Source organism: Anastrepha ludens, chromosome 6 (genome assembly GCF_028408465.1).
Source record: "Anastrepha ludens isolate Willacy chromosome 6, idAnaLude1.1, whole genome shotgun sequence".
Taxonomy (NCBI): Eukaryota; Metazoa; Arthropoda; class Insecta; order Diptera; family Tephritidae; genus Anastrepha; species Anastrepha ludens.
Window position 1 is genome coordinate 21,165,995 of NC_071502.1, and position 144,179 is coordinate 21,310,173.

General features: G+C 36.0%; 11 protein-coding genes and 1 non-coding gene across 16 annotated transcripts; 8 read left to right on the forward strand and 4 right to left on the reverse strand.

Annotated features, from left to right (window-relative positions):
- Window positions 1–18,945: 18,945 nt before the first annotated feature.
- On the reverse strand, window positions 18,946–21,246 carry LOC128867497 (V-type proton ATPase subunit S1). Its single transcript, XM_054108756.1, has 4 exons — window positions 20,992–21,246; window positions 20,828–20,930; window positions 20,473–20,767; window positions 18,946–20,410 (listed from the first exon to the last, which is right to left on the reverse strand). Exons 1-4 carry the CDS (start codon window positions 21,069–21,071, stop codon window positions 19,713–19,715), a joined length of 1,176 nt encoding a protein of 391 aa, XP_053964731.1. The 5' UTR covers window positions 21,072–21,246; the 3' UTR covers window positions 18,946–19,712.
- Window positions 21,247–24,935: 3,689 nt separating this feature from the next.
- On the forward strand, window positions 24,936–27,578 carry LOC128867603 (N-acetylglucosamine-1-phosphotransferase subunits alpha/beta). 3 transcript variants are annotated; one of them, XM_054108991.1, is made up of 5 exons: window positions 24,937–25,173; window positions 25,237–25,579; window positions 25,634–26,643; window positions 26,708–26,898; window positions 26,972–27,578. In XM_054108991.1, exons 1-5 carry the CDS (start codon window positions 25,057–25,059, stop codon window positions 27,267–27,269), a joined length of 1,959 nt encoding a protein of 652 aa, XP_053964966.1. In that variant the 5' UTR covers window positions 24,937–25,056; the 3' UTR covers window positions 27,270–27,578. The 3 variants fall into 3 exon arrangements, with proteins under 3 accessions (XP_053964963.1, XP_053964966.1, XP_053964964.1); XM_054108989.1 differs by having other exon boundaries at window positions 24,938–25,173; window positions 25,237–26,643; window positions 26,972–27,576; XM_054108988.1 differs by having other exon boundaries at window positions 24,936–26,643.
- A 2,030-nt stretch (window positions 27,579–29,608) lies between these two features.
- LOC128868688 (decapping nuclease DXO homolog) lies at window positions 29,609–31,199 on the forward strand. The gene is made up of 4 exons (XM_054111076.1): window positions 29,609–30,306; window positions 30,357–30,501; window positions 30,563–30,797; window positions 30,859–31,199. The coding sequence occupies exons 1-4, from the start codon at window positions 29,751–29,753 to the stop codon at window positions 31,138–31,140; spliced, it is 1,218 nt and encodes a 405-aa protein (XP_053967051.1). The 5' UTR covers window positions 29,609–29,750; the 3' UTR covers window positions 31,141–31,199.
- On the reverse strand, window positions 31,186–35,345 carry LOC128868687 (protein disulfide-isomerase A3). Its single transcript, XM_054111075.1, has 5 exons — window positions 35,038–35,345; window positions 32,963–33,050; window positions 32,546–32,898; window positions 32,244–32,357; window positions 31,186–32,184 (listed from the first exon to the last, which is right to left on the reverse strand). Exons 1-5 carry the CDS (start codon window positions 35,178–35,180, stop codon window positions 31,419–31,421), a joined length of 1,464 nt encoding a protein of 487 aa, XP_053967050.1. The 5' UTR covers window positions 35,181–35,345; the 3' UTR covers window positions 31,186–31,418.
- A 594-nt stretch (window positions 35,346–35,939) lies between these two features.
- LOC128868685 (transposable element Hobo transposase) lies at window positions 35,940–42,921 on the forward strand. The gene is made up of 2 exons (XM_054111074.1): window positions 35,940–36,467; window positions 41,262–42,921. Exons 1-2 carry the CDS (start codon window positions 36,086–36,088, stop codon window positions 42,752–42,754), a joined length of 1,875 nt encoding a protein of 624 aa, XP_053967049.1. The 5' UTR covers window positions 35,940–36,085; the 3' UTR covers window positions 42,755–42,921.
- On the forward strand, window positions 42,779–43,840 carry LOC128868689 (proteasome assembly chaperone 2). The gene has a single exon (XM_054111077.1). The coding sequence runs from the start codon at window positions 43,001–43,003 to the stop codon at window positions 43,727–43,729; it is 729 nt and encodes a 242-aa protein (XP_053967052.1). The 5' UTR covers window positions 42,779–43,000; the 3' UTR covers window positions 43,730–43,840.
- Window positions 43,841–46,009: 2,169 nt separating this feature from the next.
- LOC128868551 (elongation factor 1-alpha 1) lies at window positions 46,010–49,806 on the forward strand. Its single transcript, XM_054110764.1, has 2 exons — window positions 46,010–46,117; window positions 47,900–49,806. Exon 2 carries the CDS (start codon window positions 47,916–47,918, stop codon window positions 49,305–49,307), a length of 1,392 nt encoding a protein of 463 aa, XP_053966739.1. The 5' UTR covers window positions 46,010–46,117; window positions 47,900–47,915; the 3' UTR covers window positions 49,308–49,806.
- On the forward strand, window positions 47,138–47,211 carry LOC128868956 (small nucleolar RNA snR61/Z1/Z11). Its single transcript, XR_008455174.1, has one exon. It is a non-coding gene; the product is annotated as a small nucleolar RNA snR61/Z1/Z11 (small nucleolar RNA).
- Window positions 49,807–57,131: 7,325 nt separating the features above from the next.
- On the reverse strand, window positions 57,132–90,163 carry LOC128868574 (uncharacterized). The gene is made up of 9 exons (XM_054110829.1): window positions 89,624–90,163; window positions 88,841–89,168; window positions 88,560–88,781; window positions 88,298–88,490; window positions 72,904–73,053; window positions 72,649–72,791; window positions 67,232–69,257; window positions 57,732–57,950; window positions 57,132–57,642 (listed from the first exon to the last, which is right to left on the reverse strand). The coding sequence occupies exons 1-9, from the start codon at window positions 89,985–89,987 to the stop codon at window positions 57,286–57,288; spliced, it is 4,002 nt and encodes a 1,333-aa protein (XP_053966804.1). The 5' UTR covers window positions 89,988–90,163; the 3' UTR covers window positions 57,132–57,285.
- LOC128868575 (zinc transporter ZIP11) lies at window positions 77,319–79,566 on the forward strand. Of its 2 annotated transcripts, none has more exons than XM_054110830.1 (2): window positions 77,319–77,721; window positions 77,857–79,566. In XM_054110830.1, the coding sequence occupies exon 2, from the start codon at window positions 78,009–78,011 to the stop codon at window positions 79,035–79,037; it is 1,029 nt and encodes a 342-aa protein (XP_053966805.1). In that variant the 5' UTR covers window positions 77,319–77,721; window positions 77,857–78,008; the 3' UTR covers window positions 79,038–79,566. The 2 variants fall into 2 exon arrangements, with proteins under 2 accessions (XP_053966805.1, XP_053966806.1); XM_054110831.1 differs by having other exon boundaries at window positions 77,319–77,535.
- Window positions 90,164–95,259: 5,096 nt separating the features above from the next.
- On the reverse strand, window positions 95,260–100,126 carry LOC128866337 (lethal(2)neighbour of tid protein 2). The gene is made up of 2 exons (XM_054106969.1): window positions 99,780–100,126; window positions 95,260–96,642 (listed from the first exon to the last, which is right to left on the reverse strand). The coding sequence occupies exons 1-2, from the start codon at window positions 100,066–100,068 to the stop codon at window positions 95,354–95,356; spliced, it is 1,578 nt and encodes a 525-aa protein (XP_053962944.1). The 5' UTR covers window positions 100,069–100,126; the 3' UTR covers window positions 95,260–95,353.
- LOC128866339 (protein tumorous imaginal discs, mitochondrial) lies at window positions 96,833–98,624 on the forward strand. Of its 2 annotated transcripts, none has more exons than XM_054106970.1 (2): window positions 96,833–98,322; window positions 98,392–98,624. In XM_054106970.1, exons 1-2 carry the CDS (start codon window positions 96,947–96,949, stop codon window positions 98,456–98,458), a joined length of 1,443 nt encoding a protein of 480 aa, XP_053962945.1. In that variant the 5' UTR covers window positions 96,833–96,946; the 3' UTR covers window positions 98,459–98,624. The 2 variants fall into 2 exon arrangements, with proteins under 2 accessions (XP_053962945.1, XP_053962946.1); XM_054106971.1 differs by having other exon boundaries at window positions 96,836–98,322; window positions 98,397–98,624.
- Window positions 100,127–144,179: the final 44,053 nt, after the last annotated feature.

Here is a 144,179-nt window from a genome sequence, read left to right on the forward strand (position 1 = left end):
AGTTACGATTACACCGCCAAACAACTTTTTTTCGAGGCAGCTCTGGAGATTCGCTGTCACCGACTCAATTTTGAATATTTTGCAGTGAAAATTTTGAAAAATGTTGTCTTATTATATGGAGATTAAATGAATACACTAACACTATCTTTATTGCCAAAAAAATATTGAAGACATGCTTGATAATTGGTGCTTATACCCTTTTTTTGTGTTTGGACGAGCTCTACTTCGTATTTGTGGCTTGCTTCTTGATACCATACTCACCGAATTAGCCTAAACCGAATTAAACCCCTTTAATATTCTCCTCGCATGTAAGTATGCAGCAAAATGAGCTTCTTGTTTTTCATTTTTCTCTCATATAAGACCTGTTTGAATTCTCAAATGGCTTATAAAATTGTAAATGGAAAGCGTACACTGCGGGCATAAAAGCAAGACTGCATAGAAATAGAATCCCCCATCCACAAGGGCTAACCAATTTATGAATGGTTTACTGGCCGCATCCTGCACTACGCTTTTAGTAGCCTCTCTTCACATTTTCAACTCTCCTTTCAAACTCATGAAACGCTTAGCTAACTTACAAATCATATGGGCACATCCATGAACTCAATACACACAGATTTACACACTCCTCTCTCTCCTCTCCAAGTGCCACCAACTAAAGATGTTATAAGACTTCGTATCTTTGTTAGTGTAAATTACCCGAGCGCACTTTCGAAATAATTACAACGGCCAATGAAAACATTTTACCAGAAACCGGAGTATTCTTCTCCAAAGGTTTTGTTGTACTGAATCTAAATCCGATGTCATAAATGAACTGCTCTCTGAGATATTTTAACTTAGACGTGCAAGAAAACACAATTTGAACCAATTTTTGATTCTTCTTTTTTCAAAAAAAAAAAACTAGAGACAGCATCTTAAAGGGCAATTCTTCTTCTTTCGAATTCCGTTGAATTCGACATATGAAATTTTTAACAGCGTGAATGATTTTTGAGTTTTGCAAATTTGACTCTTAATGCTTGGTGTGATAAAAAAACTAAAACTAAAAAACTTACCAGGTTTAGGTGCACACCTTTGATCATCAATCGCTGCTGGCTTTATGAATAATAAATAAAACGGAGTAGTCCCAATAAAGAACCACATTTTAAAAAGGCTCCGCGCAATTTAACTGTTGTTACACCAGTGTGTATGAACAGACCTAAATTTGCTAGCAATACAAGAATAAAATTTTAAATATAGTCACAGATCCATACATATGTATGTACATGTGAATCTATCTTCATTTTTTTCATTATCCTTATTTTCTAAGTTCGCATATTTGCGAATATCGCCATTGTTTGTTGCTTTACGCTGCAGCTGATGCCTGTATTGTTGTTGCCACACTACTCTGTGCCAAATGTACAGCTTGCACAAATACACGCACATACCTACATATTAAGCACACATGTGAACAATCCGCTACTGCTCATATATTCTCATTTATTGTGTATACAGTATGTTTGTAGTTGTTGTTTCTGCACTTCTTCTGTGCACGAAAGCGTAATTTGGAAAAATTACAGCAGTCAGGTGCAAAATGTTAATAACTAACAAACTTTAAAGCGCCCTTGAACCATTTCACCCTCCATTTCATTTCAGTTTTAAGAAGTTCTCACACAATTCTTGTTTCTCATGTCGACAAAATTCTCCTTTGTTACGCTTGTGAAATGCATACAGTAGATATGTATAGTACAAATGGATGTGTATGTTTTACATTGCGCTAGTATGTATGTATGCGCAAATGTGATATAAGATGTTGACAGTAGGATGTCATCCCTGGAACTAAGTACTTCTAGTACAGTATAGGAACCACGTATTCAAATTTTGTTAGCTGTTTATTGTTGTCGTCACTTCTTTCATACCTACAAATGGACTCGTATATACCTTCATCTTTGTTCTTGCTCAAACTGCAGAATTTGGTGAGAATTTGTTGCTAGGCAATCAATGCTGAGAAAGTTTACTCATAAATGAAAATTACTCTGGCGCTTGGTGTGGCAGAATATTAGAGATGTGAGCGAAGAAAACGCAAGTCACCTAAAGACAATGGGGACAATGAGGGAGCAACGAAAGCAAATATGTATGTATGTAGATGGAAGGTTTTGGCTGCGCTGCAAATAAATAACTCTCAGTACAAATTTTATTTTGCAAACTTTTGACTTTTCAAGCTCTTCATTCTATTTTTGAGTATTTTCTAAATGGAAACGAGTTACTAATATAAAAACAATGAGTTACAACGAACAATTTCAAGTTGATCACTTTGAAAAAAAAAGTTTTATTTTTAAAAAAGATTTTTGGATATTAGTTATTTTTATTATTATATTTCTGTGTTTGTAGGCACCCCCCATTAACCTATATATATAAGTTTGATTTTCTTTTTTTTTTTAGCAGTCTTTTTTATTTTGACTGACTGCTCTCACAGTGCGATGGCTTCAATTTTAATAGAAAATCTTAAATTTATTCAAATTAATTCGATTTTGCTCGAAAATTCCAATGCATGGTTTCTGCTGAAACATTTTACTTGAACATATCTTCAAGTTAAGCTCATTTCTAAACAAAAAATGCCAAGCTTGAATCCCATAGAAATTTCTCCAGTATCTTCGAAGAAATGAAGGAAACAGCGAGACTTTGTAAGGTCCTTCATCTAGACCGCTCAGTAAGGCTGGATTCCATTCGAAAACCTGATGGTTCATACACCATTTCCAAATCGGAAACGTTTAATGCTCTACTCGAAACCCATTTTCCAGGTAGTAGAACTCTCTCTAAAGTAGAGAGTGGCATGAACAATAACGGTAGCGATGGTGGAACCTCTAGGTACAGCTGGTATATTGCTAGTCGGATAGTGAAAAAAGAATCGATAAGGTTTTCCTTGTCTTCCTTTGAGAACTTGAAGTCCCCTGGACCTGACAGAATATATCCAGCAATGCTTAAGAAAGGCGGAGACAGGCTGATTTAGGCCCTGAAAAGGATCTTCATCTTCGCCTGTCTTGCACTTGGCGACGGGTAAGAGTAGTATTTATTGCGAAAACAAGGAGAAGACGACTATTCCGTAGGAAAAAATTGTAGACCAATCAGTTTGACATCATTCGTATCGAAAAATTTAGAACGAGTGGTGGAGAAACATATTTGAGTGGGGGTATTGCCGAGAAGTCCACTTAGTAGAAATCAAAACGCTTACCAGAGTGGAAAATCATGTGAATTAGCCTTACACGATCTTGTTAGCAATACTGAAGCCGGGCTGACGAATACACAATGGGCGTGTTCGAGGACATTGAGAGGGCTGTTGATAATGCCACTTAGTCGCTCAATATGTTCTTCTGCCGAACGACACGGAGCTAATCAAACCCTTGTAAAATGGATATATTCCATGCTCCCTGAGAGGCTGTTAACCGCCGGTGGGAACAGTGACGAACTAATCACCATCAGGGCCAAGCAAGGATGCCTCCAAGGGGGAGATGCAGGAATTCGGTTTCCACGTCCAAGCATATTCGGACGACGACTATGCGCTTACATCGGATAAGTCCTTAAGGAGGCTTTGCACGAAAGTGCCGAGGATTCTGGACAAAATCGATGACTAGTGCATGAGTCAAGGTCATTCCGTTAATCTGAATAAAACCACCATAGTCTTGTTTATGAGAAAACGGAAATTGTGTCTTCCAACACTGAAAGGTGTGACACTTGGTCTTTCCGATGAAGTTAAATATCTAGGAGTAGTCTTGAATAAGAAGCTGACTCGGGAGACACACGTTTCACTGAAGATGAATCGATAAAGGATTTTTCAACAATGCCGCAGAGCCTGAAACCTGCTGTGGTCCTATGGATATACACAGCACTTATCAGACCAATCCTCACTTACGCCTCTGTGGTCTGGTGGTGCGGACCATGGTTATGCATTACGGGTGAGATGAGTACAACCTCCGGCGATGCTCTAAATGCTATGCTTGATTTGCTTCCACAGGAATCATGAATTGGATTAGCGATTATGTAGGCAATCTACATAAAAAGCGATGGTCCGGTCTAGAACGTTGCGGACAAGTCCGAACAGAAAACTGTCGAACTTTCTACTAAAACTTGAAAGGAAAGACGTTCGGTTGATGGTCGGTATTATTACAGGACACAACCCATGGGGTCAGCAAATGACCACCATTGGAATCATTGAGGACCCAATGTGCGTGTCGTGCTTGGAAGAGGCGCATAGCACTGAGCGCTTTCTCTGTGAGTGTCCTGCCTTTGCTAGAGCACGGCTACGAGTTTTGGGTTCCGATGTCGTGAGAATGGACTAACTATCTCTATCTATGTCTCTATTCTTTCCTATATCTTTCTCTGATACTTTTCTCCTTCCCTCCTTGACTATCTACCTCTTTCCAGAGCTCTAAATACAATGGGCTTTTTAGCCTGAGTGTTTTGGGAGCCACCAAATCTCCTGGTGCTCCTTCGCTCGACCCTCTCAAATTTCAATTTCAAACAAAAATGCCCTATTTGAAAAAGTCACCGCAATAAGTTAGGAAGCCTTTACATTACTCTCGTTTTACTGTTTGGTGAAGACTTTGATCTGATGGTACAACTGGACCATTTTCCTTCAATTCCTTTCCTATGGAAACTATACTTTATCATTCATAAATTGTGCACCCTCTACCACACATACTTCTATATGTATTTATGTCAATAAATAAATAATTTAATTCGTTGGTCAGAAGTGAAGAAATAATTTTCGTGAAATTTTTTCGAATGGAATGGTGTTAATTTATTAAAACAAATTATCTTACGTTCTTAATAATAAAAATAGCAAAAAAAAAACTAACCAGTGACAAGTTTAAAGCTAAAGCGTTGAAATGGCTAAAGCGCCTACCCCAACCAATTTAACCACTTAAATGCATTCTCCACTTTCATCCTTTCGGCACATATCTGTCCCACTTAAAATTGCCAACGACATTTGCTATAATTTTTTAAGCATTTCATACGTATAGGCAAAGAAAGATAAAGTAACTGGGCAAGAGCTGAAATTGCTAAGAAAACAATGATTAAGCAAAGGAGACCTTGCGAGTATGTCAATAAATTGTATCGCACATGTAAGTACAACATATACATATACATATGTACAAGTATATGTGTTTCACAAAACCTACAAATAGAGAACATATACCCATCATACACAAACACATACACAACGACCTGATCTGCGTTATAAATTTAAAATGAGAACACGAAGTCGAGTGCTGCCCCATGTTCGGTGTACGAGTGACGAAGGAGAATTGGTAAACTCCTCGTATAATTCGCTTGGTACAAGCCCAATTTCAAAGGTCATTTGTCAATCTCGACTGAGTCCGTGCTCTGGAGCTACAATGTCCAGGATGTGGGAATTAACAAGAGCACTGAAGAGAATAGTATATATTTATGTATGTTATATATTGTACATAAATATGGTGTAATGCGCCTACTGATGATTAATGATGTTTGTGAATATCGTACAGTTTAACCATTGTTTAATTTACTCATTTATTTACACACACAAACAAAACACAAGTAAATTCAATATACTCGTACATTCATATGAACTATTCAGTTATGTACGTATGTGAGAAGGCATCGAAGAGTGGGCTGATTGATTGAATGTTCAATGGGATATTCCACCTTACGGTACATTGATATCAACTTTGGGAGAGCAACAGCCACGCACCTCCACGTACATATACATACGTAGATACATATGTACGTAACTCTCTACAATTTGAAAAAAAGGGTACGAAAGAGACGAAAAACTGCGACAAGTTAAATGGGTAATAAGAGGATGAAAATGAGGACATCGCTTTACCAAATTTATCGTTTGACAATTATTATCATTAAATCTTGCTACCAACTGGGCTTACAACGGTAAGGCGAACTGCCCCAAATATCTGATGTGTGTGTGTGTGTGTGCTTCTGTATGTTTTTCTGTGACAGCTAAGCGATAAAGTCACGTCAATGCCCGACTGAGTGCTACAAACTGACAGCCTTTAAGATGTAGTCACAAAATGGAAAATGAAAAAGGGTCCGCAGCCGGAAACCGGAAAACTTTTCAGTGCGATAAGCTGGAAATTATGCCCAAATGAAACGAACCGAAATGTCATGCGAAATGTTCAAATTTAAAGTGCAAATGAAGTGACTGTTCGCCACTTGTATGCAAAATTACTTCGGTGAAGTGTGTTGCAGCATAAAAAGTAGCTGATTGGGGGCGATAGGTAAACGATTTCACTTGAAGATGCAAAGAAAACGTAAGAAAGTAGATGAACACGCTGAATGTGATGAATGAGTAGCTACTAAATATACGGTGTACAGAATGGTTCAAACTTCAATTTCATGAAAATATGATTGTTATAATCGAGCGACTGCAACTCAACCGTGACACATCGACTTGCCATCGATCGCAATAGTTTAACATTTCGGGTGCAATCCTGTAAAATTTTGAATACAATTCTTGATTTTTTTGCTTACCAGGTTCAATAAGTAAAACCAATTAAAAATTAGTTCCACATCAACTTTTTTTTTGGTTTTCTGTCAAAAAAACTAACTTTCACTAAAAACATCTGATAACTGCTTTACCTAGACTAATGATACCTAAGCTCGAGAGGTTTATCCTCTTAGATAGCATATTACCTATCCATCGAATAATCTTCGTACCTACAAGGTGAAGTCTAAAATAAACAAGACTGAGCTAAAATAGAAACGACAGGAACTTTGTTCTGTTAACTTCGAGTTTAATTATTCAAAATAGTCCCCACTGGCCTCGATACACTGTTTCGTGCGATCTGAAAGCTTTCCGAAAGAGTGTTTCAGGTCATTGACCGGAATCCAGAATGTCCTTCAGGATGTCGGTGCAAACCTTTTGGATGACCTCTACGAACGCAAAACGTTCTCCTTTCATGGCCAAATGCAATTTTTCGAATAGGTAGAAATCACAGGGAGCCATATCAGGCGAATACGGTGAGTGATTGATGGTTAAAATGCGATTTCTAGTCAAAAAATCAGTCACAAAAGTGGATCGATGAGATGGTGCATTATCATGCAATAAGCGCCAGCTTCCTCCTTCGCGGTATTCAGGGCGAATTCGTCGAATGCGATGCAACACACGTTTCAAAACACCAAGATAGAAAACTACATTGACGGTTTGACCCGTTGGCACGAACTTCTTGTGGATGATACGCTTAGAATCGTAAAAACAAAAGAGCATCGACTTCTTTTTTGGCATCTCCAAACGCGATTTTTTGGGTGGTGGCCCGTCTGGACGCTTAGTTTCAGGTTCATGTTGGAAACACCACGTTTCATCGCCGGGATCCCTACAAAATGCTGTACATCAAAATTCTTTTCGTACGAAATACTGTAAATTAACGTAACAAAATTCTGCAGTGACAAACTTCTGTATTTACAGAATTCTGTATTTACAAAATTTTGTAAAAACAAAATTATGTACTGTCTTAAAAAAATTCTGTATTGACAAAATTCTGTATTGACGAAATTCTGTACTGACGAAATTCTGTACTGACGAAATTTTGTATTAACAAAATTCTGTATTGAAAAAATTTTGTTTTGACAAAAGTCAACGAAAAAAGGAGTTATATGCAAAAATACGGTGGATTGCGTAGCCGGAGTCGGACTGATGAGGGTTATTTTTTTGAAGCGCGGCCGAAGGCCGCCCACGCGAAAAGGAGTTCTACGCAAAAATACGGTGGATTGCGTAGCCGGAGTCGGACTGATGAGGGTTATTTTTTTGAAGCGCGGTCGAAGGCCGCCCACGCGAAATGAGTTCTACGCAAAAATACGGTGGATTCTATCGTAACTGAAGAAAAAAAGTGCGCACTTTTTTATAAAATTTGTTGAATTTCTTATCATTTACTTACAGCATTTCGTCAATACAGAATTTTGTCAATACAAAATTTCGTCAATACAGAATTTCGTCAATACAGCATTTCGGCAATACAGAATATTTTTTACAGAATTTTGTATACAGCATTTTGTAAACAGAATATTGTATCATACAGCATTACGTACCCAACCCTTCATTGCCAATTACAACGTTGTAAAGGAAGTTCTCGTCTTTTTGACGCCTCTTTAATGAGGTCTTTCGAATGCTGAATTCTGAGCAATTTGTGGTTCTCAGTTTACTTGTGCGGAATGAAACGTGCACAGACCTTTCGTAAGCTCAAATTATCAGTTAAAATGCGATTAATCGATGTTTTGGAGATATTCAACTCCGATTCCATGAATTTCAACGATGATTTCGGTTCATTTTTTTGATAAATTTACAAACAACTTCGATGGAGTTTTTGAAACGTGTAAACCACTCTTGAGCTCTGGCACGACTCATCAACTCAAATGTTTTGGTAAACGTTTTACCGATTTTAAAACAAAATTTGATATTAGCTCTTTCTTCGAAACTCATTTTTGTATCGGTGACTTAAACCTACTGACCCTTTAGACGCAATAACTTCGCTTCCACTGAACCGAATGTCACCAAGCTTTCACTGGAAGTCAGCTAGGGATGTAACTTCCAATGCATTAACTCATAAAAAAAAATGGCGCAGTCAAAAACATCTGCATGACGCCAGTCTTGTTTATACTGGACTTCACCTTGTATATTCGCCAATACGGAATTTATCGATATCGCATCAACATTGTTGAACGCTCCTTCAATATTCAGAAAAGCCGCCATAGAGAATTCCTTACTTTAAGAAATTTCTCTATTGTTCCAACAATTTCATGCAGTCCTGTTTCTACAGACTTACCCTTCTGGTAAGCATGTTGTGCATTGCTGAAGTTCTCGGTGTTCAGAGTTCTCTTGATATGTAGATCTATAGAATAGACTAATTGGTCTGAAATCTTTCGCAGTATAATGGCGCGGTTTCCTTTCTTTGAGAATAAAGACCACCCGGACTTTCTCCCTGATCAACTCCGATTCTATATTTTCACTATAGGGTTGCATTACGTACGGCCTACGGTGTGTACTTGTAGATATGTACTTATATATGTGTATATGTAATTATGTGTTGATACTTTTATGATGATGGTCAAGTTAATGTCACTTGCCCTGAAAACTTTGAAGAAAAAAAAATGTAACGCAGAAGAGCCACATGCCTTCTGTGCGTCCGACTGTAATGTGCTTTGTTGTCCGCTGTTTCCCATGCTTGTGGCATCCATTTTGCATCCGGCCCAACTTAGTACATTTCCAAAAGTTGGCATTTGTTTTTAGATTTTCCTTACAAACCGTCATACTTGCTTGTTATTGTTATTGTTATTGCTACTTTTCGCAACTTCCTGAGTACATATAATGGGAAGAGTTAAGTTCAAAAGTTGTCCACACTAATGCGTTTGGTTGTAACGAGCGGAGGCACAAAGAGCCCGACCATCGACCCGGTGTAGTCGACTAGCCAACCTACACACACACACTCACACACACGCACATAAACTCACGTGCACGCACATAAGCGTGCACATTTTATTCCGTTCCATATTGCCAGGTGGCATTCTCATTTGAATTTCCCTTATTTGGTGCCCATTTTCCGGGGCATCGCAACTTCATCTGGCGCAGTGCGACAGATTGCCGCAATGGAGTTTCGCTAGGCAATAGCGAGTGTTGCCCCTAGGCTGGCCGACAGTAATTACAGTTCGCACATAGTTTCATGAAGTTTTGAAGTGCGAGAGTGGGAGGCCGACATGGAAGGCCATTGCCCATTTGCCGCACTTTGAAGTGTTCACTAGGCTGTGGTGGCAGCTAAATGCAATCGACCAGATTTTTCCACGTTTTCACGGTATGCAATTACAACAACAGAGGTGGCAATGTAGCGAAAACACAACTGTGGAAATGTTGCATAGAATCATTCGAAAAAACAAACGAAAAGTATACAAACAGGCACAGTAAATATATATGTATGTAAATAAGTTTTATGGCATCAAATTTGTTTCGGGAAAATCTATATGAAACAAGGATCTCATAGGGGCGAAATAAATCATTCAATTTTGTTTTTGAATCCCTTTTTGTACCGTCACGCGAATTATGTATTTAAAATTAAACAGTGAGTATTTTGCAGAAAATATGACTTTAATCTTCAACGTCAACTTGAGACTAATCTGTACATTCTAAAATAAATTGCTTATTACTTAAAACAAAGCTGCATTTTATGAACAGTTAAACAAAAAGCATCACGCCACCTAAAAGCTCAGTTGCAATGGTATTTTTCCATCCAACATTCCTTTTTACTATTGTATTTGTTTATTTGTTGTTACTAGAACTGTTTAATTTAGGTTCCCCAACATTGTTTTCCCATTAACAGTTCTTAACTTTTAACTTCTTAACATTTAACATCGTTTATATTTGGTTAACATCACTATTGTGTTGTTGTCATGTTAATAACATTAGTTCTGTTATTAACAGAGGCTTATACATAACTCGCACTCCACTGCTTGTCGATTTGTATACCGCAGCTGTCTAGTTCACAAGTGTCAAATATGATTAACGTACCACGTCATTTACAAAAATTAAACATCTCTCGATAGGGTGATTAATTTCCCACGTTCCCTAAGCATTTTGCATGCCTGCAGGATCGCAAAGTCTTCTGCTTGAAAAACAGTTTAAATGAGATAGATAAATTGACTGATTTAGAGAAAACCCTTGCTCCGACTCCCGATTCCATCTTGAAACCGTCAGTGAAGACAGAAGTGCAAACTTTGGTGCAGATTTTGCCCTCGATCCAATCTTGCCTATTTGGAAAGATTGCCCTAGCACGACCCTCAAACTCTAGTTTGTGAAAAGAGAGATCTGTTCGAAGTTCAAAGAAATACAGTGTTAGCTACCCGAAAAAGCTACCATGTTCCTTGAGAGATTGCCTCCAGAAGCCAATCCCCTTTAACCTGATTGCACTTTGAGCTGCGATGGAAATAACGTAAAAGTCGACGGGAAGTAAATGCTAAAGAACATTCAGGGCAGCACTGGGACAAGTGTTACTGGCTTCGGTGATGCCAATGCATGCAGTCCTCTGCACCCTCCCCAGTTTAGTGATATTATAGTCCTTTCGAAGAGCTTCATCCACAGCACGACCTGTGGTTTGAATCCCCATTTTTTACCGAACATAGATTTGCAGGAGTAGAAGGCTATACTGGCCTTCTATATGCGATTTTCAATGTGTAGCTTCCAATGGAGTTTGCAGTCAAGAATCACTCCAAGAAACCAAGAGCGGGAGAACGTGGTTGTTTAATATGGGAGGTCCGCAAGACTATTGCCGAAATTAACCAAGAGCTCCAAAGAAACGACGTTATAGGGCGGTAAAAACCGTAAAAAAAATATTGTATACGAGTGTGTGACATATAAACATCAGGTTCTGGATTCAGTCACATGAAAAAAAACATCTACTAAGAGCACCCACCCACAGTAAAGCTACGCATACAGCAACATGTCGCTTAAAAGGGCTGAATGAAACATTACAGCCTGCCATTTGAGGGAAACATAAAGCCGCACAACACAAATTAGCACATGTTAAGTACGGCTAGAAGGATTTTGATGCTTCCAACTCTAAGAAAAACGGCAAGGACACAAAGCCACTAATTTTCCACGAATCCCTTGCGGCCATGCAATCGCAAACAAGCGCGCCTGGAGGAGAAATTGAAAATGGGCTAAATGAAAGCCTAACAGTGCGACATTTGTGGCTCAAAGTTAACAAATAGCAAGCGTTGGTTGTCGGTTTACTTGCAGATTCGCCGTGGGTGGTAAGCCTTGACAAATTTTTCACACCCACAACGTTTCGTGCAGTTTGGATAAGTGAAGTGAATTTTGGCGTGTGTGTTTTAGTTGGCTACTTATTTGCCTAGATTTTGAAAGCGAGTGAGCCCACCTTGACCGGTATACCGAGACACGTGTAAGGGAAAACGCAAGGTAATGGAGGTAATCACTAATCAGTCTCGAATAAGTATGTATTTATACATGCAATACATACATATGTACATATATGTATAAGAAATAAAGAGGAAGAAAAAAAAAAAGTGCAGTCAAATATTTATATTCAAAAACCATTTTATTAAATATGTCTTTAAAAAATATTACTAATCCGAGGTTGTTTTTTATCAGGTCAGTCCATAAGTTCATGCGTATTTTACCCATAATTTCATTTTTGTACGATTTTTGCATACAAAAAATTATTCGCGGAATTATAATATTTCTTCTTTCTATTTTCTTTGATATATTGTGCATTCATCAAGTGATTTTAATCGCGGATAGAAGCACTTGTTGTTAAAAAATAAAATGGAATCTTCGAACGCGTATAAGAGGCATATTTTGTATTATTTTTATAAAAGTGGTAAAAATGCAACAACCGCTGCTGCAGAAATAAACACTGTTCACGGAGAGGATACCGTGAGTGTAATGCTGAAAACAGTGAACGACGTACGCAGTCCCTTACCGCAGCCCCTAACGAGCATAAAAACTCATCCCGTGAGAACAACTGCGTTCTTTTAACTACATATTTACACAATACATCGGTTTGTGTGTGTATGTGTTTGGTCGTATCTAAACAATGTTGCCATTGATATTTTTGCTTACACACTTTTTCACACATCCGCGTTATCAGTTAAAATTTTTCATTATTTAATAAACCAAAGCCAAAAACCAACAAATGCAAATAATTCATTTATCTATAGTTATCTATAGTTAATAGAACTGTGTCCAAATACGATCAGTGGGATCATCCAAAGGGCGTTAGGCGAGCTTAACTCTTGGGCCACAGGATGTGGGCTAAGTTTAAACCCGCGTAAAACAGAACTTATGCTTTTTACCACCAGATATAAGGTACCAACTTTTACCCTACCAAATATCAACGGACAAACTCTGTCTTTATCAACCAGCGCAAAGTACTTAGGGGTAATTTTGGACTCCAAACTTAGCTGGAAGTTAAACGTCGAAGAACGGGTAAGGAAAGCAGAAATTGCTTTATATGCCTGCAAGCGTATACTTGGAAGAAGTTGGGGTCTTCAACCTAAGCATACATTATGGCTGTATAAGGCGGTTATACGACCCATTTTATCGTATGGTTCGGTAGTTTGGTGGAAAGCTCTAGGGATAGAGTACAATACCAAATTACTCGGCAGAATACAAAGATCAGCCTGTGCAATAACGGTCGGTGCAATCAGATCATGTCCTAGAGAGGCTCTCAATGCACTGACACACGTTATTCCAATAGACCTACATATAAAGAAGACGGCAACCATGAGTGCATTTAGGTTAAATGAAGCGGGTCGCTGGAAAGGAAAAACTTATGGTCACGCTAGTCTATTATCGCGACAAACTCAGTTAACCTCGGTGAGGACTGACTACATCGTCCCGATGGTAACGTTCAATAAGAATTTTGCCACACTCTTTCCATCTAAAAAAGAATGGAATAAAGGATTCTCTCTAAACAACTTCGATACCACAGTCTATACAGATGGCAGTAAAATGGATTGTGGTGTTGGAGCTGGTATATATTCTCATAGACTTGGAATTGAAAAATCTGTGCGTCTCCCTAATACCAGCAGCGTCTTCCAAGCGGAAGTACTAGCAATTGGGGAAGCCTGTAGGTTACTAATCGCAGATTTCTCTTTTAAGGGCAATATCGCTATTCTTTCGGATAGCCAAACCGCAATCCAGGCGCTGGACGCGACTATAACAATCTCTAAAGTGGTGGAGCAAAGTAGGAATAGCCTCACCAACTTGAGTAAAAACCATAGAGTAACCTTAATTTGGGTCCCGGGACACCGGAACATAGAAGGTAACGAAAAAGCAGATGAACTGGCAAGAGGGGGATCTGCCATGAATAGCGCTCTTGCAGTACCAGTATTCACTCCACTAGGTGCGGTCAAGAATGCAATTTCCCTAAAATAATTTCGAATTGCAGATTGTAGATGGAGAGACCAGACGAAATGCAAAATCAGCAGAACGTTATGGCCCACCTACAACCTCAAGCAATCGTCGACATTAATAAACATGAAACGACGGGACACCTGTAGACTCACGGCAGTCATAACTGGCTTCTGGTCTATCGGAGAACAAGCCGCCAAAATGGGCATCCCTCACAACACATACTGTCACAGTTGTAAACAACCGGAGAAAAAAGAAACAATCTTCCATTTCCTCTGTGAATGCCCTGCCCTATGGAGGGACAGAATGTTAACCCTGGGCAAACCGCTGTTCGAGAGTCTCGAGCAACTGTCTGGCTTAGACGTCAACAACCTAATAAGGTTCCTAAACCGCACAGACTGGATATAGTCCTGCTGCAAATAACTGTTAAACAATTTGGTAACGAGGATGTGGCAACAAAATGGTGCGGAAGCGCTAGTTAGATTCTGGCTGAATCACCACTCTACCCAACCAACCAACCATAGTTAACATTATTCAAAAGTGTTTTTAAGCTATTTTAATAAAAATTATAATTTTTCAGAGTTTATTTTGTAAATGATTTCGAAATGTACTGCTTGGCAACACTGTGTGATGAGAGAGCAATCAGCTGACAGGGTTCTACGTGAATTTTCAAATATCGTGAAATAAAATCTACGATACCACAATACGGAAGGAAGGAATTTTTAATTTACATGGGGCTCTCATTAGTTTGATCGTAACAGCTGACAGGGGACTGCGTTTACGTCGTTCAGTGTTTTCAGCATTAGAATTAATTTATTCATCTCACAAGATATAATCTATTTGCGCATGCAAATTGCCGACGGCAAATAAGCATGAAAGAAAAATGTACAAGTCTGCTGTTATTTTCTTTTGCCTAACACCAAATCATGGCATTTTATATTTCAGTGCAAACGCTATAATAATTCTGTTGACTACGCTCCGCTATGTTAACTCTCTTCTGTTAACTTTTCCTTACCCGCGTTTTGTTAGCATTTGACATTTAACCTTCTCATTCGTTCCTGAGCCTTCTCTATGAATTTACGTTCTCTGGTATCGTTGGTATTTCGGTCAGTCAACATGTTGCTCATCTCTTATTTGCTTGTAATCACTTTTAAATTACTAATAGGCCCGTCGTAATGGGTCCGTTCCGTCCGTTGTGAAACGGAGCCATTGTGACAACCCTATTAGTCATGAGCTTTTAGCTTTGTAATATGCAGATCGAAGTCATACCCACATTCAAATAAAGTTGTATAAATTTTTTCAATTATTGCTTTCAAACACTTTAAGAATTTCATCACTTCTAATTGCATTTAGTCGGTTTTAGGTTATATAATATATATATATATATACTATATATACATATATATGGCGCGTACACCCTTCTTGGGTGTTCGGCCGAGCTCCGCCTCCTATTTTTGGCGTGCGTCTTGATGTTGGTCCACAAATGGAGGACCTACAGTTTCAAGCCGACTTCGAAAGGCACATATTTTTGATGAGGAGCTTTTTCATAGCAAAAACACGCTCGGAGATAAGCCATTGCCTACCGCTATTAGAAAAAAAGGTTGTCTGTAAAGTCGGTTTACTGACGATAGTTTAACGTGACAACGTCATAAGAAAATACTGATGGGATGGTTGAATTTTTCAAAAGAAAATTTTATTTTATTTGTTTGATAGGGTATAGAGAAGGAGGTAAATGGAATCGCAATAAAATTGATCAAGTTACATCTACACAAACGTGAAGAATTACGAAACTTTTATCAAATTACTGATACCGCAGTACAATTCTGTAATGTCTCAAACAATGCAGGACAAACTCTAATAACGAACCTTATTCACAGAGTTCGCCTGCTCACTTTGCAGATATTGAAAAAGGCACAGTGATACCAAAGTCTGATTATTTGATTCTGAATGAAACGTGGATGCGTGACAATTGTGATCCCTTTGACGGCTGGCTGGTCCAACCTGTCATTTCAGACATGTTGTTATGATATGTGGAAGATTTAACATTTATGTTTTAATTTTTTGAAATCATAGCTACGCTCGATAATTATTTCAATCGCCATTGATTTTTTACTCATCGTGAAATACCTCTGTTAACTTATTGTTGTATAGTTTTGTCAATATTGCATAACCTACAATCGCTGCACTAGCGGACCGATGTTATTTATTTAAATGATGAATGCACGAATATTCGACAATATATCACTGAACATATATTTAATATCGAAAGAATCATTACCTTTATCGCAGTAATTATCATTGCTATTAACAATTGACACCACATTCACTTTTCACTTCACTTCATAATTAACGAAAACGTGTAACTGTATACGCGCGCTTTGAATTAGTAACAGTAGGAAATTAATTAATATGGCTGCCGTAGAGAAATGAGAGGGACAGAGTGACACGCAAGTGTGAAAAAATGTAGTTTACATTAGCTTACATTTACTTGCGTAGAGAATTGATTCGTACATTTGATATGCCCATATGATTTGTATGCATCTTTACATATAGATTTGTTCTTTTGTATATATGCATGTTTATATGTATTGGCTTAGGTCGTATGTATATTAGACCATGAAAATTGCACCTAAGTATATGTATGTATGCATGTTTATATACATATATTGGTATACAACATATCTTATAAGGTATGTGGTAAATATTATATTACCATACATTTTTTCCTTCATATATAATAATAAAGTAATAATAAAAACATTAAAACAACAAGTATTTTATTAACAACTAGTCGTCACTAATTATAAATTCGGTAAGGATGATGATGAATTGGTTTTATTTTAAATTCTTCAAGTAAATCAAATTAATAATCCTCATAGAGAAATGGTTCATTACCATGCACACAGGAAGAAGGCATATGCAAATATTTACAAATATGTGAATTTCTATACAAATGAGCATATACATACACATACATATATGCTCACTCAAATAAGACAGGGCCAGATGTCGAACGTTGCCGAACGCGGGGGCCGTTTGTGCTCTTTGTCGTTCGTTCCGCGCTTTCGCTTGCAGTTCAAGGTAACGACGCATGAGCAAGATAACGACGAATGTGTAAGATAACGACGACTGAGCAAGATAACGACACATTTTGTTGTGCGTGCAGCCGGCTAAATCGAATTATAAGACGTTATCACGTCAAAAACTTCTTCTAAATTTTTGGTTTCGAGCCATCTCTTACTTGGACGTCCTCTTCTTGGGCCTCCAACAGGGCGTAACTCAACTGCCTTTCGAGTTATTCTCTTCTTATCCTCTGAGAGGTTATAAATCTTGCCACAGTTTCGTTTTTTGCTAATAGTTCCAACTCATGGTTATATCTAGTTCGATAGGTACCGTCTTGCAATTTTACAGGTCCATATATTTTTCGCTATATTTTTCTTTCAAATACCATTAATTGATTAATGTCAGTAGTTTTTATAGTCCATAGGTAAGCATGGGGCGGACCAGAGTTTTGTATATCCTTAACTTTTGGTCGCGAGATAATAATTTAGACTCATCGGCTACAAATTAGAAGAGTAGAACTTATTTGCTGCTCTATCATTTATTGTCAATGATGTATGCTTCATCATAATCATCATCATGGCATCACAGTTCGGGGTGAACCATTGCTTCCGTTACAGTTCGCCTCCACGTCAACCGCTCATCAGCTTTTCGTTTGATATCAGATATGCCCATAACTCCAAAGACGCCTTCGATGTCATCTCTCCATCGTTTTCTCGGCCGGCCTCTTGTTCTACCGCCTTGTGGATTTGTTTCGAAAATCTCCTTTAGAGTTCTATCGTTGCTCATTCGTAAAAATGTATCCTCATTGACTGATATTTTAATACCCAGATAGATAAACTCTCTTGTGCACTCTCAAATACATAGTCTCCGATCAGCAGGTCTCATCTTACCTTAAACCGACGCTGGATCGGACCATAAACTTCGTTTTCTCTGTGTTAATTCTTAGCACAGTATTTCGTATTATTATTTTTATAGTTTTATAAATGCACACCTTAATTCACTTCTGCCTTTCGTCACAATGAGCATTTCATCTGCATATGCACGTTATGGAGAAATAACGGCTGGTCACCTACGTAAACGAATATGCTCTCTGCTGTCCAACTAGCGAACATCATACACATACGACTCTAAAGCATCCCATGCAGTTACAATACAAGTGTGAGTCGGCTGATGTGAGTGCCAGTGCAGTTAACAACAAAGACCATACGCATCGCTTGCAGTTACTATGCAAGTGTGAGTCGACTGTGGGAGAGCCTGTGCAGTTAACAGCGAACGTCAAACGCATCGCTCGCAGTTGCTATGCGAGTATGAGTGGGCTGCTGTGAGAGCGAACAGAGCAGTTAACAGTAAAGAGCAATTAAGTGTGAAGTTCGCCTTCAACCGATTAGAACTGGTTAATGGGAATTCTTTTCAAATGGACCAGCTTGGAGATGACTACGATTGCTAGCTTTGCTAAGCTTACAAGATTATTGTAAATTCTTTTGTTAAGAAATAAATATTTTATAATTTGCACACAGCTTGTTGTATATAGTCCCATTTGGATTTATTTCGGTTATTACTGCGTGTAAAACTAGGTTTACTATCAATGTTGATGAAGCGTCTCCCTGTTTACCTCCCGGCATAATGGGAAATGACTCTGAGCACTCTCCTTGCACAATGACCTTCGGCGTGGCATTTGTTAGCGTCATAATAGAAAGTTCAATTAGCTTTAGCGGGATGCTTATAGACTGTAGCCAACATTTAATTTACGTTCTTCTATATTGGCGAATACTTGTTTGAAGTCCACGAATAAGCAGTAGATGTCAATATTCATATAGCTTCTCGAAAATTTGAGCCGCTATGAAACCTTAATCTATTGTAGAACAGTTGGCTTTGAAACCTGCTTAGTAGTCGTCCAGAATTTGTTCGGAATATTCGCGTACAGGAGTTTTAAGTAAAGTAATTTTGCAGCTGCCTCCGTTGCTACCCAAGCATTTAAGCAAAAAAAAAGAGACACACAATTATCAACAAAGAGAACAACTTTATTTGATTTATCATTTTCGCATTTAAGTCTAACGTTTAATACATGGGACTATAAAATATAGTATTTTAATATATGTACGTATAAAAATCGAGTACATACACCACATTGATATTAGAAGGTCATTGGTTGATTACAAACATATTCACACACAAAATATATTGACGCCACTGAATGAACACAGGCCAGGCTCTTACCAAAATTCGGTTAAGGCACAAAACTAGGAAGGCGAAACGTTGCAATATTTATAACAAAAATCATAATTAAATTTAATTTAAATACATGTGCATTAGACATTGAAGTTTCAACAACAATTCCCATAAACCAACATAAGCGATATAAATGTGGTCGATGCTGAGGGAAGAAATCGAAAAATATAATGGGAATTGTGGGGGAAACTTCTAAATGCGCTTGCAAAATCCTCCATTATTTTGTAATACCAATCGAACTTAGAAGAAGAAGAAATTGTTTTTCTGTAACTCTAATTTCCATATTTATGAATTTATGAATTTTTATGTTGGATGGCGTATCAATTTGCTCAAAGCCACATTTTGTAATTAGTCAACTTTCAATTTGTGCTTAACATCCAAAAATAGACTTTGGTAAACGATATTGGCTCGTATAATGCCATAAAATAATAATAACATAGAATAAAGGGGAATGAAGTGTGCGCATCTGACAGCGCAAAAAAGGAGTCGATAACAGTAGTAGATTATCAATTAATGCTACCCACGTTTATCACCCGATTTACTCGTTGGCACTTATTGTAATTGTCTTGCCTTTGGGATCATCAAAGCGGTCCATAGTGTTGATATCCATCATCCAACAAATACCAATGAAAAGGATCGTAAGTAAAATCGCGGATACAAATAGGCCGCCAAGGATTGCAGGGGTGACAAAGCCAACGCAATTCCACGACTCGCCGAATTCAAAATATGTTCCTGCTGCCGTAACTGTAGCACCAAAAGGTGCTTGGAATTGCACGGAATTCCAAAAGAGTTGGTCACCAGCCGTTGAAGAAACAGTCAAATTGCCGCAATAGTATGAAAAGGCTGGAGGTGCGTTTATACCGTTAGTACGGAATTGTGTTGCATTATTGTAAGTCAATAGCTTCATGTAGTAGTACCCCGACACCAGCGCAATATCGAAAGTAATAGTGTCAGCAGCAGTAGCGCTGGTAAGTGTAACAGTAAAGTCGGTGCTGTTGTTTTCCACGATTTTCATATTGCTAATTATAATTTCTTTTGACGCGGCACTTCCAATCTGAACAGTCAAATTGGTGAAGAAAATCTGAAACTTAGTGTCGGAAAATATGTAACCACCTTCTGGCGCCGCAGTCTCCGAAACGGAAACGGCACGACGTGAACGTCCTCTAGCAGGTGTGGATGTATACAAAAAGACTGTTGGGCAGGATACTTCCTTCATTAGATTTGCAATAGCGAAATCTGTACATAAAAAGAAAATTTTTCTAAAGAGTGTTTGGGCGTTATTCAAAAATAAAACTCACCATGTGCTTCCAAAGTTTCTGCACGACTTAGCTCAGTTTCCTCATTGAATCGCAAAAAAACAACTTTGTTGGCTTGACACTTTAGGGGCGTTTCAAGCTTTCCACTATTAGAGAGTGTAACCACACTGTAGTCAGGATCTAACGATTCCAAAACTTTATTTGCATTTTTGACACTACGGTAGAAAGTTTTCGGTGAGATGCTGCTTAAGTGAGCGTAACATGACTGTTGTTGTTGTACTGCACTGCATTGTGACTCAGTGCAATTTCTCTTACAAAGGAAGTCATGGGAAGACAGCTAAATATAAAAAGAGTATTAAAATCTGTGGTTATATTCACACTTTTATGGACTACTTACACCAGATTCTTGAATCGCAACAATCATGTGGTCTTTGGCCAGCGGAGTTAAAATGCTAGAGAACTCTTCATTTTGAATTGTTGTCAGCGCTGCGCGTGTTGGGCTGTGGAAAAAAAATTAAATTATGTTTTCACTATAAAATTATACCGAATTTAACTTCGCACCTGTCTGCAAGCAACAGGACGGGGTTCTCCGCTGCTGTTGCAACGCCTATTACGAACAATGTCAAGAGCAGAACTTTCATTTTCGTTTTTCTCGGAAGCTTGGTACTTAAATGTAAAGCTTTAAACTTATTTACTTAACACGGCTAAACCGAAAATTTAACGAAATTATAAGGTATTAATGGCAAAAATTTAATTTCTTCACCTTCCCATGAAAATTCGCTCTGTCAAAATGTAAAATTCTCTGTCGTTGCATATGACAGTCATGTGATATATTCGAATGGCACCCAAATTCGAAATTCGAACTACAGAACGAGACTCGTACTCGTGACACTCAGCGTTGCATGCTGCTCCTACAAATAATCAGATATAAGACTACTTAATTAAATGCTTTTTTCATCACCTAACCAAGGCGCATTCAACAGATAGTAGCGTTAGAATAAATGAAAACAGGAGGAATGTATTTTCTCCACAATGACTAAATGTATAAACACTTGACACTTTGGAGCAATTTAAACAAAATTTAACAATTTAGAGATGAGATATAAGAAAAAAAAATTCCAACCCTGCTGCTACCTCCTCTTTAATATGCCTTGGTCCGTACCGAGATATGAAGAAACGCGAAGAACCTATAAAACAAAAGACTTAAAAAATGCGCAAGACAAATTTCTGGGTCAAATTTTCTGAAGCAATATGCAGTTTTTAAAACTAAAATGACAACATTGTTTTCGGCTAGAATTTAGTATAGTGCCGATCGCTTTGGAAAAAACGGTAAAAAGGGGGTGATAGAGGGGTGTATCCTCATCTTAAAACTGAAAACAGAACCTGCCGGAGGCTTATAGTTTTTAAGTAATTTAATGTTAAAGTTCTATAATTTAGCGAAAAGTTGGTGTTGCCATACACCTGAAATGAAAGCGAAGTTCGCACGCAGGGATGTTCAGTGGAAGGTTCATTGTAAAACTGCAGTATTTTTTGCTGTAATTTAAAGTTGAGAAATGAATTTGAAAATAAAAACATACAACTCATTTAAACTTAAAAACAATGATATTAAGCGTATCACAAAAAATAATAAAGTAATTAAAATTAAATTAAATTAATTAACACAGTATTTTTGCGTGGAACTCTTTATCGCGTAAACATACGCAGGTTCCTTTGAATTTTACAGGAGCGTCGACTAGGAGGGTTTTTGTAAATTTGTTACCCTCATCAGTCCAACTCCGGCTACGCAATCCACAGTATTTTTGCGTAGAACTCCTTTTCGCGTGGGCGGCCTTCGGCCGCGCTTCAAAAAAATAACCCTCATCAGTCCAACTCCGGCTACGCAATCCACAGTATTTTTGCGTAGAACTCCTTTTCGCGTGGGCGGCCTTCGGCCGCGCTTCAAAAAAATAACCCTCATCAGTCCAACTCCGGCTACGCAATCCACAGTATTTTTGCGTAGAACTCCTTTTCGCGTGGGCGGCCTTCGGCCGCGCTTCAAAAAAATAACCCTCATCAGTCCAACTCCGGCTACGTAATCCACAGTATTTTTGCGTAGAACTCCTTTTCGCGTGGGCGGCCTTCGGCCGCGCTTCAAAAAAATAACCCTCATCAGTCCAACTCCGGCTACGCAATCCACAGTATTTTTGCGTAAAACTCCTTTCCGTGCTAAAACCATTGAACCCAAAATTAAAACGTCATATGCGTGTATGTAGTAAGCAGGCACAATAACCCCCATTCCCATCATTAACACTAAACTCAAGTACTTAATTTTTGTTTTCATTTGCAGGCATCCGGCAACACCATACTGTTGTAATTCCAATCTTCTTCTTGTTCGCGCTTAAAATTGGAATGTGATTGCATAGGCAAATGAATTTGTATTTAATTTTAATAGATATAATTAGAATATTAGCATAAAAATCGGTACAAACACGCGTGTGAGTGTATATTTGGTGATTTATAGTGAAATGTTAAAAAATATAGAGTGTAATGTGGCAAATTATACTGATGTTCCCAAGGGCATTTTGAATGTAAATAATTAAAAAATTATTATTTCCCGATTAATTTAAAGTTATAAAGAGTGTTCCTTAACACCTCACTAACATCTCCACCAAGTTTCATTAAAAAAAACATTATAGTTTGCCAGAAATTCCAAGATCGGCACTGTTCTAAACTCCAGCCTTGTTTTCTTCTATGGGAAGGCGAATCTATTAAAGGTGGTATCGGTAAATCAGCTGGTTTGTTTTTATTCTTTCCCGTGTCCATGTGGCTGTCAGTCCAGAGTAAAACAAAGCCTATTCATTCTTTGTTTTCTATTTTGCCAATAGTTTGCTTTAACAATCAAACTTACAAAACATTGTTGTTGGTCTAGTGCCACCACCGTTAATGAATGCGCCTTGTATGGGACCAAGGTAGCCAGGCGAAATCATATATGATGATGTTGTTTCACCAGCTGATTGGTGGCTGATTGTCAAAAAGAGAGTATTTGTATTTTCTTTCCCTCGGCTTCCTTCCTTCTTCCTACCATTGCACAGAGAACAGAGAACATTAATGTTCTTAATTGGATCATTAATGTATAATGCATTGCATTGGTAGCAGTCCAGCAGCTTATTCGACTTTTTGTATAATTTTATGAGCCCTCTATCAATTTATTTAGTGTTAAACTTTGCTTAAATTTCACTTTCTTATTGCCTAGAAAAATCAAGCACCAAGAAAATCTCAAGCCCCTAACAAATTTGACATTTAAAGAACTCAAGCAACAATAAAATAAATCGACATTATTGGTTTTGCTCTACACAAGCAACCTAATAGATGTGCCTTATATATTACCTAATACCAAATGTCAAAATTTCTGCGGCACTACATAAGGATATAGCAACTGTTATTTTTTAATCACAATGAATTTTGAACGCTATTTATAAATCGTAATTGTGAGAGAAGGTGAATCATGGATCTGGAGAAATTACATCGTATATGTATTTCATATATATATATATAGTTGGCGCGTATACCCTCTTTGGCTGTTTGGACGAGCTCCTCCTATTTGTGGTGTGCGTCTTGATGTTGTTCCACAAATGGAGGAACCTACAGTTTCAAGCCGACTCCGAACGGCAAATATTTTTATAAGGAGCTTTTTCATGGCAGAAAAATACTCGGAGGTTTGCCATTGTCTGCCGAGGGGCGACCGCTATTAGAAAAATGTTTTTTTTTTTTTTAATTTTGGCTTTTCGCGGAGATTTAAACCTACGTTCTCTCTGTGAATTCCGAATGGTAGTCATGCACCAACCTATATTATTTGGCTACGATGGCCGATATGTATTTCATGCTATATAAAAAAAAATGTAAATGTTAATGATGTTAAAAACCGTAACTAATCACGAAAAATTTCTACACGAAAAAATTCACAAGTGCAGAGCACATAGGAAGGCAGTTTGTTATAGCAATTAACACCGGAAACAAAATCCAAAACATCACAATTTCTTTAAAACTCTTCCATTTTAAGAACCATAAATGCTAAGAAACTTGTTTTGGTGTTAGATTAACTCTTCTACCAATAGCTAAAACTGAAAATAGGGGTGTGATTATAAAATTACCTGAATTTTTTTGATGTAAAACTCTATCATGTTCATGTGGTGCCGATTCTGCGGCATAAAATAGAAATCTCCATTTCAGAAAACTCATTTCCTCATCCTAGGACGGCATACTTTATTTTATTGCAAAATCGAGCTTAAAACCATCAAACATGAAAATATTTGAAATATGTTAAGTAATAAAATAGTTTACGAATATCATACCGTACGAAAACTTATATCAAAAGCTATTTAATCATTCATATATTTCTCGTAAGCTTCTGAGATCAAATTGATAGTCTACATATATGTGAACAAGTTATAATACGAGTTTAGAAATTTAATTGAAGAGAAGCCAGCAGAATTGTGCATATATAAAAACTATACCTCTGGCAACACTGGCTGTTATCAGCTGAAAAGAAGACCAAAAACAGATCAAAAGTATAATATACAGTTTCGTCAATAAACATAACAAACATAATACACAGAATGTGTTGAACTACGGAATTAAAAAAACGGCATGCGTATACAAAGGAAATGGTTTCGAATGTTGAAGAACAGTTGGAAACGAATACGCCGGCGGCGTTTGTTGCTCATCATCAGCGTGTTACTAATTGTTTTGTGGCTATTCATCCCGGTAAGTCGACTCGACCAAGATGAAATACTCATGAATGTATATTTAACTTATTTTCACTTAAAGCCTAAAATGTCAGCGAAATCTTTGTCATACTGTGAACCCATTGACGTAGTCTATACTTGGGTTAATGGTTCCGATCCTGCATTTACTGAATCGGTCCGCCGGCATAATCCCTTCTATGATCCCGCACGATTCGATGACAAAAACGAACTTCGATATTCATTGCGCTCCCTCGAAAAATATGCCTCCTGGGTACGACACATTTACATTGTCACTAATGGCCAAATTCCACATTGGCTCGATCTTAGCTGCGAAAAGGTTACCGTGGTGCCACATGAAGTACTCATACCAAAGCCCGAACTGTTACCAACATTTTCTAGCTCCGCCATTGAGACGTTCATACATCGTATACCACAGCTGTCACAACGTTTCCTCTATTTGAATGACGATATTTTTTTAGGTGCACCACTCTACCCAGAAGATCTGTATACTGAGTCAGAAGGCGTGCGTATTTACCAAGCCTGGATGGTGCCAGACTGTGCTGACGACTGTCCCTGGACGTACATTGGTGACGGTGCATGCGATCGGCACTGTAATATTGCCAAATGTCAATATGATGGAGGGGATTGTAGCATTTTTGGAACCGGTAAAAGCGAAGAGGATATGGTAGCACACGATATTAATGAGCATGAAAAGCCAAATAACCTAAAATCGGTGCAAGTAAATGCAACAACCCACGGAGAAATAAGACATTTTCCGTTACGAAAAAAATTTCGCAACAAGAAGCACTCTGCGCAACGTAATGGCTCACACTTTCGGGAGCTTGTTCGACATAAAAATCTCAGTACACTTGCGGAGTTAAGGAAGATTGTTGACAATTATAATAACCAAATCAAGTCAGATGCTCATGCCAAAGAACAAATCCTATATACACCCACCCCTCGTGCAACAATTAAATATGGAGAAGAAATAGTAAAAACGTTAAAAAACGATTCGAGCAAGGATATCTACTCACATTCCCTTATACACACAAACATGTTGCTTAATCGGCACTATGGATTTAAAGCACGTAACGTGCTAGCGCACGTCGGTTTTTTATTAGATCGAAACATAATAAATGCGATGCAAAAAAAATTTGCAAACGAGATTGACATTACCATCTCCAATCGTTTTCGCTCAACGGATGATTTACAGTTTGCTTTCAGCTATTACTCATTTATAATGAGTGAAACCATCACTTTTACGGTGGGGCAAATATTTGACGAGTTTGATACTGACAATTCGCATACATGGTCGGATCGCGAAATACGCACTTTTTTGGCACGTATGTATCCTCTACCTCTAGATTGGTCAGCAGTTCGTTTCTTCGAAGAGGTGGTAGGCAACTGCTCGCGAGACTTGGATGTAACTCATAAAAGTACTGAACAGTATACAACTCTTGTTTACGAACGTTATGAAGATTCCAATGTGGTTAGTATAAATAATATACATACATTTACCTACAAACTATACACTTATTGACCCACCCTTATAGCCGACTATATCGCGTGAGCTAGTGGAACACTGTCATTTGTTGGCAGAAGCATTGGAATCAAATTTTGCCACACGTCCTAAATACAAATATAATATAAATCCAAAGCGTTCTATCCACAATAATTTTATGATGCTAACTTCCAATGTCTCGGACGTAGTAGATGGATTTGATAAAATACGACGTAATCCAAGGTACAAATAATATACCAAACACCTTTCATTATAGTTTGTGTAGTACAGTATATGTAACATTTTTAATTTTTAGGAAATTTAATTGTATTAATGACAATTTAGAGCGTCACCATGTAGAAGATAACGAACTAATCCGGCATTTGTTGGAAGACTTCTACCTTTCTTTCTTTCCTCGGCGTAGTAGTTTTGAACTGCAATATGAATATCGGAATCGCTTTACCACATGGCATGATTACCAACGCTGGCGAAGACGTAAACGTGCTGCCCTGGTTGTAGGATATGTAGCCAGTGCGGTACTTATATTATTTATTATACGATTTATATGCATACATAAAGCGAAAATAGTGCGTCGCTATGTGCAAAACCTGTAACTATTTCCAGTATATTGTGATATTTTCGAATAAGTTGAAAATGTACTTAATGACATTATTCAAGGACCCATTGCAATCGCAAAATTTTGCAATATAGTGTATAATAAGCGCAAAAGTCAGGATATTTATAATCATAGATCATTAAATGGATTTGATATTCTATTTAAGCAAAATACCTACATATGTATGAGTATATATATATACGTATACTCAAAAAAGAGGCTTATAAATACATACGATATTAAAATAATTTTCAGTGGCTTCTGATATAAGGGGTTATTTATATACAGATAGAATTTTCAAAAAATAGATTTTTTTTAAAATTTTTTTTTCTTAATGTGCATATATTTAAAGATAACGATTAGCCTCAAATTTTAACACGACCTTCTTAAATATATCATTTTCGTTATGTATTATGTACATATAATTAATCGAAAAATTTTTCTCACCGATAAATTTTTTTTAAACAATTTAAGGCCGAAATTTGGTCAAAAATCGTTTTTTGTTTTTTGTTGAGAAACCGCCATTTTGACGAAAAAATGTATTTTGCTTATTCCTTCGATTAATTATTAGATTTAACATTACTTTAACGAAATCTGTTGGTTTTTTTTATTTCACAGAATCCAGTTCAGAGATATAGTGGTCACCCCAAATGTCTTTTTTGATAGGAACTCCCGGAGATCAGTAGTAGCTCCTTTCCAAATAAATATTTTTACTAATACTAAGTCTTAAGATACAGTTAAAAGATAACATAAGATGTGTACAAATTTTTAGATCAATAAATTTAAAAGTTTTCTCAGAAAAAATTCTGGAAAAATTACCTCCAACGTATGCACCAAAAACTGATCTGAATATAATCAAACCAAGATGATATTTTTTTTCAAATATTATAATTAGCATGTATCTTTTTCTACAGCGTTCTGAAAATCAACTTCCGCCGAACACCTCTGTATGACTGCCAATTTAGTTGAACAGAGTCGGATGTTCATTTTTAATGGAAACCAACAAAGTCTAATAACATGTTATTTCTTTTTTTATTTATTTTTATTTAAATGGTGAGATGACAATCCTCATATCTCCATGGTATTCCACCGTCTCCGAGATCACTGGTGCATGAGGCATGGGCGTAATAACAAGTTAACAGCATTTTTTTTCATCTTTGTAATCTGGCCCGAACTTATTTAACTCTTTTGCTAGGATAAGCCACTAAATGCGAGCATAAACATAAGTCCTAACACCAATTCAGGCAAATCTAGAGGATTGCAATAGTCGCAAAGAGTGAAGGCGCCTTGCGTAGAATATTTCCGTTCAAAACTTAAACGGACGCAATCAAGGCAAAATCATAGAAGTTGACTTCACTAAAACAACTCATTTACATTTATTTTGTTTTAGCTATTGTGTAGTTTATTGTCAAAAATTCAATGAGAATGTAAGCAAGTAAGCGAGGCAACAACAGAGAAGCAGGGCTCTTCAACATTCAAACCAATGTGGATTCTATAATAATTATTAATAAATAATAATAATGTTATAATAAAATCTAATAAACCACCGTGATTCAAATCAATAAAAAAAAAACAAATCAGCTGCTACGAGTATTACGAAGTCACAAACAGAAGATGGCGCCTTCCGAAAACCATTGCTTAATTTCTCGCGAGTTTGAAAGGTTAACACCGCGCACGATAATAATGAAAAATAAATAAACAAAAATTTCTGATTGCATTCAAATCATAATTGACGATATAGTGCATATGGAAATCTCTCATCGCAGACCCCATGCAATAAATTGTAGAAATTATGGCAATACTACGTTTTTAAATTTCTCTTGTTATTTTATAAATTTGCCCCCATCTGTATTATATCAAATGGGATGATTTGCATGAGATCAGCGCAAGGTGAATCTATCAAAGGTAGTATCGGTAAATCAGCTGATTTGTTTTTTTTTTTTTCGTCGTGTCCATGGGACTGTCAGCACAGAATGAAACAAGGCGAATTTATTTTTTGTTTTCTACTATGCCGATACTTCGCTTTGACAATCAAACCAAGAATGATACTCAATTCGCCTTACAATCAAGCGTATAGCGTTTTTGATCTAGTGCTATCCAGGGGCTAATAACAGCAACAACGGTATCGATTGTAACCAAGTCGAATTTAGTATTCTATCATCCTTAAGAATGATAGAGAGAAAAAGTACGTTCACATATTCATTAATTACCTGGATTTATGTAAATGGACTTACACCACTTTCAAAGAAAACGGTTCAATTGCTTTTATTCATGATGCTAACTAACATCCCATTTTAAAGTGAATTTTTCTACACACCAGTAATCTCAGTTGCACGACGGCTGGAAACTCTGGCGATTTGTGAAAGTTATTCCCGCCATCTTCGTCAAAGCACAAAACAAAAACAAAAAGTATTTCTAATTTGTTGTTTTAATGTATTAAAATTTCTTATTTAATGGGAGCATTGTTTTAGACACAAACATGTTTTCAAAGCCTAATACAGGGTTGCGCGTACGGCCCAATCGAGGCGAAAATTTACCATTTCCACAAATCGAAAAACCTAGGCCAATAGGATATTTTAGTGTAGTGGGTGGTATTTTACGTGAATACGAGAATTCAGCACAACAATTGCACTACTATAGGCAGCCATCACCAAAAAAATTTCCGCTTGATCTAAATGAAGGTCTGCAAGAAGCTATTAAAAAACCAGAATCCGTCTATGACGAAGGACTCGACCATATTTTGAAATTTATATTCGATCATCGTGATCGTCTTACAAAGCCATTGGCGTCCTCCGAAGGTTCTCTACGCAGCCTTTATGCCGAATTTGTGTGTTGGCGCGGTTTACTGCGTTTACTTATGTGTACGCCGTATGAGTACCGAAGTGATTGGTCGATTGCTGTAACGCGTTTCAACGGTACCTTCTATCTCTGGAAGCGGGACACAGACCAAGAAAAAATGCAACGCGCTAAGGAATCTGTACAACAACGTACATTTGCTTCTTACGGCTTTAAATTTGAACAATATTGCCTGTCAGGTGTGTAAAAAAACAGACCATAATAAATGTTTAACGCTAAATACCCATAGAATCGCCATTTCTCGAACCGAACGCTACCGGACCTGTTGATGAGTGTAGTGAGTTTTCTTGTGTTTTTACAACCAAACTTGGCGGCTTGGATGTGCTCTATGGCGCTGAAATGGATGGGATCATAAGTGAACAACCTGTTGTGCTGTAAGAATAGTACATGGAAAAGTACTTTAGTTACATCTTTGGTATAATGTAATATTTTCAGTGAAGGCGAAAATGCCACAAGCCTGGATAATTTGAAATTCATTGAAGTAAAAGTGCGACAAGGTAACTTAAATAGGAATCAATTGCAGTCCTATAATCGTCACAAAACTCGGAATTGGTGGTGTCAATCCTTTTTAGTTGGAATACAAGATATATATGTAGGACTACGGAACGAAAGAGGGCTGGTTGACCGAATCGAACACACAGAGGTACGCGTCCTACCCAAGCAAGGAGTGGTAAGTAGCAAAATACAATTAAAGAATAAAGCTTTTTTTGAAATATACATACATTCCATAGGCTCATTGGACACCAAATGTGTGCGTCACATTTCTCATCGAATTTTTAAACCGCATACGATCACTAATGGCCGACGTAAATTGTCCATATACTACTTTTGAGTTTTACTTCAACTCCAGTCGAGGTACTATAACGTATGAAAGAATAAAAGGCAAAAGTGAGCATTCTTTTTTGCCGGACTTCTATATAGAACTTATGCATCCCAAGCAGCCTGTTGTAAATGAAAACACGATTCATTTGCAGAGGGCAGGTGGAACTACAGTAAACAATGAAAATGTCTAGAGACAATAAATCAAAAAAATGTATTAAAATAAAACACTATAAATGTACGTTCTTTCCTATCAATGTTTTATTGAAATTAGAAAAAATATTTGATAACTAACCGTTATGCTTAAATGAAAGGAGTACATCTCATTAGGCGTCCGTTACTAGCGAACTAGATGTGTACAGAATGTTTAAACTTATGTAATGGAAAAATCTGACATTTTAATTGCCGCGCTTATGCATTAAACACATTCAAATTCTCATATCGCGTTTTTAACTAATCTCTGCTTTAACTTCTACAGTTCAGTTTTCTTCGGTTTGCCGCTACGATCAAAGCCCTTAAGCTCCTCTGTAGAGTGTTTGGCGATGTATTTCATAAAGTCATCTGCTTCACGGCCTTCGTTGTAAGCAACAGGCTTATCTTTGGCATCTTTAGGCAACCAGAAAAGTGTCGGGAAACCCCGGACATTGAATTCCGGTGGTACATCGTTGGCAGTAGCGTCCATTTTTACTAGTTCTACGTCTTCATCCAGCAATTTTTCGGCAACCTCGTCAAATACTGGCGCCAATTTCTTACAGTGTCCACACCACGGTGCATAGAATTCAACCAATGTATCTTTGTTATTATTTAATACTACTTCATCAAAGTTTTTCGCCACCGCAATTTTTACCGGAGCGTTATTATTTTCGGGAATGGCTTCAGACTTCACGTACGGCTCAAGTTCGCCATCAAGCAACTTTTCTACAAATTCACGGAGATTTTCAACAGAGAACTCCTCCTTCAGTGCATATTTGAGATTCTTTTCGTCTCGTGCAAGGATGACTGGCTTATCACCAACGAAATCATAACCATATTCATTCAATTCATGTTGGAAATCATCCTTTGCACTAATAGCAAACGACGCTTTATTAATAAATTCCTTTGCTACTTTGAGAACACGATTGCGCCAGTAATTTGTGCCCTTAGGGTTCTTTACATAGTCAACTGAGTAATATGCAACAATAAGTGGATTTTTGAAATCGCGTACTGTATCCTGAGTGCGTTGGCCGACTAAACCATGGCTATAAAAATATATTCATATTGCATTACAACATTACAAACAATAACCAAAAATACTTACAAATTCTCCTTAATAAACGCACTTAATTCAGGTTCAGTTGATCCCTCAAATTTAACAGTCGATTCCTCGAATTTGTTGGCCAGATGTGGTGCCCGGATAAGCACAATCTTTTCACTGTGCATAGCATAAATGGGAAAATATATATTTTTTCCAATAAGGAGAAATAAGATAAAAATAGTTTATTTCTGGTAGATTTACAAAATATATATGTAATACACAAAAGTTATATTAAAATAGTCTTGAATCAGTCTTTCATTTTAATTTAGTTTCTCTTCTCTTCTCGAAATTCTGCATTGACTTACGTTTCTCCAAATTTAGCCAGCACGTCAGGATCGCTGCTATGGCCAAAACGATATTTCTCGCGATTGTTATCAGCAAATTTGAGGAACAATTTAGCTAGGGCTACATCTGGATCTTCGAAAAAGCCGAAAACAGTTGTATCCTTCGTGTCAAGGAAATTATTAAATTCGTTGACCGACTTAATATTTCTAGAAGCAGGTCCAACTTGAGCCCTCATGTACTTCACGATACCATTTGCCTCACGAGGACCACTGTAGTCTTGCGAAACTGAATCGCCCCGGAATATCTTAAGTGTGGGATAACCGCTGACAGAGAATTTACCGCATGTTTCTTTTCCGGCCTCTGTACAGTCAACCTGTGCATTTAAAATAGTAATAAATTATATCATTTAAGCTAAAATTTCATCTATTTGAACTCACTTTCGCCAAAGCAATAGGAGGGTCGTCATTCTTCACAATTTCTGCTGCTTTTGCATACTCTGGCTTCAGTCTTTTACAATGCCCACACCTACAATCACAAAAAAAAATGTTTAATAATGTTGAGTGTTTCTGAAAAAATAAAAATTTAAACAGAAAAGAGAATTGCTTTCTTATCATAACTATGTACTATTCCAATCGTAAATTACATTAATAGACCTAAAATGGTGATGCTGGCTAACAAAGTTTCTTATCGCTAAATGTAAATCTTATCGCCATTAAATTGTACACAATTTTATTTTATGGAGTATGAAAAAATAGTTTTTTAACTGTTTCCTTCTTTAGATCAATTTATATAAATATCTTCCTTTTACTTTCGAAGTCGAATCGCATTGATGACCTTTGAAGTACATACATATCTACATATACATAAAGGAAATAGTCCACAATGAAATAGCTATATGATGTCAACTGAATAAAGTCTAGAACGTGTGAAACGGGAAGTACAATGTGAACACAACAGCGGGACATATTGCAAAGTCTTGACTATTTATTTAAATATAAAAAAATTACGATATAAATATAAAAAAATTTTTTCAAAAATTTAAATATTTCAAATATCACTATATATTATATATGGAACCAAGGCGAATCTATTAAATATGGTGTTGGAAATCACAATGAAACAAGGCGAACTCATTATTTGTTTTCTAGTTTCTCAATACTTTGCTTTGACAACCAAACGTACAGAACAGTGTTGTTGGTCTATTGCTACCACCTTTAATGAATGCGCCTTGATATGGAAAGTGTAGCAGGTATTGAAGTAGAGGGAGATGCAAGGCGAATCTATAAAAGGTGATAGCGACAAAATGTGCATGTATTTTGCAAATTGGTATTCTGAATGTCAATATTTCAAATAGAATCTAAGCAAATATGGCAGCCGGCGTCTTTGACATTCAAACCAATAAAAAACCAAATCAACTTATTTACCGATCACCTAAAGAAAGATGGAATACAAGATTATGCCTTCTCAAGTCGGAAGTCAGTACGAAAAATAAGCAAACAAAAAGAACAGGAAAAATAACGGTGAGTATACTAGACAGAGTTAAATTACGTTCCCACGACAGTCGGGAATTATATCCGGCTAAGGACTGTCACTTCAGCATATACACGGGGAATGTTTATGCTGCTACAACAACAACAATAACGGATATTGTAGCAGGTTACTACCCTCCTACCTATCCAGGATCGATCCCGACATACTAAACATATGCCCGGCACGTGCATATACCCCGCATACATATAGCATAAATCACGCATACATGCTCCTACATCTAAATGTTTGTTTGTTTTCTGTACCGACACCATTCAATCGTATGTACGGAAATCGAGTCCCTTTTATGTATAATTCATAACAAATGATAAAGTTCATTATGCGCAACTACAGCAGTATTATTTTTTCCAACTAAGTTGGACAAGTTGTATATTATCATCATTTGTGGTTTGTACGAGTACATACGTATGTATCAAGGCGCATTCATTAATAGATTCGCCTTGATATGTATGTTATTAAATTTTCTAAGGAATAAGTCACGAATGTTTTTCGACGTACCTATATAGCAATGAAATAAGACTTTGTTTTTCCTTTAGATTACTAATTTTTAAGGTATTGCACATTTAATAAAAATATGATAAACTTAAAAATTTCGTATTTTAATACTCATACATATGTATTACAACCACAATGTTTTAGAATCTACCACGATTTTTAAGGCCTATCTACCATCTAAACATACTGCACACCGCACCTGTAACATTTTGTACCTTTAAATTTTCTTTAAAGGAAACATTAATAATTCTCATCAAAATCGAAATAAATTTATCAACGAGTTTTTATCACCCGTACTTCTTTCGTTCTTTCTTGGTAAACTTAAAAAAGTGCGAATGAGACACGGTAATTCCAACTAAATCAAAAATGGCTTCCGGTAGAGATGACGTGTTATTAACACCTTTGCCGGCTTTATTGGACTTTTCAAACGCATTCAATTCCTTGCAAATAATAATAATGCAGAACTTACCATGGCGCATAAAACATAACCAGTGTGGTTTCGTGCTCTTTTAACACAGCATTGAAATTATCATCCGTCAATTCCAACACATCTTGCTCTCCTCCAGCAACCAATGCCACAGAAAGGCATAGAATTACTAATAATCTGTGCATTATATCTCCACTTTGTTCGATCACTATTTATTTTACTGTAATCACAATTTCAGTTGAGGTGTTGAATTCCCCAATTATGTTTTGTTAATATAATACTTTCGGTAAAATTATTAGAACTCCATACGCATCTACCGGCTTCGGATGATGAACGCAAATTAATTGATTTCTTTGCTAGTGTAGAGTTGTACGTATGTATAGTTAACGTTGCTACCACACTGGCACATTCGATGTACATTATCGAAAACTTAGTATTTAAATTCTGCCCACAAACACATTATTGTGCTTTATTTCACATTTAAAAATTAAATGTTTATTATTATACTAGTGACTGTTCGATTTATTAATTTGGTATAAATAATCAGCTCTGTTTATAAATTCCATAGATCTGGCAGGGATGTTTTCATTGATTTTGTGTTGGCTATATCTGATTGGCTATCGCGTGTGGAGAAAATTCCTTTCAACTTGGTATATTCATATGTTTTACACATTGACAAGTTTGTGTGTAATATTACAAATATTAATGATACTGTGATGACTTACAAAAAGGAATGTGAGAATTTTTTGAATTTTCATAAAAATTTGAATATTACCTATTATAGAGTAGAATTTAAATTTTGGCTGAATATTCGCTTATGTATTCATAAATAAATTATTTGAAACGTCTTCGCTAATAAATATATGCGTACCCCAACAAATGTGTGTGTATCATTTCAACAATTTTATTTTTTTCGAATAATCTGGCAGCTGTTCACATGCAACTCACGACTTCGTGCGTGAGTATACACGAACAAAACTTATACTAATCGTGTTTTTATAACTGCAAGTTGTAGTTAAAGCTTATTTATGTGCAAAGTAAAATCTTGTAAATTGTATTACATAAATTAGACTCAAACCTGGATTTAACCATGAGCAACACAAGGAAATCGGAAATAGAACTCCATTTAAGAAATGAAGACAAAAGATATTCACTGTTTACTCCTACCTCTGTGCGGAGTTCCGTGTGGAAACATTTTCAAGTAATAAAATTTTTGGACACTGTGGAAAACTTTGCACGTTGTAACCATTGCGCAGAGATTTTGTCATATGCACCTAGAAGCGGTACGGGCAGCCTGTTGCGCCATCGCTGCGTGCGTGTTAGAGCAAATAGGACTCAAAAAAATCTACCGGCAACACAAAGCGTTTCAAGTTTTATTCGTAGCATGTTGCCCAAGAAGACAAAAGAAGATATATTAAAGTCACAACTAGAATTTATCTCGAAAGATTTAAAATCTCTTAATACTACAGAAGGTAGGTGAAAACAAAAGAGCTGACTCCACATTATTTATTCCGCACTTTTCATGCATTAATGAAGTTGGTTATGCAAACATGGCATAGCAAGCGAGGCTGGTGTACTACACATAACTCTCAAATAATGTAACTAGCATTTAACTGTGATTTAAACAGAAGTGGAGACAAAATTAAATCCCAATAAATTATGCGGAAATTAAAGAGCTGACAGATGGGGCAAAAAAAAGCTTTTAGAAATAATGTAGTTTTGCAAACTTTTGTAAAGTGAATGCAGTAACTGTAACATTGTGCAGCTAAATATCTTTAAGAAAACATTATTAACTTTTTGAAACCATTTTTTGCTGGTATAGCTAACAATTTACCGCAGTACATTTGAACTTGAAGTACGGTTGCGTGATTGGACATTTTATTATTCCTTAGCTATTATCGTGATATTAAGGAGTCCAAAAGTAGTAGTTCTGCTGAGGGCGTTTTAATCGTGATTAAAAACACGATCACTTCGTAAAAAAGGAAACTAAAAAACGTTGATATCAAATTAAATTAAATTATCTATTTTTTTTAATATTGCAATGTATTTGTTATACAAAGGGTGGTAAAGTTTCAAGGGCCGGTGTTGATTTTGAATAAAATACAATTTTTTTAGGAAATTATTCTCATTTCTCTTTATTATGATAATATTGGTATGACTCAATTACGTATAGAACAAAATATTGGCCAAATTGCCACCGCGGCCTCGGCGGCACACCTCCAAAGACCACCAAATGCAAATAGTCCCTTATCTAAAGGGTGGTTAAGTTTCGAGGGCCGGTGTTGATTTTTAATAAAATACAACTTTTTTTGGATATTATTGTCATTTCTCTTTATTATGATAATATTAGTATGGCGAAATTACGTAAAAAAAAAAATAATTGGCCCGTACACTTCTGTTAGGTGTTTGTCCGAGCTCCTCCTCCTATTTGTGGTGTGCGTCTTGATGTTGTTCCACAAATGGAGGGACCTACAGTTTCAAGCCGACTCCGAACGGCAGATATTTTTATGAGGAGCTTTTTCATGGCAGAAATACACTCGGAGGTTTGCCATTGCCTGCCGAGGGGCGACCGCTATTAGAAAAATGTTTTTATTAATTTTGCTTTCACCGAGATTCGAACCACCGACATCTCTGTGAATTCCGAATGGTAATCACGCACCAACCCATTCGGCTACGGCGGCCGCCATGGCGAAATTACGTATGGAATAAAATATCGGGCAAATGGCCGTCATGGCCTCGGCGGCACACCTCCATCCGATGGTCCAAATTTTCGATGACGCTGAGGCATAATTGAGGTTCTATGCCGTTAATGTACCGAATTATCTCATCCTTTAGCCTTGAATTGTTGCTGACTTATCGACGTTCACCTTTTATTTCAAATAACCCCAAAGAAAGAAGTCCAACGGTGTGGTTGACGTTTAGGTGTGGTTCACATTCAACATCGGCCCTCGCAATTTAACCACCCTTTATTATTTTCTGTTTTAAAATGCTGTATTTAAATTTACTTCAGGGCAACGCAAATCAATTAATAAAACAATTTGAACTTTACTTTATTTAACAACTGGATTTCCAAAAATATAAATTCAGAATTTTTAGAAAAGTTCTGGGTATCCAGTTTTATAGCCCATTTAATATTAGAATAACAAAGTGTAAGTTTTAAGTGTCTGTCAGAAATGCTAGCATTGCACTATATTTTATAATTGTATCAGAATTTTTCTAAAAACCTAAATAAATAGTCTAAGTTTTAGAGTATATTTTAGTTTTTTTTTTTCATAATAGGGGTATTTTTACAATTTTTACTACCTCGTGTTATTGAGCTTTCAAGTAGCAACCACATTTTCAGATTTCTTTATATGCACTTACAGTATTGCCACAATATGTTTCCATTTTTTACGAGCATAGCAATTCGTTTATGCTTTAAGGGGGAAGTCTACTGTTTTCAAAAAATCGATTTTTTTTTATTAGCTTAAAAAATACTTTGAACCCTCTTAAATAAGGTACAATATGTGTTACAGCTGGCTAAATTTTTCTTCGTTAAAATTTCGACCTTTTCCCGAAGCGCTCCAAAGCGCGTACCTGCTATACTGAAACTTTAAACGCATTTTTCTCGAAACTAAGTTTTTGTATACGGTGTACACGATATCTCGAGTTCTGATAAATGAATCAGCTTAAAAATTTAATTATATATTCTCTGTAATAGTGTCTCTCGTCTGACATAGGATTTTTTTGATATCGTTATTTGTTAAATTGTTATAAACAATAGTAACATCAATTTTAGGCAAAAAAAAAGAAAAAAATTTCAAGAATTTTTTTTTCAACGCCAAAATTTTTTATCGACATAATCCTACGTCAGACGAGAGTCAATACTATGTATATGATAACAATATTTTGTTTTTTTTGTTTTAGATCACCGAAACGTAAGATTTCATGTACACCGTTTAGACACCTAAGAAAAGCGGACCTGCGCTTGCAGAAGTGCCACAGCGGCCATTTTGAATATTTTGACTTAAAATTTTTTTTTCAAAAACTTAAATATATAATAAAGATAAGAGTTTAAATAGATTTTATGTACGAGCAATATTTTGTTAGAAATAAAATCCGGAAAATAAGCCTGTTTTTTCCCTAGTCACAGTAGACTTCCCCATTAAAACATCGCACAACAGTATATAACCGTTTCAAAAGTAATTTGCGTACAACTTGTTTATAACGTATTTTACATACCTTACAACAACGTGCCTTTTTCTAAAAATTACAATTTTTATGTGAGACCTGAATTTCTATGACAATTTTGCCAACTAAAAAACCCGCAGTGCTTGCACGTAGAGAAATGTTCTGCCCTTGACTGATAGTTGGCAGTTTTTTTTTAGTTTGATTGGAATTGGGCTGCATATACAGCTAATTAGTCGGTGGCGATCAAGTTGGCGTATTTTGCGCGATGTGATTCAAGTGAGACCAAGGCGAATTTATTACAGGTGACAGCAAACACATATAAGTAAAACCGTACATGTATTTATTGTTGCGTTTGGTCCAACCATCACGTCAAAATCAGCAAGCAAATGTAAACATACCAATACATGCAAACAAAGCATCTCATTTTGACGTAAGCCATACCTACGGTGAAAAATGCAGCTGGGTGAATGCTGTCACCTTAATAAATCCACCTTGAGTGAGACCAACTAAATAGGCGACCGATAAGCGTTTGACAGCTTGTTAGAAAATTCATTAAACCGAATCTAACTAGCCAGTTCCGTCAAATTATTTGCCAGTTCACTGTCTTCGAAAAATTATATGCAGTGACGAAGGCAATGAGGGAGTTATTAATGTATTAGTAAAAAAGTATGAATGTATAGCTATAGTCTTTTCAAAACTGTTCTGTGTAAACGCCAACTTAGCGTCTCTTTGCTTTAATTATTATTAATAAGAAAACCTATTAAAATACAAATATGAAATAACTTTAATTTGCGCGCCACCAAGTAGCAAAAATTGGTCGAAATTGACAGCGAACTAACGCGTTGTCAGATAGTAGCAGAACAAGCATGAAAATGAAAATGCTAGCATAAAAAAGAAATTGGAAATCTCCAAGTAATTGAGATCATTTCGCAGGTAATTAAAATACCTTTCGTTGCATACACATGTGTAAATAAATATACGACGTTTTCTTTCAATTGGTAAGGTATATACAAATTTGGCATAAATAAAATTACCTTTGAGGAATAAATAGACGGATAATCTTTTATATCATTATCATTCTAATAGTGCCCACCCTCACCGACGTAAATGTTCGTTACGTGTCAGCTGACACGAGCAAACTTATGAGACCACCATGAAAATGAAAATGAAAACTCACCAACGTGTACGTTGACGCGGACGCATGACGTGTGTCATGTGAGAATTTTTGCTCTCTGACTACACAGTGTTGCCAAACAGTACATTAACAAAATAAACTTTTAGAAATTTAAACTTTAATTAAAATGATTTAAAAGTGTTGTTTAATAATGATAATTATGTATAGATAAACGAGTTATTTCCATTGGTTGGATTTTGGCTTTGGTTTATTATACAATGAAAAATTGTACTTGATAACGCCGATGTGTGTAGAAGTGTGTGGGCGAAACAAGCAAACACAAACCGATGTATTTTGTAAATATGTAAACAAACGAAAACAGCTGTTTTTGCGTACTTATGGGCATAAGTTTTGCTAATTTTTGTGTATCTCACGATCAACAGATCCGGAATACGTACACGTTGGCGAGTGTGGACATAATAATATTTAAATAATAAAAACATATTGTTTTTAATATTGAAGTTGTTGTAGCAGCATAAACATTCCCCATACTTACATACGGGGAATGCTGCTGGAGTGACAGTCCTTGGCCGGATATAAATCCGGGTCGTTTCCGTAACGTAGAACCGACTGTCGGTTTTTCATATTGAAGTAATCTGTTTTGCTTATATTCTGATTGAAATTCGTGGAGTTCGTTAAAAATGATTAGCTGATTTTGACATTCAATATTCCCATAAATTGCAATACAATACAGGAACAAATCTTCCTTACTTTTTTTATTTTTCTATGGGAACGACTTATTTACATGGAATTTACGTTAAAACCGAATGAATTCTAGGCACATTATTACTATTACTAATAGGACGTAGTAGTTCTAGCATATGTAGATGTACAAATTTTGCTATATTAATAATTCTATAACGCTGAATCCTATTTAAAATTATAAATTTGTTTTTTTTTTTATTTTCTTTTTTATTTTTAGGGGACGGATTTAGGAAATTCGCTCAAGCTTTAATAAATATTGGTGCAGAATATGGCAAGCAAAATATTGACGAAATATTGGTTTCTCGCCCAATTCTGGTAAACAGTCTTATTCCAGCAGAATATTTCAACATAAAGAATCAATTAGAATATATTCTATCAAATAACCATGCCGCCTTTTCTACGGACACTTGGATCGATGAAAGCTCGCAACGTAATTTTTTGGCATTAACTGCTCATTATATTAATGATGAGTTTATTTTAGATTCAAGTTTATTAGGAACGCGAGAGTTTATATTACCTGCCAAAGAAACCAGTGATCGTATCCATTATTTCGTTATGGACATACTGAATGAATTTCAAATCAAAGATAAGTTAAACCAGAGTGTAATTGTTACCGAAAACTCGTCGGAGTTTGTTGAAGCGTTTCGCAGTTATAAACGTATTTCATGCATCTGTCACAATTTAACCATATTTATGAGAGAAGTTTTGGAAAACAGTACGATAAAAGAAATTCGCGAACTACTAGAAGCCTCAAAAGGTTTAGCCAACTTCTGCGAAAACTCAGAGTTAAATAGTTTGTTGACAATTTCTGTAAAGCAAAATGGAACTGAGGAATTTAGTGCGATATTCGACACTCTTTTGAGTATTTTCACCATGTATAATGAAATCGAACAAGCCTTAATGGAACGAAATGAATGGCAAGAAATCGCCGGCATTAACTTTCATCTTTTAGATCGTGTTCTTTCATTTTTCAGACCTTTTAAAGAATGCTTTGAAATTCTGAGCTCACAAACTTCGACAGTAATAGCAGAATATTGCTTCTGGTATGAAAAATTACAGAGATGTTGTATTATTAGTCCATTGGATTCTGAAGTAATTTCAGAATTAAAAACATCTGCAAAAAGCATATTGGAGCAAAAAATGAAACCCGATATTATGCACTATGCCGCATGTTTTCTTAATCCACTATATAAAAGATTGGCATTTTTATCGGAAGAACAGCGTAAACAGTCTCGAATAGCAGTCAAAATACTGATGGAAGATTTTAAGAAGCAACAAGAAAGAGATATAGGCATTTTAATGCAATCGGAAGCTGGTTCCATAGACATTAATAATGTGCCATCAGCATCGAACGCACATAGAGATTTTTGCAACGATTTAAATCTGCATAATGGAGATTGCAACGGCTTAAATGATATCGAAATCGATAATGAATTGTATAAATATTTGGAAATGGAAACTGAGCATCGCAACTTATTGGATTTTTGGAAAAATACGTTAGATCTTCCATTACTAAGGACTGTGGCTCGGCAAATCTTAAATATACCCGCCAGCTGCACAAAATGTGGAAGAGCTAGGTTTAGCTTGGGTGATATTTTAGAAGGAGGAAAGGCAAAGATTTCAAGTGAAAGCATTGATCATTTATTGTTTTTACACAAAAATACGGGATATACTACAGTTAAAAACGAAAGCAACTCAATGGAAACATAAGCCGAATTTTTTGTAACACTTGTACTAATGCATTCAAAATCATTTTAAACGAAAAAAAGTTTTTATTATATTTTATTAGAACCACATGTATATAAAATATACAATATCCGGTACCATTGTCTCCTAATAAAATCAAAATTTATTAAGTGGCATCTCTGTAAGGAAAATCGAACAAAGCTGCATTACTTTCAATTTCTGAACTGAATTATTTGTTTACGATTTCTTACTTCTAACTAAATATTAAATATGTTGCAAATGAAGAATAGATCTACACTAGACCTTAAAGAATACACTGTAATAATACCAAGCATATGTGTGGGAAATGCGGCGCAGCTAGCATGCGATTTGTTAATTGCATCCAAGAAGATGCAGAGAGTGGCAAGTCTCATGCACCCAGCATTGATTCCTGTCTTTGGACCATCAGCTTACCAACATGAGCCCGAGGAAAGAGTAGCTGCTTGTGAAATTTATGAATGTGCCAGCAATAAATTGGTCGTTATACAATTTCGAACACCACTTATATCTCGTCATGCACAAAGTTTGCATAATTACTTAGCTGACTTGGTGCAACAAGCCCGAAGAGTAGTGATACTCAGTGCGAGTTTCGGATTTGAAAAACGTGAAATAGGAACTTCACCCTATGAATACTGTGTGTCTGAGCGATTTCGTGAAAGTCATAATACGCAATTAGCGAATGTGAAATGGATGGAGTTTAAGGGCGAGATGATTTTTGGCGGTGGTAATGGACTGCAGCTTTTCCGCTTATTAAAAGAAAAGGAAGTGCCTGTTATGCTATTATTTCGGTATGTGTTGGAAGGCGATAACTCGACGGATGCTACACTTATAGTCCGAGAGTTGAACGATTTGTGCTCAAGCTTTTTACAATTAGAGGCAGAGGATAAAACGATAAAGTTAACCGTTCCTGTGTCTTGGAAATTACTATTTGGGAACGATGTTACTGCTTTCATTTTCTAGGCTTTAATATTTTTTAATATTTGTGTTAATATTTTTAATTGGTTTTGGTTAAATACATGGTGATGTATTTGCACTTGGCATATATAAATAAAGATGTAACTTTTTCAAATACTTGTGAATTCTTATAAAACGCATTGCTTAGTTCAATAGTACAAGATTACGCAGAGATTATACGTGAACACCACGATGCATTTATTATTTTTTTTATTTTAATCTTGCCACCGTAAATGGAAACGCATATTTGAAATAAATTTTCTATATTAGTTTTTCAGGACCGAAGCACATTTTATCTAATATACTTCCAAATTCGCTCCATTACTAGCGCTGCAATGGATAAATCTACAATGTTTTGCACAAATTATTATGATGGAGTTTAGCACTGTGACCTGAAAGATCTGTTGTACTCCTTCGTGGATTCAGAGCATTTCTCTTAGCCCAACTTCCTCAAAAATGATAGTATTTACTGAATTTTATTTTCTTCTCTGGTAAAATATGTTTCCCAGCTGTTGTATCGCTTATATGTAAGTATATCAGTGCACATGTTTGGCGATTTCATTTTAATACCTACAGGAGTTGCATTGGAGAGTATTCCCAGTTAGAATTTCTGTCATGATTCTAAAATTATTATTATTTACTTCCATACAACATTTAAATCGGTTTAGATTAAAGCGATCTATCATTGATTTTGATAAACCCGCTAGATTGTCTCTTTGTCTTTCTTCTACTTCCTACCTTTCCTCACTAGTTTTTTAGTAATTTTGTGCCATGAAACCCATAGGATCTATACATGATTGTTCGGCCCTAAGATATTTAGCTTATTAAAACTTTAAAGCACCGGCATGGATATAATTTGGAAAGAGTGAATTTCAAGGGTTTTTCGACCAGCACTATACTCTGTTTAGACTTGAGAATTACCCTTGCGATTGGCGCCGAGTCGGTTTTGACATGGTGAAGATTATTTATTCGATATTAGTGCTGTTATACTTCTACAACAAAAACAACCAAACACAAATAATTATACACGTACACACGCGCATAACGTCAGCCGTGTCAAAATCGCGGAAAATAAGGTAACGGTTTTCGGAAGGTGCCACCTTCTGTATTGTATTCGCCTTGGATAATATCACTAAATTACGCTGCAGACGACGTACATGCCGCGCTCTTCCGTGGTAAAATAAAAATTGAGCTGTTAAATAACGAAATGGCAGTTGAAGTCACGACAGAGATGGCAAGAAATTCGGTAAGACAGATATAATTTAACAGTAAAATCCGCGATCTCCACTTGACATTTCCATTTCAACAGAGCTCTTTTAACATTAACTGTGAAGAGTGTAGATGTGGGCTAAGCCCTCCTTGTATTCTGCTAAAAATATAATAGTAAATAAGCTAATCGGACTAGAAATACTCCGTTTTTAAACTTCCCTTTTCGTTTTTTAAATGTTGCCTCCAAAAAGATTTCGTATCAATGAAAATGCAGCTGTCAAAACCCCAAAGTGACAGTTCATTGCATGCGATAAATCTCATGTCATAAGCTCTGCGATTTATCCCAAGAGATCTGCGATGCGTTTGTTGTTGTTGTTGTAGCAGCATTAACATACCCCATACTTACATACGGGGAATGCTGGTGGAGTGACAGTCCTTGGCCGGATATAAATCCGGGTCGTTCCGGTAACGTAGAAGCGACTATCGTCGAAACGTGCGATGAGCGGTCTTTATTTGCAATATATCGCATGCGATCTGCGGCGTCATATCGAAACAGGGCTGTCGCTTCATTTCTAACCATCCTACAAGAAGTCTACACAGTTTTAATTTTTAGTTTATTTGTATCACCTTTCAATTTGTACCAACTTCGAATTATATATCCCCTTATTCCAGCTGGAAAGCACCGGAAGCTCCTACTCAGATATGCATTTAAAGGTCTAAAAGAACTGCTGGAAAAATAAGTTTACCATGTAATGCATTTCAATGATAACGAAAGCATATTTAACTAAAATTTTTATTTCAATGACTTAACAATAATATATAATAATAATAATGATATTAGTTATAATAAAAATATAAAAAATTATATTAATTATAATAAAAACAATAATAATAATATAGTAATAGTAATAATATTAATACATGTAGTAATAGTAAATATAAGAATAATGAAAATCATAATTATAATTTTATTCTTGTTCACAATTGTATCAAAAACTAAAATTGTTTCATAGTACTATTTGTGAATTTTAAAAGTAGATTAGTTAACCCTGTCACCAACGTGGCATTGGAAAGACGAAGCGAGGCATATCTTTCGTTCACGACGAGTTTCTCGTTCACTTTGTTCAAGTCTGTTGACGGATCAGCATAGACTTCATTGATTTCTCGATTCAGTTTATTTGAAAAGTAAGTTTTAATCTTGTAAGAAAAGTTGAAAAGTTAAAAGTGAAGTGCAATCGAGTCAACAAGTGTAAATCTGAATAAAGTGCCGAATATATTTGTTTATTAGTAAACAAAAAATAATTGTGCATTAGATATGGGATTTGCAAAATTCCTTTTGGAATTGTTGGAGAAGTGTGCGTCTGTGTGTAATAGGGTGACAAGGCAATAAAGAGAATTCATATGTTCCAAGTAGTGAGGAAAAGTGGTCTCGGAATTAAAAATTGGAAACACGTGGCGCTAGCGGCTCTACTTAGTACTTGTTTTAATTATTTGATTATAAATCTACCGTTAACCACGCCCTTATATATAAAGAAGATTATATATACGGTAATAATGACATATCTATTAGACATCCAATGCGCAAAGTAAAAAAAAAAGAATTGCTTCTTAATCTATCATTGGCTAAGTTGGAACTTCTCTGTACTGAAGTGGAAGAGGAGTAGGGGATGCATTTTCTCTACTCGATAAACTTTTCAAAATGGCGACATCACGTTCCACATTGTGTTTGATAGGGTCTAGAAATATAATGAAATGCATTACAACTCCATATTTTCTTGACTACAAGTTTTAAAGTTTAATTACACTTACACTGAGATTAGTAAAAAGGTAAAAAGAAAGTAGTTATTTAAAAAAGCCGGTTTCAGGAAAATCTTAAAAGCTGTATATGACTAAATTTTCCAAGATGGCCGCCATTTAGTCAACTCACTCGGTTCGTTGTCGTGCCGGTTACTGGAAATTTCTTTATAGCCGAAGTTGTGACTGACCCGAGCACACGATTCTCGATTTAAAATTTTCCTATCTTCCACGCACTTTTGTCTTTTATTACTACTAAATAGCATAAACGCGAAAAATTACACACAGATGCGGGCAAATACCACTTGTATGATGGTGACACATATTGTTTGCATTGAAGTGAGAATTAGTCTTATAGGTGCACATTTTTTTTGATTCGATTGCGTTTGACGAAAGTACATGTTTTCTAGTCTTTTGTGATGACTTCTATCAGTTCTGCTACTGAGTATCTTTGACGATAAAAAAAATACCAAATCCACTGATCAGTCTAGAAAACATGTATCATCCTCTATAGGTATCATTAGACCAATTTGCAAAGCTCTTAATTTAATTAAATAGTAATTTCTCTTTTGCATGTTTCTCTTCCATTTCGTTTTTTCTTATTTGCTTTTTCCCCACAAAGTGCAATTTTGGTTAATTGAGTACCAAACTGGCATGAAAAAGTTAACCTCAATTTCCTATGTATGCAAAAACATGTGTGCAACCACGTTGTCAGGTTGAGGTTATGTTTTCCAGCAAAACGAAAGTTGTACGGCACGTCGGGTTTTTGTGTTCGTAACCGATGCTGACGCTTCATATTGTAAATTAATCGGCAAACAAATAGTTTGTTGTTGCTAACCTCAATCTGAAGTTGTGATCGCATTCAACTTATGTTTATCGTTTTTGAAGTTATGGTAGTTTTTTTTGTTTACGTTTGTTAGTAAAAGTAACATATTAAATTTGCAAATTGCGTTTAGAAAAGTTGAAAAATCCTTATAAAAATTCTTAATATTTCTATTTATATATAATATTGCTAGTATGTTTGAGTAGTATCTAACAATATTTGCTAACGAAATATGTTTTCCCCCGTTTATTTTCTTCCTTCTCACCTGAAACCTGCTTATCATCCAATGAACCATCCAATACGTATGAATCATTCCACCACCCCCTCGATGTGTCATTTCTGTTGCACAGCTCTTAAGAAAAGAAAATGGGTAAGGAAAAGACTCATATTAACATTGTTGTCATCGGACACGTCGATTCCGGCAAGTCTACCACCACCGGTCACTTGATCTACAAGTGCGGTGGTATCGACAAGCGTACCATCGAGAAGTTCGAGAAGGAAGCTCAAGAAATGGGCAAGGGTTCTTTCAAGTACGCCTGGGTTTTGGATAAATTGAAGGCCGAACGTGAGCGTGGTATCACCATCGATATCGCCTTATGGAAGTTTGAGACTTCAAAATACTACGTCACCATCATCGACGCCCCCGGCCACAGAGATTTCATCAAGAACATGATTACTGGCACCTCTCAAGCTGATTGCGCTGTGTTGATCGTTGCCGCCGGTACTGGTGAATTCGAAGCTGGTATCTCCAAAAACGGCCAGACTCGTGAGCACGCCCTGCTCGCTTTCACTCTTGGTGTGAAACAATTGATCGTTGGTGTCAACAAGATGGATTCGTCCGAGCCACCATACAGCGAGTCCCGTTATGAGGAAATCAAGAAGGAAGTGTCATCTTACATCAAGAAGATTGGTTACAATCCAGCTGCTGTTGCCTTCGTACCAATCTCTGGCTGGCACGGTGATAATATGTTGGAACCCTCCACCAACATGCCCTGGTTCAAGGGATGGAAGGTTGAACGTAAGGATGGTAATGCTGACGGCAAAACCCTCATCGAAGCCCTCGATGCCATCCTTCCCCCAACTCGCCCAACCGACAAGGCCCTACGTCTGCCATTGCAGGATGTCTACAAAATTGGTGGTATCGGAACAGTACCCGTCGGTCGTGTCGAAACTGGTATTTTGAAACCCGGTATGGTTGTCGTATTCGCCCCAGCGAACATCACCACTGAAGTAAAATCCGTTGAAATGCACCACGAAGCTTTAGCAGAGGCTGTACCCGGTGACAACGTTGGTTTCAACGTTAAGAACGTTTCCGTTAAGGAATTGCGTCGTGGTTACGTCGCTGGAGACTCAAAGGTGAACCCACCCAAGGGCGCTGCTGACTTCACCGCCCAGGTTATTGTGTTGAACCATCCTGGTCAAATTGCCAACGGTTACACTCCAGTGTTGGATTGCCACACCGCTCACATTGCCTGCAAGTTCGCTGAAATTAGGGAGAAGGTTGATCGTCGTTCTGGTAAGACAACCGAAGAGAATCCTAAGTTCATCAAGTCTGGTGATGCTGCCATCGTCACCTTGGTGCCCTCCAAGCCATTGTGCGTTGAATCTTTCCAGGAATTCCCTCCATTGGGTCGTTTCGCTGTACGTGATATGAGACAGACTGTCGCTGTCGGTGTCATCAAGAGTGTGAACTTCAAGGATGCCTCCGGTGGTAAGGTTACCAAGGCCGCCGAAAAGGCCACAAAGGGCAAGAAGTAGCTGCGTTCTAAAGACGATAAAGATCAACTATTTAATATTAACATCAATAGCAACAACAACAGCTTACTAAATTCCAACTACAGTAGTGACAGTAGACAAATCAACAGCAGCAAGAAAAGCGGAACAGTGTTCCAACTGAATCTAACATTAATGGTTAATCAAAAGTTCCATTGCTTCCATCGCAAAGAGTTTCGTAGGAAAAGAATGTGTGCATTTGGCGCTGTCTAAATACAATATGTACAGGAGGTGGCGAACATACATTACGCACATAAATAAGCACACTGGCCATCCCGGAAAAGACGGCAGAAATACGAAACATCTTTTTAAGCAAAACAGCATTTGTATCTTTAATTTTATTATTACTTTAATGTTTAATTATTTGTTGGAATTCATTCCATCTCTTCTCTGTAGAGTTTGAAGCACAAGACAACTTTTGCTTTTATATACATACGAACACTCAAACATAATATAAAAAGAACCACTATTTAAAAAAATTAAATCTAAAATTTTGTATTCTTTTTTATAAAGAAAAAAAAAAAATTTAAAAACTCGAATCGGATTGTATTATATTTATCACAGCGAAGGGAACTGGAATACTTGATTTCTGTAAATTTTAAGTTGGTTTCGTTCAGTTTTCAGTTGATTTCTTTCAAGTGTTTTTGTTTGGTTTGAGGATTGTTTCTTTTTCTTTTTAGTCGATGCTTATAATTTTCTAAATCAGCAGTGCATTTAATTTCGACGGTACCAATATTATAATATATACATTTTAACAGCAACTGAAAGTACAAAGTCAGTGAAGATACACATTTTGTGTAGAACACGTTTACCAACAGTTTACAGCCACACACCACAAAACAGATGAAACAGCCCGCCCGCTGAATATTGTAAACATTTATCAAACCATGTTCAATAAAGGTTAATATCCCACTTTGTTGGATGAGCTAGCAAACATTTATTTTTAGTATATGGCATAGGAGGAAATGGTAAAATTTATAACTTGTAATCCCTTGAAATTTAGTAGTAATTTTTATTATTATGAAAAGAGTTTTTGAAAGATATATCATCAAAGGTGAAAGAGTTTAAGTTTCAGCACATATAAAAAACCGTATAATAGCTTAACTGCGGTGAATTGATAAACTTGGATATAAGAAATTCTGCAAAGTGGACGTTTAAACTTGGTTTAACTGGTAAGTAGTTGGTGCGGTTCAAAATGTGTACGTTCGACATGAAATTCTGGTAACTTTGGCGAAAGTGTAACGTTCAATAAAAGCAGCCATTGTTGCGCACCGAATCTATGGGATGATGGGATATTTAATAAAAAAAAATAGAATAGTATTCAACTTGACCTCGAACAAGATTCGCCTTGGAACAATCACATTGTCACCGAAAATGTGAATTTCACTGTTTCGTCTTTTTGCAAACATGTTAAAGGAATTTAAGCACTCCAATTATATTTTAAACGTTGTTAGCAGATTTTTTCATAGCCAAAATCCCCTAACAACCAGGAAGTGTGGTCACTAATTGGCGACTAGATAACAGATACCTAGATATATGTACATACATACTGTGGGCAAAAAGTAAGGTGAATTTATTTGTGAAACTTCGCGGGATTAAAATTTCGCTCTAGTTATTTTTTTCGAGCTTATATTCAATCCCATTTCTGCGGCGATTTGTCGCGAAGACACAAAAGGATCCTTTTTGGTCATAAGAACTATACGGCGATCCTCTGCGGGCCCGTCAATCTTCGCCGTCCACGATTTTCTTTCTCTCACTTCTTTTTTAAAGAGTTCGTACCGTTCGTTTTCCGACCGTCCCAATGTATTGGCAATGTAGCGATACGTTTTCCCTTCCGCACGAAGTTTCTTCACCAATTGACGCTCTACTTCGGTGCAGTGGGTATTACGACCCATTCTAAATAATTATTGAACCAGTCAAAATAATACAAATTGAACAATGCAGCAAAACATACTTGATAACTCTTCAAATAACAAGGTATTTTCGAAAAAATGCAGATACACCTATTTTTATGGCCAAGCGAATTCAATCAAACAATCATTACTTTCCAATAGCCCGCAAAATTACCAATTGAGTTGCAAAAATGTTTTTTACTTACGTTCTATTTTTCCCTTTTGTTTCATTAAAATGTAGCGGTATCAAAAATAAATAACAGTTATTACACTATTGGGCGTAAAATCAGTACAGATTCAGCACACACCTATTATTTTGTCCACAAGTGTACATACATACTACTGTGGGCAAAAAGTAAGGTGAATTTATTTGTCAAACTTCGCGGGATTAAAATTTCGCTCTAGTTATTTTTTTCATGAGTTGGTAGCACTGTTAATAAAATCTTAGCCAACTTTAATGTGAATGTCATTATTAGTAATATATTTACGCTTGTGTTTACCAAACGACCAAGAGTGCATTTTTCGATTTTTACAATGTCTGATTTGATTGAGCAGAGAAGTGTCATCAAATTTTGTTTGCGGAATGAAATTTCGGCTGCGGAAACGTTTAGAATGTTGCAGAAGGCATTTGGTGATTCGACCATGTCGCAGAAAAATGTTTATAAGTGGTACAAAGACTTCAAAGAGGGTCGAGAACGTGTTGATGACTTGGAGCGCTCCGGACGACCATCGACGTCAACAGATGACCAACACGTCAATAACGTGAAGCAGTTAGTGCTCAAAAATCGTCGGTTGACTGTTAAAGACCTTACTGATATGATCGGGATATCAGAAGGATCTGTGAAAAGCATTTTGAAAGACCATTTGGGCCTACGAAAAGTCAAATCTCTTTTGGTACCGAAAACTCTCAATATCTTGGAAAAAAGTCGTCGCGTTGATGTGTGTGAAACAATGCTTTCAGACTATCAGGACAAGCTCAAATACATCATTACGGGAGATGAGACTTGGATTTATGCTTACGACCCTGAAACAACCGACCAATCAAGCGAATATCGTGCTGAAGGCGATTCCAGACCGAAAAGAGCACGTCAAAGTCGTTCAAAAATAAAGGTCATGATGACAGTTTTTTTCGATTTTCGTGGTGTGGTGCACTATGAATTCCTTCCACCTGGCCAAACTGTTAATAAGGACTATCATTTGAGCGTTATGCTTCGTTTACGTGATGCAATTCGTTTAAAAAGACCAGAATTATGGGCCAACAACTCTTGGTTTTTGCATTACGATAATGCACCGTCTCACACTGCACTCGTTCTTCGTGACCATTTCGCCAAAAATTCCACGCATATCGTTCCGCAGCCACCGTATTCGCCTGATTTGGCTCCGTGTGACTTCTGGCTATTCCCAAAACTCAACAGACCCCTCCGGGGAACGCATTTCGAGTCGATTGAGGAGATAAAAGCTGAATCGGAGAAGGTGCTGATGGCTATACCGCAAACGGACTATTTGGCATGTTTCGGGGATTGGACAAATCGTTGGCATAAGTGTATTTCATCGAGAGGGGATTATTTTGAAGGGGATGAAATTGATTTACAAGAATAAATAAAGATTTTTCATTTTACAACCAAATTCACCTTACATTTTGCCCACAGTAGATACATATAGAAATAAATATATACATATGGTCATAAAATATATATAATTTCCGATTGCACCTTTTGTTTTGGGTGTTTGGCCGAGCTCCTTCTCCTATTTGTGATAAGCGTCTTGATGATCCACAAATGGAGAAACCTGCAATGTTATGCCGACTCCGAATGGTAAAATATTTTTTCAGGGGAGCTTTCTCATGGCAGAAAAACAATTGGAGGTTTGCCATTGGCATTTAAACTATTATAATTAAGTGAAAAATATTGGATGGAGCGTAAGTAGCGAATTAGGCAGTCCGTTTAATAACTAATATGAATTTCTTTCAAAGATGGGTCGCGCGCAGCATAACACAGTTGCGGAGCGGGGGCTTGTCAATCTTCGAAAACAAAAAAAAAAAAAAAAATCGTACAAATTTATCGCTGAGTGACTTGGAGGGACCAAAACTTTTGTTGTAAATAGCCTTAAACACTAAACATTCTCAGAACGACCTGATGGCAAAAATAAAACGATTTACACTACTGATGCCTTTTGCCAAAAGGGATCGTTTTAAGTCATCAAAGGCCGTTGCAACTGAAATCAATTATTTCGTATCAGCGAGAACTGTACGGCGTCGATTGTACAACAAGAAGCTACCAGGCTAAAGAGCACAAGTCATTGTGTGGACCAGAGAGTATGAAAAATGGTGTAACATACTTTGGAGCGTTGAAAAAAAAATTAATTAATTTGTAAATGATGCTGGACAAAATGTCTGCCGTCCTAAAAGGCAAGAGTTCTCACCGCGGTTAAAATGCTGCTGACGTGGCAGTCCTCGGCTAGATATCAATCAGGGTCTTTGTGGTAAAAAGAATCGACTATTGTGAGAACGAAAAAATTAAAATTGGTCAAGCACGGTGGCGGTAACATAATGCTTTGGGGATGCTTCTCTTGGTATGGATGATACTCTATTCGCCCCATAATCAATAAAATGGACAAACTTATTTACAAGTACATACTACAAGATGTGATGCCATCATTTATGAAAAATAAAAACCAAAATCAAAGAATTATGGTATTTCACTTCCACAGGAACCTGCCGTAGGATTATCAATTGTTTTTCTTTTTGTCGGGACAGACAAGCAAGTGCAGCACTCAGACAAACTCATTGTACTGCACTGAAATTCTGTGTCAAATCGATTACAAAAGTCATTGGCAGTCATGGTGGACACAGTGGTCATTGATTAAGGGGGGAGCCTGGTTTATAAGGTCAAAAAAATCAATTTTTTTTTTCGTTTTAAGCGATTCCTAATATATTTCAGAATATTCACACAAAGTTACAGAACCTAATTCTCAATATTTCCGTAGATACAAAGCCAAAGGTAGGCGAGCGTTAGGTAGTTACGCTGTGACCGGACAGCTATAGTACCTACAAACTTCATCTTCTTTTCTCGACTTTTCATTTTTATGATTTCTTTGAATTGGCGTACATGAATGAAAAAAAACTAATGAACCTTTTGAAATGAATCATAGCTTGTTCCCTTCAGTATTAATATCTCTTCTATTTGAACTAACAAAATAGATAAAAAAAAATGTTCAAGATTTTTATACCAAGTTGAAGTGAATTTTTTTTTTATAGAAAGGCATTTTTTTCTTTAAAACCTCCAAAAAGTTGAAATTTTGGAATTTCTCTGTTTTCTTAGTTCATCTAGAATAAAAAATCATGGTAATTAGAAATCCATTTGAATTTTTTGCTTTAGATAATAATTACGAGCTGTATTTTGTACGCCAGTTGGAAACTCCAGCGTTGCAGCGCTCTACTAATTTCTATGTTAAAAATTTTTTTCAACTTATTTTAACCAGTTCAAAAATTTTTGATACTTTTTAAATGTTCATTAAGAGCTAGCAAAAACTTTGCAGTGCTAAATAAATTTTTTCCTTTAAAAAAAATCGTAAAGAGATGCAATTTTTAGACCTCATAAACCAGGCTCCCCCCTTAAACTTCGATAATTTAAACAGCATTTTTAATAAAATCACTAAGTTCTTTTGTATTCTATATATTTCTCTTTCGTACCTATTTTAATGACCACATGAATATTTCTATGAAATGAAATGAACTTTTCTATTGTAGTGGCAATAGTGGTATTAAGGTTTTAAAAGATCTTTGAATTATTATTTAGTAGTAGTAGTAGTAGTAGTAGTAATTCTTTATTTATTTATAAATATTTCATCTTACATTTCAATAATTTTTACAATAATTCGTTTAAATATATAAATACATAAAGAAAGAAATAATAAATTTGTGGCAATAACAATGTTGTCTGTCACAACTCAAAAATTAATCAAAAATTGAACTCTGCAATAAGAAAATTTCTATAAGGCTGAGTATATAAAGCAAGTTAGTCTTTTCCAATTATGGTCATTAAGTATATCTATTACTTGTGCTTCATTTAGCTTCGCTGCGTTTAGGTATTTTATTCTGATCTCCTTCAGTACCGGACATCTTCCTAAGAAGTGCTGCATATTTTCTTCCTCGTTTAAATTGCAGAGGGTGCATATTTTCTGAGCATTTCCATCTGTAGTTGCATTTAGCTTCGGTAAACCACATCTTGCTTTGAAAATTGTCGTAATATCAGCTAGCCGCATATCTTCTTTAATATATGATTCCCCTTTTGAGTAGTCTAAATGTTTTATAAATTCGCTTCGCGCTTGACTGTGCTTTTTGCCTTGCCATGTTGATATCTTTTATTTTCATTTCGGTAAGAAGTTGCACACAGCGATCTTGCCAGTCTATAGAGGTGATGTTTTCTTCAAACTTCAGACCGAACTCCATTCCCATGTCGTTCAGATGTTTAAGCCAAAACACATTTTTACTTAAGATGCCTTGTGTTAGTTTATGTGGGAGTCTGTTGCAATTATATTTATAAATAGTTTTCCAGATATACTTCATGTGTAATTCTAAAGAATACATGTGGCTATCTTCTATATTAGTTTCTAATGTTATTGCATAATTTGGAGTGAACTCGGGTAGTTTGAGGATTCTTTTAATAAAGTAACGTTGAAGTTTATTTACCTCATCGGAAAAATTATTATTTATATTTGTTTTGTTAATCTATGAAATAAAAATCACATGGAATTGAATATCTATTATTAATTTAAGAAGCTTGCATTTTTCGCATGAACGTGGGGATACTTATTTTGATGACCATATGTGTATATACCTATAATTAAAATTTAAGGAGATATCGAATATCAAATGTTAATTTTACGCATTTTAAAAACGTTGATTCTTGAATTTTTCAACCATTGTGCGGCAGGTGCGGTGGTCCTTCAAGTTCAACTCCCCAACATTTGGTGGAAAACTCGAGACGTATTTAGTATCTGCAGCAGCTCGTCAAGTCTCTCAATTGCTAGTGGTGGTGGTCTAATCCACAGCATAACATGGCGACATATGAAATCACTAGAATCAGATCATCTTTGCAGTGTTAGCATTCGGGTAGTTTTGAAAAAGCAAATTACTTGTACCGTGCTTGGTCTGAAAACCTCCAATAATTTTCCACTCATCTAGCACTCCTCCCCCTCTGGAAACAGCAAGTTTTCTGGGTCTACCGTTAGATGAGCTAGACGTAGGCGACCGGTGATTTGTACTACACTGACAGGGCAAAGTTACTGCCACAACAACAACCTCTGATATTTTCTAAAACTGCAAAAAAAATCTTTCAACATATTAGTATTTTACAGTTTTGTAAAATCGATTGAAAATTTTGCACACCACTGTATGTGTACTTGCATATATTTACATGCACAATACTGCATTTTCATATGTACATCCATACATAGTACTTTAGTAGGTTCTGAGTCATGGCAATTTTACTATTTCGTTGTGCGAACATACACAATATTGTGAAATTCAACAGTCAGCCAATTCAATCCCAATAAACTTCAATTAATTACTCAATGCAAATATAAGCTTACGTAGGCAAGTATGTAATATCATACTTACGAACGATGCGTTGGCAACCATATATGGGCATCTTTTATCGATTACGGTGCCGTAACGGTACTTTTCAATCAATGACCTTTATTCATAACACAAATAGATAACAATTTTTAAAAATTAGTAGTCTTCTGGTTCAATAGGGTAGCTTTACTCGATTCATGAAGGTCAATCCATTAGTTAACATCGCCCTTAATCAGCCTGCGTTACCATGATAGCCTTTTCATATGAACAATCTCGATTTCGGCCACTATTTCACGATTTAAGTAATTGACTAAGACAAGATGTTTAAGTATTTCTTAATTTATTTAGATACATATATATTGTTCACTAAAATATTATGTACTACAAATCAATAATAAGAAGGCTTTCATGTGTCAAAATCCAAAAAAAGCTGTATGTTATACCTAACCAATATCTAACTTCATTCAATAATGCGTTACTAGAAATAATAAAACTAAGTTGAAACAACTGCCTCAGCATTCGTTTGCGGCAACGGTGTTGGCGGCTTTGCAATCGGGTTCGAAGCATAGGCGTACTTTTGCTGACGCATCACTTGCATGTGCGTAATGCTATCCAATACCCAGAATGGGTTTACGTAGACTTTACCTTCGAGCGCTCCGTGCGCACCACCGATTATATATTTTGCACGTTTGCGATGATCAACCATTTTGCCGCCGCACAATACAATTAACTCCTTCAGATTGTCCTTCGAAATGGGACCACAACGCGATGATATGTAAAATGCACCTAAGTCCGTAAAGAGTTCGCATTTGTATGTATTGCCAAAAGCCTGACGTTCAGTACGACAAATCTGCGGTAAACGAATTAAACAGTATATGAAAAATTATTGCAATATTTAACACAACAAAAAAAGTTAACAAAATATTTTTGTTTTATTACCTCAACGGCACGTGAAAACACCCTCAACTCATATTCTTCCTCATTTAGCCAACTGCCGGCCTTTAGCGAATCTATTACCCATTTGTAATCCAAGATCCAGAGGCCGCGTATTAGACCGCGCAGTAAGTTCAACGTACGACGCGGTTCGTAACTAATCACGTGCGTCGTGTCGTCGTTGACACAGTGATTTAGTTGCAGGCCACCAAGCGTAGCAATTGCCTGATTGTGGAAGTAAATTGATTTAGCGATAAGGATGAAAATATGGATGATGGAAATAGATGATTTAGTGTTTTTGCTTTACAAAATAGATATGTAAGTAGTATGCATGTATGTGTTTGAATATTTATTTATGATAATCAATGTTATTGTTATTAATTGCGACTAATGGCGAAATGTTACAAAATTATTTTCAAATGCGCTTTTATCGCCGAAACTTTTTTATTGCTTGTATGCATGCAACAAAATAAAATTAAATAAAATAGATAAATCGAACGCAATACAAGTACAGGCGTACTACATACATGAAAAAGGGAGTTACCTTGAAGTTTTTATTAAGAAAAATAAATTAAATTCAATTTTTTGATGAAATACGAAAATTAAAAAATACAACAAAAAATATATTCAAAGACTAATAATAATAATTACATAGGGGGTATTCCCCTTATTGAACGGAAAAAAAGTTCATATTGAAAAATGCATATTTTTCAAAATCGTGTTATAAAGGGTGTTCTTTTTAGAGGTTAGGTTTTCAAGTTGGCACTACTTTTTTCGTAGATGGTCTTTTTGACAGCTGTCACTTAATTTATGCTCAGTTTGGTTTGTCATTTCATAATGAATAGACTTATACCTGAACAACGTTTGCAAATCGTGCAAATTTATTACGAAAATAATGGTTCGGTTCGCGCGACGCATCGTGCGCTGCGTCCAATATTCGGTCGACATAATCGTCCATCAGAGTCACTAATTCGATTACCCATGGATCGGTTTCGCACCACGTTTGCTCTAGTGGATAATACGCATCCTCAGAGACGTCGTACAGTGCGCACCGAAGACGCTATTGCTGCTGTGGAGCAGAGTATCGAAGAAGACCCGAATGAGTCCATCCGTCATCGCGCGCAGCAATTGGAGATGTGCCCATCCACTTTATGGAAGATTTTGCGGAAGGATCTTGGTTTGCGGGCTTACAAAATCCAACTCGTGCAAAAATTGAAGCCGAACGACCATCAAGCGCGTCGCACGTTCGGTGAATGGGCCCAAAACGAGATGGCCACCGATCTCGATTTTCACAAGAAAATTTTGTTCAGCGATGAAGCTCACTTTTGGTTGAATGGGTATGTCAATAAGCAAAATTGTCGCATTTGGAGTGAACATAATCCACAAGCCATTGCTGAGACGCCGTTACATCCTCAAAAAGTCACTGTTTGGTGTGCTCTATGGGCAGAGGGAATCATTGGTCCATATTTCTTTAAAAATGAAGCCGGCCATAATGTTACAGTCAATGGAGAGCGCTATAGAGCCATGATTAATGACTTTTTCGTGCCTGAATTGGACGATGTTGATGTGGACGACCTTTGGTTCCAACAAGACGGCGCTACATGCCATACAGCCAACGCAACAATCGATTTATTGAAGGAAACTTTTGGTGAGCGCATTATCTCGCGCCGTGGACCTGTGGCGTGGCCTCCAAGATCGTGCGATATAACACCGCTGGACTATTTCTTGTGGGGCTATGTGAAGTCGCTTGTCTACGCAGATAAGCCCGAGACGATTGACGTCTTGGAAGAGAATATTCGGCGCGTTATTGCTGACATACGGCCCCAATTGATGCAAAAAGTGGTCGAAAATTGGGCCTCTCGGCTGGAATTTATTCGAGCCAGCCGCGGCGGCCACTTGCCCGAAATCATTTTTAAAACATAATGGCAAACCCTTATCTTTATAATAAAGCTAAATTCTTGGCCATAACATTAAATTATATACGTTTTATTTCATCTTGAAAACCTAACCTCTAAAAAACACCCTTTATTAATATCAATTCTTGTACCGTGTAATATCGAAACCGTGTTTTACAAGTACCGTGTTATACGATTATTATTTTACAATAAAAGGAGCTCTAGCTGCCAGGCCTTTTGGCTCGGATAAATTTTTACTTGTGAGAATTTGGAAGTGAGAAAAACAGCTGATCGCAAAGTAAAAATAAACGCGAATTAAAATTTGTCAATTGAGTCAAAGTTCTCAATGTAAATAAAAATGGGGATTAAAATGCAGCATGTATATCAAGCCATATAGGAATTCACGGGAACGAGATGGCAGACAGTGCGGCCAAACAAGTCTCCTCAGCACCGATAACAAAAAATCCCACATGCGAAAATAGAGGCATTCTGTCAGCAATTAAACGATGTCTCAACACCGAACGAAACTAGAGTAGCTAAACTACACCCAGCACCACCACACTACCATAAACCGAGATCATATACTCCCACAATACCCCACCGGCCTAGGGAAAGACAAAACATTTTTCCCGGCTACGTGTTGGCCACACTATTGACACACATCAACACATTCTGACTGGGGAGCCACCTCAAGTCTGCGCATACTGCGATGAAGTTCTCACTTTAAACCATGTATTCCAGGATTGCCCCGAGTTGGTAGGCACCAGAAATAATTACCTGAGGAAGAACTAAATTAAATTAAACAATCTCTAAAAATACATACTAGCGATGAGAACCTCGGGACTCTGGTGTTTTTTGTGTACCGAAAGTCTTGCGATTCTTTTAAAAATATAATATAATATTGTGATATATTTTTTACATATTATGTAATGTGCACGATAGGAAACAAAAAAACCAGCTGGTCTACTGATAACACTTTTAATAGATTAACCTTGGCTAAGGTTACGAATTAATCCAAAACGTAAATAAATCCAAGCCTAAAAAAATGTCAAGCATTCTTTAATATATATCAAAAAAAAAAGAAGAAGAATAACATTGTCAGAAAAAAGAATTATCTAGAACCTACAGGAATTTCAAGCCAAAATTGTATGGGCTAAAAAACTTTGTACTTAGCATTTTCTAAAAATTCTGAAAAACAGTTTGAAATTTTAATGACAATTTCTTGAATTCTGTTTTTAATTTACACAAATTTGAGACTATAGGCCAAAGTTTGTTGTAGTATTTTTATATACAAAAGTTACTACCCTACAAGACAGCTGACTATCATATAAGCACCCATATCACTGTCCTCATTAAACTACACATTTTCGTTCTAGCCATGGGAAAGTTCTGATAGCTTCCCCTTGTCGGTGTGATATTCTATCTCTCTTTTACCAATAGCAATTTCTTATAACTGAAAAATATATCTACTATGCTCTAAAGGCAAGGCAACTAATCATTTTTATTCTTACAATGTAATAACTGCTGATAACTAAACTCCTCATTGTCGTCATTACAAACTTCTCAGCACTAATAATCATACTTCCAATTTTTATTATCAAAAAGTAATCAGCGCTGATGGGCCAAACTACAAATGTTCGTTATCAAAAAGTAAAGTTGTCGTTGTTGTAGCAGCATAAACATTCCCCATACTTACATACGGGGAATGCTGCTAGAGTGACAGTCCTTGGCCATATATAAATCCGGGTCGTTTTGGTAACGTAGAACCGACTGTCGTGGAAACGATCAAAAACTTATCAAAAAGTAATCAGCACTGATGATAAAAACTCCTCATTTTCGTTAAGAAGTAATCAGAAGTGCTGACAAAAACTCCTCAACTCCTTCGTTATCATAAAATGTTTTATTTAGAAATATATAAAATTTTTTGTATTCTTTAGAAATCTCTTACATATAAATTCGGTGTTTCATCTACGGAGATTCGAACTAACGAATTTTCAAATGTTAGCCAAGTATCTACTCATTCGGCTATGGCGACCATACAAGAAACACAGCAAAATTTCATACTAGCACTTTTTTCAGAGCAGCCACATTATATGGAGGGACCTACAGTTTCAAGCCGACTCCGAACTGCTGATATTTTTATGAGGAGCTTTTTCATGGTATTTCTACTCGGAGGTTTGCCATTGCCTGCCGAGGGGCGGCCACACTTACTTATACACAGGTTATTTTTTAACTTTGTTTTGGAAGTTAGGTTTAAGCAAAACTGGAATAACTCAGCCAAATTTTGACTGATTTAGACTTCTCTCACCCACTTTAGTTTTTACGACCCGAATATATTTTTTTTAAATACAATTTTTAACCACTTTTATGCAGACTTTTCAGCTTGCACTTTTCTACATATCATCTGAGGTGATTTTTTGGAAGCAATAATTCGAGAAGTCAACGAGATTTCGAATTCTACTTTGCTTTGCCAAAAAATTTGTTGTTAAATTATTGAACTCAATTTTATTTAAGTGCTTTCTGCACTTTAGTTCTAAGTTATCATTTTAGTCAGTAAGAACTTTTATTGTTTATTGACTTTTTTGAAATAAGGGGTTAGGTTAGGTAGTCAGAATTTTAAAAATATGAAATTGTTTTCGCATTTTCTTAGAGTATAATATCCTAAAAATATGAAGTGAATCCGACAAATACTTTTCGAGCTATTCAACAATCAACAAAGGGCGCTCGGGCGCCCCGGATCAGATAACAAAACTTGAAATGCGTTTTTCTCAAAACTATGTTTTTTGAACTGGTGATCACTGTAACTTAAAAACCGCTGGGTAGATTTCAATAAAATGAACTCGGCTTTTGAAAATATATAGAAAACTCGTGCCTGATGGAAGAAGGACTTTTTCTTTTTTTTCAAAAATTTCGATTTTTTTTAAACAATTAATTCTCGTTTTTTTTCTCGAAAATGTGAACAATATTTCCTGAAGCCGCCATATTGTAAATTTTGAAAAAAAAAGCTTCATCAAGCACAAGATTATCTATTAATAAAACTAATTTCTCTTGTCCGATTGATTTTAGATGAATCTCCAAGGACTTGTGATGATCACCGCAAGACACTTCTGGAAAAACGGGCTCACACAAACACCGATAACTTTTACAATTATTAATTTTTTTGTTTGAAATTTTGCTAAAGTCAAGTCGAAACTTGATGAATTAATGCTATGTTTTTATTTTTGTAAAATAAAGCAACTGACTAGCAAAAAAAAAAGGATTGAAAATTTGAATAATTTTTTCGGGCCTCTGATTCCCCCTAACCACATAAATAAATAAATGCAGTAAATTGTTGGTTCGAGTGTAGTTGCTGGTCTGATAAATAAATACAAACTGAATATATATTTTTCCTTATTCAACAAATTAACTTTCGTAAGGTTTGTAAATATCAATCAAATTATTCTGTCCCATTGACTATTACGACAATGGCATGAGGGCAAGATTTGTTTCTTATACAGTAAATATATTTCGAACGATCGAAAAAGGTATGTTTGATAATTCCTAAATCATCGCTACGTACGATTCCCAGTTGTTTATATGTATGTATAGAACTGATCTTAGTTCTAAATTCATTAAAAGCACAACCGTCCGAAAGTTCGGATGTTCCTACAGGGTGGTCATTAAAAATGAGTGAAATAAGTTAGTAAGCATTTCCACATTTTAAACATGTAAATGTGCAAATATTTCACCAATCAAATAGAAAAAATTTTATAAATTTTGAATTAAAAACCTTTAGAGAAAGAAAAATTAATATTTTGAAAAATTAATAAAATGGGCTTATGAGAGTGCGATTTGAAAATCAACAGAAATCTGGAATAAATACAAAAAAAAAGCAAGGGTGGTTATGGTAACCACGAAAAAAAAAAATACAGTGATAATAAATAAAAATTGTCGGATTTACCTTTATCTACTTTGTCTAAATTAAACAGCTATAATATTTACATTTGGCTTACGGTGCGGGGCATTATACCCGTATGCATGCAGTAATAAAATATTTTACTTTATTTCACTTGATAATAGTTATAATAAAAAAGCTATATAACTTGACGAGTTAACTTTCAATTGCAGGTTGGTTGAAGAGTATTGAAAGTTACACCCAATAACCACTGCAGCAATTTTTTTAGCCGTTTTAATATTATATTACAACTTTCACCTGAAATCGCAAACCATTTTCTATCCCCTTGAAGTTGATGTTTCAATATAAAAAAAATAATATAATTGTCGCAAATTGGCGAGCTCCGCCTCCTATTTGAGGTGTGCGTCTTGATGTTGTTCCACAAATGGAGGGACCTACAATTTCAAGCCGACTCCGAATGGCAAAATGTTTTTTTTTTTGAGGAGCTTTTTCAAGGCAGAAATACACTTGGAGGTTTGCCATTACCTGCCGAGAGGCGATCGGCAACTTTTTCTATCACTTGGCGTTTCACTAGCGACACACTTAACTACATTTTTTTTTACATTATGACACTCTTCAAGCAAATAAGCGATATGTCGTGCATGTGAGGAGGGATTTCTATACCAATCCGACACTAATTACCTCTTTACATGAGGTATGGTGCACTAGAAAGGGCTAGTTTACAGGAAAAACCCGAGCCATTCCGGTAATGTAGAACCGGCTGCCATGGAAATGTAGTTGTACAACAACAACAATACACCTCTTCACATGCCACAGAAACCAACTCATCGAACACCCCTCCCTCCCTCTTTCATGTTAGTCGGCCTCGTCAAAACAGCACGTCTCGTGGGCTTACCGTCAGATCGTCTTGATAACAACACTACCTAGGCAGGTCTTGATAAGACTTATATTTACAACAAACAAAATATCTACTATGTATTAATATTTAGAACCAATATTTTTTTTTTTTTTGGGTTGGATTTCCATTACTACCACGATAAATTTGCTTGGAATGTCTAAGTGCGTGGACCGAATTTAAAAATGTTGTCACTATATCAGCCTTCTGATTTATAGTACTTTTTATAAATTACCATTAAGAATTAAAAGCAATATTTAACGTTAAAAATGCTTAATTTTGGCATAAACTTGAAAAAATGCCCTATTTTTACTCAATAATACTACGAATTTTATTAAAATTCTATTATTACAAATGTTCTTCTAAAGGAACTGTCAAAGGAACAATAATGAGAAAAGAATAAAGCGAAACCGAAAAAACCCAGTCAACCAACAATGAGGTTCGATAGAACTTTTGTAGTTTTTAAAAGAGTTAAATTAAGTTTTGGCGTTCGATAAATCGTTATTTTCAAAAACAGTGAAAATTTGGATTAAAAAATCACGATTAAATAATATTTTCATAAAAAGTGAAAATTTGGAATAAAAAAAAAACGCGCAATTTTTTAGTCGAAATTTTCGCCTGCGGCATTTTTTTGTTTGAATACATACAAAAAACAAAAAAAATTAATAAAAATAATATTTTGTTTTCCAGCGTCACTTATATAAACGGTTTTCCAATAACAGGTGTTATTTTGAATAGCCCGTTATTTCGGTAGATGTCATTTTTGAAGCTGTCATTTATTTATATTTGACAAGTAGAAAGTACGCCATTAATAAAAATGGCGATACACGCTTAAAAAACGCATTTAAATTATTAAAATTCACTATAAAAATGGTGAAAATTTGGCAGAGACGGTTCGTAAAACTTGAACATTTTTGGGTCATCGTGAAGCACCTTGTCGGACTGCAATACAGAAATTGCTGAAAAATTCGAGCTGTTGGGACAAATTAGTGATGTGAAGAATAAACCCCGTGCACGTCGCTCAAGAACGGCCGAAAATATTGCTGTTGTAGCCGAAAGTGTTCAAGAAATCCAGGTTTGTCCATTCCTCGGCGTTCTTTGGAATTAGGCATTTCACAAACGTCATTACATCGTATTTTGCATAAAGATTTGGGTCTTAAGGCTTATAAAGTCCAGTTAACACAAGAACTCAAGCCGGCCGATCAGCAAAAACGTCGTGTCTTTGCTGATTGGGTCGTGGAAATGCATGAAAATGAGCCGGAATTCCATCGAAAAATCATCTTGAGTGATGAAGCCCATTTCCACCTCGGTGGCTTCGTCAACAAGCAAACTTGTCGGATCTGGGGCTCAGAAAATCCAAAAGTTATTGTTGAAAAGCCTCTCTATCCACAACGTGTGACTGTTTGGTGCGGTTTATGGTCCGGCGGAGTCATTGGACCTTACTTTTTCGAAAATGAAGCTGCAGCAACACTTACGGTGAATGGATTGCGCTATCGAGAGATGATTAACAATTTTTTATGGTCGGAATCTTATTGGAAAACCCTTTATTTTACGACAAAACAACTTTTTCATAAATAGTATAAACAAATAAATAAATAAAAAGTATGAATTATAAAACCAAAGTTAAATGCTTGCTGGGTCAACATTGCTTTATACATTGCTCTTCAACGATATTTCAGTACAAGATGCAAGTACTGTCGTAAAAAACCTACTTTTAAGCTTTTCCTGGGAGTTCTATACTGACCCTAGGAAGTTGCGACTTTTATCGTTATAATGGTGTGGGCGCGGCGAGCAGTAACATGCCACCTCCTCCTCCGCCCCTCATCATCTAAATATATCATGGTAGTAATAGAAAGTTTAGCCAAATATCCTATTAAATAAAACCTGAAAAGAATTTGTTTTGTTCTTAGACATTTTACTACAAACCCCGTTGGCGTTCAGAATGTTAAGGGAGAAAGCTGTTTTTCGGTTAGTAGAAAAGAAAAAACAGCAGAAAAAAATTACTGAATTTTTAATAACTAATTCAAATACACGTTAATATTAGTAAAATGACAAATTTTGCATAAAATCACTATTCGAAAACTTGAACCTTCTTGGTTTCAATTAGTTCACCTTTTCGAGAGTGCACTGTATTTTGGAAATCATAACTTTCTACGGCTATTAGAAAAAAGCTGTTACTTTACTGTTACTACTATGTGTATGTGAGTATGTAGTACAACGGTTTGCAGTGTTAATTTCTGTATCCACTTTATTTAATAAAAATGAAATAATTCTTATACAAATACTTTTCACAGCGATTAAATAACGAAAACTCTTTGTATTAATATCTCATTTATTTTTCTCAAAACTTTATACGTATGTATGTATATATGTATTTCAATATACGAATGAATAACATTTTTCAATTGTGTATTTCAACTAGTGTACAAATCTTATTCTCACTCAATAAAACTGGTAGTCTTTTCAGTGCTTTGTGCGTGAGTAAGGCAATCTAAAAGTTGAAAAGCTTGATTGGATAATATCGTGAAAGGGTTTTAGCTAAACAGAACAACAATTTTTACAGTAAATTCATACAAGGAGCGGCAAAATTATGTAAGAACCAAAATTAAGCTAATTAAAAAATAAATAAAATAAAACCGAAACTAAATTTAAAATACATAATTAACAGAAATTTAAGTTAAGCATAAAATTATACAAAAAAAAAAAATGTAAAATCAAAAAGAAAAAAAATTTAAAGAAAACTAATGGAAAGTACGCCAGCGCAATGGGAAAGGCCATTCGGCAATACAATTAAATACAAATTTTATCGATGTTTACGAACCTCACGTATCACTTTGACTTGTTCCCGGTGCATGTTGGTGCACACAATATATGGCAATTTTTTATTGCCGCCAGAAGCGCTTTTGGTCAGTTGTGTGCTAGCAACACTCGCCGCCGCTGCAACCACCACCGCCGCTGCACTTTTCGCTTCGCATGGCATTGCACTCATTTGAGACTTTGTCACGACTTTCGGTTGAGATTGAGACTGGGTCGTTGTTAGTAAATTTGCATTATCAACAAGTGTAGTTGAAGGCGCAGCAGTTGGTTGTGATAATATCACAGAATCGGAGGGCGTATTTACAGCGATATTTTCATCAACTTCTATGTCATGTTGCAATTGTTTGTTTACTACAGTATCGGAAGTTTTACTTGAAATTAAGCTCATAAATGATCCGTTTGATTTCGGCAGTATTGTACTTATTGTGGTGGCATTAGTTTGCGTTGTTGACGTTGCAACTTCTGCATCTTTTATTAATAGAGATTTCTGTGCTACTTCTGGAACAACATCACATTTTTCGGTTACGCTTGGAAGTTGCTCGTTCCCTTTACAATTTATTGTGGATGCATTTCTTTCCAACTGTGGACACGACCCTTTTAATATTGGCTCCTTTTCATTTTTTGCCAAATCATTCGTTAGCGTGGGCACTAACTGTACTTCACTTTTTGTTACATTCGTAATCGGTAGCGGCGATGAGGGTTTAATTATCATATCTGAATGTGAGCTGCCGCCATTCACGGCAATACTGCTGCGCGGTTTTTGTATTGATCGCTTTTCGATTACATTTGGTGTCATGGTACGTCTGCGTTTTGAGTTTGATTCAGTGGTACTCTTCTTTGCAGATGTCGGAGGCGTGGCAGTCAAAATGAGCGAGGTATCGTTGGGTACGAATAATTTACGTTTCTTAACAGTCTTACGGGGAGAAATTGTGTGCGTCGAAGCAGGTGTTGTATCTGTTGCAGCTACTACTTTCTTATCAATTTCGTCATCAAACTCGATGGCGGCTTTCGTTGTAGACGTTGTAGCATTTGTATTTATTGTAGGTGGAAATATGCTTGGACTCTTTTCGACGCAAGCCAACTCTTGGGCCATTACTCGCCTTGCGGAGTTATTTATATTGTGTAGACGTTGTTGAATTATGTCCATTGAAACGTCGAAGAGTGTACGCCGTCGATTGGCACTGGGCAATCGAGTTGAGCTGAATACCACTGCGGCCGAATGCTCTTCAATTAATGCACCAACTCCATTTTCTTTCTTCTTTTCATTCTCTTGTAAGCTTTCTTTACTCTTGTCTATTAGTGTTGTGGGTGTTAGTGCAAACTTTAGTAAATTTTCGTCAAGAACTTGTGGTGTTTCATTTATTTGAGCCAATGAACATTCCTCTATGGGCTTCGGTGTATATAGAGTGCGACGTCTTGTTGTTTTTTCTTTCTTCTTAGGCGACATTTCCGGTGTTTTGTTTGTGTATAATGTGCGTCGTCTTGTTATACGACTTCTAGTAACGAAGTCTTCTTTTGGACTTTTCATATTGCGCGCACGAGCAGCAGCTTTGTTTGCACTTGCCTTTGAAGTATTTCCTCCATTCTCCTCGGGAATTGCACTAAATGTGGTTTGATTGGCATTCGACACTAGATCAGGCGTATTTGGTACAAGTGTACTGAGGCTCATATTAACGGTGGTATGTATTGAGCTTCGCCGACGTGTAACTCGACCAGGCGTAACCGTTTCAGTCACTTGCAGTGAGTAATCACTTTTACTCCGTGCTATAGGCATTTGTATACTGGAACGCCGGCGTAAAACACGTTTTTTCGGTGACGCCAAATTAGGATTCGTCTTTCTAGCTATCCGCTGACTAGGTGAAGGAGATGGGGAATGCACACATTTCTTTGACTCGGTTGATATAATAGTGTGTTCGGACAGATTGCCACTTTTTGAGGTCTTGAGTGACATTGCCATCGATAAAGTTGTTGATTTTGTATCGAATTGGAATTGTCTAGGTTGAAGGGGCGTAAACGAGTTGCTCTCAATTCTGAAATAAGATGACATTTTATATTAGTCTTTTTGCCTTGCATGTGAATTAAAAATAATGGAAAATAAAATATATATACGCTTAAATTGAGTTTAAATTTTTTAAATAAATTTATGAATTAACACATGAAGCCTCTCGCCACCACGACACCACAGGGCAGATGATGGCTTAGAAATTTTGCCAGAGCTTAAGCGCGAGAACTGCTCGCGTCAGCGTATTCCCACGCCATATACAGTCTGCCACTTAAGTCAGCGTACTCTTGAAATATTTGCACAAATCACCCTGTAACTTGGCCAAATTTTTTGTTAAATTTAAAAAACGTTGATGTAGGCTAATGAAACAATATATTTTCTTCTAAGCTACAAAAGAAAAACAATTACTTTTAATTTTAGTCTTATATTATTGCAACGAATGTAAGCATACTCAGATATTTGCGTCGACAAAAGTCTACGTACTCTTAATTTGTTGCGCTGTCTGGCGCCAGTGTTCTTCTTAGAAATAACGGGGATTTTTGAAAAATGCGTGCAGTAATGAGTAAATTCATTATAGTTGGCGTGTTTTGTTTGAGACGGACAAAATATTCGATTTTTATGAACAAAATGCCTCGAAAGATTTATCACTCGATGATCGTGGAAAGATCCTGCATCTTCACACAAAGGAGCAAAAATCTTATGCAGAGATAGCTAAAATGATGGGTAGAAGCAAATCCACTATTCAGACTGTCATTTGGCGATTCAAATACGAAGGGTGCATTAAAAATAACGAAAGATCCGTCCGCCCACTTGCACTTTGCGATCGTGAGAGGCGCACAATAAAGCATCTGGTGGACAAGGATCAGTGTTATAGCGCAGGGTAGATTGCGTCAGAGCTAGGTCGCAACATTGACAAGGAGATGCACCCGAAAACAGTCCGTAGAGCGGTAAAAACATATAACTTGAGGTCCTACGCTCCTCGCAAGAAGCCGCACTTAAATTTAATTAATAGGAGGAAGCGCTTAGAGTTTTCCAAAGCGTATGTGCCAATTGACTTCTGGCAAGGTACTCTTCTCAGATGAGTCGAAGTACAATATTTTTGGCTCAGACGGGCATCTCCGCATATGGGGGAGACCAGGAGAAGCCCTAAATCCAAAAAATACCATAAAAATCGTAACACCCCGCGGCAGAGGTATTATGGTTTGAGGCTGCATGGCTGCAGCAGGAATCGGAAATTTGGAATTTATCGACGGAGTGATGGACCAATACGTGAAAAGAAAAAAAATTTAAGAGCAGCGCCGAGAAATGGGGAATAGGTTCCGATTTCTATTTTCAGCAAGACAACGACCCTAAACACAAAACAATGAACACCAAGCTGTACCTCGCATACTACACTCCACACCTTTTGGAGACCACCACAGAGCCCGGATATCAATCCGATTGGACACGTGTGGAATAGGCTGAAAAAAAATAAGAAAGCACCACATAAGCAATAAAAACCTCCTGCGAGAGGCATTGTACCAAGAGTGGTGCGCAATGGATCCCAATTAAATTGAAAAACTGGTGATGCCAATGCCAATTCGCCTTAGAGAGGTGATTAAGATGAAGGGTTATCCCTCTAGATACTAAGTTAAAACTTGTAATGAAAATAATGTTCCTTATAGTTAATAAGTTGATATTAGTTTGTAAGAGTACGTAGACTTTTGTTGACGCAGGTATTGAAGTTCCTTTTGTTTTTAATTAATAATATTACATTAAAGTCGAATTCTTACTAAATATATTTATTTCAAAATTTAAAAGAAAATATATTTTCTTGTTAGCCTGCATTAAAATTTTTTAAATTTAATAAAAAAAATAAAAATTTAAAAATGCGTATTTACTTTTGCCGTTAAAGGATAGCGGTAAACAGCGATGGCTGTACTGTTACATAAATGTTTTTGTGTTTATAGAATCTTTAAAGAATAAAAGCTTAATTAAAATTGTTGTATTTATGTTAGTCGAATGTGAAACGATGACTAGATATATCGCTAAGATCTGTGAAAATGCAACGAGCCAAACTACATATTTTCGCGGGGAAAAAGCGCAAATTAAAGTTTTTAATAAATCAGGGCTTTCTACAAGGACAATAAACAGAGAAATCTCAGAAATTGATCATCTATCATTTCTAAAAATTGCGCATTTTTTACGGTAAAAACATGAAATATGAAGAAACACAAAACTAACTACAAGGCAAAAAGAGAGATAATTAGATTGGCTACTACAGAAATAATGCCCCAAATCAATTTGCAGATAAAGAGAAGACGTCTTGGAAAAATATTAAAATCATCTGATCGTCAAATGTCAATACTGACAAATATGTAACGAAGGGATTTCCTGCCTGCAGACTCACGTCAGTGATAACTGGGTTCTGGTCTATCGTTTATCTTTGCCTTTATATCTTTAACTCAGTATCAAAATTAAAGCATATATTTAGGTGGCATATATATAGGGTGATTCAGATATTTTATACCAATTATTTGTGATGTGTCTTTTTTTAATTTTAACAATTGTTCAATTGGGTTTTACGGGGTATGGCAAACTTAGTCATAGAGCAATATTCAATTGAACAACTCGCAAAGTGATCCAAATTATTATTTTTTCGGTTAACATAACAGGCACATTTTCACCTCAACGAACACATTAAAAAGCAAAGCAGCGTATTTATAAATAATTTTAGCTCGCATCATTTGTTAGGTATTTCACCGAGCTCCTCCTCCAATTTGGGGCATGCATCTTAATGTTATTTCACAATTGGGCGGACTTACAGTGGCCGCCGTAGTCGAATGGGTTGGTGCGTGAGTACCATTCGGAATGCAGAGAGAAAGTGGGTTCGAATCTCGGTGAAACACCAAAATGATGAATGGCAGGCAATGGCAAACAGCTCCTCATAAAAATATCTGCCGTTTGGAGTCGGCTTGAAACTGTAGGTTCCTCCATTTGTGGAACAACATCAGGACGCACACCACAAATAGGAGGAGGAGCTCGGCCAAACACCCAAAAAGGGTGTACGTGCCAATTATATATAAATATATATACAGTGTTGCGAACGGCAAATGGTATTTTATTAGGAGGCTTTTTTATTGCCTGCTGAGACGGCGACTGCTTTTAGAAAAAATATTTTCAATCATTTGATGATGAAACCGCTCACAACGGGGCTACGGCGGCCAAATACAAAAAATTAATATAACCCTCTTTCTTAACATTTTATTAGTCTTTATTTAACGATAGCATACGCTTGTAGAAAATATAGTTAGTGTTTACAAAAAAAAAAAAAAAAAAAAAAAAAAAAATTACACATATGTATGCAAATCAACTGATATGTATGCAAATCTAATTTTAAATGATTTATTTTATAACTATTATCAATTAATATGACTTACCGATTCAACAGCTGGGTAGCGGGTGACTCGGCCACATCTTGAACTTTCGTTATCGATGTTGTTGACGCAGGTAAAACGTTATTATCAGCTATAGGTGTGCTATTAAAACTAGCTAGTTTTCTGAAGTATTGACTTATATCAGTCTTTTGCATTTAAGATGTATACAAACAATGAAAATAAAACAAGATAGTAGATAAGAATCAGTATCACTGCTAAATTTTGATAAGATTTGCTGTCGTAAATTAAGTTCATTACCTGTTTTCTACTCGATTTTGGCGTATTAAAATCTGATGAAGTTTTGGTAAGCGATTCCGCTACAGTCTTGGGGGTGTTGTCTTTTGGTGTACCCTGTTTCAGACGAACACGTTTATTGCACTCTGAGTCCGGTTGCATGGACTTGTGACGCTGCAAAAGTGACGAAGACATAAAAACAAAATGCGGGAATTAGCTAAAATAGGGTGGGCAAATTTGTTCTTAAAAATCATAACCGACTGAAGTATCCTACTTGAAATCCTGAACCAAAAAAAAAGTCAAGGGGAAACGGGGAAACAGAGCTCTAGAGGATTTTGGTCCTCCTTATTTTAAATTTTTGTTATAAATCTAATTTTGTAAAAAATAAACCGTTTTTCTTTATTAGGCCTAGCACTTTTCAGCCCATGTGTTATGTTCTATTAAACTCATCATTTAATTTCGGAATAAATTTTGAAACCACCAGCATAAATAATTTAAAAGCCAAAAAACATAAAAAGCTATTAATAATTAATAAATATAATAAACAATAAGGGACCCAAAATGATTCCCTGCGGGACTCTTGAGTTATCAATGAATAGTTTACACGAAATTTCGTCTTTAAAAACAGGATTAGTCCTTCGATACAAATATGATTTACTCCACTCCAGAAAAATCGAAAGAATTCCAAGAGATGCTAATTTAGTCACTAAAATTTTGGGGGAGATCTTATAAAATGTTTTGAGAAACTTTTTTCCGATAGGGAGGGCGAACGACGCAATATTTTTTATTTTTCGCTTGTCATTTGTAAACTTCATTAGTATACATTTCATCATGGAACGCTACACACTTGAGCAACGATTGCAAATCGTGCAAATTTTTTATGAAAATAATCGTTCTGTTGCTGCTACTTTAAGAGCATTACGACCATTTTACGGTCCATTTAACAAGCCGTCCCGTTTTGGGGTTATGTGAAGTCATTGGTCTACAGTAACAAGCCGGCGACGATTTGTGAGCTCAGAGCCAATATTGAACGCGAAATTGCTGGAATTTCGGCCGATTTATGCAAAAGAGTGGTCGAAAATTGGATTCAACGATTGCACTTCGTAAAACGTGCACGCGGTGGTCATGCAAAAGAAATCGAATTTCATACTTAAATGTATATGTTCAAACTCGATAATAAAAAAAAAAAAATTAGTTAAAAAAGTCAAACCGTTTGTGTTTTATTCAAAAAAGTTCAAAAGTTGAAGCGCTCTTACTGAAAAACCCTATATAAATCGCATTACTTGGAAAGCTATTAGGAATGCCAAAAAACCGCCATCACAAAAGATTAGTTAATGTGAATCTGGCAGGTACAAAGCCAAGCTAATTAGAACAAATCAAACGCTTAAAATTAAAATAAAGTTTGGTTTTAATGACGTTTGCGGATATTTTTGAAACTGATTGCTCTGTAATTTCAATAGGTATTTGTTAAAAATTTTGAAGATTCAAGTGATTGGTGCACGCTTCAAAACTTCAATAAATACACTTCCAGAAAGAGATTTTATGAAGATTTGCCTCAAAGGAACAGGCACAGCTTTTAAATAAAATTGCTGAAAGACCATCAACATCAAAGCGAGAAGCGCTTTTTATTTTCCTTATACTTCAGGGATTTGCGCCAACGCAATTCAGCTCATGTAAGCTGCAATTAATCACAGAAAGTGAAGATTACTCAAATTTAACAGCTGGTATGGCAAGGTGTAGGTAGGTCCCTCCATTTGTGGAACAACATCAAAACGCAAACAACAAATAGAAGGAGGAGCTCGGCCGAACACGCAAAAAGGGTGTACGCGCCAATTATATATATACAGAAACACAGATGGCATTCCAAGCAGTACGAAGGCGTTGTTCTTAAGCAACGACAGAAATCAAAATAGATTAACAAAACCAACACAAGACTGAGTCTTTTCGAAGCCCTATGCTTCAGAGAGGAGTGAACAAGGAAAAAAAATGGCAAGATGGCGAATTGTAAAAACACTTTCTCGGCACAAGAATGCGAGTATTTTTTATTTTCGAAATTATTAGTAGTTTTAAATGTTTTTTGGTAGACATGTAATTCCAAATGCAATAAGTAATTATATTAAATTACAAAAAAAAAAAAGAATTAAAAAAAAATTAATTAAAAAAAAAAAAACAATAATTATTTATTGACAAAAGAAAACGTAAGAAAAAACTAGTTTTTCTCTAGTAAATACACTATAGAAAAACTGTATACATATCGATGGCTCTCTTTAACTCAACTCAACTCAACTCAAAGACACAACTCAAATTATAAGAATTTACAGTGGAGCCAATTAAAGTTTTCGTGTTTCATAATTTGGTCTTGGAAACTAATGATTGTGCATTATTTGCTTTAATACCGTAGGGAAAATTTGTAAGCTTTTCAAATTATGACTAGTTTATAAACTTATCTCCTATATAATTTAAATATAAGACGTTTTGTTTTGTGTCACTTTTGCAGAGGACCAACAATATACACTTAGCTACGCTGGTGTAGCATTTTTTACAAAAATAAATTATTTTTTTATCAGGCCATATTTTAAATTGAAATACTTTCACCTTACTAAGTATTAGTTAGTTGACACTTCTTTATTGACTTCAACTTTTAGCTGTAGCTGTTCAAACGAGCGCTTTTTGTTTGTATTTATTCATAATTACGTGCCTCGCCACTCGCTTTATGTGATGTTATCAAAATTTAAATTGTTTATCGTTATAAGTCGTAAGATTTTCTCGTTTGTTTTGCTTCGATTCGTCGTGGTGCTGCTTAAATGTGAGGGTTGCCGTGAAAAACTATTAAAAATTGAATGTTTCTCTGACATGATTTTATATTTTGAATTCGTTATGAAATTAAAAGTAGTAGACATCAATTGTTGTACGAGTATGTTTCCATTTTAAGAAATAAAATTTCTTGATTACAGACGTAATGTAATGTATTTTTGTTATGAAAATTTCAATATCAAAGATGAACTTCCCTTTGGTCTACGAATTATGAAACAATTCGAAATCATAAAAGAAAAATAGTAATGACATGGATAATGAACCAAATATCCAACAACAAACAACTTTGAACCACTTGCAAGAGATTGAATACAAAAAATGCATGTACGAATTGCTGCTGCAATGAAACGAAATCTAGCCATTGCTATAGTTAAAAGCTATTATTCGAATTATTGCTTTACTATACCTTAGTATAGTAAGGTTGCCGTAGCCGAAAGGGTGATGCGTGACTATCATTCGGAATTCAGAGAGAACGTAGGTTCGTATCTCGGTGAAACACCAAAATGAAAAAAAAAAAAAAAAAAAATGTCTAACAGCGGTCGCCCCTCGGCAGACAATGGCACACCTCCGAGTGTATTTCTGCCATGAAAAAGCTCCTTATAACAAATATCTGCCGTTCGGAGTCGGCTTGAAACTGTAGGTCTTCCATTTGTGGGACAACATCAAGACGCACACCACAAATAGGAGGAGCCCACCCAAAATGGGTGTGCGCGTCAAATACGTTCCCATGACAGTCGGTTCTACGTAACCGGAACGACCCGGATTTATATCCGGCCAAGGACTGTCACTTCAGCAGCATTCCTCGTATATGCACGGGGATTGTTTAAGCTGCTACAACAACAACAACAACAACCTCAGTTTATTAATGAAATAGAAACTTTCGTATCTTTACTTATTAAATTGTTTCACATACTTTATAAAATGTCATTTCTTCAATAAAAAATGCATGCATTAATATTTTATATTTATTTTCATTTGCATGGCTGTTTGTTTTGCGTAACATTGACTCTCAGCATCAATGACGAATGCACGATATTTTCTTTATATGGAACACCTCAGCATAAAAAATTGTTTAAAAGTTAGCGCGAATTTTGAGTTACTTGAAATTTGTTCTTTGTTGTTAATTGAAATTTTAATGTAAATTTGTAGAATTTATATAGATTTTGTAGAAAGTGTGAAACTTTGCTTTATATGGTTTCAATTGTAGTTTTTTTTTATTAAAAAAACACAATTAATAAATAATCTAAACTTGTCTTCTACAATAATAAATCACAGATTTCATATGTATGTAATACCCAGGCAAATCTATTAAAGGTGGTATCGGTAAATCAGCTGATTTTTTTTCGCCGTGCCCATGTGACACAAGGCGAATCCGATCTTTCATATCTACTTCGCCAATACTTTGCTTTGACAATCAAACGCACAAAACATTGTTTTCGGTCTAGTACCACCGCCTTTAGAGAACGCGCCTTGCATAATACACATATTTTCGAAATATGCTGTTAAAATGAGACATGCTGTACCTATAGTGCTTAGTTTTACGCCATCTTGTATTTATCTTTCTGAAAATGTTACTTTTCTCAATTTGCAGCTAGTGAAACAGCTGTTAATGCCGATTTTAAAGCAACCATGCGCGTGTATATTTCATCTGCTGCCACCGTCAAAGTACGAACACAGCTGAAGATAAAAAGCGGCAAGAGAACAAGCAGTTTTCTGACAATTGACAATCGCTAACGCTCTCGCGTTGTTTTGTATTCGATTGTTGTAGTTTGCTGAAGTTGGAGCAACAATTTGTGGAGCGCTCATTACAGCAGAATATCGGCAAATCGTTTTAAGTGCGAAGTGAGTTAATTGACACGAGCGTACATCAGAAATATACAAATTTAATAGCTATAAATCTTGGCAAATCTCAATATAAATCAGTGTGTTCATTGAAAAAAACGTCGACTTGGTGATTTACCTAAGCTGCATTTATTTCTGAGGCTATGAGCGCTTCGAACGTGGCATTTTCGGTGGAAAACCAACAAGGTAAACATCAAGTGGAAGTTTTGATCTAGCCTTTATAAGCATTTCGTTGTATTATACACTTTTGCTTCTATTAATAACCATATCCATGACAGCTACTAATTAAAAAAAAAAAACTGTGTACTTCTCATTTTACAGATAAGCAGAAATAGGCGTAATCAAGCAGCGGAAAAATAGCAAACATAATCATTAGAAAGCAAAGCTTAAGCTAAGAAGTTCCTGTATTGTTGTTTGTTATTGCATTTGCGCGTTAAGCCGTGCAACACTGAGGTCAATTTCACGTACACACAATGATTGCTGGCTACGGACCGGTCATGCAGGCCCTTTTGGGCACGCTCTTCACGTGGGGATTAACGGCAGCAGGTGCAGCTTGTGTGATATTCGTGCGCGGCAATCAACGCAAATCACTTGATGCCGCATTAGGATTTGCTGCTGGCGTCATGATTGCTGCTTCATTTTGGTCACTTCTAAATCCGGCTATAGAAATGGCTGAAAGTTCACATCTCTATGGCGTTTACGCCTTTTTGCCGGTTTCAGGCGGTTTTCTATTGGGTGCCATCTTTGTTTATGGCTGTGATCGGCTAATGTCCTTTCTGGGACTCAACAGCACGAATATGATGATTTCAATGACACAAACAAATAAGGACAAAGCCGATATTGCTATCGATGATATACGCAACAGTCAAGGCGTTTTGGATCGTACTGTAGCCAAAAGTATGGACAGTTTCTCCGATTGCTTGAGCACACAACATGGCAGCATTGAACCGCGAAGACGCAAGAAGAATAGTGCTGTAGAGGTGGAAGCGCAACGCACCTATACAACCGAATCTCAACGGAACATTGACAACGCAGTGGCGCAATGGAAGCGCATTATGCTGCTTGTGGTTGCAATTACGGTGCACAACATACCCGAGGGTTTGGCAGTTGGCGTCAGTTTCGGTGCTATAGGCAGTACTAATTCTTCCACATTCGAGGCAGCACGCAATCTAGCGATTGGTATTGGTATACAGAATTTCCCTGAGGGCCTGGCTGTCAGCTTGCCACTGCATGCGGCCGGTTTCAGTGTGACACGCGCATTATGGTATGGCCAACTTTCCGGCATGGTGGAACCAATCTTCGGCATTTTGGGCGCAGTGGCAGTAACACTAGCCAATCTCATATTACCTTATGCACTATCATTTGCTGCGGGCGCAATGATCTACATTGTTGCTGACGACATATTGCCCGAAGCACATGCCAGTGGCAATGGAACAATTTCTACTTGGGGCACGGTAGCAGGATTCCTTATAATGATGTGCCTTGAAGTGACCCTCTCCTGATGTTACAACTACTGTAATTGTTTTAAATGTTGTATAGTTAACTACATGTACAAGATTTTGCAGAAGCAAACCTATAACAATCACTTGATTTGGCACTACGTATGATATGAAAATGCTGTACCAAAGCATTTTTTTATATTTTTTTAAGTGACAAACGCATGAATTTTTAAACAATGTACTAATGTAAATGTGTGTATCCTGCTTGTGTACACAAGTTATGTGCATATAAATGTAGATTCGTTGAATGTGTGTGTACATATTTAAATAAGTATGTTTGAACGGCTGGCCCAAACTACGTAAATGTGGTTGTTAAGCAGAATATTCATGGAAAAGATTGCAACCGCCGATGCTTTTATACTTGTATTTTTTTTTAAACATATGTCTTACAAGGCATACAACTAAGTATTACTTTTGTAAATATTAAACAAAAATAATGTTTGTGAAATCTCGTTTTAATATATAAATCTCCCTCAGCATAACCTTGCGAATATTAAATCATTGCTTTAATGGCATTCTTTCAAGTAACTCATTGAAAGCAGTAAAACTTAATTAGTTTCTAAGTATCTTTTATGTTTTAAGGCACAAAGAAAAAACAATCACAAAATTCCACATAATTTAATAAACAATAAAAAATACATTCAGCTAAAGTGAAGGTGGCACACATTGGTTTTTAAGCGTAGTTTGCATACGAGGTAGCAATGAAATATTGTAGTAAACATTTTCCGTTGGTAGCACAACATCTATTAGGTAATCAATCAACGTACACTTGCAAAAAAGCGGAGACGGTTGGTACACTTAATTGTGTCTATCTGCCATCTGACAACAACAAGAACCGTTGGTTAAGATAACTTAATTAAGTTCTGATAAATTTAAAATGTCACGATAATTTGTGATGTATGCTGATAAAAGCTGCTACGTGCTTTAGAATATATCTTAGACATCTTCACAAAACAAAAAAAAGGAAACAAAATTAAAATAAATATAAAGGATAGGACCGTTTAGTCATCATTTGATACATATGCACTTTTATAACTTTTTGCACGAGGTCTTCTTTCAATTATCATCATTTGCAAGTAGGTATGCGTGTACCGAGTCATATGCACGTACGTGTGTGCGTTAATACGTACACGCATGCGCTCAGCACTAATCCCCAGCGACACTTGATTGATTTCACCTTCAAGTTCGCTTAAATCTTACATTTCATATAGGATTACTTTTGCCTCTTCAAATGTTTTTGTTTTCTTATAGATTTGCGCCGCCATTTTTAGGTGAAAAACTTATTATTGCGCGTAACTGTTATCGTCCGCGAGCTAATAACTTCAAAATACTTTTTCAAAAATTTCTCAAGGTGCTCGGAGAAAAGGAAGTACATACAGATGTAAGCACAAGTACATTTATTATTAAATTTCTAAGTGTTGTGATGCAATGGCGCTTCAGAGCTCCCAGTATATGTATGTATGTATCGGTAGCTTCTATTGTAGTCTTATCACTATTAACATTTCAACCTGCTCTTTTAAACTCGTTAATTACCAACTGGTGTTCTAGTGACAATTACTGCTATGACTGCGAGACATTTTCAATTGGAATTGGCATTAATTTATAGGTAGCTTTTTGTGGAAAAAAAAAAATCGCAAATACGCTTTACATATAGATTTATTGTGATACGAGTTCACAGCTTTACAGAATACCCCTTAAACGGGTAAAACCGGGATCGGTCTGGTGTGTTGGATCGGCTATCAGACGAATGTCAATAATACGAACATACAAGGTGCAGTCCACAATATATTAGACTGAGCTAAAAAAGAAGCGACAGGAACTTTGTTCTGATAACTTCGAGTTTGTTTATTCAAAATAGTCCCCTTTGGTCTCGATACACTGTTTTGTGCAATCTAAAAGCTTTTCGAAAGAGTGTTTCAGGGCATTGACCAGAATGTCCTTCAGGATGTCGGTACAAGTCTTTTGGATGACCTCTACGGACGCAAAACGATTTCCTTCCATGACCAAATGCATTTTTCCGAATAGGTGGAATCACAGAGAGCCATATCTGGCGAATACGGTGAGTGATTGATGGTTAAAATGCGCTTTCTAGTCAAAAAATCAGACACTAGAGTGGATTGATGAGATGGTGTATTATCATGTAATAAGCGTCAGCTTCCTTCTTCGCGGTATTCAGGGCGAATTCGACGAATGCGATGCAACAAATGCTTCAAAACGCCAAGATAGAAAATTGAATTGACGGCTTGGTCCGTTGGCACGAACTCCTTGTGGACAATTCCCTTGGAATCGTAAAAACAATTGAGTATCGACTTGATTTTTGACTTCTTCAAACGCGATTTTTTGGGTGGTGGCTCGTCTGAGGCCTTCCAATCGCCACTTTGACGCTTAGTTTCAAGTTCATGTTGGAAGCACCACGTTTTTTCACCAGTTTCAATGTTGTAAAGGAAGAGTTCGTCTTTTCTCACCTCTTCAATGAGGCCTTTCGGATGTTGAATTCCGATCAATTTTTGGTCCTCAGTTAACTTGTGCGGAATGAAACGTGCACAGACCTTTCGTAAGCCCAAATGATCAGTTAAAATGCGATAAATCAATATTTTGGAGATATTCAATTCCGATTCCATGAATTTCAACAATGATTTCGATTAATTTTTGATAAATTTACGAACGATTTCGATGGAGTTTTCGGTGATTACTGATTTTGGTTGTCCTCACAACCATCTCTGAAACGTGTAAACCACTCATGAACTCTGGCACGATATAGACAATCATCGCCATAAACTTGTTTCATCAATTCAAATGTTTCGGCGTTTACCGATCCAATTTTAAAACAAAATTTGATATTAGCTCTTTCTTCGAACAAGATGGCGCCATCAAAACCACTTTTATGACGCCAGTTTTGTTTATTTTGGACTTCACCTTATATGATATATATATTTAACTTTTATTTAAATGGCGCGAAGAAAATCCACATAACGCCAGGGTATCCCACTATTGTGGTTGTTGTAGTAGCATAAACATTATTCATATATGTGCGGTGAAGGCTGCTGGAGTGACAGTCCTTGGCCGGATATAAATCCGGGCCGTTCCGGTAAAGTTAAACCGACTGTCGTGGGAACGGGTATTCCACCGTTTGTCAGATTACTGGTGTGTAAGACAATGCTAAAACTAAATGTTAGCTTTAATAAGCGCAAGCAAATTTAACTTGTGAAAATTAGTGCAAAAAGGTTAAGTCGAATACTTGCATATGACAGGAATCCGTCGTACCATTCAGAGAAAATGCTACTACTTACAGCTTCTTCGACAGTGTCGTTTTCTACTGCTTCTTTTGCACTTTGATCTGCCTTTTGATTGATTGGTATACCAGAATGGCCCGGAGACCACACCACATGAACATTTGAGAATTCAAACTCTGAGCGCTCCGCGGGACACAGTTTGGAAACAGAAAGAAGCTTGAAAAGATGTAATTTTTCTGATTGTTGTTCTGCTTGCTAAAGTTGTCGTAGTTCTACATTACTCTATTTTTGACCTAACAAAACTCCTATAAAATTTTGAGGTTACTTGAGGGTGTAGGTCTGTTTTTATTGCTGTTAGCGATTTGAAAAGAGTAGAATTGTGTTGTGACTCCTCAATTATAAAGACGAGCTTATTAACTCTTCCTAAGAACTTTATGCACTCGACCTGCGGAACCGGAATATCTAATGGAAGGTCATCGCAAGGTTTTATTGCTGTTAGCGATTTGAAAAGAGTAGAATTGTGTTGTGACTCCTCAATTATAAAGACGAGCTTATTAACTCTTCCTAAGAACTTTATGCACTCGACCTGCGGAACCGGAATATCTAATGGAAGGTCATCGCACGATGCTTTGTAATAGATTTCTAGAGTAATGCCATTTCAAGCATTTTCACTTACAACCTTTACACTTGCAAAACTATTGATCGAATAAAATTCGCTGTTTGTGAAACAACATCTAACCAAATTATAGCTCCTCGAATGCAATTATTCGAGACTAAACACCATCTAATGTAGACGAAGAGCAAGAGTTGTCCCGCGTTACTTTCGTCCAATTGTGTTCTGGATATTGTGGCAGGTTAAACTCCTACTTATCCAGAATTGACATCGACATGCCCAATATATGTCCAGCATATGAAGGCACACCGTACGACAGTAACCACCTATTCTCATGCCCCATCAGACCTACTCTCCTAACAACCCTCTCTCTCTCTTTAGACACCATGTTTCCATGTCCTACCATTAGATGAGAAAGACGTCGACGATCGGTGACTATATCGCTTAGAAAGCTGCTACAACAACAACAACCCTTTCCCTGGTGGGGGGAAACGTCGATAGGGCACGTTTTTTGGAACTATTGTTAAATGACTACTAGCAGAATATGAACCTTCTCAGCAGAGGCGCCTTTTTCCAATTCAATGAAGCACAAAAATCAACATTTTTTGCCCTACTCCCTCGAAAATGAAGAAAATCAAGTTATCATCGTCATTGGCGATCGGTGTACATCCCGGTGTACATAAGACAGTGTGATCTACTACATTTTCGAGAAGGCCAGGACTTATATCCGATCAGAAGGGAATGGACTTATATCCGATCAGAAAGGAATGGACTTATATCCGTTCAATTCCCCAAAAATTTATTCGGAATATTTTATTCTGCTACAATAAAAGTAAGTGGTGTATAACCATGCCTAACATTATCCTACGACAGTTGCATCTTTTTCACAAACGAAGTGATCTACAGTTTTATGCCGCCTCCGAACAACAGATGGTTTTTTATGAGGAGCCTTTTCATGGCGTTTATACACTCGGAGGTTTGCCATTGCCTGCCGAGGGGCGACCGCTATTAGAAAAAACGATTTCTATCATATTCTATCAAGCTTGTACACTACCCAATGCTAGTCACGCACCAAACCCTTCGGCTACGGCGGCCGAAGACTTTATTATTAAACGAAGTCACTTAAAATTTCTCTGGAATATTTCTTGTGGAGCTATTTTAAAATGATTGGTCTACGCGAACTATGCATAAATATTACAGACTTTCAAGCCAACATCCAGCGCACCATTCATGATATACGACCTCAAATCAGTTACTACGGTATTGAGTTTTCTTTCAAATAAGCAAGTGATAGATTTTTAAGTTTTATCTTCAAAAACTGCCCAATTGCCTAGCAATTGCATTGAAATTTGCTCGGTAGTGAATCGCATAACCTGTCCGATTAATTAGTGCACATCTCATTTTATTTAAAACGTTGGCTAGTGCCTTAAGTTTACTGAGTTTTCCTATTGTGATTTTATGGATCTATCGTAACCGCTTTTTTGTTTTGTTTATTTATTTTTATTATTTATATTAGGTAAATTTATTATAACACTCAATTAAATAATGCGCCCGCGTAACCGAATAATTCATTTAAATAATATTTAAATAATAATTTAAATAATAACTATTCATATTCATATGAAAACAATTAAATTTTCTGTCTACTTATAGTTAATTAAACTAGAAAGGCATATCAAGATAGAAGTTAACAGGGTTTGTGAAATCGCGTGAGCCCATTAAATGAATTCATTTGCAAATATTAAATAGTTTTCTTTGTAAAAACGGCTAAGTTCAGTTTGACCACTTTTACCAAGGGAGTATTTAGAACATGTTGACGGGGGGGAAAAATTCTAATTTTTTATGCTTAAAAACTTCTTTTGAGGCTAAAAACCGTCAATATGTTAAACTATTTGCATTTACTTTTGAAGAATTGCTGAGTAGGAACTGTCAATATTTAAATAGATTTTCAATTTATTTTGGACAGTAGCATTAAAATTGTTGAGGCATGCGGTTTCAAATTTTCCGTTCCTTAAATTTTTGTATTTATATATTTAATTTAAAACTAATATGAAAGTCCACAAAATGAATTTTAGTTTCTGGGAAGTTTTTTATTCGTATTTAATTTTTGGCTCAGTACATCCCAAGGATAAAAAACAAGTTAGTGTAAACAAAGGATTAGTTTACTGTAATATTTGTTTGGGGAAAAAGAAATACATTATTTTCTCTGTAGATGGCTGTAGTGATCGATATCTCGTAAAGTTGTCAAGGTGATATTTCACACTAAAAAAATTCATTTGTTCCATTCAGTTGTGAGTTACAGGGTATTAACAATGGAAGTCAACAAAGAGAAAGTTCGGTAGATTTTACAGTTTTTCTTTGCTAAAGGCGAAAATGCATGCCAAGCTGCTGAAATTGCGGTGCCGAGACTGTAACAGCTAATGACGAGCAATCTTGGTTTCGTCGATTCCATTCAGGCATTTTTGATGTTAAAGAAAATGTGGCTAATGTCGAAAATGTCGATCAAATCACAGAAATAATCGAAGTGCTTGCCGGCAGCACTTGGGGCAAAGACAAAGAAATGTTGCTATCGATATTTAAGGCAATTTGCCGGCCGGTTCTAAACTACGCTGCGCCTGTCTGGTCGCCTGGAACTAGTGACACGTAGTGGATAAAGCTCCAGGCTTGCCAAAACACTGCTATTCGCCTCCGATGTGCCCTCTTCAACACCTTCACAACGAGGCACAGATGCTCCCGGTAAAGGAGCACAATAAACTACTCAGCCCACAGTTTCTGCTTAGGCGCTACCGTAGGCTTCTCCCTTCCAAACACTTGCTTGAGGCAGAGCCGCCACCCAGGCACGTTAGGAGACGTCTCATTTACACCGACGAGATCTAGAATAAAACGAACAGACATCTACTGGACCAGACAGTGTTTAGACAGACAATAAACGACATTCATCGGGAGACCATCACCACCTTCTTAAGCTCCCGACCACCGAATGCCGTAATCGGAATCCAACCATCACCTACAGCAGATGAAGAGCTCTAGCTTCCCCGTGACCCTTGGCACAATTCTTTTTGGATATTGTAGCAGGTTAAACTCCTACATATCCAGAATTGACACCGGCATACTAAATATATGTCCTGCATGTGAAGGCACGCCGCGCGACACTAACCACCCTTAAACCCTCTCATCCAACACCCCTCTCCTTCTGGACCTAACCTCCTGAGCCTACCTTAAGATGAGTTAGACGAAGGCGACCGGTAATAAAACTACATTAAAAGGGCTTAGTATTGCTGTTACAACAACAATAAGCTTAAAATCCACCATATAATAGTTTTAACTCATTTACACAAAAAATGTTACGCAAAAATAATGGATTTCTTCTTCCCCAAACTAATATGTAACTTTAAATTCGAATTATACGTCACATTCTATAAAAGAAACATTTTATATGAATCCAATGCATTTTTTACACTTTTACAGAATAATCAAGTCGCCTTGATTTCTTAGCGAATTAACAAAAATATGGTTGGCGAATACAGGAATGCCTCTACGCGTATGGATTAAGGGAAGAGTGTTAATCTTCCCTTAGTCATACGAGTCTGCAACCAGGTTTTAAATCGGTTTAAGAAAAGCTGCGTTCAGCAGATGCCGTTGGCTGGAAATGTAGGGTGCAGTTGAAGAAGTTCACAGCTCAAGATGTTTGTTGTTTTTTTCGGCATTGTATTTAGTTACTTCGTTTAGTTTTAGAACAATTCAGTTATTTAGTAAAATTAGTATTAGTATTTACTAACGTTTAAGATCGCCCCTTTTCTCTCTCGTTGGATCCGCCAATGGCTTTTACAAAACTAAGCGCTTAGTTTCGCGCGTGTGTTTGTGTACTTTCTTGACATGTGCCAACAAGTAATGCGCTTTATAATTTGCAGTTAACAATTGTGTTATACTCGCGGCTCGTAAAATGTTTCTAAAGAATATTCACTACTGCCCTAGCAACGGGTTACAACTTTTTATGCATCTATAGTGAATCGGAATAAATAAATAAAAATAAATAAATAATTGGCGCGTACACTTTTGTAGGCTGTTTAGCCGAGCTCCTCCTCCTATTTGTGGCGTGCTTTTTGATGTTGTTCCCCAAGTGGAGGGACCTACAGTTTAAAGCCAACTCCGAGTGGCAAATGGCTTTTTTATGAAGAGCTTTTCCATTGCAGAAATACACTCGGAGGTTTGTAATTGCCTGCCGGGGGTAGCCGCTATTAGAAAACACTTTTTCTATCATTTTTGTTGTTTCACGCACGGAGTCTCGAACCTGTGCACTTTCAAATAGTAATCACGCACCAAGCCATTCGGAATAAAGTTGTTGTAAAAACAAGAAATAGGTTTAGCAAGCAAAGGTTTAGGGTTTCTATTTCATTTTGTTGTTGTAAAACCGGAAAATTCTACAAAAACTGGTGCATTTTGAGAAAAGTTTACTATCAAATCGAATATACGGTTGGTTGGTTGGTCGGTTATGATTGATTGATTTCAGAAATCATTGTTTAAGTGGAGAAATTCCAAAAACTTATCATTACAGCATTAACTTAAGGTAGCTTAACATAACTGTATACAAAGAGTCGAAATACTCGTTTATTGTATTTCTATTCTATTGCTTATACTTATATATTTCACAAGTGCTCCATTATTAAACGCGAATCGTTAAAAATTAATGAAGTCGTGTTAATACAGCACAGGTTTTTCCGCACACTTGCGCTTTTACAATTGTATGTTAAGTTAAAACGTACAGGCCACGTTTTCGAATTTATTTTCCCCAACATCGCTTATCTCTTTCGTTGCGTTTACTCGTTTCCAATTCATTGAAAAATTCATAATAATTGCAAGTGTAGTTTCATCAGTAATAATACCGGTAGGATTTCACACGAATACGTGTACATACATATAAACTGGATATGGATATGAGGTTTGTTGCATTGCCATTATATCACTTAAAAATCTATTTACTTCGTAAACTAGTTACAAAATAATTGCCATATGTTTCATATTCTTTATATGTTGTAGTATCGGGGTTATAGCATTTAGTAGCATTTGATTATTGGGATGAGATACAGTTTAATACGCCATCATTGCCCGTCGCGATAACAACCTGCTTTAAACCGTGCGCTACCTACTATATATTTATCTACCATGAAATACAAGATCTACTTTAGTTTCAATACGATTCGGATGGTGCAATAGACGTATGTCCTATAGAGCTAGATCTTGTAGACTGCCCAGCATAAGGAAACAGACCACTCATATTTTCATCTACCATTTCTACGACACGCAACTAACACCAGGCACTCTTTGGTCTCAACCAAATGAAGCCGCGTATTTCCCCCGCGTGTAGAATGGAGAAGTTAGATAAGAAAGGCGAATAAAGAGACTGAAAACTCACTTACCTTCATCTTTTCGTATAACTCGGGGTTTTCATAGCGATCTATATTGGATATGGGAAACTCGTTGGGATCACAAATCGTTCGCTTATTTTTGCAAGCTTCAACCCATAAAATTGAAACAACTGGTATATTCCAGTTCTTCGCTTTTTTGTATGTGGACAATAGACCGTCTTTAAATATCACATGTGTTGTACCTCTGGAATAGCGTAAATAGTCAGTTTATACGTATGAATATATTTTAAAATATTTAATAAATCTTCAATACCGTAATAATTTGTCATTTACGCGTGCACCTAGTTGTGAAATCACTTTCTTCACACCTTCAGAACGATTATCTTCACCGGTGCGTACTTCCACATATACAACAATGTCGCGCATGAGTTCCTCTATAGAAAGCGGTGGAGGTGGTTGACGCTCTGCCACACTAATAATATTTTGTTCTTCGTAGGGTACATCAAAATTGGTGTAAGTAGATTTTGTTGGATTTCTAGTTTTTCAAAACGAAATGAATTATAATCACGGAATGCTAATTCGGAAAATACTTACTTTAACGCCCTGATCGCTCGCACACGTGCGTTGGCAGACGGACTATTCAGATCACGTTGTATGCGCGCCATTTGTGGATGCTGGTTAGAGGTTGCAGTTGCAGCAGTCTCCTCGGCAAGACTTCCTTCGTTGTTATTACAGTTGGCTTGATATTTTATATTTCTTTCAGTGTTGGGGTTGATAGCGGTTCCAGAAGTAATAGCTACAGGGTTATTTTGGGTGACATCAAATACAACTTCATCTAAAGTTACTGGTGGCGTTTGGGAAATGAAGAGATTTTGCTGTGAACGCGTAGTATCGGCGCTGCCCACATAGTCTCTCAATTCACCTGTTTGCCGTTATGAGATTATGCGTTATGCGCGCGCATGTTGAAAACAAGCCACAGAAATAAAACAAAAGGCGATTTTTAAAATACTATTTATCACAAACACTTAAAGGTAATTTTAATGAGATCAAAAAAAATTCAGGAACTAAACTATTTTTTTTACAATTGCTTTTGTCTTTTCTGTTATCATTTGCGCTGTCAGAAAATGACAGCGCGATATTTTCGCAGTGTTACCAATTAAGCGCCTCTGATCCGCGATAACCAAAGAACAAACTAACCACATTCACCGCCTCACTCACCATTTATAATAAATAATTTAGTACACATGAAATTTGGATTTAGCTACTTTTTGTGATGTTTTTTGTTCAAGAAATAAAGGTAATTTTGAGAGCACTTATTTTCGAATGTACTGAAATTAAATCCATGGCATATTCATATGTGAAATATTATCAACTTACACAAGTTACTTGTTTTCACAGGCCATGTTTGATTCTCATCAGTTGCTCCATGTGCAACATCGTTGAAATTTTCTACAGAGCCTTGGGATGAACTGCTTAGTCCACTGTCCTCGTTCGGTGGTACCAAAGGTTGGTCAGGTCGGCTTGCAAAAATTTTCAATAATTGTTCATCCCGAATACTTAATCGACGCTTGTTTCGCTGAGGCGACATTACCTCCACCGAGGACTGCTTTAGTTGGCTTTCTTGTAAAGGCTTCTTTTTTACAATAACATTCTTCAGCAGGATATTTTTTCGCGATCTATCAAGTGCAGTTGTATATGTTAGTGTTTGCCATGTTGGCGCTCTGGTTACAAATTTGTCCATGATAAATAAACTATACGCCCACAGGCGCTAGTCACGGCGTATTTCGGTGTTTTTTAATACAATATATGATTTATGGCAGCCAGCTTAGAATTTTACAAATTAATTGGATTTTGAATGCACCAGTAATATTCGCTTGACAAATTTAAAAACTGACAAACGCCTTAAATGGAATGTGGACTTTAGGTTATCAATCGTTTACGCGGAAGTGTTTAGAAAGGTACTTCAAATATACAAATCCACAGCGTTGCATTTGGTGTTAAAAATAACTTTTACGCAAAATTAAATCGAAAAAGTTTTCCGTTGAAGGTTTGTGTATAATTAGCGAAAAGAGTTTTATTTATGTAAGTCGAAAAATACTGAGAAATTTTCAAGTTAACGTCCCTTGTACGTGTGGAGGCAAACCATATTTTTGGCTTAGATAGTATCTCATTCGCTCGGTATCGCCGCAATTGCTAGTCTGTTGGCGAAGTTTCTTGTTTTGCTACATTATTATTAAGTTTGTGAAAATTTTAAAAACTCATAATTGAATAGTTGAAATTGTTATTGTAGGGCGGCCGCCGTAGCCAAATGGTTTGAGCGTGACTACCATTTGGAAGCGTACGAGATCAAATCTTCGGGCATGAAACATCAAATGATAGAAAGTTTTTTCTAACATGGGTCGCACTTCGGCGGGCAATAGCAAACCTCCGCGTGTATTTTTGCCATGAGAAAGCTACTCATAAAAAAAATCTCGTTCGGAATCGGCTTAAAACTGTGGGTCCCTCCATTTGATGAAAAATATCAGGACTCACACCACTAATATGAGGGGGAGCGCGAGCAAACATCTAATAAAGAGTGTAAGCTTGAATTATAAACTTATATCAAGGCGAATTTATTATAGGTGACAGCAACCACATCTAAATAAAACCCTACATGTATTTGTTGTTGCCTTTGGTACAAGCATCAAGTCAAAATACAATACAATACGAATGTAAACATACCAATATATACAAACAAAGCATATCATTTTGACGTAAGCCATACCTACGGCGAAAAATTCAGCTGGGTGAATGCTGTCACCTATAATATAATAAATCCACCTTGACTTATATATTATATTATATAATAAACGAGAGAGAGATTTGCACTTCGGCCTTAAGTAGGCTACACAAGACGAACATACTTGCTCTCCGCCGCAACTATCTCCATTTGTGTTGATGCTCGGCGGAAAAAATGATCTTGAACTAGAAATTAATAGTGCAGTTAATTGAAAGCTTAAACAACGATTTATAATTATGGCAAATTAAAAATTCAGAAAATAAAAAAAGTCGAAAAAACCAGCATGGGATAGGATTAAATGGATTTAGTGCAGAAATAATTGCTAAACGTGTTTCTATTACTATTAAGCCAAGAAACTTGGGTGAAATATTTGTCAAGAACTTCAAGCTTTTTCATAAGGCCTCTTTATTTCGTCAAGCGTTAGCAATAGAATAGAATAGATGAAGCAACTGGTATAAATAAACATATATTGCCAACGCGGGAATAGAGCTGCCCTTAATGATCGTAACGTAGAGCGCTATACCGCTATAGCGTCTAATGAGCTATAGCCATACTGGCTAGCGGCGAATTTTATTCGATAAGTTGTTGCTTTTGCATACAATTTGTTCGTTAAGTTAATCAAGCATAAAGAAAGCGAGCGGGGAAATGGCGAATAGAAGCAGCCATGACAAATCTACTAAAGGTGGTGTTGGTAAATCAGCCGATTTGTTTTTTTTTCTTTCGCCGTGTCCATGTGGCTGTTAGCTTAGAATGAAACAAGGCGAATTCATTATTTGTTTTCTAGTTTCCCCAATACTTTGTTATGGCAATCAAACGTACAGAACATTGTTATTGGTCTAGTGCCACCAGCTTTAATGAATGCGCCTTGGAAGAAGCCTATAATATCTTTCTTCCATACTTTTCTTGTGCTCTCTTTCGATTTTTTTTTTTAAACAGACATAAATAACAAACATTGTAATCGTATCATCCGCGCTTTTGCTATTCACTTTTACGCTACCAGCGGAAAATTACATATGAGCTGCTCGCCGTCTGTGGCATACGACAGCGAGCATGTTCGTGATAATCGTGTGAATATCGAGGGCTGTTTGGAATTTTTTCTGAAGTAATACAATACAAATTAAGAAATGTTGGGTAAAAGAGCAGCTTTTTGACGAAGCTGAAGCGAAAACGGACCGAATATTGCCTAACCAAAGTTCGGCCGTTCTCTATTGTTCGTTCTTGACGTTTTCACGGGAAAGTTTGGCAAAGTCCTTTACACTTTTTTACCAATACATTCGCAAATGCCTTCGTCACTGTCTTTGATTTTTCAAAAAGAAAAAAAAAAAAAACAAAGTGCGTGTAGCGTAGTACACATAACAGAAGTGAAACTTTCGAGGCAGACAAAGAAAGAGGGAGAGACCCGAGAGAGAATGAGAGAGAGAGAGAGAGAGAGAAAGAATATATATCTAAATAAATTCACAACATTTGCAGAGAATACAAATACACAAAATTTACAAAAAACGGTCGACCGGTGTAGGTAAACGCCTCACACAAACCGTGGCAACAACGCGCACTACTTCGAGCGTTTATCACCCGCACAAACGCAGTGATTCCAGGACCGCAGCAACGGCACAAATTACCGCAAGGCAATACCAATAAATCTGACGCCGGAATGGATAGCACTTTATAGTACGCACAAGAACTAGCCAGGAAAAGGAAATAGGCGCCACCAAAAAAAGTCTCAAACAGTAGACACCAAGGAAATATAACGCCAAAAAGTAGGCACCAAAAATATATTTCCTACAAGTAGGCAGTGTTATTTCTCACTAGAAATTAGCAACCACAAGGAAAAACTCCAGGAAAAATAGCGTAAAGTGTATCTAATATATATATAAGGTATCTCCTTTTCCTCTACGCTATATCTTTTTTCTCTCTTGCGGAACGAAAATGCCCAAAACGTTCATGGCCTTGAAATTTTACTCTCCATTCTCGCTTGTCCATCGACGCCTAAGAAGTTTCACTTAACACGTTCACGCCGGCGCTGTTATTCATGGTCTTCGCCCACAGACGGCAATGTTTACATTTTTTCGCTCTATCGGGAGCGATTGCATGTAAACATTGCCGTCTGTGGGCGAAGTAGTCCTTTTCGTAAGGGTAGTCGTTTATGGCATCTCATCTCATAGGTACCGTCTTGTGCGGGCCACCGGTGGCATGCGCCGGCGTGAACGTGTTAAAAAAACAAAAAAAAAAAATATGTCAAAGAATTTCGCCGATGTTTCGTTGTAATTTGCGAAAGAAAGAAAAACTTAATTAAACAAGAGAATGCAATTCGGTGAATCTATTTTAATTTTAAGATGTTGGTAAGTAATATTAAAATATTATTATAATCTACGCTTTATTCAAATGTAAATACGAAAAAATCGGAGTCCGAGCAAGTAATTTGTACGAAAGGACGCTAACGGCGGTTGCTTAAAAGTACATGAATTATATTTATAAATTTCTGGACGCATAGGATATTTAATCAAGTTTTTTCAATTGCCTTCAGAGCATAGTCTGTAAACCCAAGATAAGAGAGCCGATTTAGATTAGATTGGATTCCCTGTGAGGTTTGAATTCGATCGACTTCATGGCCTTTTGTACCTTCTACTCATCACAGTACGTAATCCAGATCCACTTCCCTTATTAAACTCAGGAATTTTGCGTTACTTGTAGGCTTATACAATCACTGTATCTGCAAATAAAATGAGCTATAAAATATTAAAATATCGAAATGCGTAAAAAATTTCAGTAAACATTCATATGTAACGCACGCACATGACGACGCTTGGATCTGTTGACCGGAGAGTGCAATATAAATTGCCGGCTTTAATATCTCGACCATCTCTTTGGTCGACACCGGAGGTGAAGTTGGAGGTCTTCAGGTGCTCTACCCATTTAGTCCGTTTACCTTGGATTACCTGTTGCCGAATCTCCACATTAAGATTCTTTATCCGAGAATACCCGTCATCGACCTAAGGAAGGTGGTCATGCTCATTTCTTACATCGGCTGATTCCGTTGGGAGATTAGGACCCACCTGCGCATTATGCGAAGCAGAAGCCGTGGAGTATAAGTGCACCTGATAGCGAGTGCAACATGTGGCTTGTTGTATATGTATTGCTGCTACAACAACAACAGCAACATGTGACCACAAACCATGTTGACCACAACCTGTGGGTCTTTATGCCTGAGCAGGTTTTAGATGGTTAACTTTTTTTTTTTAATTTCTCAAGTTTTATAAATTTCGTAGAGTTTGAAACTTTAATTAATGAGACTTTTGCTACACATACTATACTATAGTATAGCATTGAACTATTTTTTTATAAAAAATTTCACTTGAAAAATATTGCGAACATTGTATAAATTTGAGTTATGACTTTCAAAAAAATCGATTTTTTTATTGCATTTTTGTAATGTACATATATTCAAAAGTATACGCACGAAATTTGAAGTAGATCTAAGCAATACTTTCGGAGTTATACCTAAATATGTAGAGATGCCTCGGCACGTTTTAAGGCACGTTCAACCGGTATTGAAACTTTAATCGTGTTTTTTTCAAAACGGCATTTTTCAAGTCGGTGTACACGATATCTCGAAAACGGCTTGTTTGATCGGTCAACCGTTTTAACTCAATCTTTAAAGATACATTTTCTAGTAATTAATCGTTCCTTTTGTAAATCTGATACTTATTTTCCATTTTATAATCAATTTACGGCCAAATTTTAACGTAAAAATCGAAATCATTTCTTTTAAAAGCTGCCATTTTGTGAAAATTCACTATTTTGATTAGCCGAACGATTAATTACTAGATAATCTAATATATTAACAAAATTTGTTTGGTTTTTTGATTTCAGATAATCCAATCCTGAGTTACGATGTACACCGTAAATCGTCTTTTTTTAAAGGAGGTTCCAGAAATCGCCTGCAGCACGCTCTATAATCAACATTTTCATAAATAAAAAATTTTGTTACGTTCTTGAAGGATGCTTTTATAACCGCCAAAAATTTTCAAATTAAAATATTCTGAAGTTTCTTCAGGATAAATCCTTGACAACCCGTCTTTTATTTGTTTCATAACTGCGTATAACCCCTTAAAGTAAGATAATTATGCGAGCACAAATGTATTAATTAATGATAATTCATTTTATTTTTAAGATGTTTCTAAATGCATTCAAAAACTCATAAGCGAATACTAAACCATGAAATTAAAAAAATGTCATTTTAAAATGTTTTAAGTTCACTATTCAAGTTTTATTTATTTACACACATTATTTAGTGTTGGAAGCTTGAACACCCTCACATAATTTGGTTTTTATTTTAGCTTAGCCTTAATAGTTCCATTCCCCTCTTGGTCTTGCATCGATCTTATTGCGGCACTTTGTACTGTTGTTTTGAATAAATTTTTACCTACACCAAATAACAACACGAAATGGCACACATGGAGTAGTCCACTGGAGATATCCGTACTTGGGTATGTATTCCAGCACAGTTCAATTAAACCAAGCAATAGAAATCGTATACCTAAACTATAATCTGTGGACCATGTGAGGTAAGGCAATGAATGAAAGTACCAAACGTAGAATTGATAGTGCAAAGAACGTGCGCACACCAACCCAATGAAATTGCACAAGAAGAATGGTAAGATTGCAAGCTGCGTACACCTTTCAAAGTGTATAGAAACCTTATGCTCATTCTCTAAAATTAGATCTTGGTTTTGGGGTGGCTTTTTTAGTCCAGTTGTTTTTTGTAGTCCCTTCTCAAATGAGTTTAAGAAAGCCTGTTGGTCAGGTGTTAATTCCTCTTCTTTCTCGAGCGGCTTTGGTTCTTTGATTTTATTGTGCTTTTTTGCTCCTTTACTATGAATTCCCTTTATTTCCAGATTTTTGCGTTGGATTTGTGGCTGCAACTGATCTTGTAGTGCTCGTAGGCGTACATAGTTCTTAAAAAATGTGTACACCGGCTTAGCAAATAATGCTAGAAGTAATAGATGGGCTACCAGTAGAGAAGTGTGAAAAATTTTATCTTCAAACAAATCGCGCGACAGGAACCTGTAGTTAACGGTCCATTTGTGTTCAAATATACGTCCAAAATTGAAACTGCCTTTTATGTATTGCATAGGATATGTAATCAAAAAAGGAGCTCCCAAAAGTATCTGTAAACAGCCGCAAACTGCTAACTGTAGGAAGGTTTTAAAGTAACCCAAATTTGCCAAGTAAAATAGTAGCAATGCAGGTGCAAATAGTAAAATATTCATTTTTACGCCTACGGCCAGACTAAAGAACGTACTACCAAGAGTCCAATGTCGATCCAAGAATAAGTTAAGGGCAGCGTATAAGAATAATATGGCTATGGGATCATTGAAAAGCCGCAGAACGTAAATAGAATGTATGCGATATGAGGTAAAGGCACTTATCACCAGCACATATGGTGGGACCTTGCGGCTTTTAGTGTAGAGGCGGAGCACAAGCCACATTTGTACCAGGTATATGCACACAAATATATATTGTGCTAGGCGTATATTTTGCCCATGTGATGTTATATAGTAAAGTCCCGTATATATATATACAAATGCTGCAGGATATACTAACGGTCCGGTATCACCTACAAAAAAACAAAAAAATTTTTTTGTTAGAATTTTAAGTCAAAAACTTAAATATGTACATTCAAAATTTTCGTAAATTGTTAATGGTTTGGTTTCCTTAAAATAAATTTGAAATAACTTAAAAATTAGTACATATATAAATTAATATAAGAAAATTTAAATCGACTTTATCGGTGTCACTCTATGTCAAGCATTTCAATTTACACAGTCATTGTGAACGGGTAAACATCTGTGAATTGCTAATGAAAGTGGAAGAAGCAACCTTTCTATGTGAAGCATGGTCGTTGCTGTTACCGCATAGGAATGTCCCTATCCGAAGGAGTTATCGTAAAAATGATTTCGTCAGCCAAGTCAATAAATCTGCGTGCAGTTCGCCAGTTATCAAATCGTGCTATTAATTGCTATTCGGCAGAAAATTTGGCATTGCAGTCAAAATCACAAAGACGTTTCTTCGCCGGGTGGAATGGACGTGATAAAACATTGCCAAAGTTGCTGTTGACAGCAACACCCGCACAGCAGCAGCGGTTTGAAATACATCTTTCAAATATTTTGGACGCCAAGGATTATTACCAGATATTAGGTGTAGCTAAGAACGCCAATTCGAAAGACATCAAAAAGGCGTACTATCAGTTGGCTAAGAAATACCATCCTGACACAAACAAAAGCGATCCAGATGCGGGCAAAAAATTTCAAGAAGTTTCTGAAGCATACGAAGTTCTTAGCGATGACACTAAGAGGCGCGAATATGACACATATGGTCAGACTTCTGAGAATATGGGACGAGCTGGAGGCTTTGGGGGACAGGGCCCACAGGGATTCTCGCAAAATTGGCAATTCCGTTCTACAATAGACCCCGAGGAGTTGTTTCGCAAAATATTTGGAGATGCTAACTTTCGAAGCAATAGTTTTGATGAGTTTGCTGACTCAAAATTTGGTTTTGGTGCTGCTCAAGAAATTGTGATGGATTTGACCTTTGCCCAAGCGGCACGAGGCGTTAACAAGGATGTTAACGTAAATGTTGTTGATACTTGTGGAAAATGCAGTGGATCAAAGTGCGAACCTGGTACCAAGCCCGGACGCTGCCAGTATTGTAACGGCACAGGCATGGAAACTATTTCGACTGGTCCTTTCGTTATGCGTTCAACTTGCCGTTATTGCCAAGGCACACGTCAATACATAAAATATCCGTGTGCTGAATGTGAAGGCAAAGGTCAAACGGTGCAGCGCAAGAAGGTCACCGTCCCTGTGCCGGCAGGTATCGAGAATGGTCAAACAGTACGAATGCAGGTTGGACGTAAAGAACTTTTCGTAACCTTCCGTGTTGAGCCCAGTAAGTATTTTAAACGAGAAGGCGCTGATGTACACACCGAGGCAGCGATTTCGCTTTCTCAGGCGGTATTTGGCGGTACTATACGCGTGCAAGGCGTATACGAAGATCAGTGGATTAATATACCTCCGGGTACACCTTCGCACCATAAAGTTTACCTACGTGGGAAGGGTCTAAAACGTGTAAATGCGCATGGACATGGCGATCATTATATTAATATAAAAATTGAAGTACCTAAAAATCTTACACAAGAACAAAAAGCATTGTTGGAAGCTTATGCAGAATTGGAAACAGACACACCGGGACAAATCAATGGTATTACGAGAAAAAAAGATAATACCAAGAAAGCTACGTAATTACACTTAAAACAACTATTCTTTACATACTGTAGTAGTTATTTAACAAACGTTTTTTGTTACAGAACAGCGGACACCCCGAACACGTTCCTATCGAAAATTAAATCGCTCTTTAATAGACAGTCCAGTTAATATTAAGGGATATGAGTGTGTGTATGGGTAGGACTTAGTGATCACTCCGTTATTTCACGAACGATTTGATCGACCAAACAATTGATTGCTTTATTGTTTTAGTTAGTTTAATAGACGATGATATCAAAATAAAATAAACTACTATTATATTAGCTGTAACTACGAATGATATTGTATTTTTTACTATGATTTGATGAAAGAAATATTAAATGAAATATGAGTTCAGACACAACAACCATTACATCACAGCATGATATTCCTATATGTGCTACTGGAACGAGTTGGGTATATAATTGGCTAATGACTGCTGCACCCGCTGCATCTCCATAAGCAATAATAATTTTACATTTTCTGAGAAATTCTCATTTGAGATATACAGTACAATCGTGATAGTCCGACACATACGGGACCGACTCGTTGTCGGATTATCAAATATTCCGGACTACCGAAGGTTCCATTTAATCAATGTTAATTCGAAATTTATGATCAAAATGCATAACGCAAAAATCATCTTTTTATTAATATCTCTTTTAATGGGGGAACAAAAACGTAACTGCTAAACTTAAAGAAAATAATTATACGCGAAATTTTTAGTTTTTTAATACATATGCAGTTAATATAAAACATGAACGTAACTATAAACATTATTGTAAATACATATGTAAAAATCAGCTTACGTTGAAACACAAAATATGAATTACGAAAGCGAAATGAGCTACTTAACATATGTAATCGAGAATACTTTTTTGTTTTTTTCTTTTATAAGACTCGGCAATCACTTTTTCTTGGACCTTCTTAAGCTGGAGTACAGTTTCCATATCAACACCACGTTCTTGTGACCAGCGTAGCAGTGTCGTAGCAGCCAAAGTGGCCTCGTCACGTTATGAAGTTGTCGGATTACCGAACGTGTCGGATTAAGAAATGTCGGACTATCACGATTGTACTGTAATTATATATTTTAAAGGGGGAAAAAACAGAAAAGAAGTTCGTTGCAGAACAGATTAATGGAATTTCCTCTAGGCAGCTTTTTGGATGAAGTAAACGTGTCAGATTGGATACATATTTGTTTGACATGATTTATATAATATATGATATTCGAAATTAATATCAACATTCTTCAAGAGATCCACATAGACTTAGTCGTGCCATGAGCATATAAAATCTTGCGTTTTAGCGTGATTATTAGACCAACTATAACCTCATTTGGCTTATGCCGGCACCATAAATATACACTTTGGTTAAGGTCTCTTTGGATTAAAAATAGATTACGAGCACACAGCTGTCAAATCTCTATGAAGTGCTTTTAAAATGAAAAACTAACCTTTGAGTAGAGCATAATTTAAGGTTCCATTTAGAAATCCTTCGCATTGTTGCATGTAAGCGATCCAATCTATTTCTGTATAAGGTACACGCCATATCACCAAAACATTTAGTACCAGCTCCGCCAACAAAATGAATATCGTTACCACAGGTAATGCCGCGGGATCAAACACCAAACACTTTACATACTCGAATGTTACATACTTTTTAAGTAATTGCTTGATATTAGTTTGATTGTTTACGTATTTATTGCTGCCCGGTGGGTGGCTTCTAATTTTTGATGGCGGCATTTGCTCCAGCTCAGCAACCGCACGCAACTCTTTTTGTATTTGCTTTGTGGTTTTTGTCTGTGGCTCGTTTTGTTGTAGTAGTTTTGTACAATGTACTCATCTGTCAGTTTTCGCGTCAAAGGGGCGAGGGTGATCCATCAGTTTACGAATTTTATAGTCGATTAGTAAAATATTTGATATTTAATTCTACTGAAAGCAAAATAAAAAAAAAAAGATAAAAAAAACCGAAATTCGTAGAGTGCCACACGATGGAGAGAATATAGAATTTAACGCCTTCTGAAAAGCGCTACTTTATTTGTCGCGATTTTGACAGCCGGTGACGTCAGTACAGAATATAAACCAACTTTTCTTTAAAAATTAATTGTGAATATTGTGACTTTTAAAATTTGTGATTTTTAAATTAAACAGAATAACTAAAATTAGATACCGCGTGTGAAATTCTGAAAGCACGAATTATAGCAATGCAGTTTTCTTGTTATTTTTTGCCAATGACACCGTGGCAAGAAAGTGTATATAGAACTTTGTGTGTTGACAGCTTCCACTTGCGTTCGTTACTCTTCCACTTCTTTTTGTTTTTATTTTCGCTGTACTGGCGTCACGGCAAATGGCAAGGCGCGATCTCGTATTCTATCATTTTTGCATCTGTACGAAGTTAATTACTTAATGCCTTTATTGCAATGCTTTTATTGTTATTATTTCTATACACAAGTAACAGCTGGTTTTGTCAGTAAAATTGCTTAAAAAAAACAAAATATATGTAATTCGCCTTGAGATCTGAACAGCTGGTTTTGACAGTAAAATTGCTTAAAAAAAAAAAAAAAATATATGTAATTGTTGTTGTTGCTCAAACGCTATCGCTTTTAGTAGATTCCAGACATGTAAAAATGGGAATTTGGTACATTTGAGGGTGGAAAATAGTCGGGTACGATTTACTAATTTTCAGTACATTTGTATTCGATATTTTTTTACTCAAACCTCCGAGAGTATATTTATAACTTTCATTGTTAACTAATATAATAGTGGTCGCCTCTCGGCAAGCATTGGCAAACCTCCGAGTGTATTTCTGCCATGAAAAAGCTCCTCATAAAAGACCATTTGCCGTTCGGAGTCGGCTTAAAACTGTAGGCCCCCCATTTGTGGAACAACATCAAGACGCACCACAAATAGGACGAGCAGCTCGGCCAAACACTTAACAGAGGTGTATGCGGCAATTATTTTTTTATTTATTTAATATTTTTAACTCATTGTTTTATTAATTATTAAAAACAAATTAGTTATTTTTTATTTGAAATTTTCGGATTCGTACTTTTATGCCAAGTCCAATTTTTGTTTTTAAAAAATTTCCTAAAAGCGCAACGAACAACGTACACGTTGACATAAGTAGATGGATACAGTGAATATTTTTTTTTATTAAAAACACTATTAAGCAGCAAGTACTTTATCATTGAAGATGCAACAATGACGGAATTCACTCAAAATATAAACTGCAGAAATTTCTCTTTGTACTGGCAACATACGACACGTTTTTCCCCAATATGGTCAATTATGGTAAATATTCCTTTTAACCCGAAATTGGTTAACCATTTAGTTACTTAAAATGAACATTTGTTAATGAAAGTCTGATTAGCTGGCTTTGTTAATTGTGAACATTTAAGAAAAGAATGAATAAAACACCATTGTGAATACTTATTAATTGAACATCAAGGCGAATAGAGCATCTCTACCATTCTTGATTGAACATCAGCTGAGTTTTGTTTACAATTACTGCATGTAAATTATCGTACTGCTGAATCAAGAATGATAGAATATATAGTAAATATTCCTTTTAACCCGAGATTAGTTAACCATCTAATCACTTAAAATGAACATTTTTTTTAGGAAAGTCTGATTAGCTGGCTTCGATCATTGTGAATATTCAAGAAAAGAATGAATAAAACACCATTGCGAATACTTGATAATTGAACATCAGCTGAGTCTTGTTTACAATTACTAAATTGTCTTACTACTGAATTGCTTGGTCTTCTTCGATTTAGTTTGTTGTTGTTGTTGAAGTGGTTGAGTATTTCAACTGAAATAATCCTAATTAGTCACCAGCATCGTTTTGGTACCACTGTCCTCGTATGATGAGTTCTTGTTTTTTTTTTGTGTAGTATTTAATTTAATGATAATTCAATATAAATAAAAATAAGAATAAAGTACATCAAATTTTCATCAAACTTTTATTGTCACTTCGTGTTTTAGTTTGTATGCTTCCTTTTTTATATTTTCAACTAAACATTTTTTAGTCATATTTTATAAAAAGAATTAAAAAGCTTTTGCACGACATTCATTCCAACAGTATTTCTGTTTCGTATTATCCTTTCAAGTTCTCAAGCTTTTAAAAAACACCCGACACATATCCAAAGTTTGGTCATTAATAAATTCAACTTCCAAAAAAAAAATGTTTTTGCTGTTTTTATATAACTAACTTTCGACGGTAATGGTGCTTTGAGAGCTGAAGCCTTGATTTTAACCCAACGTTTTAACTTCTTCTTCTTGATTGATGCGATAAAAGCTTACGCAATTTTGAACGAATTTAATAAAGCGCACCAGGTGTTTCTTTCTCGTGCTAACCTGCGCCAGTTGGACACACCAAGTGAAGCCAAGTCCTTCTCCACCTCATCTTTCTAATGAAGAGGAGGCCTTCCTCTTCCTCTGCTCAGATCTGGAGCGTTTAAGTATATCCATTCGGAAGACTTCCGCAGAATCTTTCTCTCAGACACTGCAAAGGATGCCTCATCGGATGTTGTTATCGTCCAAGCATCTGGGCTTGTCAAGCACCAAAACTGTCAAATCTCCACGGAAAAAGTGCTGTAACTCCTTCAATTTTGCTCTGATTGTCCTTAAATTTTTCTCTCTGAACACTCCAAGAGACGTCTCATCGTCAAGAGAGGATTTTATTACTCAATTGACTGCTTAGTCCAAAGTGGCACTTGTTAGCAAGAGAGATTCTCCGTCTGATTTCAACGCAAGGATTTATAATAATTCCTTAAATTTATTATAAAATATGAACATGAAATGAAGACCTATGCGCTATTAATTAATAATGCCGCCTAATGATGATTTAATCAACGATTTCGTTACCTAAGAACCAGACCACACAATTCCTATGTACAACCGGTCGCTGAATCCGAAAGTCCACATAATATTTTTTCGGTCTTGTATTTTTCGGGTTATCTGCAAAAAACGGTTTTGGGTTAAGTAAAAAAATGTATGTAGATCATAAAAATTTTTGGTGAATCTGGTAAGCCCGTTAAGCGATCACAACAAGTCAAATTAAAGGCAAATAAATTTGTAATCCTTCATTCTGTTTAATTTTTCATTAAAATTAAAAATTTCCAAGATATTTACAAAGTAAAAAAAAGTGTGTTTTTGTAAAAATATGTAAATTTTTGATTTGTTATAAGTGTTGGACCAACCGGAGTTAAGGGGTTACATTCGTCCAGAATTAAAAAAAATCGATTTTTTCTATATTTCGAAAATATAGTATCTTAAGAATATACAGTAAAATTTTTATGCACAAATTCCTAATATTATAGCTTCTACAGCCCATTAACTAGGTAGAGAGTGGTCCGCGCGCTTCTTTACCTCAAACTTTAAACTCATTTTTCTCGAAAGTACTTTTTCTAACACGGTCTGCAAGATAACTCATACAGTTTTTAATATTTTTTGATGCGTTTTTTTTAAATATGTTATAAAGTGTTTTTTCTATAAATATGATTTTTGATATTTTTATTAAAAAATTTTATAAATGTAATTAAAGTGTGACATTTATGACGTAAAACACATACTTTTTTTTAATTCCGTAAACTATAAAATTTTTTGAAATTCAAAAATCCGACTCGACAGACTATAACTACAACTTTATTTTACAAGATTTTTTTTTACTTTTTACAGATCCATCAATATTTCAACGAGAAAGGATGCAAACCGTGGAGCAACTTTTTTTTCATTGTACTTTGGGATACGTGCTTTTTTATGTACAAATTTTTGTAAAGAAAAATTTAAATAAATTTTTTTATAAGGTTTAAATACTAATAAACAATGCATACATTTTTTTATATTTATTTCCCTTCTAAAAACAGATTTTCTTTTAGCGTATTTTTGGCGCTGCTGGACGTATGTAACCCCTTAAAGGAAATTATACACATATATATAAGTATAATGGATGGGTGCATCGCAAACTTCATTCTGGGCATTCTTGGTATTAGACTTAATTCATCCCTATTAAATAATTTGTTTATTTACTCATTATCTCTGTACGTATGTATGTATGCATATATGTATGTATGTACGTATCTATCTTATCGCGAGACTTTTATAGTTTACTGTGCCAATCACTTATTGGCCGATGTAGATGTGTTAGTGCTTTCATAGCCACTACAAATTCCTTTTTATTTATGTGTTTCTAATAGGTCAGTAGAAAAATTGACTTAATACGCCGGTACACAACATTACCCACTGCTTTTAATTATAAAATAATAAATAATTTATGTTTTCCATGAGTGTAAGCAACATAAGGCCCACATGTTGGACTGTGTGAAAGTTACTATTGCAATACTAAACATACATACATTAACTCATCTAGGTATACAGCACATATCTGCGGTCTTGTTTTTATGAGAAGTTTTTTCATGGTAGAATTTGCCTCGATTTTTTGTTTACCTGCCAGGGCTTATACGATTTTTGAAGTAGTAATCGAGCATGCAAGCTTGTAGAAAAATTTCTCTGTCTAGGGGAAGAAAGAATTAACTGCGTGGAAGGAAGTTTTGAAAGTTTTGAAGGAAGTTGAAACTTGTAAAAAATTGTTTTTGCCGAAGTAAATCTTGTTTCAAACAGCGTAGGTTTTTTACCTTTTTTTCACTCACACAAAATTTGAATCGTTCAAGTCGCTCTTCCTTTGACTGCTCATTCTCAATATCTGTTGTACAGCCCGGTTTGTTTGAATAGAGGCGCTCAGTTGGCCTACATTATTTGCGCAATAAAGCTGTGAAAAAAGATCGTTTTTTAAGCATTCTTTGTGTTTGGTCGAAAACTTCTTAATTCTAACAAAATAGGAAAGCCGAAATATTTAACAGATCGCGGAAAAGGACAAATCGATATCTTGAGCTCAGAGGGACTTTAAAATTGCCGTAATGATTGGTCGAAGTCCAAATTTGTGGAACTTTAGGTGAAACATCATCATCCTTCTAATCTATCATTCTTGGTGATAAGAGTGAAGGTAGCGAAGAGAGCAGCGACTTTGGGACTTGGGCACTTTGGATAGGAAACTTTGCACTTTGATGTGGTGCTTATCTGGTAGCTGCGATAAAGGCATAGATCTCAATACCATTTTAGTTTGCAGCTGAGGCAAATCGAAAAAAAAAATAGTGACATCGAAGAAGAAATAATGTTGTTATCTTCAAGTACAATTTATCATTTAGTTAAAAATAAACAACGCAAATTTTCTGCACACGTTTTATTTGTGATGAAAGACGACATCCGGCGAATTTCGAATAATCTGAAAATTTCGATAAAAAATTTTAAATTTTGATTAAAATCGAAATTTCGATTAAAATTTTGGTTGATAAATAATTTAAAATTTTGATAAAAAAATTTTATATTGTAAAAAATTTTAAATTTTGATAAAAAATTTTATAAAAAATTTTAAATTTTGATATAAAATATTTTGATAAAAAATTTTAAATTTTGATAAAAAATTTTAAATTTTGATTAAAATTTTTTAATTTTCTATACATTGTATAAAAAATTGAAGTTTTTAAGAAAATCTGACTTTTTATGAACACTTCAGTGACTATGTTGACCAGAGCGACTGCAGCGAAGAAAACTCGATCAACGATTTTATTCTTTCTTATTGTTAGCCTTTGTTCACATATAAACATATATAAGCCTTCTTCTTTTCTTCATGTTTATTGTAGGACTGTGTCCGGTTCTTTCAACGAAAGAAATTTTACAATATGTTTTTTTTAGTTTTATTTTTTATTAGCACACTGAATTGCCTCAATTAATTTAAATTCCATTTTTTTCTGCATTTAATTTGATATTATATAATAATTAAAAAAACCCATCGATAAAAATTTGCTAAAGATTGAACTAAAGATGTCTAATTACAAAAAAAAAAAAAAATAAAATCATAGACATTAAACAGAGTATTAAATAACTTTAGCACAAATGCATTGATGAGGTTGACTCAATTGCTTTAGGCGAAAGGTATGGTAACACTGACTTTTTTTACCGAATTCGGCATAAAGATTAAATTAGTTAAATTGTTATTGAAGAAGAAAAATAACAATAAATCATGGGTACTACTATTTACTATCTCATCGATGAAAAAATGTATGTAATGTATGTAAAAAAATGTATGAAAAAAAGCATATGTAAGTACGCTACATGCATACATATTTTATATATTTATTAATAAAACTTGATTGTCAGGCAGGTTTCTATTACATATGTATGCACATGCACAGCATACATACATACATACATACGTGCATGGGTATCGAAGTGATTAGATGCAATTGATTGTAATAAATTTAATTATTTTTTACTTAGTTCACAGTATGTCGACTGCGATAAAATTTGCTGGCTGATCGAAATAGAGAGATGCCACAAAACTACGAACAAAGTTAGAATTTCCACTACCATGCCCTACTATTTATTATTATTACACCTTTTTTGGGTGTTTGGTCGAGCTCCTCCTTTTATTTGTGGCTTGTTTCTTGATGTTGTGTCTCAAATGGAAGATCTACAGTTTTAAGCCGCCTTCGAACGGCAGATATTTTTTATGAGGAGCTTTTTCATGTCAGAAATACACTCGGAGGTTTGTAATTGCCTGCCGAGGGGTGACCACTATTAGAAAAAAAACATTTTCTATTATTTAGCGTCTCGTGCCCGAATGGTAGTCACGCACCAACCCATTCGTCTACGGCGGCCGCCATTACCTTCGCTAAAATGATATTGTCGCGAGGCAGTCATTGGTCCACATTTTCCTGTGATAATCAACAATAATTTACGATCCATGGTAAGTGGGTCCATTAAATGAAGGTGATTGAGAATCGTTTTATGATCGCAGTTCATTTTTTCCGCCAATTTACGACTGGTTTGGTGACCGTTCTCTTTCAAAAGTGATTTGAGACATTCTTCATCGAATTCAGAAGACCTTCCGCTGCAGTACGTGTCATCGACATCAAAGTCGCCATTTATGAACTTTGCAAACCATTTCCGTGCTGTAGACTCGCCTATGACAACTTCTCCATAAACTTCGCAAATGTCCTGGGCTGCTTCGGTAGCTTTTTGTCCTCGATGAAAAGAAAAATGAGCAGGTGTCGAAAATGTTGATTTTTGCCTCCTGGGTATTCTATTTCTAAGCCTCAAAACTAAAAAAATTAAATAATTCAAAAAACAATTAACATAGTTTTGCAGAGCAGAAAGAGCTCTATCGAATGAATACTTACCCTTTGCCAAACAGATCGGTGTAAAATAGAAGAAAATATAAAAACGCTATACAATACATATGTACAGGGTCCGGCACTCGAAGTGTAACCAACTTCAGACGGGCATCAGCTGTCTGTTAGTTACAAGCGCGCGGAAGCATTTTGCCGAGAGTAAACGCGAAAAAAGAAAATCAGTAATGGATTTCAAACGAAATCACCGATGAAGTGCCAATCAAATGGCGAAAGAACTGAAAATATCTGACCGTAGCATCCGCTGCATATTGAAATATGATCGCAAAGTCAAGCTTTACAAGATCCAAAAAGCGCATGATCTCACACCAAAGCAGCAACAAGTCAGGCTTGAGAAAAATTTTCAAATTGAGTAATTCGTAAGCAACCAAATGATAGGCCGACCATTCATTCGAGAATTGGAGTCATCGATTGGCCACCAGGAAGCAGAACCCGCCACAGGTAATGGTTTGGGCCGCTGTAACCGCAGATGGGCACTCTCCAATCGTTTTCATCGAGCCTGGCGTCAAGGTAAATACGAAATATTATCAGGAAAGTACTCTGGAGGTTGCTTTGAAGTCGTGGGTAGACAAACATTTCGGTGGCAGACCATGGACGTTTTAACGGGACTCGGCACCGTCTCACAAAGCTCGAGTGAACCAAGAATGGCTAAAAAGCAACTCTTTGGGCCTTTTTGGGGAGCAAAGTCCGAACAAAAGATTCACCTGTCTCGAGGCGCTGAAAAAAGCCATTGCCCGCAAGTGGGCCAAAATACCTGCAAGTCACATTCGGGCAGTTTGCGATTCGTTTCTGGACCGTCTCAAGGTAAAAGGTGGTCTTATCCAGTAAAAGTGAATTGATTCTTAATTGTGTATTATTTTCACACATTTTTTTCTTTGAATTTGAATTGAATAAAAGTAATTTTCCAAGCTAAATGTATGGCCTCTTTAATTGGTTACTGTTCGAGTGTCGGACCCTGTAGAAAACATATCACCTTGACCACCAGCTGTTCATTAATGCTGTGTAAAAATTCATAGTGGTATCTATCAAAAATATCTCTTTAGATGAAAATGTGTCTATGCCCATTTACTTGGTGAGGCAAACGAGAGATTTCTGACCTCTTTTCGTTAAGCTGTCAGAAACGAACGTTTCGTGAATTATCCGAGTATAGCAAAAATACTCTTCTAACTAATAATTTTATATTATTTTCTGCTTAAAAAAAATGTGCTATCGTTTTGCTAGACTTCAAACGCTGTTTTTTTACCATCTGGTAACTCTTGTACGATTACAGTTGCGTGTTGGTACTGTGCAGCTTTGGTTTGAGCTGAAGGAAGAAAGAAATTATTAATTGAATTACATGAATTATCTTTTTTTGTGTAAATGCTCGCTGTTTATTTGTGTCGTGGCCGGTGTGATAAATGCGATAATTTCCAAGTAAACATTTCTATGCCATGAGAAAATATTGCGAATGTGCTTCTTTCAATACTTGTGAAGCATACGAGAGCATTTACTTAACTTGCAATTTACAATGCTGACTGTTGTTTTCTCACGAGAAGTTCACATTTAACTACTAACTAGCGTGAGTTGCAAGACACACGTAATTAAAACACTACAAATAAATAAATGCACACTCGCTATGTTATTTGACAAAAGAGGACAACAGACCTAACAGTGATTATATTATTACATTTTAGTTTTACTGTACGCACTCGAATGTAGAAAAAATGGGTCGCTGGAATAGAGAAGTATTTGGTTTAAATTTGTTTTGGAAAATTGAATTGATTTTTTTTTCACACAATTATACGCAAAACCAGTTAATGAACCAATTTATATTGATTTAAATTTATTTTATAGATTAAAAAGAAATAAACATTCGCAAAGTGTCATGAAAACAAAAAAAAAAAAAACCAATTAATGGGCGGCTAAAGAAATTTTTGGTATGCAGTGCTGAATGAATTTTTATTATTATTCATTATTAAATTTTAGTACAATAAAGTCCAAGTTAGAAGTTGCTAAAAACTTTTCTTAATTTTTTATAATTTTTTAGTCGACGGTGTAATGCACTTTTTTATTTTGCGAATGAGAAGGTTTAAAATGTCTACAGGGTCCGGCACTCGAAGTGTATCCAGTTAAAAAGCCATACATTTAGGAAAATTAATTTTATTCAATTCAAAGTAAAAAATGTATGGAAAATAATACAAAATTAAGAATAAATTTGCTTTTGCTCGATATGAACACATTTTGCCTTGACTATGGCCTTGAGACGGTTCAGCAACGAATCGCAAGCTGCCCAAATGTCACTTGCAGGTATTTTGGCTTACTCGCTTCTTGCAGACCCTTTCGGAGCCTGTTCTCCAAAATGGCGCAAAGAGAATAATCCATCGGATTCGCGTCCGCTGAATTTGAAAGTCATAGTGTGGACGTATTGAAGTTCGGAACGTTGTTGTTTAGCCGTTCTTGGTTCACACGAGCTTTGTAGGAAGGTGCCGAGTCCTGTTGAAACGTCCATGGTTTGCCACGGGTTCTAAGCAACCTCTGCGGTTACAGCGATCCAAACCATTACGTGTGGCGGGTGCTGCCTGCTAGTAGCCAATCGGTGACTCAAATTATCGTATGAACAGTGGGTCAAATAAACCCTATCCTTTTGGGAGTTTACGAATTGCTCAATTTGAAAATTTTTCTGGTCTGAAAACACAATGTTCGGCCTTCGCTCTCTCAAGTCCGACTTGTTGCTGCATTGGTGTGAGATCATGCGCCTTTTGGTTCTTGTAAGGCTTGACTTTGAGATCATTTTTCAGTATGCGGCGGTCAGATATTTTCAGTTCTTTCGCCATTTAATTCGCACTTCGTCGGGGATTTCGATCAAGTCACTTCTTTACTTTTTGAACCATTTCACGTGACGTTGTAGTCTTTTGATGACCACCTCCATGACGCTTCGTGATGCTACCAGTAGCGAGTGATGCCGGTGTATCAGCTGCGTGAGAGGTCTCAAGTTTGTTACACTTCGAGTGCCGGACCCTGTAATGCATCACCAAAGTTGCCGTCGTAGCAAAGGTATTGCCCCCTCGTGTGGGATCATCGCCAACCCTGGGATCGCTTTCGCATTACATCAGAGTTACGTTCCGTCTTCCCCATTGCCAGGCCTATGCTTGTGTGCCTGCGTCCAGGTCCCGCTTTTTCATCCGGATAATTTTTTCTGCGACACCACTGATGATTTCCCACGTTTCCTCGCAGTTTAACATCCCTATTTTGAATAGGCATTTCTGGAAATACCCGTGCCTCGAAAGCGTTTGGGTTGTATAAGAATTTACTTCACCGCAGTTTCTACTGTTCTTTTCATTGGGAGGGATTTTTAAGTGGCGGGTCCAAGTGAATGGCGATCAGTAACTTTCCCCATTTTTGTAGACTTCTACATATGGAGCATCCGTTTTCTCTGTGGGCAATTTGAGGCCACGTGAATCTAGCCACGTTTGTGCCCGTATCATGACTTGGTTAAGTTTTCTACGAGCTTCTTCAAGGTTTCGTGCTGTGATGACTGCGGCGATATCGTCTGCGTATCTGGTGTTATGCACTTTGAATGCACAAAATAATATTCTAATAATTCTATCACCTGCAAACCTGATGGATCGAAATTGGAAGATGGTAGAACACGGATGGGAATCAATAGGCCTAAATTCAAGAAATCGATTCCCAACAATCTTTCAGGCAATACATGCCATTGAGATATGTGAGGGAATGTCTCCGTAGAAAAATAAGAGGAACTCACATTTATATACTTTCAGATGTCCGGACGGCCTTGAAAACGCTTCTATCAACTACAATCATCTCAAAAATGGTACATGACTACCTGAATCTTCTTAACATGCTAGGGAACTTCAACACAGTATTATAAGGTTGGGTTCCTGGACACGAGCGAAATGAAATCTGGATCATTTAGTTAAAAAAGGGCAAACATGCCCCTAATTGGTCTGAAACCTTTCTGTGGACTTACAAAGGGCCACACCAACGAACTTCTCATGAGGTGGGAGGTGAAGAAGTTCGTTGAAATTTGGCGAAACTCTATTGGTCAGCGACAAGCAAAACAATTACTAACGCCGGACAGGGGAATTCCTGATAAGCTACTTTCTCTTAGCATACTTTATACGCCACTGTAGCCTGAGATATAACTTAAACAAAATTGGTCGCTCTGAGACCATCATCGGCCGATTCTGTGAAATGCCCTCTGAAAATTTAGAATACATTCTAAAGCACCTTGGGAGTAGTGCCGTGCGTCCATGTAAAGTACGGAACAATAAACCCCAGAATGTGCTAAAATTTCTAAAAGTCTTAAAATATATGTAGGATACCTCAGCAGGCTTTGCACAATCGATATATTTTGGGCGCAGTGCGCAGTATCCAGCAAACGAGCAATAATAATCAGTCGTATTATAGAATCCGTCGTAGACTGTTTTTCGTAGAAACTAAGATATTGTAATCATACAATTCGAATAGCTCAGAACGTAAATTCGGAATTCGTAGCATTCACTGAATACACTCATGACGTCAAATCGTACAGTTTCGTACAATTTTTCTACGACAACGTTAGACTAACAGACAAATATTAGAACGAGTGTAAAAATAATAATAAAAAGACGATTTAAAAGGAAACAAATAAAAAAGTTGTAAAATGTACGTCCTATATTAACTAAACTATAAATAAAAAGAAATTTTTTAAGTATATGCACTTTTATGTGACTTCCACAGGAGTAAAGTTGTAAGAGCACGGCAGCAGTATGCCACTTTGTTGGAGCTAATAAAGGAGAAATCAATCATGGCATCGATGCTGCAGTAGCCTTTCCGGTTGTAGTAGAGGAATTTTTCTTTAGTAGAGGAAATAATTGTTATAAGCGTCCCATCCACATACAAAATGATGTCAGGAAATCTATATTTTTGATAGAATTCTATCTTGCTTTGGCGTTTTTCATTGGCACTCATGTCGAGATTTATCCACTGAGGACACAATCGTGTTTGTAGTGACACTAATACGTCTTTTAGTGCATATATATGTAGCTAATTGTCGACAGGCCCATTGGCATAACGAAATCTTTGTCAACTCCGTGCTGATAGCTTCCCTCCGCAAGAAACCGTAAAACAGAGGATAGTCGGAGAACTGGAATTAAGGACGACGACTTTGCTGAGCTTGCGTTGTCTTTATTGAAACTCAAAACGTATGTAAAAGCAGCTTTATTTAACTTTTTCTTTAACAAAAAGGCCAGCACTTACATTGATGAGTCCCTATCGAGAGGGTTGCTTGCATCTTTCAATCTTTTTCGCTCAACTGCGTTTGCTTCTCTCACTTTCGTCCTCCTTAACACAACCGCGCATGTCAACGTATACATTTTAATATGAAGGTTCAAAAAACTTGAAGATTATTTGCCAAATTGTGTTTACATTGAAGTGAGCTGTTGTCGAAATATTAAAATTTGATATTTGAGTTTGGCAGCACTTTTTTCGTGTTCACATAGAACCCACGATTACAATTATTTCGTATTCGTAGGTTTTCTTCGACTGATTCTATGATAGGACTGAATAATAATGTGGAAGAAAATGTTTAAACAGGTTTTCTTGAAATTCTAATTGAAAATCGTGGAATTGTTATGAACAGCTTGTCGAATTTTTCTAATTTTTGTATGAAGTTTGAAATTTTAACTTATATGAATCGAGAGGAGATGGAGCGGGAAGCAGATTGGAGTCTTCAGTGACAGTCAGGCTGCATTGAAGGCCCTGGAGAACGCGAAGCAAACCTCAAAGATTGTTCAAGAATGTAAGAAGAAGCTTAATTCTGTCGCAAGACAAAACAGGCTTGTACTTATATGGGTTCCGGGACACTCCGGTGTTCAAGGAAACGAAATTGCCGACGAATTGGCCAACCGTGGATCAGCGGTGCCCCCACAGGGGCCAGAGCCAATAATCGGAATCAGTTCCGCAGGAATCAACAATTGGATCAGCGATTATGTAGGCAATCTACATAAAGAGCGATGGTCCGGTCTAGAACGCTGCAGAACTGCAAAGTGTTTTGTGACAAGTCCGAACAGAAAACTGTCAAACTTTCTACTTAAACTTAGAAGGAAAGATATTCGGTTGATGGTCGGCATCATTACAGGACACAACCCATGGGGTCAGCATATGACCACCATTGGAATCATCGACGACCCGGTATGCCTGTGAGTAATATTCGTTCTCTAAAACTGGAGGATATTTAAAGATTTGCCAAAGAATCTGGAAAAATCTCACAGGACTAACTATCTCTATTTCTGTCTCTATTCTTTCCTATCTCTTTCTCTGATACTTTTCTCCTTCCCTACTTGACTATCTACCCCCTTTCCAGAGCTTTAAATACAATGGGCTCTTTAGCCTGAGTGTTTTAGGAGCCACCAAATCTCCTGGTGCTCCTTGGCTCGACCTTTTCAAATTCAAAACTTATATGAGTTTTGTGGGACAATAAATTATACTTTTATAAAAAAATAACGAAAATTCAAAGCAATAAAACAAAAATTGTCAAAACTAGTCAATATGATGAGGTGCTATTCCTTTTGGCCTTTGGTGACGCTCCAGCATGCTTGTCCAGCAGGCTTATATGTGTGCGTGTCGGGTGACACTCGTACTTGCTTCGTGTCACACATACTTGTTGTCGGCTTTTGAATGATGAAAATCAAAAATTTTAGATATTAGCGTCAAGCACCCGACACGCACACATATAAGCCTGCTAGACAAGCATGCTGGAGCGTCACCAGAGGCCATTTGTCGCGTGCTGTATGCACATCCACATGTACATTATTAGGGAAATACTCGTAGAAGTACGCTAATGTTCAATCAAAAAATTTGAACTTTTCATGTTATCGTTTATTGACTCAAATTTGTATGGCTAGCTAAAAATATAGCTTGAGTGCAAACAACCACATATACACACACACATAAGTACACACATATGTACATATGTAGGAAAACTCTCACAACCTTCATACAAATACTTATGAATATTATATACGCACACACAGCCGCGCCTAGACTTTTATACAAAAATGATTTGATTATTTAAGTATATCACTATTCATACACACATACATATGCATGAACATGTAAATAATGAACTGCTTTCTTTGCACACGCGTATATCTTCTTCATGGCTCCCTGTATCCAGAAATATACATTCTGTCAAAAAAATATCGGGAATTGTACAATTAAAAAAGCGCGCTACCCATACAAGTCTGTCTAATTTTTTTTTTCAGGAATGTTGGTACAACTGTCCTCTATAGTTTCGCAGAGTTTAAGCGTGATCTGTCAATTAGCTTGTTTTTGACATTTAATTATATCAGTCAACCGCAGGAGTGCCTGAATTTTGTCTTGAATTTTGTGTTTTGACCGGGATTTCGTATGCCAAATCATTGAAAATGTTGCAAAAAGCCTATGGCGAGTGTGCTTTAGCAAAATACGGACCTACCCTATGATCAAAAAGTACCGGGAATGTTTAATTTAAACGAACCGCGCACGTGGAAACCGGCCCATATTTTTGTCTTATGTTTGCAGGACTGTAAGTTAATAAAGAATATTATTTATCCGTTTTGAAGCGTTTGAGAGATGCTGTACGTCGCAAATGAGTGGAAATGTGGGCAAACAATTATTGGATCTTGCATGATGTTAACGCGCTATCGCACCGAGCCCAAATTGAGCTGGATTATTTGACCAAACACCAAGTAAATACTATCGAGCATCTGATATGGCCCCCTGCAACTTCTTTTTGTTTCTCAAGTTGAAGTTACCACTTTGTGGAAGGAGATTTTAGTCGATAGAGGAGATCAAAGAGAATGCTACGAAGGAGCTGAAAGCCGTCCCTTTGTCGGCCTACCAGAGGTGCATGGAGGACTGGGTTAAACGTTAGCATATGTGTGTTGCTTCAGATGGGTCATATTTTGAAGAAGATAAAGCAAATTTGCTTGAAATTTAACTCTGTTTTGTTTTATTTAAACATTCTCGGTACTTTCCGATCATAGGCTTTTGCAGGGGCCGAGAGTCCGTGGAAGATTTGTCTGAATCTGGTCGCCCATCAACGTCTTCAACGGATGAAAACGTCGACAAAGTCAAGGAAATGATGGTGGAAAACCAACATTTAAGTTTGAGGGAGGTAGCCCCTGACCATAGCGTATCGCACGAATCGATTCGCAACATTTTATACCATTCATACACCATTTGGCATGAGACGAGCGGCTGCTCGACTCGTTCCAAGAGAGTTGAATGTCTTTCAAAAAATTCATGGGAAGAAGTTGGCTGAAGACATGCTTGAGCAAGTGAATTCGGACCCAACCATGACCCAATTCCAGCGCAACATAATAGGTGATAAGACATGGGTATATGAGTTTGACATGCAAACCAGTGAACAGGCGGCTGAATGGCGCTATCCACATTAGCTGAAACCCAAAAAACCACGTCAAAGTCGGTCAAAAGTGAAAATCTTGTTTTCTTTGATTACACTGAATAACAACCCAAAAATATCTTGTTTGATGATTACATTTTCTAAAGCAGTTTTTCATGCTGATTACAAATCTGAAAACCGTTTTTCTCTATCACGTCAGGTTTTTAAGATATTAACATGTCCCTCAAGATTCATCTCCTCGACTCACATCTCGACTTCTTTCCAGAAAACCTAGGATCTGTTAGTGATGAACATGGTGAACGTTTCCATCAGGACAACTCGGTGATGGAGTCACGCTATCAAAGTCGATGGAGTGCAGCAATGTTAGCCGACTATTGCTGGATGCTTCAGCGCAACATGCCAAATTGTCAGCACAAACGCAAGTCTACAGCCAAGAAATTCAAACCAAACTAACTTTCAATTTAAGGAACTTTACGTTATACCTATGTATTTTACAAGTGTATTATATCTTAAACTATGTGTATTTATGGTAAGTAGTACTCTATTCAGCGATATATGCTCTACTGTGACTTGCCTGCGAGTTGTTTGCTTTGATACAATATTAAAAATATATAAATGGTCAATGCCAAATATCTCAACAACGGTGGGTGATAGAGACAAACGGTTTCTATATTTGTAATCAGCATGTCTTACTTGTCTTAAAACAAGTGTTGGTTTCCAAGATATTTTCCGAAAGTTTTTTTTTGTTGCTCAGTGTTATCATGGTTTTGTGCACTCGGAATTCGTTCTAAATGGTTCTACGATAAATAGAGAATATTATTTGGAAGTTATGCGACGTTTGAGAGAGAATGTGCTTAGGAAACGGCCCAATTTGTGGAAAGAAAACTCATGGATCTTGCACCATGCTAACGCACCGCCGCACAAGGCCCATATTGTGAAATACATTTTTGACCAAAAACTCGACAAGTATCTTCGAACAAACACCGTATTCGCCGGATTTAGCCCGCTGTGATTGTTTTTCCTTTTCCCAAAACTCAAATGCCACTCCGCGGACGCCGCTTTGAGTCGATGGAGACCATTAAGGAGAATTCGCTGAAGGAGCTGAAGAAGATCTCTTGAAACGCGTTGAAAAGGTGCTTTGATGACTGGACTAGGCGTTGGCATAGGTGTATTGCTTTGAATGGAACCTATTTCTAGGCGACAAAATAAATTTTGTTGATTAAACAATTATTTTGCGTTTTATTGAGCTATTCCCGGTACTTTTTTGACAGAATGTAGGTTCATTTATGCCAGTTGCTAGCGCTTGGTGAAAAGAAGATCCCTTTTGCTTCTTATACCCGATTTACACGAGGAGACATCTGGAAGGGAGACACTGGAAATTCTCTTTTCATGTCTCATTCGCGGCCACACGGGCAAAATTGTTTTCGGCAACATTTTGACATTTAATGCTTTAGCATCGTCTGGTTCGGATGTATTCTCGCATGCGCTTACATGTAAAGCGGAAAACGTTCGTCAACAATTTCTTAAATATATGAATGAAAAATGCAAACTGGCTAAATAATAAATAATTTGTTGTTTTTTTATTTAAATATATTTATAAATTATTGTACTTGAATAAAAAAAATTTAATTAAAAATACTTCTTACATAAATAATTAACTTAAAATTAACTTGAGTATCTAGAAATGCGGGTAAAATTAGAATTCAACATAAGAAGCACAAAGCGTGTCGCCAGTACAGGAGACGAATTCCCTTCTCTCTTCCGCGGCCGTCCTTCACCCCCGAACAAAATGTTTCCCTTCCAGTTGTCTCCTCGTGTAAATGGGCACTTACTTGATAATACTGAGCCTCTCTTAAGGTTAAAATGCAGCTTTTTCCGAAGTGTACCACAGACTAATGGTCCTTGCCACTCGTTTACTTCTTTTACTAATTTTTCTCAAGTTCTCAAAGCTTCCTACATTCATGGAGTAAATACATACATATGTTACATACTCGTATAGACATATATACATATTTACCGCTTTGGTTAGCAGAATTAGGGAAAAAGGCAAAAGCACCTACATACATATGTTGATGAGCGTTTATGACTATGCAACTCCCTGTATAGGAATGTACAAACCACGTTTATGTATGCACAAAATATACAACGACAATCGCCTATAGGCACAGTGGAACAAATTTCAAATTTATTCTCACTCACTTCATTTTGGTTGGCAAGCGATTTAGTAGCTTTTATTTTGTCCCATAGGTGTTTTGTATTTTCATTTCTTCTTTGGTATGCCGTTTGTTTTTGTCTGCAATGCAAGCGTCTTGGTTCTCGACAGCGCTCTTGACTAGACAACACAAGCACCACTGAGCTCCAATGCTATTTACGGCTGATATGGGTACATTCTCCATTTGCTGTTGTTGTTGTTTTATCTCTAGTTTCGACCGTATTTATGTTTTCATTTCTTGATTTTATTTGTTGTTTTCCTACAAGTGCACACCTCAGAGTCTATGTACAGCAATAGGCGGGCGGAGAGACGGTGTTTCTACACTCCCGCAACAATCATTTCCATAGTCGCTCAGAATTCATATCACTTCTAAATTAATTGTACGAGTGTATAGTATACGGCAGCAGGAAGATGTGTGGAGACGAACTTTAAATCACAATATTTACATATTTACATATGTATGTATATTTAATGCAATAGATAGAAAATCTGAGTTAAAGAGATAGACAGCCATACAAACAGCAGTGGAACTACCGAGCCGAGGTAGCAACAAAGCGAACCACTTGGCGGGAGCATAGGAATATATGTATGTATGTATGTACATATGTATGCAGTAGGGGGATCGGATCGGCATGGGATTTTCTGGCCGGTTTTTGTATACGTATTTATTTATTTTTTTAAGTTTTATCAAAGCAATGTCATCTCGAAGCTTCTCTAGTTAAGCTTTCTTAGCCTTCTTTTAATGATCTTCATCTATGTGTAACTCGAGTAAAAATTAAATTATAAGTTACGATGATGTCGGTTCACAAGTTTCTCCTTAAAATTGCTGAGCTTCATTTTTCACTCTACATTTATTTGCAACTAAATTTCTAAGTCAAAAAAACTCAGCTCAACTTGATACAAAAATGATAGATTGAAATGGTGATCAAATAAAGGTACCGGATTTTAAGTTGAAATGAAACAACGAAAATTCAAATTGATTTGGGAATCTTTATTATTTCTGTGTAGAGCCATTCGTGACATTTAGTTTTTAAAGATAGTCCCTTTCAAATGTTGGCCGCAACTGCACCGTATTTTGTGATCCGGTCATCCGTAAACACCAATTTTGAATAACTCGCAACTCGCTACAGGACTTCCGTCGGTATCTCGCGAATAACTTTAGTAATATTGGCCTCCAATGCCTCAATCGAAGCGGGTTTATCCACAAAGCATTTGGACTTTACATGCCCCCACAAATGAAAGTCGAAAGGTGACCAAACCAGGTGACGATCTTGGTGACCAATCTACTGATCCGAAATGAGAGATAAATTCCTCTCCCAAACGACAACGCAGTAAATTCATTGTTTCACGGGCTGTATGGCAAATAGCGCCGCCCGCCGTCTTGTCGGTACGAAATGTTGTGGAGATCACGGGCTTCAACTTTCGGCATCAAAAAGTCGTTTATCACGGCGCAATAGCGTTCGCTATTCACCGTTACATTGGGGCCAGCCTCGTCTTTGGAGAAATGTGGCCCAATGATTCCTTCAAACCAAAGGCCGTACCAAAAGGTTGTTTTCAATAGATGTAATAGCTGTTTGTTGGTTCTTGAATGGCTTCGGGTTGCTCTTCAGCCCAAATACGGCAATTTTGCTAATTGACGTAGCCATTAAGCCAGAAATGGGTCTGCGCGCGCGCATGTGAAATGATCGAGCAAAATTTGGTTGAACCTTCCAAGTGAAGTGAGCCGAAGTTCCCCTCATAATTTTCTTTTTCACCATAGTTAAAGTGCAAACCTGGTAAATTTATCATCCTTGCGCTGTCACCTTGTGCGCTGTCAATCAGGGTTTCACTATTGTCTCTAGAACCTCAATATATGTAGGAGAATTCACTCGAAATCCTTGTGTAAAAAGTCGTCCAATCAGTAGTTGTTCAGACGGCAACGAAGTGTAATTGGTTGATTTTTTTGTTGATATCACCAAAACTAATTAAAAAAATTATTTGCGTGATGGAAATCTTTATCCTTGAAATTTATTCTGTTAAGCGGAAAATATGATATCAAAAGATGATGCCGCCCGTTTTAACACATTTTCTATGACTTTCCGCAAGATTTCCAGTGCTAACTGTTCATCCATCGCTCACTGAGTTGACGCGATATCCACATTTCTAGGCTCAGATCACAGTATTTTTAGGAAGCCCAATCCTCTCATTATGCGGGAAACTACCTACTATCCTGTTTATCTACCACATCCGTCCCACGGTTCCCGTAATATTCCTGAAACCAGCAGCCCAAATGAGCCTAATATCCAATCCCAAGTATATTCGGATTCGTTTGAGGGAGAAGTCAAGCATTCCCCTGCTAATTTCGTGCGCACCAACAAGAGCAAGTCCCTAATTGCCGCTTGGTTGTCAGAGTAATTGCTACTAAATAAATAAAATAATAAACTCTATATTGGGAGTGAATTTCCATTACTTATTATAATAAAATATAAACAAAAGATCGTCATAAGTCCCTGAGTATTTTTGCAAGGTTGGCTGGTTGGTAGAGGTGGTGGCTGAGTGACAAATCCCAAACTCAATTAGCACAATCTTAGTTGTTTTGCAAATACATCCCAAGTGACGTCAGCCCATCAGCTGATTCTGTACCATTCGCTCAGAGCCAAATAGCGGTCTGCTGAAGAGTATACCTCTAAACATATTTTCTCCATGGTGACAGCCTATGTATTTGTTAGCAAGACTCTGCTTCTTCCGTGAATGAATCCGTGTCGGCTTATAACACGATTACCGAATTTGTCGCGCAAAAGATCGACTGGGGCATGGTCTGTGTTCTATGGCGAGCCATCCTGCTTAAAGTAAAGATCATCGAAGTCTATGTATCCAATTTCCGGCCACACAATATCCTTTATCTGTATCTGCATCTGTAGTGCTTACCGTTGACTGCTATTGCGTATTCAGTAGCATTTTCAAAGAAAAGCCAAGGATACCACAGCTCTGAACTATCACTCTCTGCATTACCGATCACGTGCAGGTTTTTCGATCCTCACAGGGGCCAGTTTTGGTACAAAAGTATCGGAGAGGAGTATTCGGACTCATTCTCTTTGATATTTTACAAAAAAAAATTCATTTCTTTCATTCAGTTGTATACAGGTGTATATAAGAGGTGTTGTGTTCCAGCAGCAAAACGCAAGGCCACACAAGTCTGTAGTGACTCGCCAAAAACTCCGAGAGCTTGGTTCGAAAGTTTTAATGCATTCACCATATAGTCCGCACCAAGCGACTACCACCTCTTTCTCTCATTGCAAAACTTCCTGAGTGTTAAGAGAGAAGATTGTTACTAGAGTTTTTCGCCAATAAGGAGCAAGACTTCTATGAGAGAGTCGTTTTGAAGCTAACCTTAAAATGGCAACACATTATGCAACAAAACGGTGCATATTTGACCCAAATCGGACAATCTGAAACATCTTAAATTAAGTTTTAAATTTTACGCAAAAATAATGGATTTCTTTTTCGATCACCCTAGTAGTTACATGGAGGCAACATAGCAACATAGCAACAATGCCAGCAACAGCAATAGAGCAACAGTTTGTTTTTGCTTTTGTATCAACAGCTGAAGCAGACAGAATCAGCGGTGACAATAACAACAACTATGGTCTGCCTAGCTCAATCGACATCGAAATCAGCCGATGCGAATCAGTTGAAGTCTGGTTACGAACGGTAACGGTGTTGGTGTTGATGTCGCGTAAAGCTACACATTTGTATCGAAGCACTCAACGAAAATAGTACGTAAAATGAAGAAATAATTATTAAAATTACTAAACGAATAGCACAGCTCGTATTGCTAGAAATCTACACGGAAGAAATCCTATGTAGCATTGCATAAAAATGAAAAAAAAAAAAAATAATAATGGCTTCGCGGAGAACTTTTCGTGTTGACGATTCTTAAATGAGACGCTGTCTCGCGATGTTTTTTGTGTACCGGCAAAATGTTATTGAAAAACGGTGTCGCCGCATGAGAAACAGAATAATTTAAGATCATTTTAATAAATCCACAAATCCATGTTTACATACAAACAAAATTAAAATAAATAACAAAAAATCTTGTTATAAGCAAAGAATTGTGTGACGCCGAAAATGTGTTGGTTTAGTGGGAGGCTGTGTTCGCTGTGTAAATCTTAGTAAAAAAAAATCTAACAAAAAATAAAACACTTTTGGTGGCTATAGGATGTAGGTAGCAAGCAATGTTTTAGCTGAATAGGTAGTATCCGGGTGCGAAGCACCGGGCATGAAGTACCAAGTGATAGTAAAGGGTTTTTTAATAGCGGTTGCCCCTCGGCAGGCAATGCCATGAAAAAGCTCCTCATAAAACACCAAATCAATTGCCATTCGAAGGCGGCATAAAACCTCGTTAGGTCCTTCCGTTGCTGGAAAAGTATCAAAACGCACACCACAAATGGAAGGAAGAACTCGGCCAAATAACCAATAACTAAGTATAAGCGGCAATTATATACATATATACAAATGTATGTATGTATGTATGTATAAACTGCAGTGCTTAAGGTTTGGTGTGCGGTGTTTAGTTACATCGCGGCTTTGTTGGTATAGTCATTTCTGTTGCGCTGTTTTGGTAGACTTTTTTTATATATTTTGTTTTCTTCTTTATTTGTGGATTCATTTGTTTGCTGCCTTTCGCTTTCTTCTTTTTTGTAGTTGCTTATATTTGCCTTTTGTTTTTCAAAGGTGGGAAAACGTGCATACAATAGGCGGAAAAAATGTGCGCCACTTCAGTTTGTATTTTATGTTGAAATTTTTTCGTAAATTTATTTTTTTTTAACAAAGTTCTTATTATTAAAAACCGTGTAAGTTTAAGTTTGAAAAATTTTTAAAAATTCAAAAATCAAAAAAATCAACAAAGTTTTAGGCTGCATTTTTGTAAACTTTTTAGGTAAGCGGGTTTGCAGCTCATTCAATTGTTTGGTTTATTTTCATTCATGTTTTGTTTAGAGGGTTAGAGGTGGTCAGAGGCCCGAAAAAATAATGATTTAAAAAAAAAAAATGTTTGCTAATCAATTGCTTTATTTTACAAAAATAAAAACAGAGCATTAATACATCACGTTTCGACTTGACTTTAGCAAAATGTCAAAAAAAAAAAAAAATTAATAATTGTAAAAGTTATCGCTGTTTGTGTAGAGCCCGTTTCTCCAGAAGTCCCTTGCGATGATCATCACCGGGAGAGTCAGCTATATTAAATCGGGCAGGAGAAATTAGTTTTATTAATAGATAATCTTGGGCCTTGATCGAAGCTTTTTTTTCAAAATTAACAATATGGCGGCCTCAGGAAATACTTGTTATATTTTTGAGAAAAAAACGGCAATTAATTGTTAAAAAAAAAAATCTAAATTTTTGAAAAGAAAAAAAGTGATCTAAGGAAGGCAAGAGTGTTTTATGTTTTTCAAAAGCAGTATACATTTTATTGAAATCTACCAAGCAGTTTTTAAGTTACAGTGATCACCAGTTCAAAAAACATAGTTTTAAGAAAAACGCATTTTAAGTTTTGCTATCGGCTCCTAAGTGCTCGAAAAGTATTTGTCGGATTCACTTCAAATTATAACACACAATATTTTTAAGATATTATACTTTAAGAAAATGCAAAAATAAAATCCAATTTTTTTTAAGTTCTGACTACCCCTCAACCCGTAGTTAGTGCAAGTTTAAATTGGCTAGAAATTCATAAAAATCCCTGCTATGACCTCATCATTTGATGGAAAATGCTTTCCACGCATGATTTTTTTAGTTCTGGAAACAGATAGAAGTCCCTGTGACACGGTGCATTGTCCTGATCAAAAATAGTTTTTTTTTTGTTTTATGAAAAGTTTATTTGTTGGAGGTGTTTTTGGTATGCAATTTTATAGCTCATTTAATTCAAGCATTCAAAGGGTGCATGGAAAATGTTTAAGAATCATCGAGAATTTTCAGCAACTTCATATTTGCACTTCATTACATTAGAATTAAACTGCAAACTGAAAAAAAATTTAGATTGAAAATTTTATGCAAGTTTGATACTTTTAAATAAATTACTTCTATTGTGCTATAAATATTTTGCTCCAAAAAAAAAAAAATTAATAATGTTGAAAAAACTCACAGGGCAATTTTTTCACTCACTGTAGGTACATACAATTTTCAAACAATTTTTCAACTACAAAAATGTGATCGAGACACTCCACTAGAAAAAAAATGCGCAAGCTGTATGCATTTTGCTTTCGCCAAAATTTAAACATTAATTTTTTTTTTTGAAGCGGAATTTCATTCAACAGCAATAAACAAGTGGCCAAACAGTCAAATTTTTCAAGTTCCTTGCTGATCCCCGGTCGAGTAGCACAAATTCGTAATCTGCTGAAACTTCCTCCACTCACAAAAAAATCATATTTTTCGTACTGACCTCGGCCTGAGAGATGCCGCATACTAAAGAACCCGAGAATGAGTTTGCAGCTGGTCGTCGTGGGGGCACTGTGTGATCGACATGAAGAGTGCAATGATGCCTCTCACCTATTTAAGGACGACGTGGTACTTCTGTGCACGTTAGAATCTGCTTAGACGGCCTGAACCTTAGAAGCTCCAAAAACCCTCAAAGCATTTACGGTACCAATTGGCGGTGTGGAATGGGCACACTAAAGGTTGGTGCCTATCTAAACCTTTACCGTACTATGGGTCCGCATTTGGCTCTACCCGAATTTGTGTGTTAAAGCACAACGATACGCCCCGAGGGGATGTCCTCAAGAACAGGTCTGAGGGCTCCCGTTTCCCGTGGTACCAGATTTAAGTCTCCGCTCAGAATTCGTACTACCGTTACTACAACTATTACCAGTTGAGCTTTCAGGGTTTTGAGGGGCTGTCCTCAAGAACAGGTCCGAGGGCTCCTGTTCGCAATGGTACCAGATTTAAGTCTCCGGTCAGACTTCGTAGCCAAGACTACTACTAGTTGAGCTTCCATACAGCTGAGTACTGGTGGCCATACCCCAAATCTCACAACAGCACACACAAGCTCCAGTTAATCAACTGAACGCCTGAAAATTCCTACGCCGTCTGCATATTTCACGCGCATACAGACTTAATACTTCGGGATTTCGGCGAGAATCTTCTTACAAACCTCACTCTATTCCACCAAAAATTCTAATTTCCAATTTTAATTTTCAAAGCTTTGATTGCGATAAACTTTCTTATTCTTTATTCTATGTTTATCGACCGTTAAAGCCGCCGAAACCATCATGACCATCCTTGACCGCAAAAAGGATCATTTTTGTGTCGAAAAAGGTTTTGCTCTTTTGAAGCTGTCAGAAACTACATTTCGAGCTCGATTTTGTGTACTTGCTTCATTAAATTTTGTTATTTAGCGGCCATTTGTCGTCCGAGGTGACGCGACTTCCATTCAATTCGCGCCTTAATGCGCTATTTTTAATGTCTTTTAATGATTTTTATAAAACATCGACCAGACACAGCCAAGTGTTCCTGAAAATGACTTCTAATTGAAGTCGAAAGTAATAAATTAATTTGTTGTTTTAAAGCGTAAACTACCTTGAGCTCACAGATTAGATTAGATTGGATTTGTGGGGGGTTGGACAAGTCCAAGCACTCAGTTAGGAGACCATTGTATTACACCCGGACAGATTTCAGTAGAAAGAAAGATATGAAAGAGAAAATGTGCGCGGTAAGACGGAAAAATTAGTTTGAGGTCACTGTTCTATAAATCTCTTGGATTCATTGATGAATCTTAAGAAATCCGGAAAAGGAAGAGCAAGAACCCTATCCGTACTCAGTATATCGCAACGTCTGATTCTGGACAACGCCGGATATCTACAGAGAAAATGCTCTGCAGTGTCGTCATCCTCAAGACAGGATAGGGATATCGAGCTGTCGACGACCTTCATGGCAGCCATATGCTGACCACAGGCGTTGTGCCCTGTGATTACACTCACCAGTACTCTCAGGTCCTCTCTGCTGAGTTGTAGAAGAAAGGTCGTTATTTTTCTGTTTGGTTCTTTCACAAAACACTTGGCTACTCTACAGGAGTCCCACTAAGGCCAATGACTTCTAAGGGTAGACCTCATGAAGTTGAATCGATGCAGAATTGATACCTAGAAAGGGTACACGGCCTAGTGGTATGCTTGCAGAGCCTTCATTAGCCAATTTATCAGCCAAATCGTTCCCTGTAACACCATAATGTCCAGGCACCCAAATAAGACTAACTTTGTTGTGTTTTGCAACACTGTTCAGTTTTGTCTTATATTTACCGACTAATTTCGAAGAGCAGCGTGGGTTAGCAAGCGCTTTCAGTGCAGATTGACTGTCACTACAAATTCCAATACCACGTTCAAGATGGCATAGACTTCCGTAAAGAATACAGTGGCCAACTGTCCTGTGGCATAGAAGTACTTAGTGTCTTCGTCCAGATCCGCTACCATCACTGGTTTGGGATCCGTCGTTGTAGAAAGTGTGCTGATATTCCTTTAATAGGTTCTCTGGACTTAACCATTGATCTCTATCTGGGATCAAAACATCATACTTCCTACCGAAGCTAACGAAAGGCACCCGATGGTCCACTGACATCGAGAACAGTGTGCACCGCTCCGACAACTGGTGGTTTACCTAATAGTGGCCAGTGCTTTCTTCATTTCCCCAGACTCCGTTTAATTTGAGCCTGTACGCCGCCTTCATCGCTCCTTTCGAATTTGAAGATCTAGAGGTTGCAAGTTCAGAACGGCATTAAAGGCATCACCAGATGTCGCACTCATAGCACCTGTGATACCCAAACACACACTTCTCTGCAGTCTGTTTGGGGGTTTTACTCTGGAATTAACGATTGTAGCCTTCCACCATACTACAGAGGCGTATGTAATAATGTTCGAGAGACCTTCTGCTTGACGTGCTTCTTCCAGGTAAGCTTACTATCTAGGATTACTTCTAAGTATTTAACCTCAGAAGACAGTTCCAGTGTTATTCCTTTCAATGTACATAGTGACAGGCTTTTCATATTGCGCTCATGAAATAAAAAAACGAAACTTGAGCTCAAAAAATAAAAAGAACGAAAACTAAAACGTTTCTCCTTAAAACTTTAAGTCACTTTTAGGAATTAAAGAAGTTTGCTCACGAAACAACTGACCTACATACATAGCCAATCTAAATGATTTGTGGTAAATTTTTATTTAAAATAAATTTTTTTTTATTTTTTTCCAAGTGTAGTCAGAAAGTTAGGTACTAAATTCGTCATACAGGATGCTAAAAATTGGCTTCTATCTCGTTTGTTGTTTCGTGCACGAGAAAGTTCATGAGGAGTTCATTGTCAAAGAAGAAAAAATATTAACCATGACTTCTTTATTTCTTTTCCACTTCGTTTTTGATAGCCGTATTTCGTTAATATTAAAAGTAGACCTGGCTGGATTTCTGTGGCTTCTGACTTGGTTGTTTGGGCCAATAGCTGTTTTATGGCTATTTTATGGCTATTAAATATTCATTCATTTCACTGGCTAAGGTTATATTTACAATACCAGTATTGCCTTGAATTGTGTTGTAGTTTTGATGAATATTTCAAGTTAACCATGCAAAGTTAATACATACAAACCTGGCCGAGTCGTTACACATCTCTTAGGAACACTTTTATAATCCAAAGGAATAATTCTAATGAAGCATCTGTGGCTTATTGGAATGCGCGAATGAAGGCAAAGTCATGAACAACAAGTTTTGTCTCTACTTTGTATTTTTTGTTATATGAGAATATATTTAGGTTTTGCCCAAATATGTATAAGCCTACTTTGTCTTTTTTACCAAACTATGCAAGATTTTAGTAGTAGGTGTATGATGGAGTGCTCCATCCCCATATGCAAAATAAACTTGATTTTAAAAAGAAAAACAATGAATTGGGGCCTTTTCATATATTTGCTATGTTTTTCACACGCATATGCATTTGCGCTTAAAATTTTTATATAGCAGTAGGTGCACAATTTTATTCGCGCTTATGAAATACAAGGTGGCACCAAATTAATCCCCCTAACGGTAAATTTATAATTTCTGCAGATGGCGCTGTACGTCAATCGTACTTGACACTTGTGAACTAGACAGCTGTCAAAATAAAGATTACCATCACTCAAAAATAATATTTTATCCACAGCTACAAGGTGACGCAAAATTAATAATTTTATTTTTGCATAACTTTTTTACTCAAAAGAAACATTTCGAAAAATTTTAAAAACAAAATATTAAAAAAAAAAATATTTTCAAAAAATTTTGAAAAAAAAAATAAAAATATAAAAATATTTTTATATAAAAAAAGAAACATTTCGAAAAAATCAAGAACATTTTCAAAAACAAAATATTAAAAAAAAATGTTTTCAAAAAATTTCAAAAAAAAATATATATAAAAATATTTTTATATAAAAATATTAAAAAAAAATATTTTCAAAAAAATTAAAAAAAAATATAAGAATTGTTTTATATAAAAAAAGAAACATTTCGAAAATTTTCAAAAAGAAAATATTAAAAAAAAGTATTTTCAAAAAGTTTCAAAAAAAAAAATATATAAAAATGTTAAAAAACAATATTTCCAGAAAAATTTAAAAAAAGAAAAAAATATTAAAAATATTTTTATATAAAAAAAGAAACATTTCGAAAATTTTCAAAAACAAAATATTAAAATAAAAAACATTTTCAAAAAATTTCAAAAAAATATATAAAAATATTTTTATATAAAATATTAACAAACAAACTATTTTCAGAAAAATTAAAAGAAAATATAAGAATATTTTAAATAAAAAAAGAAACATTTCGAAAATTTTCAAAAACAAAATATTAAAGAAAAAAGTATTTTCAAAAAATTTCAAAAAAAAAAAATATATAAAAATATTAAAAAAAAAAATATTTTCAGAAAAATTAAAAAAACAAATATTAAAAATTTTTTTATTTAAAAAAAGAAACATTTCGAAAATTTTCAAAATGAAAATAATAAAAAATAAATATTTCAAAAAAAAAAATAATATATTTAAAAATATTTTTATATAAAAATAATAAATTTTTTTTTTCTTAATATATTGTTTTTGAAATTTTTCAATATGTTTCTTTTGAGTAAAAAAGTTATGCAAAAACAAAATAATTAATTTTGTGCCACCTTGTAGTTGTGGATAAAATCGGTGCTTCCAAGTACGTATTTTTCTATTGATTAAAAACTTAGAAGCTTAGCTTTTCTTCGATTAAGCCTCGTTTTGAAGGGTACCAGACCAACATCAGCTGAAATTTTAAATTTAAAGTGAACCAACTTATTTTTTGGTAAAAACCAAGTATATGTGCATCTATAAAAGCACAGCAGTTTTTGATATATAGAAAATATATTCGGTAAAATTTTTTTTAAATAGCTCAAATACTTTTATATAAAAGCTTTAGCTCAAACTTTTTTATAAAAAACTGGAAATTTTTTTTAAAAAGCTCAAAAGTGCATATTTAATATAGGGAAATAATTTGCTAATACTTCCATACGTAGAATATAATTGTGAATGTACAGTTACAATTTCAAGTCAATCGGCTAATATTAAAAAAAAAAATCAAAATTAAAAAAAAATATGACAAAATTTTTTTATATTGTATTTATTATTTTAATTTTTTTTTTTGTTATGACGGTCTTCCAGAAAACCAGCGATTTATGCATAAAATTTACTTTTAACTATGTTTTTTTATTTTTATTTGATCCACAGAGTGTCAAAAAACCTCAGCAGGAGAAAATGGGCAAAAATATTACGCCATAAAAAAGTGTTAAGAAATCGCATAAACACACAACCAAACAAGTGGAAACAAAAGAAACCAAGAAGAATAACTTCAATTAATAATTACAAAGTGAATCGTAAACAATTTAATTAAAAGAAAACTCGTTCAAACTGGTATGTAAGGTGAGGTGTATTAATAATCCTTCATTTGAACGTGGTCTTAAAAAATAAATAAACATTTTTGTTAATGAAACTTAAAAATCATTTTATTTTAATCAAAGTGAATGCTAAAAGCGTCTGTGAGTGAAGAAACTTTTGAAAATATATACAAAAGTAGAAAAAACCAAAAACAAAGCACAAGAGAACAAAAAAAGAAAAATGTGAGCCGAAAATAAAAGCGAAATAAGAAGTAGAAAATTGTTAAAAATAAAAAAAATCCAAACGCTAGCAGTCGCAAGCGAACTCTATTATCAGCTTATCAGCAAATAACAACAACAAAAACAACGCAACGAGTCGAAAAACGTGCTTTCACAGCAATAAAAAAAGTAGGTGCCCGGAGGCATAAACAACATCAACATTAAAAATGTATATATAAACTCTCAGACAAATACACATAAAAATCCAAAAATACCTACGTTTGTACATCAATTTTTTGGTGCACTGTTCCATTCTCATTTTGTACCCACATGCTGTGCACAGTGGCTCACAGTTGCATCAATTATAATTAAAGAAGCTAAAGCACTGGGAAAAGGTAAGTTTCAGAATTGAATGCACATCTTTACATTTCGATCGAGCAAGTTTTTATTAAATTATCTATTTCTAAGAAAAAAATTTTTTTTTAAATTGAAGGTGCAGATCTACCTGCAAATAAGTGAGGACGAAGTGAGGAGTTGTTAAACATTCATACAATTTTTCACACTTTCTAAAGGGTGGTTAAATTTTAAGGGCCGATGTTGAATGTGAATCACACCTAAACGTCAGGTTTTTTCTGCATTTCATTTGACTTTTTTAATTTCAATTTGAACTAAATTAATTTGAACGATGGAAAGATACACAATCGAGCAACGCGTTAAAGTTGTTCAGGGTTATTATGAAAACGGGCGTTCAAATCAAAATGCATATCGCGCACTTCATGAAGAAAATCATCTTCAGTGATGAGGCACTTTTTCACCTCAGTGGATTCGTCAATAAGCACAATTGCCGCATTTGGGCAAATGATAATCCAAAAGTGATTGCCGAAAAACCAATGCACCCACAATGAGTGACTGTTTGGTGCGGTTTATGGGCCGGCGGCATCATTGGGCTGTATTTTTTCCAAAATGAGGCCGGTCAGGCAGTTACTGTGAATAGTGTTCGCTATCGTGTGATGATAACGAACTTTTTATGGCCCGAATTGGAAGATATGGATGTGGGCGATATGTGGTTTCAACAGGACGGTGCCCCTTGTCACAGGCCGAATAATCTCACGTAGTTTCACAGCCTATTGAATTCTAGTAAATATGAAATTGCAATGAAATGAAATTTGAAAAAGGCGAGTCAAGAAGCACCGAGAGATTTGGTAACTCCTAAAAACCCCTTAGACTAAAAAGCCCATTATATTCAAAGCTCTGGAAAGTAAAGAGTAGATAGTCAAGGAGGAGAGGTGAGCAGTAGATTAGGTTAGGTTATGACGGTAGTCGGTCCGTATGGTCAACTCACTTAGACCTTACAGGTCCGTTGTGATAACTCTGTGCGACACGGGAACCTTGTTTATTTATGTTCATGAAACCATTTTGAGGCTCTTATGAAGTGTAGGATAGGTTTAATTTACGGTTCTGTAAGACAATTGAAAAAATGTTTACCTAGACAGCCTGCTCTGATTTTAGTCAAGTAATAAAAGATTCACCAGTCTCGAGGCGCTGAAAAAAGCCATTGTCCGCGAGTGGGCCAAAATATCGGCAAGTCACATTCGAGCAGTTTGCAATTCGTTTCTGGACCGTCTCAAGGCCATAGTCAAGGCAAAAGGTGGTCATATCGGGAAAAAGTAAATTGATTCTTAATTTTGTATTATTTTCACATAACTTTTACTTTGAATTGAATAAAAGTAGTTTTCCCCAAACTAAATTTATGGTTGTTGTTGTTGTTGTTGTAGCAGCATAAACATTCCCCTTACATATGTATGCACATATGCATATGGGGAATGCTGCTGAAGTGACAGTCTTTGGCCGGATATAAATCCGGGTCGATCCGGTAACGTAGAACCGACTGTCGTGGGAACGAATTTAAATTTATGGTATTTTTAATTGGTTACACTTCCAGTGCTGGACTCTGTAAAAGTAAAAATACAAGCATTGCGTTATGTCATCATTTCCAAAAAAAAATACCGACTTCAAAAATGCATATCAATTACTTCCCTTAAGTCACTTCTGGTGTGGGCTTTCATCAAAAGTGTTTAGTTTTATTCCACGTGCAGTCAACTTCAACTTCTCATTTTTTTCCCCTTACTTGCCTTGCGGCAATAAACACAATTTTGATATGCCAGCTTTTGCGTTTATTTTCTTTTCATTTTTAATTGTCTCCATTATTCGTCATTTGCTTTTGCTCACTTATTTGTTTATGAAAAACAACAGAATCAGCTGATATCGCGGCAATAGTAAAAAAATCAAAAGGTATGTAGGTGAAATGTATGCGAGAAAAGGTACAAGCAAACACACTCGTACGTGTGTATGTATGTATGTGTGTGCATTTGTGAAACGTGTTCATTATTAGAGGAATCTCAATGCATTTGAATTTACAGTGCGGGGTTAAATTATTATGTCCATTTAAAATACTACAAATTTATTAAATACCTACGACACCGTTTCGATTACTATATTTACAGGTTTATTAACTATTGTATTACGAATCAAATCCTACCTTTCGAGCAATACCAGTCATGTTATGTAGAGGCAAACCATTTTGTAGCATTTTTTTCTAGTGCAAGTTCTCTGTGTCTGTGTTAGTAATAATTTGGATATTTCGATTTTTCCACCGAATTTAAGGCCATTCCAAAATCGCAATTTCATTGTTATTCAATAATTACACAACTTATAACAAGGCGCCGAGTCTTGCATAAAGAAGTAGTTATCATCTGGACACCATTCTGTAATTTATGGAAACAATCGGGTTACCAAACATTGGTCTTGACTCATAAATATGTATATATATATATAATTGGCGCGTATACCCTTTTTGGGTGTTTGGCCGAGCTCCTCGACCTATTTGTGGCGTACGTCTTGATGTTGTTCCACAAATGGAGGGACCTACAGTTTCAAGCTGACTTCGAACGGTAGATATTTTTTAATGAAGAGCTTTTTCATGACAGAAATACACTCGGAGGTTTGCCATTGCCTGCCGAGGAGCGACCGCTATTAGAAGAATTTTTTCTTTTTTCATTCTGGTGTTCCACTGAGATTCGAACCTATGTTCTCTCTGTGAATTCCGAATGGTAGTCACGCACCAACCCATTCGGCTACGGCGGATGCCTTAAAAAAGTGCAGTCGACCGCTCCCTATAAATCTAAACACGTCCATTAACAGAGGAAACTCCACTCTTTCCGCCATGCAACTTTCGTAAGGCCTGCGATGAGTAAAATGAGAATAGTTTTGGGGAATTTGAGTAGATGGTTCACTGGAAAAATATGCTTGAAACATCAAAAGTCAAGAAAAGAAGCATTAGCAATATTGTTTCTTCTTATATTATTTTCCAGTACTGATCCCAAATTCTCAATAACGTTGAGATCTGGACTGTGTGCAGGTGTCTGTACTACATGTGGGCAGTTCCAGATAAGCTAAGTTTTGACAATACCAGACGTATGCTTGGGATCGTTGTCTTGGTAGAATCTAAACGAATCCCTAATGACCATTTTATCCACACTTTGTACTAAATTATCTTTTAGCAGACACAGATAAATCTCTTTATTCATGTTTCTTTCGATAAATGTTAAATTTCCGACGCCTGCATAGGACTTGCAACCCCATACCATCACACTGCCCCCGCCGTGTTTAACTGTAGAGCGCAAATTACATGGTTGAAGCGCGGTGTTTGGTTTTCTCCAAACGTTGGACTTCCCATCAGACCTAAAAAGGTTAAATTTGCTTTCATCCGCAAAAACAACGGACTTTCAGAACGAAATGTCTTTGTTCAAATGTTGTCTGCAAAACTCTATTCATTGTTTTCTATTACGAGCATTAATCAACGGCTTATTTTGGGCAGTCTTTCCATGAATATTTTCTTCGCCCAGAACTCCACGAACAGTTTCAGTGTTACAGATCTTGCCTAAGTATTTTTGACTTCGTTCGTTAATTTTGGAGCGCTTAAATCGAATTTTTATTTAACTTTGCGAACAATCCGCCTCTTATCTGCGTTCTTAAATATTTTATTTGGCGCTGATCTGCCCTTATCTTCTATCCTGTTTTCGTGGCGTAACCTTTCTATAATGTGCTGGACAGTTATGGAACTAAAGCAACAATTTCGGCAATTTTTCGCTGGCTTTTGGCTTCTTTATAATGACGAAAACGCCTTCCCTTTTTTCAAGTGAGGTTCGTTTTCCCATTTAAAAATATTTAAATTTTTTCAACTTTTCTTTACAAAAATTTTTTGAGAATGACTTAAGACGCTAAGCTAAATAGCTGCATTCTCAGAGAAAATATAAAATACACTGCATCATTTAAGCTGTGAGCATATTTTGATGAGAAAACTATTTGTTTCTGTATTTTTTCAGCAAGCTTTGTTTTTGTTATTGTTCTTTCCGCAGTGGTAAACAGTACATACATATCTCATTACAAGTCGTATACATTTTTTTTATTAACTTTAATAAACATCGAGTCATTTTCTTTTTTCTAAAAAAATATTATCTGCATCAAATAAGCTGTGTGTCATTGTATATCAGGCCAAGGACTCAGTTCAGTAGAATTCCCAAAATATTTGCTTCAATAACAACCAAAACAAGGCTTTTATAACTAACTTTTCGCGGTTTTCCACTATCTTTTATTTTTCTACCTTACTTCGAGAAGTTATGAGGCGTGTGAGGCACATTTTGCAGCAGGCTTTTATCATATATTTCGCACCGTAGACTGCGAAACTCCTACCATTTCCATTTGGGAATGAGTTCTTCAGTTTTTTTTCCTCTCTTTTTTTTCTCTTACGGTAAATGTTTGAAGGCTTCCTTATGGCTAAAATTAAATATAATTTTGGGTAAGGATGCCAAAATTACAAAAAATTAATAAAAACAATCAATATCAATTATTCGTAATAAAGATAAAGATGAAGATGAAATAATGCAGCTCACCTCCAATCAACAGTTATTACGATAGAAATCTTTACCCCATGTGAAACAGAGAAAAAATACTTACAAAATAGTCACTTTACACAGCATCGTAATACCTAAATTATTAGTTACTAAAAGTGCTACCAGCTTATAAATGCTAAAAAAATTACTTGTTAACAAACAATTACGAGAAAAAAGTTTGAAGTTTGAAAATTTATCAATAAAACAAACTGAAGTGAAAAATAAATCTTATGAGTATATTAATGTGGCCCCGACTGTATACTTGCACACTCCGCCTGTTTTTATTTTATGTTTGTGTTTAAGAAATATTTCTCACAGTTATTGTTTGTTGTTCTCTGAGAAGTGGTTGGGTGCGTGTTTGCTACCTGTTTGGCTGGTTGGTCGGCTGCCTGTTTTGGTCTACATTGCGGATTGATGTTGTTTGAAGCTGATTTGGTGTGGTTGGTTGCTTGAATGTGTTATTGCTCTAGATGTGAATGCATGCATGTGTATGTGTGCATGCAGTGATAACTAATAGAATTTTCTTTCTTTAGAGAAAATATTAGATTTATTCTGCCCTGCGCTGGTGTAAATGATTGGAATATTTGTAAATTTTTCGAGTATTGAGTTTAATGACCATCGGCAAGCAGCTGTTACTTTTCTATTAATTTATATTCTAGTAAAGATATTGTGTGCAAAATTTTTCTGCTGAGAGTGGCAGGCAAATCTTGTTTTTAGTCGAAAACTGAGATACCATTTGTTACTTGCGTAGGCATCATTTTTATTTTAAAATTTAGGTAATAATATAATTCTATCGGGAAAATTTTTTAACAAAATCTTGTTTTTGTATATACATAGCATGTTTTTTAAAAAACTATAGGCAACAAAAACGACCGAAATTATAGGGCAACATTTAATTTTAAACCAGTTTAATTTAATTTAACAACAGGTCGACCTTTATAAACAATTTCAAAGTAATCTATTTATGTGAAGTGCGTCCCCTCGTTAATTAGGGGCAAAAGGCAAGAACGCGGTATAGTAATTAGGAAAGAGGAAGAGCTGTGGAATATTGGATCACTTGCCGTTTGGTCGTTAAACGCTGGGTCGAATTATCTTCAAGGCAGAAGGCTTTAATGTAATGATGTACTTTTGTCCGTTATCGCACACTACAGCAATCTTTTGTTTGTAGAATTTTTAACCCTCCATCGGCCTTAAAATTTTTCATTTACTTTTATCATTTTTCAGGTTTAAAAAAATAAGGGTAAAAATTACTTCCACATGTAAGAAATATTGGGCTAAAATATTCCACAAAAATAAGCGCCATTAAATTTTATTGCATGTACTCGTATAAGTAGTTTTGTAAGAGTGTTTTAATGATTTGAATCAGCATGAGACCAAATTATGAAAATTTCAAAATACCGTAAAATAAAAATTGTGGCCCTTAGGAGCATAACAGTTGCGTTCTTAGAGTCAACTCTGACAAAACGGAGCATCAAATTCACCAGAAAATACAAACCTCCACCTTTTAGACTTCCCAAATTAAACAACCACGTTCTCTCGCTTCATCGGAAGTTAGATATCTTGGAGTGATCTTGACTCCAAACACCATTGGAAGCTACGCATTGAAAATCGGGTAAAGATATAAGTAAGATAAGTATAGGTTTCTACTTCTGCAAATCTATGCTCGGCAAAAAATGGGGACGGTGCAAGGAGGTTGGTCTCTAAAGACAATTGCTGTAGGACATGACAGCATTTAGACACAGATTCTCCCTAATTCTCTGTACTTCGTACAGGTCTCTCCATCCGCAAACTGGGTTTTGAGGGTTGTGCTAGGCCTATATTTCCAAGAAGGCAGTATTGGAAGGAGGAGAGTGTATGGACATAGGTACCTCTGCGTTCACCAACGGATCCAAGAGGGAATCCGAAGTTGGAGCTGGGGGTTTTTCTAAATCAGCCAATATTTTAGTCTCCTTTAAACTGCCAAAAACTAGTAGTGTTTTTCAAGCAGACGTCTTCGTGATCCTGCAGGCATGCAAAATGCTTAGGGATCGTTGTCGGGAGGGACACATAAGTATCTTTTCCGATAGTTAGCTGCGATCAATGTCCTGTCGTTGCCAAGTTGCAGATCTCTTCTGGTCAACTCCTGTAAGAAGGATATCAAAAGTCTTGAATGTGCAGGAGACATTTGGCTTATCTGGGTTTTAGGGTATAGGAGCAAATGAAATTGCCGATGAGCTTGCCAGGAAAGAGTCGATAGAATCGGTTTCAGTTATCTCCATCCCATACGTCGGTGTCCCCTTGACCGTTGTTAAAGGGATACTGCACAATTTCTTTCTTAAAAACGCGTAAGACTAATGTAGTTTTACCTTATCGTGTGCTATCTAAAAAAAAAAAAACACTTTGGTCTCAGTACGACAAACGCAGGACGCTTAAAGTGTTGGGGATCCCCGCCATTCAATTTCCAAACTTCACCGGTCAATGGGTGATCGGAATTCATGCGGAGAAGCTTGGACTTCCGTACAACCTCCATTGCAGAAAGTGTGTGAGGATCCGGTAGAGAGACTGTTAAGCACTTTCTCTGCAAATATCCGGGTCTGGCGGCTAGGCGCTTGAAGTTCCTTGAGGTGTCTTTTGGGTATAACCTGGGGCAGTTCTCCTGCCTAGATCCCTTTTCTCTCCTCCACTACATTAACTCGATGGCTGTAGATGGCTTATCTTCCCTTTTCGCAGGTAGTGGTCTACATTATGGTATCAAAACGGCACTCTAGTACTACCTGTGGTACTCTTGCTATCTAACCTCCCTACTTACCTAGTGTCAAAACAGCAAGTTATTTAATATTCTACAGCTGTTCTTCTTCAACAATTTCTATAGCATTCTTGTCCTTTTCCTATTTGTAGTACTATTACAAATAAAGAGGAAAATCCATTGCTCAAATAATGAACCTAGGATATATAGTATGGCCTGTGGTATGCTCTCGCCTACTGTTATACTGCTCGTAATTCACTTAAAAATAGGAAACGCTTATTGAAAACCTCCTTGAAACCTCAATATTAGTTCTATAAGAGTAGGCTGTCTGTTACGATTGCATTTATCCAAAGTCCTCTCTTTTCAAAAGAGGCGTGTTTGGATCCTAGCTGCCAGAATAGTAGATACATAGGTAGACAGAAAGTTTTGCCAAGCGACTGTTATTTGTGAACTTGAGCATTTTCGTGCTATGGTTTTCCGAATTCAATCGTGATCGCACCACACTACAGAACAAATTTTATGAGAGTCTTCCAAAATCGTTTATTGGGCTTGGAAAAATCAATGCTGTGCAACAACTGATTTTGCAGGATCATCATATGGCATACCGTGAGATTGAAGCATGCTTCGACACAAGTTCCATTCACATACCTTCAATATTGCATTGGCAGTCAAAAACTTTGTTCGCGTTGATTGCCATATAACTGGGCGATTGCTCAAGAAAACTTGGTAACGATTGGTGCAAAGAAATGTTGACAAATTATAATCACGGATCATCCGAAAATGCACGACAATTGACTGGTGAGTCGAATTCAACAAAAATCAGTCGCTCACGAAGGACTCCGAATCAATTCGAAGTAAATGGTTCGCTTCATAATTGCTTGTAGGATCGTAAATCACCAGTTGTTTTCAAGAAGTGTTACTAAAAATGAGGAACATCAATCGTAGAAGGTGAATAATTCTCTACCATGGCAATGCAAGCACTCTATATGAGCATTCCAAACAACGTAATAATGGGTCATTCGAAGATCAGTTCTGAGGCGAATTTTTCTGGGTGTATAGAAAAAAGACTAGAAGTGGTTTTCAAAAAATTCATTTAATACTTATTGATGTATGAAAAATAGTTTTTGACTTTTTGATGCAAAGTGACGGCCCAAACTTGGTATTTGGGTTTTTCTTAACTCTTCTCAGGCGGACGAATTTCTCGTAACATGTTTTTTTTTGGGGAAAGAATCGCGATCGACTGTTTGAACACATCTATACTATATTATCGGTTAGTTGTTTAATTAAAAAAATAGTAGTTTTTATTTAATAATAAAAAATAACAAAAATAAAATGTAATGGTGAAGCTTCTGGCAAATTAATCCATGTAACAGTATTTTACTAATCTGTTTGGCCTGTTTGGAAAAAGTGGTTTTAGAAAAAAAGTGTTTAAAATTTTACGAGCTCTTACGAACAACTCCGAGGCGAGTGACAAAGAGAGTTTAACCTTGTAAACAAACTTTTCAATAAAGGATCAACTGAATTTTTGTTTTAAGAACCTGAACTAAATATTAGTTAAGCTAAAAAAACTCGATTTCCCCAAAATCCTAGAGTGGTGTTGTGCCTTAAATGAGAAATTTTGGGAAATTTTTGAACAGAAGTCTTACTAGTTATAACAATTCAGAAGGTCTCGGGGAACTGTGCTCCAAAAGACTCATTGAATTTATCTATAAATTAAAGCTAATTAAAATTAAAATGGGTATTTGAATAGAAAATATTATATTATATTTTTTTTCCATGTTCACTCCACTCGGGAGCATAGGGCCTCGACAAGACTAAGTCTTGCATTGATTTCGTCATATATTTTGCTTTCTGGCAGGGTAGGTGATTATATTAACATAAATATATATACTTTTTATACTCTTTGCAAAAGAACCAAACAGAAATACTAATCAATGAATTGATCAACTAAAGAATATTTTCAAAATAATTCAATTACTGCTATATGTAATTTATAGAGTATTTAAGTCTTAGCCCCTTGGGTATATGTATTTGACGTGTGAGACACGCCATGCACCTGTTTGCTCGTGAAGCGGATGACGCCTTTACAATTTCAGTTACCTGAAAGCCCCTTGATATTTACTAGATATGTCACTAATATTTTGGAAATAAATAAATTCTTAAGTAAAATGTACTGCTTTTACATACTATTCCAGCAACCAAAAATTAAACTCGCTCCTCATGCAAATATTTTCTCAAATAAATTCGTCCCCAAGATAACCCTTTGGGGTTCAGCTCAGTAATAAAAGTCATGGAGAACATGAATTGTCCTCATATATGTACTTGAATTAATCACTTAATGTATTCTCTCAAAAAATTTGGTGCATACAAATTTTTACTACACCCTCATGTAAATTCGTTATTAATTATGTTAACTTTTCAAATTCGTAAATTTTCGTTCGGTAAATTTCTACCCCAACTGTAGTGGTCGTCGGGGGGACGCCAGAGAAAAATTTCATATGGCAACCGTACCTGTTCGTACCAGAGCATCAGGTGTGATTTGTAGCTGTTTTTGTAGAGATAGTGATTTATGAGTAGAATTACATGCTTTATTAACCACTGAATGAAATTATAAAAGCAATTAAGTGGGCAAACAAGTAATAAAATTAAGATTTTAATAGTAAAAATTTAATGATAACATTTTGTTATTAAATTACTCTTATATTTGTATCAAGCATATTCATGTAATTGTTGTTTGTAATACAGAGAGAGAGAGGAGTAGCGGTCATGCAAACACCTGCATACATTTGTAGAGAACACAGAATTTTATTGCCCTTTATCCGCTTGTTTGTGTGCTATTCTCTTCATGTGGCCATGAATCAAATGTGTAAACACAACCACTGTAAATATACATAATTTTTTACGGCCAGATCCCAATAAAAATTTGAAAGCTTCACCAGAGAACGTAAATGCAATAATAAAAATTTCTAAGCCGCGCTTTGTTAGCATTTGACAACAAATTGTATGTAATAAGTGAAGTTAGAAAGATAAAAAAAAAAGTAGTCTCTGTTATATAATTTTACAGATATATATACAAGGTGGCGTAAAATAAATCACACTATCGGAAGATTTGTAATTTTTGCACATGGCGGCGTACGTCAATCATATTTGACACTTGTGAACTAGACAGCTGCATACATACAAAAAGGCAAGCAATGAATCGCGTAAAGGTCAAATAGTTGATAACTTTTATTACCGGCAATCAAAAATATTTTTTGTTTATTTAATAAAAATATTACAATATATTAATTCCCTTTTTTAATTTTTTTATTTAGTAAAAAATTATTAATTTTTTTTACTTAGTAAAAAACTATTTATTTTTTTTTATTTAATAATAATATTATTTTTTAAATTTGTTTTATTTAGTAAAAATATATACAATATATTTTTTTAATTTTTATATTTAAAAAAAATATTTATTTTAATTTTTTTTGTTTAGTAAAAATATTACAATATTTATTTTTTTTTATTTTTGTTTTACAATATACAATTATACAATTACAACATAAATTTTTTTTTATTTAGTAAAAAACTATTTATTTTTTTTATTTAATGAAAATATTATTATTTTTTTAATTTTTTTATTTAGTAAAAATATAATTTTTTCTAACTTTTATATATTATTTAAAAAAAATATTTATTTTAATTTTTTTTATTTAGTAAAAATATTACAATATATATTTTTTTATTTAGTAAAAATATTACAATATTTTTTTTTTCATTTAGTAATAATATTACAATATTATCTTTTTTTAATTTAGTAAAAATATATATTTTTCCAATTTTTATATTTAGTAAAAATATTTTTTTTAATTTTTTTATATTTAGTAAAAATATAATTTTTTTAATTTTTATATTTAGTAAAAATATTTTTTAAAATTTTTTTATTTAATATAGTAAAAATATTACAATATTAATTTTTTTTAAATTTTTTTTATTTAGTAAAAAATTATTTATTTTTTTTTTATTTAGTAAAGATATTATTTTTTTAATTTTTTTTATTTGGTAAAAAATTTTTATTTTTTGTATTTAGTAAAAATATATATTTTTTTAATTTTTATATTTAGTAAGAATTGTTTTGTTTTTTATTTGGTAAAAATTTTACAATACTTATTTGTTTTACCTATTTAGTAAGAATTTTTTTATTTTGTTTAAGAGGTAAAAATATAATTGTTTTTTTAAGTTGTTTATTTAGTAAAAATACAATTTTTTTAAATTTTTTTTATTTAGTAAAAATAAAATTTTTTTTTTAATATTTTTAATTTTGTAAAAATATTAAAATATAACAAGCTACAATTTTTTTATTTAGTAAGAATTGTTTTATTTTTTTATTTAGTGAAAATATAATTTGTTTTTAATTTTTTTATTTAGTAAAAATATATATATATTTTTGAATGTTTTTTATTTAGTAAACAAATTTTTTGTATTTAGTAAAAACCATATTTCAAAGCAAATTCGATGATTAATTTTGCACCACCCTGTATATATGCACATATCGCACCCTAAATACAAAAGGGGCACAACTCAAAATTTTCCACACTCGAGCTTGACTTGTTTACAGTAGCACAGAAAACAAACTATGTGACATATCTCGCTGAAATTTGCCATGTAAGTTTATAACCGACCTACCAAAAAACAAAAAATTTATTTTGCCATATGTCATCCGCGGACCGTTTTATTGATAACGTCTCGTTCATATTTGAGCAGAAGTACATTTTGAGTGTGACCCTTTTGTATTTAGGGTGCGATATGTATTTGCAATTATTATATATTTTATATATTTTTAGTGAGAAATATAAAAGTTTAATGTAAAAATAAAACATAAACAGCAACAACGTTTATATGAAATAGCAAATTTCTTTTAAATGGCGCTTTAAACTCCTAAGCGATTTTGGCCGACTTCAAGAATGGGCGTCAGCCGTTTTTTCTTTCGTGGCTTTCGAGAAATATTCTCAAGATATCATCAGTGGGAATTATTACTTATTGCCAGGCACTCTGAATCTCCTTCTTGTCAATGCCTCTCCATATTTGTGAATGAATGATTGGTCAACGGGCGTACGTGAGAACTCGTTCGTCACCTATTTATGCTTACGTGAGATCTGGTAGCGAGCGTAATCTTCTACTTATAACTTAGTCTCAATATTTAAGTGCAATTCAATCTGGTAGTCCTAGAGACAATAAGAATAGTGGGACGTAATTGGCGGGAGAAAACAAACAAGAACAACAATTATTGATAAGAATTCTTAATTAAATGAATTGAGCAGAAAAGTATAAAAAAAGCAATAACTTATTTTACGATAACAATTTAAAGTTGTATTTTAAAAATACAACAACAGTAAAAAAGTATATTTACATTTATGTATGTACATTAGGGTGCCTCCCGAAAGAAAATATTGCAGTTTTTTCGGAGAATTTATAAATAAAACTTATGATATGCCTCTTCTATTCGCCATTTCTCCGCTCGCTATCTCTATGCTCGATTAACTCACCAAAAAAAAAATTGCATGCGAAAGCAACAACAAAGTTATAGAGCAAGATTCGCCGCTAGCGAGTGAGTATGGCTATAGCTCATTAGACTGTTATCGCGCACTGCCTTACCAACACATGTAATTCAAAGCAGCTCTATTCCGCGTTGCCAATATATGTTCATTTGTACCAGTTGCTTCATCTATTCACCACTTGCTAACTTTACGCGAAAAGAAGAGGCCTAATATTATAAATATAATTATCTTTGACTTTAGCTTCACATTCAAGTCAAAAGTCCTAATAGAGTGTAACAATGCACTCAACAAACTGGCCACTCATAAACAGGTCACACTGATTTGGGTACCAAGACACGAGTGACACGAATGAAACGAGAAAGCAGACTTTTATGCCAAAAAAGGGGCAGAAGGGCTATTTATTGGGCCAACCCCATTTTTCGGCTTCAACAAAAATAATATAAAACAGGAAACCAAGAAATGAAACCAAACAAAAATCAGGGAACACTGGAACGGCACCAGCGGCCTTAATTACTTCAAAAAGTTTTCGAACTTCAATGCCAACAGAGCAAAATCTGCTCTAACTCTAGATAAAAAGGGCCTCAGATTACTCTGTGGAGCACTTACAGATCACTTTGCCAGTAATAAACACTTTAAAATAATAGGATTATCTAGCACAGGATTATGCAGGTTCTGCTGTGATGAAGAGGAGTCTATGGAACACTTAATCACCTGC

Coding starts and splice junctions, on each gene's coding strand:
- LOC128868688 (XM_054111076.1), top strand. CDS start 29,751: ATGTTTTCAAAGCCTAATACAGGGTTGCGCGTACGGCCCAATCGAGGC. Junction 30,307..30,356: donor TGAACAATATTGCCTGTCAG/GTGTGTAAAAAA, acceptor AAATACCCATAG/AATCGCCATTTCTCGAACCG. Junction 30,502..30,562: donor AGTGAACAACCTGTTGTGCT/GTAAGAATAGTA, acceptor TAATATTTTCAG/TGAAGGCGAAAATGCCACAA.
- LOC128867497 (XM_054108756.1), bottom strand. CDS start 21,071: ATGAAAGTTCTGCTCTTGACATTGTTCGTAATAGGCGTTGCAACAGCA. Junction 20,931..20,991: donor GTCCTGTTGCTTGCAGACAG/GTGCGAAGTTAA, acceptor TTTTTTCCACAG/CCCAACACGCGCAGCGCTGA. Junction 20,411..20,472: donor AGAAACTTTGGAAGCACATG/GTGAGTTTTATT, acceptor TTTTATGTACAG/ATTTCGCTATTGCAAATCTA.
- LOC128868574 (XM_054110829.1), bottom strand. CDS start 89,987: ATGGACAAATTTGTAACCAGAGCGCCAACATGGCAAACACTAACATAT. Junction 72,792..72,903: donor CAAAATCGAGTAGAAAACAG/GTAATGAACTTA, acceptor TAAATGCAAAAG/ACTGATATAAGTCAATACTT. Junction 57,643..57,731: donor TGTTTTCACGTGCCGTTGAG/GTAATAAAACAA, acceptor CGTTTACCGCAG/ATTTGTCGTACTGAACGTCA.
- LOC128866339 (XM_054106970.1), top strand. CDS start 96,947: ATGTCCCTATCCGAAGGAGTTATCGTAAAAATGATTTCGTCAGCCAAG. Junction 98,323..98,391: donor GATAATACCAAGAAAGCTAC/GTAATTACACTT, acceptor TTTTTGTTACAG/AACAGCGGACACCCCGAACA.
- LOC128868551 (XM_054110764.1), top strand. CDS start 47,916: ATGGGTAAGGAAAAGACTCATATTAACATTGTTGTCATCGGACACGTC.
- LOC128868687 (XM_054111075.1), bottom strand. CDS start 35,180: ATGCACAGATTATTAGTAATTCTATGCCTTTCTGTGGCATTGGTTGCT. Junction 33,051..35,037: donor GTTATGTTTTATGCGCCATG/GTAAGTTCTGCA, acceptor TTGTGATTGTAG/GTGTGGGCATTGTAAAAGAC. Junction 32,899..32,962: donor CTCCTATTGCTTTGGCGAAA/GTGAGTTCAAAT, acceptor TTAAATGCACAG/GTTGACTGTACAGAGGCCGG.
- LOC128867603 (XM_054108988.1), top strand. CDS start 25,057: ATGCGTATACAAAGGAAATGGTTTCGAATGTTGAAGAACAGTTGGAAA. Junction 26,644..26,707: donor GTTATGAAGATTCCAATGTG/GTTAGTATAAAT, acceptor CCACCCTTATAG/CCGACTATATCGCGTGAGCT. Junction 26,899..26,971: donor AAAATACGACGTAATCCAAG/GTACAAATAATA, acceptor TTTAATTTTTAG/GAAATTTAATTGTATTAATG.
- LOC128868685 (XM_054111074.1), top strand. CDS start 36,086: ATGAGCAACACAAGGAAATCGGAAATAGAACTCCATTTAAGAAATGAA. Junction 36,468..41,261: donor ATCTCTTAATACTACAGAAG/GTAGGTGAAAAC, acceptor TTTTATTTTTAG/GGGACGGATTTAGGAAATTC.
- LOC128868689 (XM_054111077.1), top strand. CDS start 43,001: ATGTTGCAAATGAAGAATAGATCTACACTAGACCTTAAAGAATACACT.
- LOC128868575 (XM_054110830.1), top strand. CDS start 78,009: ATGATTGCTGGCTACGGACCGGTCATGCAGGCCCTTTTGGGCACGCTC.
- LOC128866337 (XM_054106969.1), bottom strand. CDS start 100,068: ATGCCGCCATCAAAAATTAGAAGCCACCCACCGGGCAGCAATAAATAC. Junction 96,643..99,779: donor AAATTATGCTCTACTCAAAG/GTTAGTTTTTCA, acceptor GTTTTTTTGTAG/GTGATACCGGACCGTTAGTA.